Source organism: Triturus cristatus, chromosome 2_1, assembly GCF_964204655.1.
Source record: "Triturus cristatus chromosome 2_1, aTriCri1.1, whole genome shotgun sequence".
Lineage (NCBI taxonomy): Eukaryota > Metazoa > Chordata > Amphibia > Caudata > Salamandridae > Triturus > Triturus cristatus.
The window spans coordinates 762,561,612-762,705,790 of NC_140581.1; the positions used below are offsets into that span (position 1 = coordinate 762,561,612).

At 44.2% G+C, this 144,179-nt stretch overlaps 1 protein-coding gene across 1 annotated transcript; it reads left to right on the forward strand.

The window, feature by feature from the left end:
* The first annotated feature begins 21,265 nt into the window (after window positions 1-21,265).
* Window positions 21,266-117,689, forward strand: CTXN3 (cortexin 3). Its single transcript, XM_085632708.1, has 2 exons — window positions 21,266-21,926; window positions 116,144-117,689. The coding sequence occupies exon 2, from the start codon at window positions 116,240-116,242 to the stop codon at window positions 116,486-116,488; it is 249 nt and encodes an 82-aa protein (XP_085488834.1). The 5' UTR covers window positions 21,266-21,926; window positions 116,144-116,239; the 3' UTR covers window positions 116,489-117,689.
* Window positions 117,690-144,179: the final 26,490 nt, after the last annotated feature.

Below are 144,179 nucleotides of genomic sequence, written 5' to 3' on the forward strand. Positions count from 1 at the left end.
TACATTACAGCAAGGTGACGCTATTCCTGCCACAAAAACTGATGGTAACTGTACAGCTTTAAATGTGTAAAAACATCCAGTAGCACCGCTTCTGTTTCGTATTCCTTGTTTAAAGTCAGAATGGCAATAATATAAGGAATACCTGCTGTGGTAAGTCCTATCAGCACAGATCCACAGACAAAGGGTGGTACCATCCCAAAGTAAAGTGCCCAACAAAGTAATTTCGGGCATTCAGGAAGCTCAAACATCACTCAAGGTGATATCCTGGAATGTTGCAGCCCTAAAGAACAAATTGGACTCCACTGATTGGGGTATTTTATAGAACAATTTGATCTATGTCTCTTCCAGGAAACATGGTGCAGGGAGGAGGCACAGCGGCTGGGTTTTGTGGCTTTTTCAATAGCCGCCATCACTAGGGGGAGGGGTAGACCATCTGGTGGACTCACTATATGGGTGGCCACCCACTTGGGCAGCACGGCCAAAAGGGCTGAGCGGGCTTCAAAGGATATATTGTGTGTCCTACTTACTTTTACCCCTATGGTTGTTGTGGCGCTGGTTAATGTTTATTCTAAATCTAGACCTATAAGAATTGGCCATGAATCTCCGGTTGTTGAACAATTACCCACTTTTCTGTCCTCTGTTGCGGACAGTGTCTATCTGGTCATAGGAGGCGATTTTAATTGTCAATTTGAACCCCTAGATGCCAATAACAGTGACGCTGTTTGTGAAGAAGACAGGCTTTAGGCTATCCCCAAGATGAGCATAACCCTATTAAAACTTGGTCCCCGTTGGCCCTCCAGATTAACGCCCGTAATCTGAATCATTCAGTAAGGGCTTGTAAAGGGTGGGCAAAATCCAATATCCAGGGGATGCACACATTCAACCTGGTAGGGTTCTCCTCTCTAATCGACTAGATCCAGGTAGAGACCAGGCTTTGGAAATGGTTGTAAATTTTGCTGTTTTGCAGAGGCATGACAGTGACCATAATGCTCTTACCTTAGACATTGCTCTACCTGAAGTAGGTGCTGGGCCAATAGCAAGAGCACAGCTGGATGATAGGGCAATATTGACAACTGGCAGGCGAAGAATATGGTGGCTGGTAATGCAGCATCTCCTGATCTAAAAGCTGCTCTGTATAAGGCGATGGGTACCTCTTTATTGGATCTGAATAAGGCCATCACGGAGGGAGGCACAATTCGCTCACTCACAAGGGTGGCTGAGATACATACCGCACTCACTGAGAAATTAAAAGATCTATTTTAATCAGAAGTACAGATTAGACAGCAAAGAAGGTTTGCCCCTTCCTGGTTTCATCAGAGGTGTCGTGAAGCCAAATAATTGTACAAATACAATGGGGTGACCCTGTGTCCCTCAGAAACTGGGTATTTATCAGAGAAGCTATAGCGGTTTTGTTGGGTAAACAAATGATTTCTTCACAAAGACAAACACGTATATTTTCAAGGGTAGCATTCAACTTAGATACCGACCGAACACAAACCAAGAACAAAAAGTTATGAAAAAAATTCAATTCATAGAGTGACAGATTCACTTTTTCAGAAAAATGCAATCAGAATATTTATTTTAACTTATAAGGCTGTCAAGACAGATAGTGACATATAGTGCAGTTAGAGGCTGATTCCAAAAGACTCCGGTCAGGATTCAAATATACAACCATTTGCAGGACATTGTTGGTCCCTGAATTTCATCAGGCAACAACCAGCCTCGACCTGACCTGAAGAGGTCACCTTGAAGGAATTAACCCCTCAGTGTGGGCTGTCTACAACACCTTAGCCTTGAAGAAAACCCATCATAACATCAATGAATTAGGCTGTTGTCAGGGTCGAAACGTCGGCGTTACACATTGGCTCAGCTACAATAAGTCTCTTGGTTAAGAATAATGAGCAGGCTTGCCATATACCGGAGACATTGATTTATTTTGTTCCGACCGTTTCCTCATTTGTAAATCCAGTTTGATCACTTGTAAATATTTTACGCTTGCACCTGTATATATTGCGTTCACATCACCACAGTCACTGAGCACTCACTTCACTGCACTATATGTCACTATCTGTCTTGACAGCCTTATAAGTTAAAATAAATATTCTGATTGCATTATTCAGAAAAAAGTGAATCTGTCTGTTGGAAACAGCCCACTCCCACTCCGCAGGGTGGTGGTGGACTCCTCGAACACACTGTGGTAGCTTGGCTCGAGCGGTCAGGAAACAGGCGCAGTGCTAAGCATACAATATACCCATACAATAACCATGCGTGCATCCGTTCCAAAAACGACTCTACACCGTAAAAATTATGAAAATATTCTTTCTTTATCTTTTTCTCTTAGTTGCTGATTGGAAAAATAAATAAGTCAATCACAATATACAAATTTCAATTAGTGCAGGTCAAATAAATATTGGCTGTTTGATGAAATAAATAGGGGTGATCATAAATAACAGGGCATAAATACAAGTGCAATATATACAGACAATTAAATACTTTGAGGCAATAAATACTGTACCAATAAATATTGTACACCATCCAGTCCTGTGGACCTATAAATATAGTGCAGCAATAAATAGATAAAAATTCAATAAATACAGTATCCCCAATAAATAATTACAAGTATACAGCACCCCTCATATAATCAGATGACACTTCACTTCTTAAGGGCTGATTTGGCCCAGGCACAGCTTGTAGGGTTGTGGAAGGCTTGAGGGGGGGGCTACTCCCTGGCTGGGACAAGGCTGAGGCCTAAGCTGAGGTAGATCAAAGGGGGGAATACCAGTGCCCTGGCTTTCTCTCTCCACACAACCTCTCTAGGTTAGTCCCAGTTCACCCCTTGCACAGTCAGGTTGGTTTCAGCACCTCCCTAGCCCCTTAGAGCAGTCTCTCAGGTCTCCACAGGGCCTTAGGCGCCCTCTACTCCACTTACTGCCCTTTTTCTGATGTTCCGACGCCGCTGGAGTCGTGTCGACGCCGTGAGGCGGTTCCGGTTCGGTCTCGGCGGCCTCGGCACAATGTCAGTTCTTTGACGACGCCGGTAGGCGGTTCCGGTCCGATGTCGGTGGCCTCGGTTCGATCTCGACCTCCGATTCGACGGCGTCGGGCAGTCTCCTCACGATGTCGACTTCGGGCGGCTCCGGTCCGATGGCGCTCTCGGCTCCGATGACGTCAGCCGGCCTGGCCTCGATGTCGACTTCCGGCGACTCCGGGGTGCGATCCTCACCCCCGACCTCCGGTGCTCCTCCTCACAGGCTCCGGGCGACTCCGGAGTGCGATCCTCACTCCCGACCTCCGGTGCTCCTCTACCTCGGTCTCCGACGACTCCGGAGGGCGGACTTCACTCCTCCGATGACGCCGCTCGCTCGACCTCGGTTCACTTCCTCCTCGACCTCTGGTATTCCTCTCGACCCCCGTCGGCGCCCTCTCACGACCTCAGGCGGCTCCGGGTACGACGTCTGCTACTTCAGTCAGCGCCGCTTCTCCACCTCGGGCTCCAGGTCGTCAGGCTACTCGACGCCGGACTCCAGGGAAACCAGTTCTCAGGTCAGAATCTTGCTGTTTTCTTGGTTCTAAGGCCTGTTCCTGCTGTCCAGGTCCTTAGGATGGTTTTCTTCTGTCTTCTTCCCACACAGGGCTATAGGCTGGGATCCATCAGTAGGGACAAGTATCAAGGGTGGGTTTATGGACCCCACTCCAGGCACAAGTTTCCACCCCTGCTGCTTCACTCCTTCCTCCTTCACTGTTGTGCTCTTCTCTCTTCACCAGTCAGGTGCCAACTGCCAGCTCCAACTGCCAACTGCCTCTCTTATCCTCCCAACATTCTAAACCGCCTCCAACGGTCACAGGGTTCTGGAAGCTCCTGGAATGTTCTGGAAGGTGCTGGTAGGTTCCAGTGGATGCTGGTGATGTCACAGGTGGCCACCATTTTGTGCTTCAGGCCCTCAGGCAGAAGTTTTCAGGGGTAATTAAAATGGCTCCCTGAATCTGCATCAATATGAAAAATGAAAACAACTGAGGGAAAAAGGGCCAAGTCCTACACAACCCCCTTCCAGCCAAAAGCCAGGGTAGACCGATCAATGCCTTGATGGTCTTCCCTGCTTGGGGCGAGAAAAGGTGGACGCAGGCCCGCAACGGCAGGAGCACCCGCAAGTTCTCCTCCGCTCTGGAACCCAATGGTTCCCTAACAAACCTCCCTGGACCAACAAAACCACCCCACGGGGGCTCCCTAGCTAGTTGTGGCCAGGACCGGCCCCTGGGCCATCCAGATGTCTCTGGCCCGGGTGATCTCGCGGAGTGGGGGGCAGTAGCCCCAGGCCTGTAGTGCCCGTTGACCACTCCGGTCCTCCTCCTTGCAGTCCTAAACTGCCTCTGGTCCTTCTTCCTGGGGTTCACACCCTTAGGCTGACCAGCCTTCCGGGGCGAGGCTCTCCTCCCCCTAACTCTCCTTCTGGGGTTCCTCATCCTACCCTGCGAGGCACCCTCAGACCAACACTTCCTCCTCAGTCTAGGGCCTTGACCCCTCAACTGATCCTTCAACCTAGGGTCTAGACCCTTAGGCTGAGTCGGTGCCCGAGGCGAGACCTTCCTCCCTCTGCACCCCCTTCCAGATTTCAGCACCCTCCTACCGGGAAAAGTACCCCTGGAAGTCAATTTCGGGGGGACCCGGTTAACCGAGGCCCCACCCGCCAGGTCAGGCAACCCCTGAGCCTGGCATCCCAGCCCAGAACCTAAACCCTGAAACTGGGCCAACCCCAGAACCTCAGGCGCGCTAGTTACAGTCGCCCTGGGTCCTCCTGACACTAGGGGCTCCCCTGCACTGGAGGGCACATCGGGACAGCCTAGGCTCCCAACCTGGGGCTCCCTTGAGGAACTCTCCAGGCCCTGAGACTTCGGTTGGGGCACCTCGGGACACCTCCCCGTCTCACGCCTTCCTACAGATAGGTCGTGAGGCCCTACAACCCTCTCTCCCTGGGACCTAGCTGGGCTATCTGCCACTTCTCTCACCTCGCTGGGTTGGGAGATCCCTGCACTACCCCCTTCAGGTTCACACCCCAATGCCTCCTCAGACACCCTGGTGATGTCTTCCTGGGGTAAATAAACTTCTAGCTCCTGTGAAGCTTCTGGTATGCTGCCACCAGTGTCCTCGCTGGACACACTCATCTGGAGGGCACGCAGCTTCATCTCCTTCATCCAAAGCTCGTGCGCCATCCTTTTCTCCTCCATCTCTTTCTCCAGCCTTGCTAAGTCCCATGCGAGCTGTCTTTTCTCCCTCCGGTCTGTTAACTTCCTGACTTGGGCCACAGTGTACGTTTCTAGATTTTCTAGTACAAACTCCATCTTGCCCACTCAGGTTAGAGGACAGGTTTTGTGCAGTAACAATGTAGGGTGGTACTTTTAGTAATACCTCCTCCCACCACCAGAGTAAATTTGGAAAAAACAAAAACCCACAATTAGGAAGGCCGCTGTGAGAAAACTCCCGGTGTAGGCCTATGGACTACCCACAGTTATTGTTGAGTATATGTAGGCACAGCTCTATCCCACCACTGAACACCAATTTATGTTGGAAACAGCCCACTCCCACTCCGCAGGGTGGTGGTGGACTCCTCGAACACACTGTGGTAGCTTGGCTCGAGCGGTCAGGAAACAGGCGCAGTGCTAAGCATACAATATACCCATACAATAACCATGCGTGCATCCGTTCCAAAAACGACTCTACACCGTAAAAATTATGAAAATATTCTTTCTTTATCTTTTTCTCTTAGTTGCTGATTGGAAAAATAAATAAGTCAATCACAATATACAAATTTCAATTAGTGCAGGTCAAATAAATATTGGCTGTTTGATGAAATAAATAGGGGTGATCATAAATAACAGGGCATAAATACAAGTGCAATATATACAGACAATTAAATACTTTGAGGCAATAAATACTGTACCAATAAATATTGTACACCATCCAGTCCTGTGGACCTATAAATATAGTGCAGCAATAAATAGATAAAAATTCAATAAATACAGTATCCCCAATAAATAATTACAAGTATACAGCACCCCTCATATAATCAGATGACACTTCACTTCTTAAGGGCTGATTTGGCCCAGGCACAGCTTGTAGGGTTGTGGAAGGCTTGAGGGGGGGGCTACTCCCTGGCTGGGACAAGGCTGAGGCCTAAGCTGAGGTAGATCAAAGGGGGGAATACCAGTGCCCTGGCTTTCTCTCTCCACACAACCTCTCTAGGTTAGTCCCAGTTCACCCCTTGCACAGTCAGGTTGGTTTCAGCACCTCCCTAGCCCCTTAGAGCAGTCTCTCAGGTCTCCACAGGGCCTTAGGCGCCCTCTACTCCACTTACTGCCCTTTTTCTGATGTTCCGACGCCGCTGGAGTCGTGTCGACGCCGTGAGGCGGTTCCGGTTCGGTCTCGGCGGCCTCGGCACAATGTCAGTTCTTTGACGACGCCGGTAGGCGGTTCCGGTCCGATGTCGGTGGCCTCGGTTCGATCTCGACCTCCGATTCGACGGCGTCGGGCAGTCTCCTCACGATGTCGACTTCGGGCGGCTCCGGTCCGATGGCGCTCTCGGCTCCGATGACGTCAGCCGGCCTGGCCTCGATGTCGACTTCCGGCGACTCCGGGGTGCGATCCTCACCCCCGACCTCCGGTGCTCCTCCTCACAGGCTCCGGGCGACTCCGGAGTGCGATCCTCACTCCCGACCTCCGGTGCTCCTCTACCTCGGTCTCCGACGACTCCGGAGGGCGGACTTCACTCCTCCGATGACGCCGCTCGCTCGACCTCGGTTCACTTCCTCCTCGACCTCTGGTATTCCTCTCGACCCCCGTCGGCGCCCTCTCACGACCTCAGGCGGCTCCGGGTACGACGTCTGCTACTTCAGTCAGCGCCGCTTCTCCACCTCGGGCTCCAGGTCGTCAGGCTACTCGACGCCGGACTCCAGGGAAACCAGTTCTCAGGTCAGAATCTTGCTGTTTTCTTGGTTCTAAGGCCTGTTCCTGCTGTCCAGGTCCTTAGGATGGTTTTCTTCTGTCTTCTTCCCACACAGGGCTATAGGCTGGGATCCATCAGTAGGGACAAGTATCAAGGGTGGGTTTATGGACCCCACTCCAGGCACAAGTTTCCACCCCTGCTGCTTCACTCCTTCCTCCTTCACTGTTGTGCTCTTCTCTCTTCACCAGTCAGGTGCCAACTGCCAGCTCCAACTGCCAACTGCCTCTCTTATCCTCCCAACATTCTAAACCGCCTCCAACGGTCACAGGGTTCTGGAAGCTCCTGGAATGTTCTGGAAGGTGCTGGTAGGTTCCAGTGGATGCTGGTGATGTCACAGGTGGCCACCATTTTGTGCTTCAGGCCCTCAGGCAGAAGTTTTCAGGGGTAATTAAAATGGCTCCCTGAATCTGCATCAATATGAAAAATGAAAACAACTGAGGGAAAAAGGGCCAAGTCCTACACTGTCACTCTATGAATTGAATTTTTTTCATAACGTTTTGTTCTTGGTTTGTGTTCGGTCTAAATCTAAGTTGAATGGTACCCTTGAAAATATATGTTTTTGGATTCGTTTACCCAACAGAACCGCTGTAGCTTCTCTGTGAAGCCAAATTAGCCTTGCTTGAAGCTCTTAAACTCAAGGATAGGCTATCCAGCAAACTCAAGAAGACCATTTATAGAGATACCATCGCCTTAGCAAAACGATCTTGAGAGCAGGGAAAGTGGAACTCCCTTCGTGGGGCGTTGATGCCCAAAGACTTTAAAGCCTTTGGGAACATAGTAACAACTGGTTGTAAGGAGGGCAGAGCCGATTTTTAACCCGACATTGCGGCCGAAGAATGGAACGAGCACTACCAGGTCTTGTATGCCACACCAGAGGCAGATGACGAAATAAGGGGGCTTGATGCAGACATTTTAACTAGGTAACTGGACCCGTGCAAAGTCAAAGAGTGCCCAGTGATAACTTTGTCTGAAGTGCCTAGTGCCATTAACAAAATAGCTACGCACAAAGCTCCTAGGATGGACAAAATCCCCAAGGCCCTCTTTCTCTCAGAACTGACAATTTGGAGTCCATATATGTGGGCAATCTTTAATGCTGTATTGGAGGGAATGCCTATTCCCAATACATGGTCTGGAGCAGAAATTGTCCCAGTCCACAAGAAGGGTTCTCCTATGCTACCAGGCCACTATAAACACATTAGCCTAATTCATGTGATGCAGGAAGTTTTTGCCCAGGTACTATTGGCTAGTTGGATAGAGTATCAATACATTCTTAGCCCTTTCCAAGCAGGATTCACACATTACACTTCCACAATATATCACATTTTCAGGCTGCAACTCCTATATTGGAAAACCGTTATTCTGGAGAGCGGTAGCCTCTACCTAATATTTGTCGACCTCAAGACAGCATTCGATCTAGTACCCAGGGACAAGTTGTGGTCAGTATTAACCGATACTGGGGTCCCCCCATATCTTTGTCACATGATTAGGAGATTTCATGAAGGAAATTTTGCCCAGGTTAGATATGGGAAATATGGGGAGCTTACTGCACCATTTAATGTTAACAGAGGTGTCAGACAGGGATGCTTGCTGGCCCCTACTTTGCTTATACATCAATGGCCTGGTAGACCAATTGAATAGGGTAGAGTATATTGATGCCCCTAAGATTGCTACAAACAAAGTGCCGTCATTGATGTTTGCCGATGATACCCTTCTTCTTTCTAAATCTCCAATGGGTATTCAGAACATCCTCGACAGCTTTGACTCTTTCTGCAACACCAGAGGGCTAGTAATTAACATCACCAAGACCAAATAAATGGTCTTTAATCTGATACATCCTACCCGCCACAATCCCTGTCTGAATGGTATCCCCCTTAAGAGGCTATCTACTTTTGGATATCTAGAGCTTACTCTCAAAAGCATTGGTAAAACCAATCTTTGGAGCGACCCCGCTGTGCCCTGCCTAGCAGCATCTAGAAAGGAACTTGTCAAGTGGTACAAGGTGCACAAACTCGCTCTTCTCCAGGGAAGCACAACACTAGGCTCTTGGACAGTAACTTTTATTGGGGTACAAAATACCTATGGCCTATATAGGTAAAAGATATCCAGCCCACCTTAGCTAGGAAACTTTACATACAATTCAGACATGGGTCACTTCCTCTACGCCCATTCATTCAGCATTTATGCTTCTGAAGAATGACGTCCAACAATCCACTGTCTTTGCTGCTTCAAGATACCTGTTTACAAAGTGGTGTGCATGCATGTGATTCTTATGATTTTATTACCCATGTTCAAGTTTAATACTTTGTGTCTAGGTAACAGAGCAGGGCAGCTTGTTGGGTATGGCCAAGGTCTTTTGTTCTTTACAAATTCTTGGCAGGGAGGTGGAGACTGTTTGGGTCTCAATGATTCTATGTTTGTTCCTCTGTTGTTGCTTGCTATTGCAGTTTATGACATTTGCTGATAGTGGCTTACTATCTGCTTTTGCTTTGAAATATTTTAATCAAGAGGTATTTTTTCAAAGGAAATATGAATATTTTATATTTTTATACATTTATTCTGTACTTTTATGGCAACCTCCAAAATAAAGATAATTAAATGAAATGAATGATTTAAGGATGCTTATCTGAAATGAATTTGACAAGCTGCTGGGGATAAATTCACATCATGCAGCATGAACAGATCAAAAATAAACCCTTGATGGAATTTTATGTGCAAATGATTAAATTATTGTTGGTGGCACCTTCACTTACAAAATCAAATAGTAATAAAATATTTGCATGACATTTCACCCGTTGGCAAACACAAGGAGATGATGGACGGAGCGCTGAAACTTTTCAGACACTCACCCCCAGTCACAGATCTGGGTTGAATCCATCATCGTTCTTTTGCTCACTTCGCCACCCCAGTTCAGACACAGCTATATGCAAATCTGTCTTGACCCTGTGCCTCATGGGAACAGTCCAGCCCGAACTGCCAAGCCATGTCTTCCCTGGACTGGAAACAAGCATCCTGATACCCTTGGGGTATGGACGACCGTCTGATTTGTGGCAAAAGTGACAAATCCTCCTTTGCAGGATCTTCAAAAACTCTATAAACCACTGGAGGATCCTTCTACAAAGATAGGTCTCACCTGTGCATAATATGGCTGCTATCACTTTGTCAAAGGATTATGCTTCTGGGGACCGTCAGATGAAATATTTGTCACTTGTGCTATTTGTCAGATTTTCAGCTAGCACCTAAGTATAAATCAGATGCCTGTTTTTTAAGTAGTGGGAGGATTGGGTGTTATCAGGATCAAGCAACATGGCTGTGTTTCCAGACTCTGTCAAACATTCAAAGAAGATACAGGCATATGACGCAGTGTCAATCACCCTAACTGTAAGAATTTGGGTTACTGGTTGGGGGAGGGGGTGAAACCCTTCTCAAGCATAAGCCACAATTCTTCTCAGGGTAAAGTCACAAGCAAAACCATAATTACCTGTGCTAAACCCGCGGGTACCTTGGCACAGAGCAGTCAGACTTAACTAAGAGGCAATTTGTAAAGTATTTGTGCAACACCTCAAACAGTAACACAGTGAAAACATATGACATAAGAAACCAACAAAAGAGTTTAAAAAAATAGGGTCATTTTTAATTTTTTTTAAAAAACAAGACCAGAACTACAAAAATCCAATTAGTCAGATATTCAGTTATAAAAGTTTTAGTAAACAAAGCACCAAAAGGTGTAAAGACACCAAATGTGGACATCTGGGTGTGCCAGACCGGGTCAAAGTCACAATTTCAGGGCGACCATGATGAAGCACGGGCCGGCTACATGGACGCAGTTAGGCCTGTTGAATAAAAGACCTTAAATCCTGGATTGTCGAGCTTTGCGCGGATCAGCATAGAAGATGCGTCCCACAGCCGAAGCGATTTGTTGGTTCTGCGATGCCGCAAGGGACTGCTTCATAGTCGAGGATCCCGTTGATGGGGTTTGCAATGCGAAGTCTGGTATCTAGGATGATGCACGCTGCTGCGGGCGATGTGTCTGTTCCGAAGAGCGGTGAGGCTGCGATGCAGAGTCAGGCTTTGTTATCAAGGCTGCCGTCAATGAGCGATGAAAGGGCCTGTGCTAAGGATGCGTTGCGCAGTCAGGGTGATGCGGCAGTTCCGAAGGGCTGCAATGCAATGCAGGTCTTTTTGACAGGTCCAATTCAACAGCAGTGGTGATGCGTTGGTTCTGCATGGGTTTGCGCCGTACAGTAGAGGAGATGTGTCAGTTCTGTGAGATCCACATGTGCTGGTAAGCACCTTAAGCCCACTTCCAAAGGTACAAGACTGAGATGGCAGCACTTGTCAGGGTAGACTCACTGATGGCAGATTCCAGGTGTAGGTCCAAGGTTGTTGGAGTCCTGTTATGTCCCTGAGGCCTCAAATCAGGAGGCCATCCAACTACCCCATGGAATCACTATGGGTTCAAGAGATGCAGTTCCAGTCCTTCTCACCCAGACAGGAGGGCAGCAGGCAGCAGGTCATCACAGTACAGCCAATCAGTAGTCTATCAGAGTGCAGCCCAGCAGAGTGGCAGTCCTTCAGTAGCACAGCAGTCCTTATTCCTGGCACAGTATCCACAGGTCCAGAAGTGTACTGAAGTGTTGGTGTCTGAGGTCCAGTATTTATACCCAATTGTGTCTTTGAAGTGGGGAAGAAACTACTAGAGGTTTCCTTTGAAGTACCCAGGCATGCTGCCTTCCCTGTCCTGGCTTTAGACTAACAACAGAGGGTATGCAGCGCTTTGTGTGGAGGCAGGACACAGCCTATTCAGCTGTAAGTGGAACTGTGCCCAGACCCTCCCTCCCATCCTGCCAGTTGTGGCACATCCAGGCACACCTAAGTTCCCTATTGTGTGTGGCTGCCTAGGAGGGATACACAAAGCCCAACTGTCAGCTACACCCAGTCATGTGACCAGGGACAGGCTACAGGCACTAAATGGAAAAAGCAGCAAAATGCCAGCCTTCTAAAAGTGGCATTTTCAGGATTACAATCTAAAATACAACTTCAGCATGTTAGGATTTTAAATTGTAATTCCAGAGGCACCAAACTTGAACTGGTTATCTCTTTCCCTTGACAAATTACACTTATGAAATGTAATAAGGCAACTCCAATGTTATTCTATGTGAAAGACAGGCCTTGCAGCAGTGAAAAACAAATCTGAGAGTTTTTCACTACCAGGACATGTAAAACTTAAAAGTACATGTCCTACTTTTTAGGTTTCACCTGCACAGCGCTTAAGCTGCGCATCTGAAATCTCTTGTATTTAATATATCTTAAAAGGCGGCTCTTATCAGTTCCCGAGCCAGATTACTGTGTTCATTCACTTTTGTGTGGGACTTTTTTTTGTTAACTTCCCCTGGCTGCACGCATTTACAATAATTCTACTAAAGCTGTTCACACTGTTAAAGCCCCATTCACTGTCAAGATAAGATCTCTTCCCACGGAAAAGGCAGACAGCTTCTAACAGTAGGCTGGAATGCTTGATTTTTATTACTTAGTTGTGTAAAGCAGATGCTTTAGCCTTAGAACGTTTTGGGCATTTTCTATTCATGCCTCAATACCTTTCTTTGAACTTTGTAGGCATTATTGGATTGTTTTTGACAACTTAATCTATTTGGTCATTAGGATCAAATTCTAAATGTTGTTATAAAAATTGCACGTTAAAAATAAATTTTATATACAAAAGCTATGCTATATCAATCAATTCAATACTTTATTCGAATACAAGTTGTACTCATAAAAGTGCAATGCCAAACAGTTAAAATACATACAATAAAAATGTAAGATGTTAAAAACAGGTACATAAAAAGCATCCAATAATAATAGATTATTCTCCCCTGGGTAAAGCATATGTAACATAAATTCCCAACTATAAAACCAACCGGCAGGTCTATTAAGTGTTCATGGTGCAACGGGCTCTAACAGCTGTTTTTAAAACTAAAAAACAGCAGGGGAAAGGTATTTTGTCAAACCAAAAAGTTAAAGAACCTGTACCACGATGTAAAAACAAGGGTAACGCTTCCCCTACAAATGAAATGAATAAAATGTTAAGCCTGATTACAGATTTAACAAAGTATATCAAACAATCCATTGGCACTTTGGAAGTGAGACTGGACAAAATAGAATTAGCCTGGATAGAGTTATAGGGAATCTAAACATTATTTCTCAAAAGGAGGCGATGAGTGATCAGGAAACATGTAATAGCTTAGATAGTGCAGCTAAATCCCACAGACAGTATCCAAAGAATAGCCCTGTGAGAACTAACAGCCAGATAGAAGAGAGGGCTAGGAAAGATTTGGACCTGCTAATCCTATGGCAACTACGCTAAATTGCTCGTCAATTAAGAGGGTTGAGTCCAAAGAGATAGGGAAAGAAAGACCAGAAGTACGGCGGGGTGAACCGTCTGCACGAGATTTGCGTTTAAGAACAGGTTCTACCACCTCTAAATCACATGAATATCTACCTAAATTGCAGAATTTAAATTTACCTCCTGCAGCCACCCCTTATACAGTGGTTTTGGCCAGCGTTCCCCCACCCCCTGAAGGGGAAAATGAAACTTGGATTACCCTGAGGAATAAAGCTATTCATTTTTGGGGGAATAGAACAGGACTGACAATGGAAATGTTTAGAGCGTTTAAGATGGTCAGGCGTGTCCCATGGGTGGGTACAAGCAGGAAGGCCTTTTGAGGGGATTGTGTTGTCCTCTCCTTAGGTAGTCTAGTACTGGGACGTAAAATCTTGATCAGAACGGGAGACAAAAACATTACTGATACTGGTATAAAAGTTCTCCCTCTGGGCTATTTCTACCAGCCCAGCATTCCCAACTGGCAGAAAGATCAATATCCCCTAATACAGTCTACTGATCAAAGGATATTCAACTTAGAGGTGTCAAATAGATTTGGGCTCCTCCAATCTTTGGATGAGAACGATTGACTCCCTGCTATTTAAGACCAGTATACCCGCATAGTCAGTGATGTAAATCAAAGCCCCCCAAAATTCATTTTGATCGATCGTACTGGGGTACTAAATCAAGGCTTGAACGAGAACATGGTTAATAGGGATGATCTATCTGGGTTAATGTTCAGAGAAACAATGGAAGTAAATACGAAAAGTGATCCAAAGAGGGCTGAGAGTCCTGGGCATGCCTTGAACTGTCAGATAGTACCTATTCCTAATGTAACAGCCCCTAAGAATATTAGTGTGCTTTATTGGAATGTAGCTGGTCTTCGAACTAAAGTGAGCAATTCTGATTGGACTGATTTTATTCACAGATTTGACATCCTATGTTTACAGGAGACTTGGCTGCTGGATGAAGTTCACATAGATGGATATAAGACTTATCACACGCCAGCAACCCGGTCAGCTCATGGGAGACATAAAGGGGGGATCTGCGTTTATATCTCTAATCTGCTGGGGGTCCAAAAAATTGAAATGATAAAATCGGCGACATTTTATCAAATTGTTTCCATTTATCTGGAGTCAAATGTAGTAGTGCTAGTAGTAAATTTCTGCAATAATGCAGAAAAGGGACAATTGGGGGACATTCTAAAGTCACTTGGCGATGATTTGGGTAAAGTAGGGGTACCAAAAGGTATCGATATGATTACCATCTGGGGCGGTGATTTTAATGTTAGTATATGTCCACAAGCGGGGTGTGGCGTTTGTGGCTCGGAAACAGAAGAGGGTGAATATTTGACTCATTTTGTACACTCGGAAAGGGGGGAGAAGTTTAATGAAGTTATGTTCTCTCATGATTTGGGTTTTGCTAATATGTTGTGTACCCCAAGAGCGCACTTTGAGTATACATTCATAAGCAGAGGATTTCAATCTATACTAGATTTTATTATTGTTCCAAATCGTTATGCCACTTGGTTTGAAAACTTAAAAACACACTCAAACATCATGAGCGATCACTTGCCCCTAAGTATTAATATAGTCCTGCCAAATGTGGACGTCCACTCAATAAACAGTAGCCTGGGTATAATAAAAATCCTGGAGGAGTTGAATAAGCAAATTGCTTACAGGAAAGCACTTCTTATGATGATATTTTGAGCACATTTTCCCAAATCACACTAGTAACACAAAATGTGCTTAGAGTTAAAGAAAAGGGACCCCGCGACGTCAAAAACGGTTGGTTTGATTCAAACTGTACTAAAACATATACTTGTTTGAAAGACGCACTCCACAGGTCTGAGAGAGAGGAAGTTCGTGAATGTAGGAAGGCTTATAATTTGGCTAGAAATAAATCGCAAGAAAGCACTAAAAGATCAAGCATGGGCCGCCCTTTATGAGGCATCCCTGACTAAGGACTGTTTCTCATTCTGGCAGGCAGTAAATGCCCCGTTTTTTACAAATCAAAATGGTGCGACAATAGCGGTCGCAATAGATGAAAAAACAAGGATAGATTTTTTTTCTCAAACGTGTATAGTGATAAGGGGAATGTAGAAAAAACCACAGATTGCGTAAACGACCAACAGGGAGTCCCCGCTGGTTTTTCACCCACTGAGCTGCAAATAACACACAATGAAGTTGTAGGGGCTATTAATGCTAGTAAAGGTGGAAAGGCACCAGGACCCGACGGTTTGCCCATCGACCTATTTAAGTTAATTCCTTCATTATGGTTTCCTTTAATAACTCGGGTCTTAGAAGCCTGTTGTGCGAAGGGATTTCTTAAGTCCTGGTCAGAGTCGGTGATAATACCGATTTTTAAAAAAGGGGAATGGGAAAACCCGGCATGTTACCGCCCAATATCCCTGTTAGATTCCCTAGTGAAGGTGGTAGGAAGAGTTGTCCTTGACAGACTGCAAACCTGGGCAGAAGATAATAATATTTTAAGCGAGGTTCAATATGGTTTTAGATAGGGACTAGGGACAAATGAGCAGGTTTTAAATCTTAGTATTTGATTTGGAAAATATACTCAGGTTAAGGCAGGGTAGTTTTATGTGGCTTTTGCAGACCTTACGGCTGCATTTGATTGTATCATTCACAACAAATTGTGGAAAATTTTAATGGATCTAAAGATCGATCCGATATTGGTGCAGTTTGTAAGACAACTATATGCTGGGGCTACTGCTAAGGTGAGGTATGGATTAAAAGGGGAATGTACTTCACCGTTCCGTGTGGAGAGGGGTGTGAGACAAGGCTGTGTCCTGGCCCCGTTCCTCTTCACTCTATATACCAACGCATTAGAAGGGGAACTTGTGGAAAGGGCAAGAGATCCACCATAGATTTAAAAAAAGCCAATTGTCTCCCTCCTCTACGAGGACGACACAGAACTTATGGCCCGAACGCAGTTAGGTCTTCAGAAAGACCTCGCTTCATACACTAGCTTTATGGATAGCCGTGGTCTTAAACTTAATGTGAAAAAAACCTTTGTAATGTCATGTGGGAATGGGAGAAATAAATGCAGTAGTATGTTCCAAGGGGATAGCAGGGTAGACTCTACTAATATGTTCTCATATTTGGGCGTCCTGTTTGAGCACACCGGTTCATGGGGACTGGCAGTTAAGAGCAGGAATCTCCTTTTTATGAGGTCAATCGCGGCTGTGATTAACTTTGCAAAAAAATTGGGCAAAAGGCCCCCAGGGATTCTTCTTTAAATTTATCAGGCTTAGTGTATAATTATTGCAACGTTTGGGGCGGGAGTATGGGGTTTTTATGATGTATCTCCAATCCAACAATGGAAAATTCATTTTTAAGGTTCATTTTAGCAGTGCCTTCAAGTGCCTCAGTTTTTAATTGTCATTGCGAGTTGGGGATTTCTTATATTTCTGATATTATTAAAGTACAGCCATTATTACTGTGGCATCGAGTATGGACCTCCAGCAGTACAGGACTAAATAGAGAAATTATTAAGGACTCTATGAGTCTGGATCATGTAAACAAGATCGCCTGGCTAAACTATGGTAAAAAATTCTTGCCGAATCTTGACCGTTTAGAGTTTTATACTTCCCCAGAGAAAATGAGTTCTATCTCTAGGAAGGCATTCAAAATAATTTGTATGGCACATTTAGAGTCTCTTAGAGCTGCCCTGGAAATGAATAAACGTACTGTGGCCCAGCACCAATTGATGCTGGTAACCTATCAGATTCAACCATAGTTGGTATGGCGCAATGGGGGGGTACGATAGATATGTACTAACATGGTTTAGGTTTGGCAGCTTCCACCGTCTGGTTAGCTATCCAGTGCTAAATGATTGGTCTAGAGATCTTTGTCACTGCCCTTGTGACAGTATGTCACCACAATCAACAATTCATGTGACCTTATTTTGTAAATTTTATTCAAGAGAGAGAGCAAGATGGATTCTGCCATTGTTGAAGCAAGGGGGCTGAAGGCAATGTCGTCCGGCCTTTTTATATTTACAATTATTGGGAAATGCTTACTGTGTGGGTGTTATGACTGGTTTTTTGAAGAATATACTGTGATTAAGGAAAAGTATAATTGGTTAATATTTACTGTGAAAAAGTATATTAATACTGTATTACTTTCTGGCGAACTACTAGTTATTCAGTCAAAAGTAATTGATAGAAATTCACATGTATGGAATAGGTGTTATTTGATATAGTATAATGTATTTTGATTACTATCTGTATGAAATGTTTTAACTGTTACTTTTATGATTTTAAATGACTAAAATCGAATAAAGTTTATTCTGATCTGATCTGATCTGAATAAAGGCTACATTTTGGGTGTGACGCTGCAGAGAGGGCCAGGTCAAACACTAACCAAGAGAAATAGCACAAAGAGGCAACGCTTGTTGGAGGATCACACCCTTGTGCAGACTTTGACTTCAGCTTTAAAGATAAAGAGAGTCTGCTGAAGCATTGGATCCTTTTAAACAACACAATTCCCTAGGTAAGGATTTGATGACACAATTACATTTTACATTTGCAGTTGAAGCCAAATCATAACAACTTCGGCCCAGTATCCACTCTGCCTCTCCTAGGCAAGGTGGTTGAAAGTTGTGTAGCCTCCAAACTGTCATCCCACATCAAGCACAACAACCTCCTTGACTCCCTTCAGTTCGGATTCCGTCAAGGCCACAGCAGTGAGACTGCAATTCTGTAGATTGTGGACGAAGTCCTCCATATCCTTGACTCTGGTAACTTCTGTCTACTTGTTCTCCTCAACCTCTCTGCTTTGTTAGACACCCTGAAGCACTGAATGGGTATTGCTGGTGTTGTCCTTATGTGGTTCACCTCATACCTACCAAACTGCTCCCAAAATGTAAAAATTGGGAATGCAGTCTCTGATCGAGTCAGCCTTCTACAATGGGACCCCCAAGGTTCAATTCTTTCCCCAACACATTTCAATGCCGTCTCAGATCCAGTCAGCCTGCGACAAGGGGTCCCCCCAAATTTGAATCTTTCCCCAACAACTTTTCAATCTCTACCTTGAACCCCTCTGCACACTTCTCTTCTACCTATATGCCGATGACATCCAAATATACCAGGATATCTCACGCCTGGAAGACTTCACTCACCTATCCAACTCCCTGAATAGAATTCAAGCTTGGTTGGCAAACAACCAACGGCAAACTAAATCCAGCGAAAACAGAATTCTTTCTCATCTCTCCAAAGAAAGCCAACTCTTTGATCCAAGACTGGATGGATCTCTTCCTGGACATTAAAGGCCTCACCTCCATCCTTCAGAAAGCCAAATCCCATGGTTTTACCCTCAACAGATTTCTTAACCCCCAGAGCCATATCTCCTCCCTGGCTAAGAGTGCCCGGTTCCAGCTAAGGCTGCTTTGGGGAATCAGGAACCTCATCCACCACAATACCTTAAATCTGTGGTTCAGGCGCTTGTGCTCTCTAGGCTCGACTATGAAATTGCACTCCTTTCTGACATTCCCAAAGTCCACTTAGGTCGACTGAGAGCAGTCCTACATGTGGCACCCCACTTTGTGACAGTTCCTAAGACTCAAGAAATTCGATTTCATCTCTCCTATTCTATGCTCACTTCATTGACTTCCCATAGAGGTGAGAGCTCAATTTCAAACTGCCTGCACACTCATAAAGCTCTGCACTCCTCTGTACCCTGGTACGGCTCAGAGAAACTGAAAATCTCAGGTGCGGGCCGTGATTCAAAAAATGCTCAACTGCTCCTCCTCAAACCTCCCACCTTCAAGCATGAGCGATACATGAACCAATCATTCTCCAGAAGCATCACAACAATCTTGAACTCCCTCCTGTTCATCCTCCACCTGACTACATGTCATATCATCTTCAAAAAAGACTTCAAAGCTCTTCTCTTCGAATGACACCTGGCCTAAACGCTCCTTCCTTCTCACGCTCCCTTGTATTGCATACCGACCTCAACCTGCACGATCAGTTGATGTACCACCTGCTCATCATTGCTTTTTCCTGCTATAAATATGTGTGAAGTGCTCAGTGGAGGCCTACACAATGAAGAGGTGGTGGGGTGGGTGGAGGGGGTGGAGGGCAGCGCAGGAAGGGGAGCACGCAGGGGGGTCTATTAACATTTTTTTTAACGTACCTGGAGCTGCCGGCCGCCTCCCACGTTGCACCTCGGCCATCCTGGTCCCAGCAGGCACTTAAACAGCATTGGACTCCCTGTGCAATCCCTGCGCTGCTCTCATTCTGTGAAAGCAGCGCGGGGACTTGCCTGAGCGGGCTGAAAAGACGCTCCACCAGACCAGGGAGTCTGTGCTGTTTCTCCAGCCCCGCTGTTCAATACAGCGGGGCTGGAGAACCTAAGTGTGAATGTGTGTTTGGCCGGCCTGAGAAGGCTGGGGTAACACACATGAGCACTTAAAAGTGCAAATAGCACTCTTGAAGCTTCTCCAGCAGATACTACTTGGTCTGCCGGAATATCTGCTGGAGAAGCTTCAGGTGGTCCAAAATGCTCACTTTCTTTTGATATTGAACGCACATGCCCCCTCATCTGAGTGCTCATCACTGGCTTCCTATCAAGAGAAGAATGCTGTTTAAGGCTCTGGTGTTAGTTCATGGGGCTCAGTATCAGACCTGTGCAGTCTACCTCAGAACTAGGTTTGGTTTCCATGTTCCATCAAGAAACCCGAGGTCAGCAAATAAACTTTTAGCAGAGACGGCCAGAATTCGGCGTGCTAGAGCAAGAGGCAGGTCTCTCACCCATCTTGGACCAACAGCTTGGAACACGCTCCCTCTTGAGCTCCACGCGGTAAGCAGCGTGACAATGTTTAAAAAAAAGTCTGAAAATCAGACTTTTTGTCCAGGATTAAAACAACCGGATTTACTTTTACCTTTGACCTGTGCTTGGAGCCTGGACACTCCTTGGAGTAGCTGTGCGTGTTACATGTCGCTTCATCATCATCATCATCCTGCTGCTTGATTTAGGAGGTGATCAATGAAAAGTTCTTTCTTGGGCCACTGTACTTATGAATTTTCACGTCGAGCTTGTGGCGAAGGAAGTGGGTGCGGGCCGCCCTGGGTGTCATCACTGAAGGGGGTGAAGAAATGGCAAAAATATGTGTTTTAAACATATTTTTGCCATTTTATCAAGCCAGAGGTGACAAGACATTTTCCGCACCGGGTACCACCTGACCTTGCTACTCCACTGCTTTTCCTTAAGTTATTGAAGCAAAGGAGTGCCTGTCGCTTATGCATATTGGTACCCGCTGCTCTTCGAGGGAAATTGTAGATCAAAGTCTGTAGGGTTACGGGGTCGCGCGAATCGGAATGCTGCATTAGGAGCTTTGAATTTTCCACCTGTTATATCTGTGTGACAGCTGTCAGACTATTTTGAGTCTGATGTACAGAGCAGATGTATATAGTATTCGATTATGCATCAACTACAACTTATGAAGTTTCTCTTCTGAAAGATAAACAGTCTTGACCTCCTCACACATTCTCCTTGTCGGTGTTATTTTATGCAACTTTTCTATTTACTCCTTAGTTGTTACTCCGGAAGGGATTGTTTTTGCATCATCCTGATTCACTGCAACTCTCCAAGGCATTGTGCGAGTTAACACCGTGATGACTATACCTCCTTTGTTTTATTGCAAGACTAGAATACCGTCAGTAAAAGGGGGTTCGTCTGTAACAATAAAGTGACAATTATTGGTTTTTCGAGTCGACTTACCTCAACCTATTTGGTCGACTTGTTCATTAAACGCTTTCATAGCTTGAGCAGTGACGTGATTTTTCTTTCCTGCGTAATTAAGAACCAGCTATTTACGTGGAGTTTCCTGCAATCCAATTTTGATTGATTGACCCTTGGTTTTACACACCTGTTAGTCAAGAAAACACTCTGGGAGGTGGGTGGGTGTTCGTTGAACTGGAAAGTCGGCCGGTTTTCCTTCATCAGCGTCTCCCTCGGCTACCTTTCCACACTGCCCTCCAGAAGCTTTCCAATTAGTCAGGTTTGCCTGAAGGTCACAGAGAGTAATCAATGTGGAGGCTGCTTTGTAAAAGGTGCACTAATTGGCATCAAAGAGCAGATAACTGACAGCGCGCGCATTCAGGCGGAGGGAAACATCGCTCATCGCCCAGCTGTGATCGGATTCGCACGAGGCACAGAGTTGACGGCAACAGGTCCGACAGCCTTTGAATGGCAATGTCTCTGGGAAGATGATTCCAGGCTGGACTGCTAAGAATCTGCAGGCACCCGGGTTCGGAGCTCAGCAGAAGCCACCGAGGAGTGGCGGGGGCACAAGTTACCGCGCCATGGCTGCAACCTGCTGCTCCCGGGTCAACTCGGGTCCCCTGCCGCATGGAGCAAGCTGCCAACTTGCTTAAGCTGAAGGTCTGCGCCTCCAGAAGACGACACAGCTGCTGGCGTTGACGTTTGCGAATCTAATGTTTAGTCTTGATGAGAAGGAAGAACGAGAAATAACGATTATCTGGTAAATTTACGCCAGACCCACCAAGGCGCTTCTATGGACTAGTCAAGGTATAGTAGCCACGGGTTGAAACCCGAATGATGTGCCTTACTGTTTAACTTCTGGAAAGTTTTTAATGCGCTCGCTGAATGGTTTTTATATGTACCTGAAACAATAGTTGACTAGTAATATTAACTCTTAGAATTGTGGGCGTTCGTCGTGGTATGAAACTAGAAGGAGGCTTAACAAATATATAGACTAAGAAATGCAGTACATTTGTAGTTGTTTGAATAATTATTCTAAATGCGCAGCAAAATTGATGTTCAGAGCTGCTCCTAGCTCTGATTTTTAATGAGAGATTCTCCAGCCACAAAATATACCACTATCTGCTATTTTAATAAAGTTTGTCAACTCTACTGACTCTAAAGGCAGACTGCAGCAAACATTTAAAAATATGATTTTACTTACTATTTACGTGACATCTCACTAGCAGCCTCTAATCAGTGTCACAGCATGTACACTGCCCTTATAATTGTTTTTACCCTGCACTGGGTGTTATTAAACTCTTGCAGTGTCTACATTTGGCCCTAGTATCATTGGAACTGATTCACAAAGGTAAACTTGCACTTCTTTGTAAGTTTTCTTATGTTTTTGTTTTCACAAACTATGATCATAATTCAGAAAGTTTTTATTACTTTTTCCTATTCACCAAGTTATTTATGGGTAGTAACTTTACGACTGCTGAATCTCTGCACGTGTGGCAGAGGCTGCACACTTAACAAGCATTGGTAATGCATCGGATTCGCCTATGTGATGAATGAAGAGCTGTTTTCATCAATCATTGCTCGGAAATAGCTCCCTGACAGATAACACGGGAGTGGAAAGGATGTGGTGCAGCAGCCAGAGCTGCTGACTGGAGAGCAGGGGATCCCGGTTTGAATCTCGGCGCAGCGCAACATCCTGTGATTCTATACAAATTCGCTTAATTTCTCCTGATGATAAATTGTTATATAAATATGCGGCAATAGTAAAAGGCGAAACTTCATGAAAATATAGTTCCACTAAAGCAGATGTTAACAGTATTTCGGCAGCAGGAAACTGATAAGAGAAGCAGACGAGGAATGAGCATTGGTAAATGCAGGAAAATATGCTACAGCCAATAGAAATAAAGGAGAGTTAAGTGGCACGCATAGGAATCAATGAGAAATCAGGAAAGAGAGGAGGTGGACTGTTAAGTCCATTTTAAGTTTATATTAAAAACAATAGATTTCCCCCAGGCGAAATCTACAAAGATGGGACTGTCCTTTTTGGCTCTCAGGCTTTATACGAAGGTTATTTGGAAAACTGGTTGCACTCCCTGCCTAGGAACAAAGAAGTAAAATGCTTCAATTCAAGTTGACACCTCTTCTGTGTTTACAGTGTTTGAGGCAGAGAGCAGCACCAAAAATGTAAAGCTATTTTTCACTGAAGTTATGGCTAGCATTTCCATCTCACTTCCTGCAAGAAAAAACACATTGGACCGGATCGCAAAAGAATATTTGGTGGATGTTAATACAAGCAGGTTGTTGGCTGTGATATTGTGTACAAAGAAGGTTAGCACATGTTTAGGTGGATGGATTACAGTTGTGGTACACAATAGCAGAAAATAACATCAGGTTTCAGATGCATAGCACAACTGCAAAGCAATACACAACACAGACCAGCAAATAACAAAACGTAACAACAAATAGAACATTTACCAACAAATTAAAGCAGTCCAACAACAAACCCGAAACATTGTACCAAACCAACATACCATAAAATGGCAACACAATAAAATGACACCATAAAAGACAAGGCGGCAACACAATCGTAACACTACAGTACAGCACAATGCTCCAATAAAAACAACACAGCACAAAAATAAAGCACAACAATACCGTTATAGTGATGCATTGTTTTTGTGTTTTGTTTGTTTTATCTTGATCTGTTGTGTTTGTGCTATATTGTATTTTTGTGGTCTGTTATTGTTCTATTTTGTAGCTTCTTTGACAGACTGAAACAAACACTGCTGGTTTCAGCCGAAAGCATGTCCACCTGTTGTCCAGCATGAAACGAACAAGTATTCGTGCCAATGATGCTAAAATACCTTCCTCTGAATCGCTATATCTTTTACATGATACCATTCATCCAGAAACATCAGAGACCACGGCTCAAAAGTCACTTCCTACTCTTAATTTGTATGGCCTAGTCCTAATTATACAGTTCTGTGCCTACCTTTTTATAGATAATTACTATCTGGTGTGTTTGTCTCTCAGCACTTTCTGCTCATCATGCGTTGTCTTTTCCTAACCCTCGTCTCAGCAGAACCCACTTTTTCTAATTTCCCCTCTGGTTTTAGGAGTTCCAGTTCTATCTACCTATCTTTTCATCTGAGTAGCTCCTGCATACCCCTTTCGCTCCTCTGACCTCAGCAATTAAGCATTGCTTTCTCCCTCTGTCCTCTTCATCTCTGCAGTTTCTGGTCGTTTTGCTTTGCTCTTTTTTTCAGCAGCTCCCATTGTCTCAGTTTATCCTCACTCTTCTGAGCAGTTCCTGTTCTTTCTATTTCCCCTTTGCACTTTCTTCTCCAGTTCTTACTCTCCCTGCCCACAAGTCTCACTAGTTCCTCTTTTCCTTGTTTTTCTACCTCACTCATTTGTTATTCCTGCTCTCACCCACACCCCTCTCTGTTCTCAGCAGTTCTTGGTAGTGTTTAATTTGAGCTGGTGGTTGCCTGTGGAGTCCGTCGACACTCATTTGTGTGCAACGGCACTTATTTTTCTGCATCAGAGATTTACAGAAAGGAAAAGAGAAAAACAAACCAAATGGAAAGGCGGAGGAAGAGAATGAAGGAAAACTCCTCACAAAGGGAGAAAGTAGGAACCTGCAAGAAGATATACAGTGGCAGGGAGTGCCTGTCAGTGGATTAAAGAGGCACGCAGTGGAATAAAGACTACCCTGCCTTGGTATTCAGTGCACCACCATTTAATTGCATCAGCAGCAGACTTCTGAGCAGTGCTTTGGGAAGCCACACTCATTCTTTTACAAATTAAACACTGGCCTCTTGTTCTATTTGGGTATCACTGATGTTTTCAGCATTTCCTGCTCCACATTTTCATTCTCCTTCAGCCTTCTCAGACCCTGATTCCCTCTTCCACTTCATCCCAGCAGGTCCTTATTTCCCTGTTTTTTTTCTCTCCAACATGTCTTCCGACCAGTTTCTCCTTTCTGCTTTCCCTCTCTTACTCTCAGCAGCACCTGCTCCATGTTTTCATCCTCCTCCATGCTTCTGGCTTGCTTCCACTCTTGCTCCTTAGTCCTCCCTCTTAACAGTTTCTTCTTTGTTTATTCTTCTAACCACCTGTCTTTGCACAGTTCCCTTTATTTTCCTCCTCTGCCGTCAGATAGCAGACTCTTACCTATTTTGTTTCTTATGAACAGTCCTTGCTTCTCTTGATTCCCCCTCCTCTCTCTCTCTCTCTCTCTCTCTCTCTCTCTCTCTCTCTCTCTTCTCAGCAGCTCGTGCTCTTCCAGTTTTCCCCTTCTGCTCTTTCAGCAGTTCTTGCTCTCCTTGTTGCCATCTGCTCTCTGTCTCCTCGCAGCAGTCCCTGCTCTACATGTCCCATCTCTGTTCTATTCTCAGCAGTTTTTGCTCCCCACCCAGTTCTTGCTCCCCACCCATTCAACCTACATTAATGGACTCGCTCACCCATAGAATCCCCAACACGCTGATGGATCAAGTCAAAAGCACTTTCACTACTACAAAGACAGCTCTCACTACTACAAAGACAGCTCTATTGTGTTACCAATGCTTGTTTTCTTCTCTATTTTTGACGAGGCGCTTTATTATTCATTGCATTACAGCACTGTCCATTTAAAAAGTACTGTACGAATGACTGTAACATAGTAAGCTCATCGTTTTGTAAGTAAGTGAAAACAACGTTTTAGCTGTGAACGTGTCTCCAGCAGCGACTCATTAGAAATAAGAAAAACTAACAAACTCACAGATGGAAAGGAAAATAATCCTATTCAATGGGAGGAATGGTTAGGTAATAAACGAGGTAGTGCAACTTAAAATAGGGTATTTTTAGGAAAGTATATGTCCAGCAATACACCAGAAGCTCTTCTTGTGTATACCTTGCAACAGTTACAAACGCTTTGGTAGCGCATTACTTTAGGTACAAATGAATGTGACCTAGAAGACTTTTTTTTTTTTCTTCAAGTACAGAACTTCATGTAAACTACAGGCTCTTTCATTTTAAAACTTCATATTCGGAGGAATTATTTCATAGTTGGTCCCAAATTTTAGTGCAAAGACTTCTTGTTGATACAACTTTCAATGTATTTAAAGGCATATGCAGATCGCAATCATACTTTATCATTAAGGGTTAATGGTAATCTCCGGGTCTGGACCCGGAGATACAGCGCCCATTGGGATTACGAGTAACCTGGTAAACAGTTAAGTTTTGATGGTGTCCCATAAGGACACTGATGAAATCGTCAGGTTAAAATGAAGCAGAGAATATGGTCAAACTGGAAAATCGGCCATGGTAAATCTGACCCCCCCCCCCCCCCCGCCCCAGTTATTCTCCATTTCTTTTTTTTTTTTTAAGTTTAAAAGAAAGTTTATTGGATGTAAGTAAGATAAAACAGTAATACAATACAGTATATAGTAATAATAAAAATGGAAAATATGTTGCATACAATAAAGAAAGAAGAAATAGGAGGGAGAGAAGAAAGGGAGGGGGGGGAAGGGAAAGCAGAAAAATATATATATCCTATATTAATACAACTGAAAATATTATTCAAAAATATAACATGTATATCATATTTATCTCACTACTACAAACTTAATTATATATTGAGAATGAGAACAGAATATAATAATATTTAATTAACCTTAATTTAAGGAGGTTTGGAAACTTCTTCTATGGCTGGAATATGTGACGGTAATGATTGAGCAGACATATCTAGAAAATTGGTAACGGGTATCCATAATAAGTCATGTTTAATGGCCAGTGCAATCGGGTGAACATAAGCTCTATCTAATCTGTGGTTATAACAAACACCATACCACCAGGCCTGAAAAGAAACTTTTGAAGCATTTTTCCACGATTTAGTAATTTGCTGAAAAGCAACAGCTATAAGTAAGTCAATGATGAGGGTATTAAGGGAGGTGGAAGAGGACCACATTTCTGCAACACTACCTAGAAAAATATGAGAAAAGGGATATGTGTGTGAAATATTTAGTTAACTTGCTGCCAAACCCTAGTCCAAAATTGATGAATAACTGGACATGTAAATAACATATGTTTAAGATCTGCAACAGGGGCTGGACAGGACCAACTGGTAGAGGGAGTGAGAGGGTTAATCTGATGCAATTTGGCTGGAGTAATTAAAAGTCTATGATATATGAAAAATAGTGTTTGTGTAGTATTTGCTGCCCTAGAAGATTTCCTTAGTTTAGTCCAAATTTTATCCCATACTGAAGTGGAAAAGGAAGTGTTTAAATCAGATTCCCAACTAGATTCTACTGCAGATTTATCCCGAGTATGACCAATGTGTCTCAATTTATTGTAAATTTGAGGAGCTGAAGTGTTCAATTTTAAGAACGAAATTTGAACCGGAGAAGGATTGATCTGTGCGGAAGAAGTCATGAGTTTATCATAAGAACTTTGAGCAGCTAGGGTCAAAAATATATATTTAGAATGATAGGAAGAAGGAAGGGAATAACGCGTTTGCAATATAGAGAAGGGTATACAGGTATCACCTAGAAAAAGATGATGAGTCCATTTAAGACCAAGATTGAACCAGTCTTTCCAAAAAAGAGTCCGATTTTTAACGTTAATGTGATTGTTATACCAAATCAGAGATTGCAAGAAACGGTTTCGGTCATCTAAACCATCTAGCATAAGTGGATGAAGAATTTTACGAGTATGTTTAAGAATGGGAAGAGAACATTTTTGGGGGGTATTAGATATGGATAAAAATTCATCAAATGAGAGAGGATAAATAAAGTAAGATTCAATTTCTACCAACAAAGGTAAAGATAACAAATCAGTCGCATTCTGTGATAATAATGAAGAAGAATTCTTAAGAAAGAAGGAAGTATGGTATGATGCAAAATCGGGAAAGTTAACTCAACCTAAGTGTTAAGGTGTTTAAGTTTGGAAAAAGACATCCTAGATTTTTTGTTCTGCCACAGAAATTGCGATAAAATAGTATATATTTTTTTGTACCAGGATTTAGGAATGTTGACTGGAAGATTAGATAAGAAAAATAAAATTATAGGGACCAACATAATTTTTACAGAATCTAGTCTACCCCACCAAGATAAAAACAAGGGGTGCCATCGCGATGTGGAGTTGGTTAAAGTTGACTGGAGGTTCTTAAGATTGAGTGATACAGTATCTTTAATAGAAGGAGTGAACCACAGACCTAAGTATTTAATCTTAGTAGGGCTCCAGTGGAAAGAAGAAGATACAAAATCAGCATGGAAACAATCATTATTTAACGGAAGAATTTCACATGTGTCTACATTGAGTTTGTATCCTGAAACCGAAGAGAAAGTAGAGACTTCTGAAAGAAAAGCCGGCAAGGAGATCTGAGGATTAGATATAAATAAAAGAATGTCATCGGCATAAGCCGAGAGTTTTAGATGTTTATCACCATAAGGAAAACCAGTAATATTTTTGTTCATCCGGATTTTAGATAAGAAGGGTTCTAAAGTCAAAATAAATAAAAGGAAAGAAAGAGGACAACCTTGCCTGACACCTCTGAGAAGTGGGAAGGAAGAGGAAACTAGTCCATTAGCTAAAATAAATGATCTTGGAAAAGAGTAAAGCAGCGAAATATAGGAAAGAAATTTAGGGCCAAAACCAAACCAAGTAAGAGTCGAAAAGATAAACTGCCAATTAACCCTGTCAAAGGCTTTCTCAGCATCTAAAGCCACAGCTGCTAACGAAGATTTATGGGAATGAGACGTACTAAGTACATTGAAAAAGAGACGGGTGTTATCAGAGAGGTGGCGACCTTTAATGAAACCACATTGTTCTTTACCGATTAATTGTGGTAGAATATTATCCAGATGAAGCGCATGAATCTTCTCAAAGATTTTATAGTGCAAATTGATTAAAGAAATAGGTCTGTAATTTTTACATAGTGAATGATCTTTACCTTCTTTAGGAAGTAGACAAATCAAAGCCTCTTGAAATGAACCTTCAGACCTCCGGGAAGTTATAAAAAACAAGAATAATTTAAGTAATTTGGGAATAAGTAAATTGGAAAAGTGGGTATAAAATTCTATAGTAAAACCATCAGGTCCCGGAGCTTTCCCCTTTTTAAGTGACTGAATAGCTTTGAGAATGTCTTTAGTGTGTATATCAGACTCTAGAGAGGAGAAATCTACATCCAAAGAAGGAGGTGGAGGAATAGAAGCTAAATATTGATCATTGTCAGATAAGAGGGGTGGAGATTCAGGAGTGTATAGCGATTTATAAAAATTGGAGAATTCCAAAAGAATGTCTTCGTCTTTATGGAGCACGGTATTAGATGAAGATATGATAGATTCAATTTTAGTACGTTCCTTTTTGATTTTGAGATATTTAGCAAGAAGATTGCCAGATTTGTTTTGTGCACTATAGAATTTAGCGCTAGATTTAAGTAAATATAGATTTGCAGAATCAGTAGAAAGTTTATTAAAAGAAAGCTGGCGCTAATAAGTTCCTCTAAGGTAGACTGGCTTTTTGATAAGTAATAAAGGTGTTCCAGTTTTTTAATTTGTAAATTAAGTGCCTGAGATGAAAGAGAAGCTGCACGTCGCTTTTGGGCAACAAAGGATATGATAAAATCCCTAGAGGCAGTTTAAAGGAATCCCATACAAGTTGAGATAACTGAGGGGATTCATTTTCTTCGAAAAATAAGGAGGCAAAATCGAGAGAGGCTGGTGTGAATTTAAGGTCTAATAAAAGAGAATTATTAAATCTCCAGCGTCTAGTACCTTTAATGGGAGGAAGTAGATCTAAACTTAAGGAAACCGGGGCATGATCAGATATTAGAATAGATCCTATGTCTGAATGAGAAATGTGCTGAAGTAGAGCCCTGGAAATAAAGAGGTAATCTATTCGGGATTGTGAAGAATGAGCAGGTGAATAATAAGTATATTCTTGTAGTGTGGGATGACAGAGTCTCCAAGAGTCTACAAGAGCTCTTTGAGAAATAGTGGAGGTGAATTGAGAATGTATAAAAGAAGGGACAAATCTGGAGCTGGAGTTCCTGTCAATAAAGGGATCTACAATCATATTACAGTCCCCACCAAATATCAAATACTCATCAGTGCATTGCATTAAAAGGGAAAGAATTTGGGGCCAAAACAATTTATCCTGCGTAGTTGGAGCATAAACATTAAAAATAGTGAGGGGAATCTTGTTAATCAGTAAGGAAATCACAACCCATTTAATATCAGAATCATTATCCTGTCTTATGAGCTGGACATCTAAGCGTTTTTGACAGAGAATAGCAACGCCATTGCGTTTTCCTGAGCCCGGTGATGCGAAAACATGGCCTACCCAATTCCGTCGTAATTTAGTTATTTCAGTATCTGGTATATGAATTTCCTGTAGAAGAGCAATATCTCCCTTTAAATTTGCAATATGTGACCAAACTCGTTGACATTTGATAGGAGAACCCAAACCTTTAACATTCCAAGATATAATGTTTAAGGACATTTAAATCCTATATAAAATTAGTCAAAACAATTCGTGAAAGAGTTTGCCACGCATAAAGGCAAAAACAATGCGAAGAATGCAGCAAAATATGAAAAAAGATCATTAGTGTAAAGAGATGGCAGTGAGAAATACATAAGTTCATGAGATAGAAGAAAAAATGAGGATAAGAAAAGAGATGAGATAAATGAGGAGCATAAAAGAAAAGCTGAAAATAGAGATGAAACAGAGGAATGAGGAGAAAAAGAGGGAAAGAGTGAAGATAACAGGAAACAAAAAGACAAAACAAAATTAACACTTGGTAAAACAATACAATAATAGAAAGACATACCACAAAAGAACAAGAATGACGGGGTAGGTGTAGCCACATGGGGAGGGCCAAACACCAGGCGAGAGGTCGCAGGACGCGAAGCATACAGAGAACACCATCCAGGCGGAGTGAAGAACACTGAGAATAAGGGAGCACAGAAACCACAACCTGGTAAAAAGGGAAAAGTAAGATAATAATTAATGTGAAAAATTATAATAACACCAAAACTTACGAATATGACTGAGACAAAAGAAATTCACACTTGCGGACAAATACGTAACAAATATTAAACCATTGAGACAAGGATATTCATGACATATTATGGTTTAGAGATGTCCATAGAAACTCCTTTACAAGAGTCCAAAAATCGTTGAAGTACAGCAGGGTCTTCATAGTTGGTTGTTCTGTTGTTTTAAATCACGTTGAAAAGACAGGGGTGAAATAAGCCATAACGAGCGTTCAAGCTGCGAAGAGCTGGTCTCATATCTAAAAACTTCTTCCGACGGTCAGCAGTTATTTTGGCATAATCCTGAGCAAAAAAGAGATTGGAACCATTCCAAGAAATCTTTCCTCTCTGTTTGGCTGCCTGTAAGACTTTAAGTAGATCCGTATATTCTAGGAAATACAAAATTACTCCTCTGGGTTTCGTTGAGGAAGATGGAGAACGGGGGTTTTGGCCCAAACGGTGTGCACGTTGGATATTTAATGGTGGAGATTCTGGAAGACCAAAGAGAGTTGGAAGAAAGGACTGAAAATAGGATATTGCGTTAGAACCTTCAAGTCCTTCAGCCAGACCATAAATGCGTAAATTATTACGCCTATTGCGATTTTCTAAATGTTCAACTTGTTGTTTAAGATGTTCAACTTCTTTATGAATAAGAGGAACTTGCACAGCGAACTCTTGAACAGAATCCACTCGTTTCTCCAGAACATCAACTCGTTGCTCAGTGTGAGACCAGTTATCCTCCAAGCTCTGCAAACGAGTGTTGGTTTCTTCCATATAAGGTTTGAGGGCGCGGATCTCCTCAAGAAGAAGTTCCTACGAAAGAGGCGAAGAGGGGTTAGTAGGAGAAGGAGGGTTCGTTTTTCCTTGTTTTCTAGGCGTGAAGGGAGCTGAAGATGGTATTTTGGACCCCTGTTTGGAGCCTAGTCGAGTCGTAGAAGGAGAGGAACCCTTTATAGCCTTAGAGTCACTGGGGGTATCGTCTGCATTCTCTTGTAGAATGTTAAAAGGATTGAAGTCCTCTAAAGATGCACCACTGGACTGCGGAGTTTATTTACGATTAGTCCGAGATGTTGCCATGGTCTTAAACAGAAAGAAGGTAATTTTCAGCAAATTCTGGAGAGTAAAATATAGCTGTATGAAGCTACCAAATGCAGGACAATACACAATGCCACTATATGAGAGGAAACGCTGGTGACGGTTCAAAAAATTCTGACCCAGAGATTGTCACCCAAAGTGAGCTGGCAGCGATATGGAGCAAAAGAGTAACATCCCTGCCTTGTCAGACTGGTTTTATGACAAACAAATCAGGGTCCAAGCATAGAAATAGCAAGCCAAGGAACATAAATTGCATCCGATAAGGTAGCACAATTGTGGTGTTCAAATATGAAGAACCAAGCGAAAAACAATAAAGGAGCTCAAAGGAAGCATAGTAAAATTCTGTTTAGGCAGTCATTTAATGAGGTAGAATGGCAGGAAATGCGAGGCGCGCCTTAAAAGTAAAAACAAAATGGCGGCTGCGAGAGCATTGCAGCCGTTATGAAGCGAAAAAACATCCTGAAGCTCACCATACGCCGGTAACTGTAGCGCGTTTCATGGAGCAACACTTCCGACGATAGCAGAAGCGGTTTCTACGCTCCGAAAGTGAGCGGAGACAGCCTGGAGAGGTTCTGTCATCTCACGCCACCTTCGGAAACGGCGGTCATCTCCGAAGGCGCCTAAGCCATGCCCCCCTCGTTATTCTCCATTTCTAAGCGGACTCAGAGGGTCAAATTTATAGTGGTCAATGAGTTACTGTATCGACCAGTAAAGGTGACTCCTGGGCTTAGAATTACCAGCCCAATTACTGGAGACCTTGGAATAAGGGTCATAGAGTTGACAGCACATAAGGTGGACTATTGCACCTCTTTCTCAATTCTTTACAAATTCCCTATGCAATTCAGAACCCACTGTGGAATGTTTGTTGCCAAGTTTAAGATAATTTAAAGGAGTTGAAAATCTATTTTTTGAGAGTTCTTGGGGAAACCTTCAAGCATAAACTATAAAAGAGGAAAGGGCTCTAACACCATCCAAATATCAACCGTCTTGAAATGATAACCAACAAAATGTTCTAAGTGTAAATATATGGTAGAAGTGATAACCAAGACACAGGCAATGCAGAACGCCCTTTCTGTTGGTTGAAACGAACCGTTCCAAGTGGATGCCCCTGGGAGTAGCTTTGCAGTTTATGGTAGAAGCACTATAGATGAAAAGAATGTGTGTAGAGGGTATGTGTGTAGAGGGTAAAGGTGGAGGTTAAAAACTAAGTTTAAAAAAAAAAAAAAAAAAAAAATTAAGCATGACAATCACACACTTATGTCTACAATTCCTGAATTGTACCTATTTTGTAAATTCACAAAATCCTTCTCCAAGAGCATAGGCGTCAACGAAAGTCAGACTTCACATGAACGCCCCACTCCAGACTGGTGGATGTTTTGAGCTACAGTGAAGGTGAAACCTGTAGCATATTTAGCCGAAGGCAATATTGCCGGCACTGTATGGCGCCATAATTTGGGGGCGTCTTAATTGCTGTGACAGAATCACATCTGGCAGCTGCCCACCTGGCTGTTGTCTGTCTTTTGGCAGAAATTGATTTGAGTCTGCCTGTGCTCTGGAAAGTGGGTGTCTTAGGATTGATTGGTAAAGGGAACCTTTTAGTGGGTCCAGAGGCAAGGTGTGCAGTTTGCATGTGGTCCTGGTTAAGGGTGGCATTGATGCTAGCACTCATTTTTGACGCAACCACCTGGTGACCCCCACATAGTGACACTGTATCACATACATCTGAGACCCGATTCACAGGAGCCTGAGTAGACCGAACTCCGCCCCATACTATGAGACAGTGCCACTACTGAGGCATCGCGCGCCCAATGGGTTCTGCCACCTGTCATTTGCCGCCACTGCCCCAACCCAAATCTTCCTAATTCTATACGGCGGCAGGCAGCCAGCTGGTAAATTTTCCTGGTGTCTGTAGTGGAAAGTGTATTGATAGTCGAGATAAAGCTAAGCGTATGCTGTGGATGATGCATGTTATATTTAAGAGGATTACCAGTCCAGTGAGTTGTGAAATAAGACTGACAGGCAACCGGTGAGATACAATGATGAACAAGCAGATAAGATGGCCTAGCCTGCCTCCCGACATTTGTTGTGACTGATGAGTCATTTGTTGAAATCGAAGAAAGGCCAATTCAGGCTTGTATGCTTCTGAAAATGATTAACTGAGTACCATTAAATCGGGTAATAGCAGAATCTGTTATTAGCAGTATTTTTTTACTTGTTTAGTGCATAGGTATTCCATCACTGGGACATCAAATACATTCACACAATGCACCTCAATTCTGACTTGCACTGACCACTGTTGTATCACTTCACAGGCATCCAGAGAGCACAAGCAGTCTAACTATCATGGGTTGCATCGTGTACTGGTATTGAAGTCCAGAAACAACGAATCACCTCTTTATCTTATATATTTCTTTTTTTCTGATCTTATATAGCACGGATATGGCCAGGAGGCATCAGAGCACTTTACAACGGTGCAACTTCAAACAATTGCAGCAGGAGTGCAGCAGAGATACAAGCTAGGAAGAATTAGAGCAGATAGTCGAGTGCAAGCGAGAGAGAAGTTGTACACAAGTGCAGTTCCCTCAACAATCAACGCAGAAGCACTTTCAAGATACCACAGAGGAAAAATTAAAAGCAGACATTGAAGCGTGAGTTGAAGAAAAAAGGATAGAACCCAAGTGTCTTTGAAAGCTCTTTTTGAAGGCTACATGGCATGTGGTCATACGGCGTGTCGGAGGGAGGGAATTCCAATTTCTTTTGGCGCTTCCTGAGAGCAACTGGTTTAATAATCCCTCTTGTTTCAAGGTGTGAGGGGGCTCCAGGAGAAGAGATTGAGCAGTTCTTGAACCCCGTTTTGCACCCGAAAAATTTCATTTTTTTCGTGCGGTTCCTGGATGAAGAGGAGTGCAGTGCCTTGAGTGTGGTGCAGGCAATTTTAAGTTGGGCTGTAGCCTCTATGGGCTACCATTGGAGGGAAAGCAGGAAAGCAGTGATGTTCAAATGTCTTGTGACTGTTACAAAGTTTATGAATAGGTGTGGCTTACTATTGCACTGCTCCTGGCTTACTCATGAATTTCTGAACTAAGCCAGGAGTATTTCGGTTTTACCCCTGGGATTCAGGAGTACCAAAAGAGTAAATAACAGCTCAATGGTTGTAAATGGAGCCCTTTCAGTTTAATTATAGTAATACTTGTCATAAATTGTCTCAAAGACATTTGTTTTCTAAGTGTTGTGCACAAAAGTATATTTCCTCTATGTTCTAGAAGTGCTCCTATAAACCATCTGTCCTAAAGAGGCACATACGGTCTGCAGCCTTGATTTATTTTATTAATTTATATTTTTTAAATTCGGTTTAACAGCACTACCTAACTGTGATAAATTCGCAGCCTCCAGGTCGCCAGCTGTCATCACTGAAACACGCAAGGACATGGTCTAGATTCTTTAACATGCCAATTTGAAGGGTATTTGAGAGTATGAACAGAGCGGAAAAAAAGCATGAAGAGGGGTAGTGCGATAAGGACTATACATTGCGTTATAAAAGGAATAAATGTCTCAATATAAAAACATGTCCAGGGGAAATTACTTGTAGAGATTGTGTCAATATGGAGGTCTAGTCCCTCATGTGGACCACCGAGTGGCCTTCCATGAATACAATTCTTTCTTTCCGTAGGTGCATAATCTGTCAGCTACAACATTGTCCTTTTTATAGCACAACTGTGTTACTGCCTACCTGACTCTCATAGGCTTAGTGAAGATGGGCAAGGACTCTGGCCTGCTCGTTTGCACCAACTTTGCACCTCACACTTCCCTCCCTTCACTGCAATGCATCCTGTCACACACGCATTTGTCCTTTTCTTGATTCCCTCCCGCTTTGCGTAAAATAGGGCCCTTTCTACATCCATACTGATGAGGCCGGATTCTTGCCTACCTGGTTATCTCCAAGAATCCTCACCGGTCGCCAGGATCTTTTTATTTGCCAGATAGCGTGGAGGGGATGAACACAATTATCAAAATATATCTGCCAAAATTAGACTTCATTTGGAAAGGACCACTGACTCCGAATCTAAAATTTGTAAGATTTTATTACAACCAAAAACAACTGAACATACAAATACCTCAAAACCAGGTGCAAAAGGTAAATGGGCACTAATACAAAAGCTAGCCTACGTAAGATTCTCATCCGACTCAAAACGAAAAGAATTACAGATTCCAAAATCATCAAAAAGGCGATTGTAAGGCCAATGTCTAAATTGGGAATCATTAGTCAAAAGAGAAACGTTAGTCTGCCCCTACTCTATCTCTAAGGTTACATCCCTACATAACATTCCCATCCCAGGCAATAGAATCAAGGAAAAAGGTGTCAGAAGTAAAGACTCCTTTAAGAAGTACCTTCACTTAGACAGAGCTCGTTCTAAGATGCTCCTTCTAGCTTCCCATCTAAACCTCATCTGCTCCACCCACGGGGCACTGTCCCTAATACAAAACCCCAAACTCATCGAACACGCCCTTCGGCACACCTCCTCAGCCAGGTCTTCCCTCAGTAGTTTTCCACAAAGTTGGCTTGCCTCCAACGACGGTTGGCTTGACCTTGGGTCCAAGGCACCTTGCGCAGCAAATGTATCGGTCTCACATTCCAATGCACTCCCCTGTTGGCTTCCCACAGCATCTTAACTCCTAAAACAAAGATCTATTCTCCCTAACGAGCTACATGTCCTTGCACCTGCAACAGAAACATGGGAACGAGAAAAGCCAGTTCACATCTTTAAGATTTTACATTTCCCTGCAACCCAAAGCCTTTACCAAGGGAATCATTTTCGGCCTACAACATTAGCTAACATAAGGAATGAACATGCCTTCTCTTTAGCATATAGGTGATCAGGCCTTTACACATTAAACACTATTAAACCCCACTCTAAGCATTGGTTCACTATTTTCATATATATGAATAAGCGACCTACACGTAAACCTTAACATGGCACACGTTTAGCCTAATACATTGCATTGTAAGAAAACTAATGATTATTCGTTTTGTTGAATACATTCACAATAGCTTGCAACGTTGATCCTCACAAAAGCATTATTACATTTCTAATCACCTCTAAGTTAAACGATTACATCAATACATTTCTATGACACTTCTAAACATACATTGATTAATATGAGGGTGCTGACTAACGGTGAATATGATGCACCCCTACAAATTTCAGAATCTTGCGACGCTCTATCAGTTCCCCACTTTAATGACAAATGTCATCACACCATCACAACCTCATTCCCTTGGAGAAAGAACCGACCTAAACAGTGCTTGTTGCCATTCTATTTTGTCGGAACCTCTCCATTCTCTTAAGATTCTGGTATTGACTGTCCTGCATTCTAGCCATTCGCCTCTCACTCGATCTAAGAGCTCTCTCAACCTTGTTTCCTCTGTACCACTTACAGGCTCTAATGAGACCCCATAAGCAGATCACACAAACCACAACAATAATAAGAGGCTTCAATACGAATCCAAGGAAACCCTTTCCCAAGTTCGCAAACTAACTTCCCACACGACTGAATCATTTACCAATCTTCTCCCACACACCCTCTTCAGTCAAATCCGCAATCTCTTGGTGAATTGTGGTAATGTTGTCAATATATTTCTCCAAATCCTTGCTGTTATCTGGAATGTACGTACAACATTCTTGAACTTTCAACAATTTACAGACTCCACCCTCTTTTGCCAGTAACACGTCTAAAGCAAGACAATTTTGCAAAACCATAGTTCTTATCGACAACATCTCTCCATCTACCAACAACAAAGACCTCGCTGTATTCATTGACAACTCATCAACCACAGTCGCCAACTTTCTTATCTTCACATCATTCAAAACCACACCCAAACTTAGTATCATTGCTCCAAAGATATCACCAATCACTGCTCCTGCACTTGCAGCTCTCCGCACTTTAGAGTGATGTCCAGTCTCCAAAAGATTTAAATCTTCTGTATGATAAATCTTCGGAAAAATAATAGCCAAATAACATGTACCATACCAATTCGCAGGCAACCTCACATAGGCATTCCTTCCACACACAAAATACACAGTTGGAATTGTTGCAGGGATTCTGCTTATGCACAGAACTATGCGCAGGAAACCAGGACCTCAGAGAATTGTGGTGTACCAGAAACTCCCCTCAGAACCAAGAACCCCATATCCAACTAGCTTAGTGTCCCATTCGTTAGCCTAGATCTAGCTAGGCGGTCCCAATGTATAGACAACCCAGAACATGCGACTTAGATATTTCTCAGGAGTGGTGGGAATCCGAAATACCTGTTTGTACTTATTTAGCAGTCCACAACAGAATAATACAGACACGGTAAAGTTTAAAGAGTTTATTTTATAAACCTCGTGTCCTAAGATGCAGTACTTTGGCTAACACTAGCAGACAAATGGTTAAGATCAGAACCATCAGCATTGTTACAATACCATACACAATGAAAGGAGCAATCATAATAATAATGACAGTGGTAAACAGCCACACTCCTTTCTCTAGTAACTAATAGGTTTATTATACTAATAAGAGGTCTCTTAGGCTAACAGGGGGAACCCCATACCGTATAGATCAGCTTAGTAGAATCACATCACAGGATCAGCTAGGCACTCTCATGCATCAGCTCTTCTGTTCGAATGAATCTAAAACATTCTCTCCTGCAATATTAAAAGCACTTGTCCTTCAGATATTGGCAGCTGCATGTATGATATGTCTAAAAAGTGGTACGATCAATCTGAACACAACACTCTGCACCGTCTAGTGTCCTAGACTTGTTCTTTACATGATGTACAGACGAAGGTCGCAGCACAGTGTTAAGAATGTTAAACAACAAACTGTTATCCTGTAAGGCAAAGTCGAGTAAGCATTTATAAAATGAATAACATATAACAACAGTGTCGCGTGCAAAGCAGCAGAAACGGCAAGCTGGCTTTCTAACAGTTGGCTCGGTTATGCTAACTTAGTGTTGTAAATAGGGAGTGGCTAACCCACACTACACCCCCCTTTGATCGGACTACTAACCACTAGGGGCGCACTTAGCAAGAACGCAGAGTTCAAGTGATATAGAACAGAACCAAGGGCATGAACTATAAGTCCATATAAGGTAAGTGTAAAGTTCGAGAGAAAACAGAAGAAGAAAAAAATCGTGTAAAAAATAAAAACAATGTCCTAGAGAAAAAACCATTAAAAGAATTTTGATAAAAAAATTGACATCTATGGATGCATCCTGTCTTGACTATGTGAAACAGTCAATCCATCAAGGTATATGCACCGTACGTTGCAACAGCTTCCAAGAGGAAATCATTGGAGCGTTCCGCAAAAGTATATGCCATCCAATTTAGCAAGGGAAAGGAACACACGTGTTCTTCAATTATCGGAGCATCCAGCACCATAACAGGACAACTGTCATCATCCTCGATAACTTCGTTCAAGGAATTCAATAGCGGCCTCTCCGATATCCCAGTTACCAAGGACTCCTTGTGTAGCACCCAAAGCCATAAACCCAATTCCAGAACAAGCAAACTCATGATCCAGTAATGGACACATTAGTTCATCAAAATCTGGGTCAGGTGACACCAAGTTTGACAGACACAAGTCCAGAGCCCATTGGAAGGGACAATCTAGGCAATGAAAGACAGGCTGCACACAGGTAAAATAAGGAAACTGGAATGACAATCCATACTTGACGCTTAAGGTCGCCAGAGGTAAAGTGCCATAGTAATCAAGCATCCGGCTACGAAGATGGAGCAGGCGGAGCATTCTGTCTTGTAACCCCAGGCATGCAGCCATAACGAAACGCGCAGATCAACACGAGGATCCCGGCCCCAAGAGCGAGGAGCAAGGGAAGCCCTCCGAAGACACTTGAAAAAATAGAATGTAAAAACGCGGGGATCACACCAAAAATAGTTTGGAAAGATGTCACGAGGCCTGAGCCGACAATTTTAAAAAAATGAACAAGGCCAATCGTAGACGAAGCATTAAAGATAGTCTGTATCAACGTTCCAAAATGTAGGGGGAGGTCAGTATTTAAAAGAGCTTGTACTTCAGTGCGTGTGTTTGCTATGTGAAGAAGAAATGTTTCACAGGACGAAGTTAAAGAAGCTTCTTTCTGAGACAAAAGAGCTCTTATTCTACTCATCCTGTTGAACTCTGCGTTCAAGGTTGAAATCGCCGGCCAGATGGATATATCGAGCCTGCCGTGCGGGGGTGGGAAAAGGATGTTATTTACAGCAAACCACCCTTTGTGAAACGGTGATTATGTAAGGAATACCCACTAGCATCCCACAGCAAGCTTCATTATTTAAAAGCAAATAACTACCGTTGGCAAGCAGCTTAAATGAAGACGTTATAACTGGCATTGGAATACCTTTTAGGACACAAGCTAAATTAGGAGCGTGTATATTGCAAGCGCCATGTAATTGTATATGTCTACAAACCACAGAATGATCAGGAGCGGAAGTGCACTCTTCACCTTTTAAGTAAACTTCCTTGCCATCCCTCTCGCATCTATATGTGAAAGGAAGTGACCAAACTTCGTGCAGGAAGGCATTACCAAGCTGTTCATATCTGCCTATGGCATAATGCCTCATGCACGAACTGAACTTAAACCGAGAAAAAGGCAACGTGATCAATCCGTGTACAAGCCACACAGCCGAATTCAACTCAGCAATAGAAAAAGGTAAAGGTTCTAGTTTTTCAATGTGCAGTAATGCGTAAGTTGCGTCTTTCATGGACATGAACTGCTGTTTATCGTTCAAATTAAAAGGAAGGAATAACGAAGTCGTATTCATGTAATCCCAAGGGACTTTCCCTGCTTTTAACGTTTGCAAGGTCCATGCAAACTGCATAATTGAACGCAACTGATTTTGACCATGATATAACACAGACATATCATCTTGCACAATGTCTACGACAGATGAAACAATATTATCTAATGTATAAATTCTAGAAGACAAGGTGTTAATACTATTATCTATAACAGCCAATACTTTCTCCATATTGGCCTGGTCAATAGCACGTAGCCTAGAAGCAGCTTCAATTTGCGATAACTTCCAAACTTCATTGTAAATAGCATAAACCCATCTCTTGGACCTGCCAGTCGCAGGACCCTTAATAAAATCATTTAAATCTATTTTGTCATTTAACCGTGATAAATGAAGCTTAACTGAAGCTAATGTGGAATGTTGCAACCATGACTGGCATAACTTACCTACAGAGTAGGTAGTTACCGTGTGTGACGATGGAAAACGAGGGTCTACTCTAAGTTGTGTATACCCTGGTGTCAAATCCAGAAACCGACGTTGACAGGAATCTGAACCCGTCTGCCATACCAACCATCCTTCGGGATCTATTGCTGAAATATTGAAGGTGGTGTTGGAGACGAGGGACTGCAACATAGTAAGGGACAGATCTGTGTGATTCGCCCAATTAGGATAAGCACCCAGATCCGGGATTGTGGGGGAATTCAATTTTTTAAACATAGCCAATCCAAAACAGGTGGTCTGAAAAATAGTTGAATTTAAAAATAACATATGATTTGGGATAAGACAGGCACGATGCAAAGCTTCTGTTCCTTGTACCTGCCACGGTCTAGTTCCCCAAACCGATTTAAGATCGACAGTAGCTTTCCAGAGGTCATAACCTCCAATAGCCAATTCATCCATAAAGGATTTGGAATATAATAATTTGGTGTGTGTCAGTCTAACCTTAGAAGCTGGTTCTACCGCCACCTTAAAATAAAAAGAGGCAGGGTGAGTCACACTAAAATCCGAAAAGTATGTGAATTTTTGCACTAAAGTGGCAGAACTGCCAGGCATAGGGACAGGACAATGTTCCCACTGAGTGAAATTAACAAAAATTCCGAAAGGTATTTGCCCTGTGTAGGAAATGTGTGCCATAATGTTGATAGCAAAATTGTTCATCATAATTTGCATTATTTAAATACAAATCTTCAGCATCAAATTCAGCATAATATTTCAAATCAGAAAACAGTGCTTCTATCGCGTGCACATCCCAATCATCCGATCGGATGTTCTGTTTAACTACATCACCCATAGAAACACGAAAAACAGTTGGTACATTAATCACTTCGGTGGGACCATGAATTTGAAAGTTCACAGCATCCCAAGCAATTCCATCACGTACAGGCCAGGCGGTGATGTTCACAAAAGTCTGGTCCCTTTTCATGATGTGTGATGAGGAATGGGGGGCTAAAGTTCCATCAATTAAGCGAATTGTAGATCGTTCATTCAGGTAGTGTCCATTGATCAATTTAAAAAACACTACCACAAAGCCAATGGTCATGAACAAAAAAATACTTATTAGCACCAACCAGATGTAAGTCCAAGGTGCAACCAAAAAATGTCTCTTGAACCAGGCAAAAAATTTAGAAATTATGGAAGGGGCAGTGGAAGTCAATGATTCAGTTTCAAAGGAAGAATGTGACTGGGCAATTGTTGTTGAATGTAATAGAGGCAAAGGTACTTCTGTTGGATAAGCATACTCAGGATCATCCGGTAAACCACCAGCATTAGATGGCATAGAAGGACCAGTAACTGCAAGCATCTCAATGGAAACTTCAGGCAAGATGTTAGAGGGTGGCACCACAACAGAGTTTCTCAGCATTGAAGGGCAAGAAACAGAAGGTGTCATACTATGGAGAATCGGCCACCCGCTGTAGCTTGACATTGTCAATCGAGATGTACCTGTTATCCTTGCGACCAGGAAGTGGAGGTAAAACAACTGTACGCGTACCCAGGACTCCAAGCACCGGGACCGGTGCACGATAAGAGGGGCCGAACTCCTTCTTGTTCTCCACCTTCTCACGGACCAGGTCACCAACTCGAGGTAGCCAGCCGACTACCGGAATCTGGAGCGCAGCTTCGGATGTAGAGGGTACGTGTCCTTTCGCTAGAGTGTCTCTGGTTCCTTGTAGATTCCACAATACAGCACAGTGGTCATCTAGGTCAAAAGGGGCGGCTGCTGCCGCCATGTCTAGACCATCAAGGTCCGGGACAAACATTCTCACTCCAAAGAGCATCATGTACGGGGTCCTCCCACCCAGAGACCTTCTAGGGAGATTATTAAGTGCACGTTGTACGTCATACAAGTGGGAGAGCCAGTTCCGGCCTGTACCTAATACCCTCGCTGTCAAAGATTGCTTTAGGTCACGGTTCATCCGCTCCACAACACTATTGCCCTCAGGCCCGTATGGAGACGAAAATTTGACTTGGACCCCCAGTTCTCTCATGGCCTCCTTGTATGCCCTTGAGGCGAACGCAGGACCCTGATCAGAATGAAGGGTACCACATGCAAAACTCCCTATAAAGACACGCAAATCCTTGATGACAGTTCTGGCATCAGCACTCCTTTGTGGCCATACCCACAGGAAGCGTGTGCACAAATCAACTGCAACCAAGATATATTTGTACGCAGTATCAGAGGTAATAGGACCGCAGTGATCTAAATAAACGCACGCAAGTGGTTGATTAGATATATGCAACTGTGTTTGTGGTGGACGCGCTACAGAAGAAGGTTTAATCTGTTGGCAATTGTCACAATTAAGAACGTATGCCCGCGCTTGTTTGTACAAACCGTACCACCAGTAACGTTGTTGCAAAAGAGATATAGTTGCCGACACTCCGGCATGCGCAGACACAACACCCTCGTGGGCAGCTGATATCAAAGATGGTCTGCAGTCCGCGTTGGGAATCAATCTGTCACCAACGTCGTTAATCCTCACTAACGGGACATTATCAGGACTTAAGCGATAATGGTAGCGAGAAGGGAAACCCTTCGGAAAGTTTTTCCCGGTCTCGGAAGCAGTAATAGCCGCTAAGATGTCATCATTGTAGGAAGGTGGATATCTGACTATGGTTACCCCCAACTTTTTGCCTAGTGTCTAGCTGGTTTTTCGACTTAGTTGGCCTGAGATCCTGCCATTCAGGGTCTCAGGCTGTCTGCTCTCTCTTTAAAATGGACTCCATGTACCCTAGGTACATAACCAATTGGTAAGGATCACCTTATTGGACCCTGTACAGTGTACCCTAGGTACCCAGGGCATAGGTGTACCCTAGGCCTCCCAGGGGCTGCAGCATGTATTATGCCACCCCTGGTCTGGCCTTCCAATCAGACACAACTGGCTGAACACTCAGCTGGGGCAAGGTCGTGTAATCACCCCTTGCTTAGGTGTAGTATTCCTATACCTACCTTATATATAGACACATGTGTACCTATCAGCCACTCCTATGGCAGGCTTTAACAATCCTGGAGGCAGAGTGCTTGGTAACATGTGAGATGGTGCTCTAGCATGAGCTGAGCCTGTCTGCAGCTTTCGGAACCATGTCCTTATAGCTGTTCTATGATATAGCCTACCATATACTCTTAAAGTGCCTTATAATCTTAAACGGTTATGGTAACTATGGTTTGGCTTTATCAAAACATGTCGTGTAAGGTGTCTAACACTTTGGAATAATACCCCCATACCATTTCTGGTGATGAGGATATTATTCCCCCCTTCTAGAGGGAGAGACATGTTAAAATCCTACTTTGCTGTTTAACTCTAACCAAAGCCTCAGCATCACAAAATGGATGCTGCTGCCACAGACACAAGTCTGACCTCCTGCTGCTGGGAGTGATCCCGGCAAGGGAGGCTTGGACAATAGGTTTCCTGCTTGGGGAGGTGCTAGCACCTCCCCAGACAGACTTTAGTGTATTGGGGCAGGGAGGGCTGAAAGGAATGAGACATGCCTGGGGCACACAAGGTGTCCCATGCATAGTCCAGTTCAAACCGGTGCTGGGGCACTCCAGCCCCAGTCCTGGCGCGAAACTGGACAAAGGGAAGGGGGTGTAACCACCCCCCTCCCAGGTCCCACCCATAAGGCGTGACCTAGCAGGTATCCCAGCCCCCCAGATTAGTATAAGAGTGGGAGTTGGGCCTCAAGACTTTAGATTATCCTGAACCTGCAACTTGAACAGAAACTCTGGACCTTCGACATTCGACGAAAGAAGAAGACTGAAGAATCTCCCTTGTGGCCAAGGAGTGGCTACCCTGTGCAAACAGGCACCATCAAGAGACTACCCTTTGCTTTGCTCCAGTTCTACGAGGGACCGACTGCAGAGCCCGACCAGAGCCTTGACTTCCAGACTTCTCCGACCCTGATCCACATCCACAGCCGTGCTGAGATCCGTGGAGGCGACGAGAGACGTGGGACCGGCTACCTGGGAAAAGTGGCTAGTATCTTCAAGCGCAGCTTCTGAGGCACCCTCGAAGTTGTGCACCGGGGATTGAGAAGCCCCAACCCCAAGCACCATCTGCACCGAAGATCAGCCCCCCACACTCGACGAGTCCTGCGTGGGGCCCTTCTGCATTTTCCTGCTTGCCGCGTCTGTCCGGTTGCTTGCCCGCTGGCTAGTGGCCTTTGAGACGATGCACCCTGAAATCTTCAGCGCTGGTTTGGCTCCTCCAGACTGGCTCCCGCTTCTCTGCAAAGAAGAAGCACCCCAGACCTTCCTGGTCTGCACCGGAAGCAAGTCCTCCGTTCTTCGTGGGTTCCGCTTGCCAAGGCTTGGTGAGTCCTAGTCCAACTTCGACGCCGCTGACAGCAAGAGCCTTCGTGGGACAGCTCGCCTCCTGGTCCTGGTCATCCTCGACGTTCCCTGGTCCTCGTGGCTGCAGCGACAAGCTTCACCTTCACCTGCAATCTTCACGACATCGCCTGGTTCCTTCCTGGTTCCACGTGGTCACTGGCTAGTGACCTTGACTCTGTCCCCTCTGCTTGCAGGTATCCTTTCTTCCTGATCCCAGCCTTGGGATCCACCGGACACTCTTCACTGACTGCCTGTCAGCATCTTTCTTCAGGCATCCATAGGAGTCGACGACGAAACCCGACGCAACTTCACACCTATGCACCCGCAGCCTGTGGGCTAGGTAACTTGGGTACTCCGGTGCTCATCAGGGTAGTGACTATCCTAGTGTCTAGTTTTCCAGTCTCGACTTCCTAGCTACTCCGGAAGTGTCCTAAATCTATCTAATTCAAAACTGTACTATTTCTATCGATTATACGCATTACGCGTGAGCGTTTCCACTCTGCACCTGAATCCCGTGGGCCTCCCACTTCCTAACCTTTGGTAGTATAGTGTAGCCCCAGCGATTCCCTAGGCCTATCCTATTTCCGTGACAGTGGTCCTTATACCACTTACTTAGTATATGGTTTGCGTGGCCCCTAGGGCCTAACTGTACTTACCTGTGTGACTTAATGTATGCATAAATAAGACTGTGTTGTACTTACCTCTAATCTCATAAAGAGTGCTGAGGGTTTGTCTAGAATAAATACACTTTATTTTATATATATATCTGTTGTGGTGTCCTTTCATTTGGTATTCAAGGGATTATATATGGTATCACAGCTGGCTTCACATGCCATTCAGAGTTTAGCCTAAGACTGCTCTTGTCCATGCTACCACTAGGATAGCTGGTCTATAAGGTTGACTTTACAACCAATCACCATAAGGGTATTTGGACTGATATAAGGTGTACACTAGAACTAGTGACATCATACATCAGGCCAACTTCTCACAATCATCGATCTTACTTTTTGATCTTGTAACTGCTGCTACTAGATATGTCGCCACTGCTGTTTTTGCTGCCTCGTCAGCCAGACTGTTACCGACAGCATGGACGCCAACTCGTTGGTGACCAAGAGTGTGGCAGCAGTTCTTTAAGTGCCGCCACTCTAACCCAAAGCGTTTTATGCTTTATTGTGCTACCTTTGGAATCATGAAAATCATTCTGAATCCAAAAATGTAGATTGTCATTGTAAGATTGAACACAATAGAACGAGTCACACACCACGAGAGTGGGGACTCGAAGGTCAGCAAACTCCAGTGCAAGCACTAGAGCACGAACTTCAGCCAACTGCGCGGTACAATCACCCAATGTCTGTGTATGCACAGCTTCAGATTGGAACTCTCCATTCACGAAAGTACCCACAACAATTGCGCAGGCAGCTGAATAGGCGTGCTTCGATCCAGTAGCGGGTTGCGCAGACCCATCAGTGTAAATGACACAACGGTACTCCTCAAGTGGGCGCAATGTCGAAGGAGTCGGATGAACGAATTCATAATCCAAGAACTCCTGAGACTGCAACGCCGCGTCAAAGATAAATGTGACGTCTTGCGAAGCTAAGGAAGTTGCCCATTGTATCCACCTTGGATGCAAAGCCTTAGAATTTGGTACACTAGCTTTTGTGACTGCCTCGAGGGCAGGGTACGGTGTTACCACCAGCATGTGTTTTCCTTGTGATAGCGCTCGTTCTTTCAGGATCGCCATCTGAACTGCTGTCAGTACTTTTTCGACAGCGGAAAAGCGCAGCTCAGCTGAAGTGTACAGATGAGATTTGTAAGCAATGGGAACGGTGTCGCCCTCATTGAACGTTAAGTACGTGAAACCCACTATGCCTGGTACAATTCTAATGACCAGGTTAGTGTGGTTATCACGAGTTTGTAAGTATTTTGAAGCAAGAAGATCAGACTGCAAAGTTTGAAATGCAGCTGTATGCTCTGGCAGCCAGCATGATTTGGTAAAAGTAGGTTGTACCAAGGCATAAAGTGTCTTGATACGCTGGGCATAATCAGGAATGTAGGTACGACCGAAATTCAGAAAACCCAGCAATGATTGTAATTTTTTCAGCGTTGTAGGAGTACAAAGGCGTGCGCACTTCTCAAGGAAGTGCGGAGCCAAGCCGCGACCCTCACTGTTGAGTTCGTACCCCAAGAACAACACTGTGAGCTCGGCAATGTGGCACTTCGCAAAATTTAATTTGTATCCGAAGTCTGCAAACATAGTAATTATGTTATCCACGCGAGCAAGGTGTGGAAGCAACTCGTCGTCTGTTAGATAGATGTCATCAACATACGAGTATGCATCCGGGTCCATATACTCTAGGAGTGAGACCACTCGAGCAGCAAAGACCCCAGGGCTGTTCTTATAGCCCATAGGAAGCCTTTTAAACTTTCTTTGTTTACCGCCTGAGGTAAAAGCCATCCACTCACTACTCTGAGGGGACAGGTTATGGCTGTAAAAGCCATTGGAAATGTCAAGTGTGGTTTTAAACCATTTTCTCACAACACTATCGACGAGAGCCGACCCGTGAGTATTCTGTACCGCGCACGTCCGGCAGTGAGAGTTTAAGTGCCGGTAATCCAAAACTAGGCGGTATGACCCGTCAGGCTTCGTCACAGTGAATAAAGGGTTATTCATAGGTGACAAACAAGTTTCAATTACTCCCTGATATTCCAATTGCTCAAGGATAGCCGCGACGTGAGATCTAGCCTCGCGACACATGGGATATTGGGGTTGAGGCTGGGGATCGGACCGCAACGGAATCGTTTGGTCGGGAGAAATTTTATCCCAGCCCACTTGATTGCGATACAACGCAGGCGCTTGCACCTGCGCCCGCTCCCCGGCCAACCTGTTAGAATGTTCCATAGGCACTATGTGCCCAAAAGCGGGGAGGATCACCACCTCCCCTCTAGGAGCATCTAAAATGAAAGCCGGAGGCCAATCCTCCTCCGCTAACAGAATGTCATAAGTGGAGGACAAATTATCCCCAAAAACTACTCTAATTCTACGATGTATGTCACCCTCTATTTTAAGGATTATGTCAAACATCCGTTCAGGGGGGGCTACGCGAGTATCAGCAGTTTCAACACTCACATATGTATCAGTTGCTGTCACCTCCAGATACGGACGCAGTGCTTGCCGCACTACTGTAACTTCCGCCGCGCTGTCTAACACCGTTAGAGCCCATGTCCGGTTCTGAAGCAGTGTCCGTACCATCTGAGGCATATCTCGCTGTTAGAGCAGCAACTTTCTTTTTCTGAAACGGAGGTCTTTGACGCGCAGCGTCGTCCTGCTTGCCTTTTACGTCAATCTGGCGGGGTTGCTCACGACCTTGGGCACCCCTTCCTCCTCCACGGTCTCCGCCACCGGATTGTGAAGCCGATGTTTCCTGTGAAGAACGAGGAGAGCGTTCAGAAACCTGAAATCTATCAGGTGACTTAATATTAGAACGATCGCGCAAATCATATTTACGTTCAGTTGACGACTGAACTGGCGAAGCAGAACGCGACCTACGCTTCTGTTGCTGTTTTCCCTGTTTTTTGGTTCGCCAACTTTCCTTCGGAAACTTGGGCTTCTCGTCTTTTGTAGACGAACTCACCTTAGTCTGCTGTACTACATCAGGAATCTTTACGGTGGGTTTCACGCCTAGGGCTCTACGTCCCACCATCCTGTAGGCTTTTGCAATAATTTTTGCAAATTCCCTGGGCCTGTTGGCAGGATCCACAAGTTCCAGCATATTCCCTACTTGGAACTGCATGGCATCTCATTTAAGGTTCCCCATCATCATGGAACTAACCACATCGAAGCTGTCGACAAGCCTCATTCCCAATTCAATGGCCGCCTCTGCACCATGATTTTCCTGAACTTTCTTGATGACAGAGGGTAGTACAGGCCCCAATTGTTACAATCGACAATATCAGGTAGTAGATCTTTCGGCAATGTAATGGTGAGTATCCTGTGTTTATCCACAGGAGAAGTGTTTGGAAACACGGCTTCCAGTTGATCAAACTTTTCAGCAAGCCAGTAAGGAAATTCATCCTTACTTTGGGGGCGCTTGCCTACAACCGCATTAACCATCACAGGACTAATGATCACGGCTCGGTGTTCATTCGTGTGACCCGCAACCGCAGGTGCCCCCACCTGCACGTTGCGAGACACGTACTGCACTAAAGCCCTATGGACCGTAATCAGGGCAGTGTGTAGTACCCGTAAGTCTGCCACCCCAACCGTCAAGTAGTTGGGATGGGGTGTAAAACCGGCAAGCACCGGCCAATCACCCCCTGCAATGGACAAAGGGCCCAGTCTTGGCGGTGCCACCGTATGGGGAAGGGCGTCATTAAACTAAATGGTATGCTGCCAGGCAGAAATAGGTATTTCTAGTGTCCTATACGGAGCATAAGCTGCAGATACTTGTGTGGCAGTGTAGGTGTGGAACGTATCATCGTCCGCATTCACCTCTGGAAAAGTCACCCAAGAGTAGAACAACTCATAAGGGTGCGCTGCGTCAGCAGCAACCACAAAGACCACAGCCTGCCCGTCATCAGGCACTCCATACGTCCTCAAATGCTGACGTAGAGGAACCCGACTATGCGCGGCTATATCGACCGCCATTAGGACACACTAAAGAATAACGGCAAGTTCTACAGTAGCACTTGGGTTCAGTAAAAACTAATCTTTTTAATTATCAAGCTTGAACGAACCTTTAGTCGAAACCTAGGTAGATTAAGCCGTCACTCTCGTTATCCGGAAACCAGAGTGAGGGCGTTGTGGACTAATAAAAGCACTAATAAGGCGTATCAGAACATAACCACGTTGGGCGCCATGTTGCAGGGATTCTGCTTATGCACAGAACTATGCGCAGGAAACCAGGACCTCAGAGAATTGTGGTGTACCAGAAACTCCCCTCAGAACCAAGAACCCCATATCCGACTAGCTTAGTGTCCCATTCGTTAACCTAGATCTAGGTAGGCGGTCCCAATGTATAGACAACCGAGAACATGCGACTTAGATATTTCTCAGGAGTGGTGGGAATCCGAAATACCTGTTTGTACTTATTTAGCAGTCCACAACAGAATAATACAGACACGGTAAAGTTTAAAGAGTTTATTTTATAAACCTCGTGTCCTAAGATGCAGTACTTTGGCTAACACTAGCAGACAAATGGTTAAGATCAGAACCATCAGCATTGTTACAATACCATACACAATGAAAGGAGCAATCATAATAATAATGACAGTGGTAAACAGCCACACTCCTTTCTCTAGTAACTAATAGGTTTATTATACTAATTAGAGGTCTCTTAGGCTAACAGGGGGAACCCCATACCGTATAGATCAGCTTAGTAGAATCACATCACAGGATCAGCTAGGCACTCTCATGCATCAGCTCTTCTGTTCGAATGAATCTAAAACATTCTGTCCTGCCATATTAAAAGCACTTGTCCTTCAGATATTGGCAGCTGCATGTATGATATGTCTAAAAAGTGGTACGATGAATCTGAACACAACACTCTGCACCGTCTAGTGTCCTAGACTTGTTCTTTACATGATGTACAGACGAAGGTCGCAGCACAGTGTTAAGAATGTTAAACAACAAACTGTTATCCTGTAAGGCAAAGTCGAGTAAGCATTTATAAAATGAATAACATATAACAACAGTGTCGCGTGCAAAGCAGCAGAAACGGCAAGCTGGCTTTCTAACAGTTGGCTCGGTTATGCTAACTTAGTGTTGTAAATAGGGAGTGGCTAACCCAAACTACAGAATCACTTGCACCGGACCTTGCAAAAAGTTCTTAGCAGAGTCCTCCATGGTAAAGGTATGATCGCACGTACTCTGTCCTACCGAGACTTTTTCATAAGAAGGCTGAGGATGTCTCACACACAACTTCCCCGTCTGATCTAGCGCTATGGGTCCATAACTTCCCTTAGATCTGTGTAACTTCTCCTCATCAGTCCAATCTACTGGACTCTCTCCTGTATTCGGTGTCTGAGTCAGTTTTCTATATCTATCCTCTATCTGGCCAATAAACTTATTTTCTGTTTCCGACAATAAACACGTTAGGTTATGTCGGTGGGCATAAACTGTATTCAAACTCAAAGTCGGTATGAAATACTTCCGAAGTCTGTCCTCTGACTTATAATAGTCGTACTTATTAAAATGCTTATATGCCGGTACTTCAGGAAGTATTGCATCATAATTTGAAAAGAAATACTCAAATTGTCTTCTCTCATAAAAGATGCTAAGCAATAGGCTGCAAGAAATCCCATAAGTTAGTGGAAGATGATGGTATCTAATACCCTCATCCACGGAAGAAGGTAGCTGCATGCACACATAGCAATCTTTCGCATCCATCGCATCAACATACTCATACAACAGCTTCGCATAAGCATTAAGCTTAAAGTTACTTCTGGACAGATCCATATGAAACCTATGACTCTCTTCAAGTCTTTGAGCTCCTAAAGTAACCTCTGTCTAGCTAGAGGTTACCACCATGAAGATGTCCCCTGTACCTCCCCCTCCTGCTCATGGGAAACGATATATGAGGCTACCACTATCACAACTATAGCAGCTATCACTACCCCTAAAAGTGTACCGATCACTAATTTAGCTCTACGGTGGGTTTTTCCAGCATCCGCCATCTCTGCAACGTTCTCAGGATTTCAGTTAACAGCAACAAGGAAAAGTCTCTTATCTCATCAGAGTATTTCCTGTCAAACCAGTTCACACATCGCTTTGAAGCTGTAAGTCCCCTAGCAATTCTCAGTTCCTTATTTACACAGTCCACAAAAAGACTTCCTTAGCCCTCTTTCAGTGTTCTGACGGAAAGTTCCTAACTTTATTCTTCTTCAACTCGGGCCTAGGTTATCTTCTTCTTTTGGACCTTTATGCACAACAAAAGTTTTACTTTTAATCCAGAATGATATTCGCTCCCAACAGCTCTAAAACTCCTTGCAAAATCTCAAGATGAAGCATCACCAACTCCTGATGTGGTGGTACAATAGCAAAAGTCAGAAAAACCAGCGTCTCTAGAATCAACTCACGAACTTTACTCAGAAGCGGTGGATTCGGAATATTGAGGGTCAATATTCCTTCGATTTCCAATCCTGGAACTCTCAGTAGCACTTCTATCTTCAAGTTCGGAGAATTGCTGATCAGTGTCAAGGATCTCAGCCTCCCCGTGCTCGGTATGCCTGGCATCAGTCACAGCGTATGTCCACTCCGGCGAGGCGTACCTTTGACACGGCACTCTTGCTCTCCTTGACCTTCTCAGATTGACTCGACCTCGCTCTTCGTCACTCTGCTCAGATTCAGACGTTTCAGAAACTGGGGCAAGATCTCTTCCAGGTACCAATCGCAAGTTTATCCGTCCCTGGTTCACGGGCCAAACTCTATCTGCTTCAGTGGCACTGCTGCGCTCCCTTCGAGTACCCTGTGCACTACTTCCTTCTTCAGCAGAATTTGACTCTACTTCACCCACAACAACACTTTCTCCGTCTGAGTCAAATTCAGGGCTTCGATTTGCACATCCCCTTTCAGCTCGGTCTAGTGCACAACCAACTGCATTAGCAACCCTCACAGCTTGGCTTGCCCTCTCAGATGGCTCTGCCACCTCAGCTGGATTTTCATTCACGAGAGGGACTGTATCTTCCAAGGGTGCTGGAACTCTGCGGGTATGGGAGGCATGCACCCAGTTCGGCAGTCCCCCACACTTCACTGCCCTGTTCGTAACCAGTATTACCTGGTACGGACCACGCCAACGAGCATCCAGGCAACTCTTCCTCACGTGTTTACGCACAAGCACCCAATCCCCTGTGCATAGGTCGTGGCACAGGTCACTTGCGGCTGGAACAACTGCTGCTTGCACCTGCTGAGACACAGAACGGACTATGTCATCCAGGCCCTTACAGTAGTCGAGAATCAAGTCATCAGTGATGTTAATTAAAGCAGTAGCAGGTATTGCTGGTACTCGCATTGATGTCCCCATGAGTATCTCATGAGGTGACAACCCAGTCCTCCTATCGGGAACACTACGGAGGCTCATGAGAACTAAGGGAAGTGCGTCGGGCCATTTCAGTGATGTTGAAGAACACACTTTTGCCATTCGTGCTTTCAAAGTCCGATTAACTTGTTCCACAATCCCAGAAGCCTCTGGTCGATAACTGCAATGCAATCTCTGATCCACACTTAAGGCAGCACAAAGCAATTTCATGATCTCACTATGGAAATGTGTCCCTCTGTCTGACTCGAAACAGGTCAGGAAACCGAACATCAGGATAAGTTCTCTCAGCAACAGTTTAGCTACGGTGAGTGTGTCACATCTACGTGTTGGGTAAGCCTCCACCCATCTTGAAAAGAGACATACTACAACTAAGATGTACCTCAACCCATTGCATTTGGGCATCTCAATGAAATCCAACTGCATCCTATTGAAAGGCCCTCCTGACCTCCCAATGTGGCCCAAAGTCACAGCAGTTCTCTTTTCGGCATTCATCTGCTGACATGTAGCGCACCTCTGACACACAGCTTCAGCTACTGCACGAAACTTCGGATTGTACCAGGTCTGTTGAAACACTCGCCTCATCACGTCTCTACCAAGATGTACAGCACCATGTATCAGTCGTGCCATTGGATTCAACAAACATTGTGGCAACACAGCTCGTCCATCATTTGAAATCCATACATCCACATCTCCTTTTTCACATCCAGCTCGTATCCAACTGTCTCGCTCCTGGTCAGTAACTTCCTCCTGCACCCGTTTTAGTTCCTCCCATGTATCAGCCATGGTCAACATCATGCTGAGGTCGGTTCTCTCTTGGCTCTTTTCTACATGGCCTTCAGTAAATATGCATTCATATTCTGCGCAAAACCGGGCAACTTCATCCGCGTAGCTATTACCACGTGACACAAAATCGTTCCCCTTGCTGTGCGCAGAACATTTGACAACTGCGATTTCCTCGGGACATTGCAATGCTTCTAACAACTGTCTCACATATTCCCCATTTCTGATGGGCGAACCAGAAGATGTCATGAACCCCCTCTGTGACCATAACTGCCAGAAATCATGAACAACACCAAACCCGTACTGACTATCGGTGTAGATCGTTACCCGAATCTGGTCAGCAGCCAAACAGGCACGGGTCAAAGCAATAAGTTCAGCCACCTGCGCGGAGTATACTCCTGCTAAACAAGCGGCTTCAACCACTCCTGTGATGGTACATACAGCAAACGCTGCTCTCAGTCGACCAGCACTGTCTTTTAAACATGAACCGTCCACGAAGAAAATTTCATCGGGGTCGGTGAGCGGCTCATCAACAATGTCTGGTCTCGGTTTGGTGCACAATTCAGTCACATCGAGGCAATCATGGTCCTCACAATCTTCATCATCTACGGTTGGAATAGGCAATAACGTAGCAGGATTTAAAACAGAACACCTCATCAAAGTCACATTCTCTGCAGCAAGTATAACTTGCTCATAGCGAGTCAATCGATTATTCGTGAGGTGCTGTGTTTTAGTCCTTGTCATCAACAGTTCAACAGAATGTGGTACATAGACTGTAAGCGGATGACCCATTACAATATTCTTGCATCTTTCAATACTGACACCTGTTGCAGCAACGGATTTGAGACATCCGGGCAATGCAGAAGCTACTGGATCTAAAGTAGCTGAGAAGTAGGCAACTGGTCTACAGACCCCTCCATGACTCTGAGTCAAGACTGCTAATGCACAACCTTCCCTTTCACAGCAGAATAAGGCAAATGCCTTATTGTAATCAGGCATTCCCAAAGCTGGGGCACAGCACAAAGCTTCCCTCAGCCTCAAGAATGATCTCAAACAGTCTTCGTCCCATGGTACCGGATCACTCACATCCTTGCGTGTCAGCCGTTGTAAAGGCTTCGCTTCAAAGGAGAAATTGGTAATCATTGGCGACAGTAGCCGACCATCTCCAAGAACATTCTGACTTCTCTCTGAGTGGTAGGCACAGGCATATTCATGATAGCCTCAATACGGTCCGGTGACACCTTTCTCCTGCCTTTCTCAATTCTGTGGCACAAGTACTGCACTTCACTCAGGCAGTACTGCAGCTTGTTAGGAGACACCTTGTGTCCATTCTCTGCCAAATAATTCAGTAGGGCAATTGTATCAATCCTGCAAGCGTCTTCGGTCTCCGACACAACAAGCAGATCGTCAATGTATTGCACCAGAACAGAGTTCTGCGGCAACACAAGACCTTCAAGATTCTTCTTCAAGATCTGATTGAAGATAGACGGGCTCTCCGTATACCCCTGTGGGATACGACACCACGTTAACACACGATTCTCCAGCCGAAAAGCAAAAAAGAAATTGGCTTTCCTCATGTAGAGGAATCGAGAAGAAAGCTTGACACAAGTCGATCACTGTGAACCATTCAACTTCACATGGGATCTGAAACAGGATCACGGACAGATTCGGTACCACTGGACAACATGGAACGGCTATCTTGTTAACCTTTCGCAGGTCTTATACGATCCTAAACTTCCTACTTGGTTTCTGTAGTCCAATGATAGGTGAATTGCATGGGCTACCCATGATCTCCTTTAGAATTCCCTGCTTAATCATCGACTCAATTACAGGTTTGATCCCTGCAATAGTTTCAGGTGACAAATTATATTGGGGCGTCCTAGGGAACTCTACATTTGGCTTAACCTGAATTTTCACTGGGTCTACACCCTTGACCAATCCGATCTCTTCTTCACTGAGGTCCCAAACATCAATTGACACAGAATCCCTCAGATCTAATGGGAGTTCTTCCACTGTCAATGCCGGATACATTTCCACGCACACACGCTGATTCGCAACCTTGAAGGTCGCATCATCATCCCTCGTCTGTACCTCTACTCCCCTTTGGGGTACAATAAATGGTGCAATTCAGCTTGCACAGCAGGTCTCTACCTAACAGGCAAACTGGACTGGAATCACACACCACAAACTGGTGGCGATCTCTGATATTTCCTATCTTCACTGGAATTGGCTCGGTCAATGGGCTAGTCATTTTCTTATTTGCTACACCAACGACTTGGATTGACTGTCCCGAAAGGGGTAGGTCAGGGACTACTGCAGACCGTACAGTAGACAGAGTAGCACCGGTGTCAACCAAAAAGGTTGTAGGGTGACCATCAATGTCTGCTTCCACAAATGGTCCCCTCTGATCTACCTCCAAGACTGCTCCAAGCACGCATTCCTCTTCCCCTCTCAAGCACGGTCGTGCCAACGGATCTGGGCTATATGCCTCACCCCCTTCAAACATGGGCATCTGTAGGTAAGTTCGGACTCCCTGTTGCGTATTCGGTATCCTAGGTGGTTGAGGAACCTGCATCTGCGGAACACCAGACCCCCCTTTGACCATCTTTGGTCGAGTCACTGTAGGGACCATGTCCGCCACAGGAACCTGAACTACCTCTACTTCTTGCTGTATCTGATTTAACGGGTTCAAAGGACACTCGCGCTTCCAGTGTCCGATCTGGTGACAAAGATGACACGCAGTGGTCTTTTTCAATGTCGCCACATCCATTCCTGTCTTAGGATCAATTGACTTTGGTCTTCCCTGACCCTGGGCATTCTGGTTTCCTCCTTGATTATTTCCCTGTTTTCTTCCTAGGGTCCCTCCATTCGGCTGTCCCTGAGCTGTTTGCATCTGAACAAGCATCAATTTGTCTTTCAACTTCCTGTGCTTTGATTCTATCTCATCACTACAGTACCTAGCATACCGTAAAATCTCATCCACTGGCTTATTCTGCCAACAAATCGAATGCTGCTGTATCATGAGACTAACTTCTGGCCTCAATCCCAACACAAATTTCGAAACAAACTGTCCCATGTCCTTCGTGTCTAACACATCTAATCCACTGTACTGTTTAAACGCCTGCAAAAGTCTCTCATAAAACTCATGCACCGTCTCTTTTGGCTCTTGCACTGTCCGATCTATCTTCACCCAATCAATGTCCTGAGGTGAGATTTTTGACTTCAACCATGTGATCACCTGCTCAAACTTTTTCATTACAATGGGCGACGGACCATTCGAGATTGGGTCCCTGTCAGGCTCTGCGGTTGGCCACTCGACAGCAATTTTACATGCTGACCATAAATCACTCGGAAACACGATCTCAAATAATGTGTTCAAATCAACCCACAACACCTTCGAAATTTTGACAAACCGATCAACTTGCTTGTACCACTCCACGGGCTTTTCCCTCAACTGGGGAAAATCATTTGTAAATGCAGCCAAATCACCCCTACTCCACGGTACATGCACATATCCTACATTCTGTACCTCCCGTAATGGGAAATTCCCTACCTCCGTCATCCCTCCACCTGGGGGTGGCGTCTCTCCTACCGTTCTTCTCGAACTTTTCTTCTTGGACCATCTTTCTTCCCACTTATCAAGCGTGATCCATGCACGCATTGCTATGATCAAATCCTTGATATGGGTTCTCAAACCCATGATTCTCTTTTCTTCCAATTCCTGATCACTATACTGCAATCTATGACTTCCTTGCAATGATTTCGTTTTGGACAAGTCCACATCATACTTTTTGGCCAATTCTGACAACTTCTCATGTGCAGTTCGTGCCCTGCGAGTCACATCCTTCGCTACAAAGAGTAACTTGTCTTGTTCGTACATGCATGTTCTCTCAAGAGGCAAGTTCCCACTTATGATCTCGTCTACCTCTGCCTTTAGCCTCCCAACATCTACCATTTTCCCCTTCAGGGCTCCCTTCAGTACTTCCCTACAAGGTGCACCATCCCTTTCATCATAATCACCTTCCCGTTCCTGAGATCTACTCTCTTCTGACATACTCATAGGAACTGAACGATTCACTATTGTGCCTCGTTCACTTTCTGCTGTTCTCACATTCTGATTCCTCACTGGTGGTGCCCACATCAGCAAATCTGATCTTGACTCGGCCAAAGACCTCGGCCTCACTGGTCTCACATCTGTCTGTCCCCTCGAGGAGTCTGCTGTAGCTGGCAATGGCGTACTCCATTCTATAGGCTTTGGAGTTTGCTCCATCCCGCTCACTGATCCATTCCCTTCAATCACGCTCCTCGTTCCTACAACTGACTGCGCTGAGCTTCCAACTTTCTCTTGTCTGGGTCGTAAACAGAAACAATGGGTCCAATGGTGACCGGTACCTTTAGAGCATCCGGTAACCGCGCACCTCTCCCAACCTCTGTGCTTGCTACAGGCTGGTTTCTAGTACTCTCAGCTCCTGTCGAGATCTTCCCTTCTATTCTCACTTTCGACTGAGTCGGTACTCCACTATTCTCTTCTGACTGAGCCGATTTTCCCTCACAAGAATCGGGATTGTATGGAGGTGGTCTCTCGGACAACAACCTCTCTAGCAGGCTATCGTCTGTATCACTGTCATCATCCTCCTCTACTCTCTTTATCCTTGAGCCGTCAGTTTTTACCTGTAGGGGATACAACCTGTCTCCTTCTATCGTTTGCACTCTCCACCTTTTCTCTTCTGCATCCCATCTTGCATTCTGGAATGCCTTAATTGACTTTTTCATCCTTTCCTGACTTCGATCCCTCTTCCTATCATGCGCTGCTCTAATCCACGCATGCAACGCTTCAAACTGAGTTGGTCTCGGCAAGGGTCGTAATGCCGCCATCACAGATTTCAACTGGTACAACACTTCCAATCTAAACGAGCCATATCGCGGGAAAGCTAGCTCTCCTTCATTCTGGGTCATTTTATGCCAATTTTCAAGCCAAATTATAGTATGCAACCCTACATTTCTTGCCATATAATGCGCTGGAGTATCTTCGGGAGGGGCCTCTTCTCCCCCACGAGTAACCACATGTTTGTCACCTCTACACAATTCTCGGAAAACTTTACAACATTTCATGATGAACAAATTTCAATCACACACAATGTTTTCGTTTACTTCCTGATGTCAAACCCCACCAATAACAGCGCGACTCACACCAACCGACCTATCCCAGCGCGGCACATTCTGACGTCATCCGTCCTCCGCTTGCACCAATTCCCCTCCTTCACAGCACACGTCTCACCCTTGCATTCGTCCCATTCATACGCTGAAATAACCGTTTGTCCCAAACAAGTTACTTCTCTGACTGTCCGTCCACAGTCTCTCGAAGTTTTCGACCTCGGTTGGCAACTGTCTGTCCACGTCCGGCCAGAAAATCACCTCTGATAGGTTACAAATACTCAAATTCCATATGCAACAACCCACGACCAGCGTCGGTTTCTCACGCACTCACACATTCGCTCCCCCTATCTCGGTCCAGGTGATTGATGACGTCTCACGGTCCCCTTTCGGTGGTCAACAAAATCTACCTCGGGTGTCTTCTACACCACAGTCGCTTAAGCTACTCGTCGAGCCCAAGACTTTCCCGGGCTGGGCGCGCTCTCAGCCTGATCTCACAATCACTCAACATTCACTCCAACTCCGCAAGACATCACACATCAAAACAACACCGCAATCTACAAATCTCACCCTATTCATACTCACTCCTCCACGAACTGCTGCTTTCCGCCGCACTGCTACTCTCTGTCAATCTCCATCAACCGCCGTCGTCCGCTGCTCGCCATCTGATGAGTCACCATCACTTGACTTCTATGGGCCTCAAGGATCTCTTATCCTAATCTAGATCTCCCCTCACTATCGGAAATAACCATCCTACTCTGCTACCAACTGATGAGGCCGGATTCTTGCCTACCTGGTTATCTCCAAGAATCCTCACCGGTCGCCAGGATCTTTTTATTTGCCAGATAGCGTGGAGGGGATGAACACAATTATCAAAATATATCTGCCAAAATTAGACTTCATTTGGAAAGGACCACTGACTCCGAATCTAAAATTTGTAAGATTTTATTACAACCAAAAATAACTGAACATACAAACGCCTCAAAACCAGGTGCAAAAGGTAAATGGGCACTAATGCAAAAGCTAGCCTACGTAAGATTCTCATCGTACTCAAAACAAAAAGAATTACAGATTCCAAAATCATCAAAAAGGCGATTGTAACGCCAATGTCTAAATCGGGAATCATTAGTCAAAAGAGAAACGTTAGTCTGCCCCTACTCTATCTCTAAGGTGACATCCCTACTTAACATTCCCATCCCAGGCAAGAGAATCAAGGAAAGAGGTGTCAGAAGTGAAGACTCCATTAAGAAGTACCTTCACTTAGTCAGAGCTCGTTCTAAGATGCTCCTTCTAGCTTCCCATCTACACCTCATCTGCTCCACCCACGGGGCACTGTACCTAATAAAAAAAAACAAAATCATTGAACACGCCCTTCGGCACACCTCCTCAGCCAGGTCTTCTCTCAGTAGTTTTCCACAAAGTTGGCTTGCCTCCAACGACGGTTGGCTTGACCTTGGGTCCAAGGCACCTTGCGCAGCAAATGTATCAGTCTCACATTCCAATGCACTCCCCTGTTGGCTTCCCACAGCATCCTAACTCCTAAAACAAAGATCTAGTCTCCCTAATGAGCTACATGTCCTTACACCTGCAACAGAAACATGGGAACGAGAAAAGCCAGTTCACATCTTTAAGATTTTACATTTCCCTGCAACCCAAAGCCTTTACCAAGGGAATCATTTTCGGCCTACAACATTAGCTAACATAAGGAATGAACATGCCTTCTCTTTAGCATATAGGTGATCAGGCCTTTACACATTAAACACTATTAAACCACACTCTAAGCATTGGTTCACTATTTTCATATATATGAATAAGCGACCTACACGTAAACCTTAACATGGCACCTCTAAGTTAAACGATTACATCAATACATTTCTATGACACTTCTAAACATACATTGATTAATATGAGGGTGCTAACTAACGGTGAATATGATGCACCCCTACAAATTTCAGAATCTTGCGACGCTCTATCAACACAATGACCACCTTGGTACCCCGTTCTCTGTCTTTGAGGAAAACAAAAGGAGGCACGCCTCTCACCATGTTCGGAAGGGTGCAGTATTCCCAGAACATATTCTCAAGAGTTTCTTTTCCACGCACTCCATTCACACAGCTCATCTGTAAACATTCTGTTTTTTACACCATCCACATGCCTTGGTGGAATAAAGTTTGGTGTGTAGTATTTGATACATATTTCAGAAATCTGTTAATTGTATTCCATTATGAGTGTCTCCAGCATAACGTCCCCCTTTAAAGTGTCCCTCAAAACATGTATCAATATTTTAGTTGTGGTCTCATTGACTCTACTTGCCACGAGACTCCTGGTATGGTAATCAACCAGCAAAGACAAAGTTCCTTTGACACCAAAGTCACTGATGGGCCCAATTACATGAAAGGCTAGATTACTGCATTGATTTTTTGATACTTCCAATGACGACAGTGGTGGTTTACACAGAACTTAGATTGTGTCATTAGCTGCACAAATGAAACCGCCTCTCACCTTGTGCTCCATCATTGAGTCTAAGCCGGGCCACCAGTAATGAGTTCCTAACTTTTTTTTGTTAAGCTTTTTCATGTGTGCTCTTTGTGGGACAGTCTCCCAATTTTTTCTCCAGGGAGAGTTGATGGTATAATCTTTTCACTGCCAGTGAGTTTACAATTTGATAAACTCCACTTATTCCTCCCTCCCCAATAGGTGATTATATGTAAAATGCTATTCTGGCTACTTGGTCATCTTTTTTCATTTATTCAAAATCCTCTTGTCTACTTCCCTCCAATATTACAGTTAGGAACACTTTCTCAGTATTATCATCCTTCTATTTAATTACGAAATTAAACTCTTGAGAAGCAAATAACCAGATAGAAATTCTGCTTGCGGTGAATGCATGGACTAGTAGTCGGTGATCAGTACACACTATAAAAGGTGCATGTCATAGTTAAAATCTTAAGTATTTTAATGTCCAGTTTCAGGCCAAAGCTTCACTTTTGAGAAACTCCCTTTACGGACCTAGAATTGAAACTAACAACTCACTCCTTGCTTTTCACAACTTGGGTCAACATGGCATCTAAAAATCTTCTGACTTCATCGTTTGTAAGACTGGGTTACCTTCCTAAGTGAAAATAGGTATAATATGGTTATGGAAAGATCTCCCTAAATGCGCTTTGACACTCATCAGAGGAAGCTTGTTCATTTTTTAATGTCATCCTCAGTGAGTTTTAGGGGGTCTTCCTCGGCTGCTAAGGCGTGCCTCGCCTCATCTCAAAGATGGACCCATCAAGTGAGCAAAGTTAGCAAGAGCATAAAAACATGGCAGCTATGGGCTACTATAGAAGCATTAGAGTATTACATTTTACAATATCTTGACTAACAGCATGCTAGTGTTCAGCATTACACTTCTGGGTGATGGGTGGCTACTGATGGGATAAGACAGACGGACACAGTGTAAGTAGCAGTTAGCACAGAAGATCAGGACCCGGTGAGGTTTTGAGGTTGTTGTGGCTTGTCCACACTTTGCTCTAGTTTGCACCTGGCTTCCATTTCTCACACCTTACTTTGTTTCTCATTGCAGTCCCTCTCGTGGGTTACTTTGCTCTAGAGTAGGGCGTTTACATTTTTTTGCTACAGCTCCTGCTCTCCCAGTCTTTGCAGATGTTGGTTTGAATTCTCGGTCTTCTCAAACATTCGTTACCGCACTCATAACTGGGAAGGCTGGAAAAGAGACTAAACCTGTGCTTAAATGTTTGATGTCATTTATCTAGGCATACTAAGTTACACTGTTTGGCATTAGTAGTATCACAAAAAACCCAGGGTGCTGACAATTGAAACCAGGAGCACCGAGTGAAGTGCAGTGTTTTGTTTTCTGGCATCCTGTCCCCATTTTCACCGCCTCCTTCACCCAGATTCATTGTGTCAGTGACCTCCGGCAGGGATTCAGGGAAAGTCTGTGGTTCCTCAGGAGTCTTGGACTTATCCTGATTTTGTGTGGGGGTCTGGCAGGTGTCGGGTAGCGATGACTAAGCTACAACGCGTGGAGACGGAGGGTGGATTAGCGGCCCCAGATTTTGAGTCCTCTTCTGTGGCAGCGCAAATGCAGTGGGTTATCCAGTGGGTATGCTGTTGATGGACTAAGGGGAGTGTAGTGGGCCCGTTTGTCCCCACGTCCAAGAGTTATTTCTAATGCTTTTGACTTGCTGGCAGCTTGCCTGGGAGATCCCTTGGGAGCTAATGATTATGCAACATTGTTGGCTGCGGTGCTTGCAAATAACACATACTTGCTCTCTGTACACTCCTAACTTACCTTTTACAATGGCTGGGGTTGGTGCTGGATGGTGGCATATGGTGGGGAGCTTTTTGAGTGGGCAGCTGCTGGTATTACTTGGGTGGGTGACTATCTATCGTACAGGTGGAACATGTCCTGTCCTTGCTAGGTTCAAGTTAAATAACTTTTATTTCCTCCTATAAGGCTTATCTCTCTCCCGGCAGGATTATTAGACATTACTGGGCTACAGGTGCAAATGCCGTTGATGTGGCATGTTGGGGACGGAGACGTTTCATATGGTCTGTGCCTATCGTACCCTTTTCAGATTCTGGGACACATGACTGAGTGTGTCAATGACGTTATCCATTGTAATGCACCCTGCTCCCCTGATAAATATCTACTGTGGTGGTTCCCCCACCCGGCCAAATGTGAGCCTAAAAATATGTTCATTGATTTGGCTATGGTGCTCGATAAATGGGAAATTACGATGCATTGGAAAGTCAGTTGGGGTCCCAGTGTGGAGAAGTGACGTGCTAAGCTTCAGTGGGCCAGTTTTGCAAACTGGTTTGGTGCTCAGGCGTAAAGGGGGAGCAGCTCTATTGATATAGCATGTGCATAGGAGAGTTTTGAGGACTGCATGACGGAGCCGAACCCAGTCACCCCGGGGAGCTCCCCGAGAAGTGTGGCCATTCAAGAGGAGGGGGAGCTCAAAGGGGCACTAGCGGAGTAGCTAGCCTTGAGTTGGGCCGGCCCGGGCATTGGAAGGGATGTTTGAATACTGGACTTCCTTCATGTCTGGACTTCATGGCAAAAGTACAAGGTTAGAGGTATACGGCATGGCTTTGTTTTAAAGAGTTGTAGGGTATATGGGAGGGGGGATTGTTTGCTTGTTGGGGAAGACCCATTGAATCGGGTTCATGTAGTTACACATGTATTGATTAGGGCGTACATTGTCTGAATAACTTCTTGGGTACAACCAGAGAAGGGATCTTCTAAGATATGCTGTACTTGCTCTTCCTCTCTCTGAGTGAAACTAATAAAAATGTAGAAAAAAAAACTTGGGATATACTTTCACGATAATATTCACAGAATTTGCATTTACTGTTCCTGCGTGTTCATTTCTATGCCTGTATATTTTCAGTCAGGTGTAAAAGACTAAAGCTTAAATGCATGAACTCCGTGTTTGACCATTCAGAACTGACTTATGCCAGTTATAGCTTTACTCCCTATAGTCCAGGTGTGCATTATTAAGCTGCAATGCCTCTTCCTCTAGGAGAGTCCGGTCTGCCGCCAAAGCAAAACATTGTATTTGCACAACAAGTGTTGACTTAAATCTTTCCGCTGGATTTCTCGCTTGCCATGTTCAGTTACTCTGTCAATTCCTTAAGCATAAGAGACCTACACCACCTCGTGTCCTTTGCATCCCGCCCGCCACTGTTTAAATCTTTTTTTCCTCACCACCCACCCATTCATTCATTTCTCAGTCCAACAGCTGACATCTTCTCATCCTATGCATAGGTGCTGGAAGAAGGAGTGCTGCAGCACCCCTATAGTAGTCATACTGGAGGTCAGAAGGTGAATGAGAAATAAAGATGTCTTTAAATTTTGTTTTTATCTTGTCACATTTGTTGTGCGTATAAAGACTAACCTCAAATGGCAGGCTATGTCGTCTGAGAAATTGTTACATATTCTTTTAACATAGAGATTGCTTATTTTTTATCTATGTATATTTTCTAATAACCGATTTCCACACATTATTGTTTGTGTGCTGTGAGAAATTGAGAAGTTGGCTGAGTGGAGTGAAACACTACTCAAGCAAAAGCCACAATCTTTGTTGTAGTGTACCACAAAAAGTCACTAAAGTAACTTCTGCTTATCCATATGGTAGCTTGGAGCAAAAGCAATCAAGCTTGTTTTAGAGGCAATGTGTAAAGTATTTATGCAGCACATAAGCAGCAATAAAGTGAACAAAGAACATAAGAAAATTCCCACAACAATGTAGAATAAAAGAGTAAAATGTAGTAATTTATTTGATACCAAAACAACAAAAAAACAATCAGTAGAACCGGAGACGAGCAACTTTGAAGACTGCAGGTAAGTAAAGCGCCTAAAACACAAAGCTCCATTCGCGGTTATCTGGTTGTGCGAGACCAAGTGAAGTTTACAAATTCAAGCCGACCATGATGGAGCATGGGTTGGAAACAGGGATCAGGTTAGTCCTGCTTTAAAATTTACCTTCTAAAGTCTAACATGAAGAGTCCAGTTCTTGGTGGAGGAGACCGCGAGCAGCAGGGAGAGCGTCATGGAGGGTCTTCTCTGTTGCGAGAAGAGCAGGCTGTGCATCACTCCAGTGGGAAGATCCTGTTGGGCGTCCCAGACGATTGTTGCTGGCAATTATCATTGGGCTTTTATAACACAACCAATCCTCGAGTCTATGATAATGATGTGTGAACCTTACAACGGTATGTGTTCTGACAGAAGTTCTCCCAAAGGGAGAGATCCCTTTAAGGACGAATACCCTCACTCACCATAGGTGACATGCTTCATCATATGGGTTTCTCCTCCCAGTGGAAAGCCTAGTTCCACTGAGGGCTACAACTCCCTCAATGTGAGGAAGGAGCTCAGGGATGTTTTTATGTAGAAGATGCTACACTCACGGGGATCCTAAAATCCCGTGATGGATCAGGTTAAATGAAAAAACGCAGCGCAAGAAACAGGAAAAAGTGAATTAAAACTACCTAGTGGAAGCAAAACATTCAATCTGTATTCACTTGCTCGCACTGGTAGGATTAAAAAGCAGTGCAAACAGCAGTATGGAATTAAACTGATGGATTTTGACACAAGGTCGACATGTTTCAGCCCCAGTGATCTAATAAAGTATCTGGGCTTTCATCAGGACCAAAAGAAAACTCCAAAGTAGCTGCTCAAGGTGAGAGATACTAGACCAATAATCCAGTGTATTCTTCGGTATTACTGGAAATACCTACAGGGATATAAGCAGACACGGGCATATACCAAGTCAGAAAAACGCTACGTCAAAAGCAACACACATCATAATTTCAGTAAAGTACAGATTGAAAACATATCCTGTAGACAACTGTTTATGATAGAAAAGCTCACCCAAATTTTTGGATATACACCCTCACCTCTACCTGGCGACAGCTCAGGGAAGGGGGCCCGCTCTAAAAAACAAAATAATATGAAGGTCATGTGTCAAGCATTAGTGTGGTCATGCTGACACTGAACCTATACATAAAAACATAGGTAGATGTCCACAACTTCAGTAATGAAACAGAAGAGCTCCAGTATTAGAGAATGCTCCAGTTTGAAGAAAACGAGAGACCGTAAGTCTAGGTGACTTGGTCCACTAAGCAATGGTGAGCTCATGTTATAGTTGGAAAATCACATCTATAGTTGTGCTAGTAGCAGAACAGGAGCTATAAATCAAGTACTGCAAATGGGTACGGGTCTAGGGAAAGACTACCTTTAGCGGTCCCGTTATGCATAATGTGTCCCCCACTCAGTAAATGGTTAATAGAATCTAGCGAGTGGGAAAGAAGTTTACAAACCGTATCCATTAGGTGGAGTATAGTTCACGATGAAAAGCAGTCATCGTATGTGAACCAATAGTAAGCCCATTAAGCGTGAGGGGTTCTGTCAGGAAACAAAATAGGCATCCCTTTCAAAAAAGTAAGTAAGCATAAACAGTGATTAGATACCCTCACAAAGCTTAGCTAAGCACTGTTAACTCACCTATCCGTCGGTACCCCGTCGCTGTACAGGAGCTGCGACCGGAGGTACCGAACGGACCGCGCAGCCAGCTTTTATGTGATAAACAGAATTCATAGGCGGCTATCAGTAGTGCCTGAGGAATGCAGATCCATGCACTCCAGCGCGCATGTCTACTATTGTTACACTGTGCTTATTGCGCATGCGCAGATCTAAACCCGGAGCAAGTACACATATGAAGGACCCCGATTATCACATCTCATCGGTAATATCCGAAATGTGTACGAGGACCACTAACACGTTGTCACAAGTGAGGCCAAAAAATAAAGAAAGTCAAAGAATACAAAATGCCTCTGCGGCGCCATCACGCGTGCACAAAAAGCCTCACACCAATCTGATTTAATACACAGCATATGTCAAATATCAGATTGTGTTATATTAAGAAGAATATTTAGCAGTCTGATGTATACTGCTTTAGAGGGTATGCCACAGTGCCAATTCATCGTTGATAGATACGGGGTAAGGCGTTAGTCTCATAAGGCTAATAATAGAATAATGGGAACAAAATCTATTATGTGCCCACTACGGTATAAGTGATTGAAACCCAGCAGTATGTTAGTGGTTTGAGAAAACATAAACATAGTACTTGTATACTGTCCCCTGGACGATATATATTACAGCAAAAGCCAGGGAATGTCATCATTTAGCCCAGTCGTGTCACTGTGAGGCCTATGTACCCATTGTTGTTCTTGATTTAACAGAAATTTTGAGAGATCTGTGATATGCGTAGGAATCCATGGTTGTTCAAGGACTGTCCATTGTATGTCGTTCTCAGAATGATTCAGAGGCAGGAAATGATTAGTCATTTTAGTGGATCTTTTTTTACAACGGATTGTACTTTTATACTCCAGTATTCTGGTTTTCACCTTCCTCATGGTCATGCCTACGTATCTCAAGCTACACAGGCATGTGATCAAATATATCAGTTTGTCGCTATTGCAGTTGGCATGCTTAGACAAAGCCCATGGCCTATTGGTACCAATATCAATTTCAGTAGTATGTTTTGTTTGTGGACATACAGCACATGAACCACACAGAAAGTGCCCTTTAATGGGTGGTAAGCCCCACAGGGATACTTGATGGTCTGTCCTCTTTTGGGTGGGTCGTGTATGTACAATCAGATCTTTAATATTCCTCATATTTAATCATGGACATACAGTTCCACCTAACACACAGAAATTGACCAAAGGGCAAGTTCTCACAGAGGGCTTTAGGATGAAAGCTCTCTGTGAGAACTTGCCCTTTGGGCAATTTCTGCGTGATAGGCGGAACTGTACGTCCATGATTAAATATGAGGAACATGCCAAATAATTGGCCTCACAACTCAAAGAGAGGAATTATCCACCGAGCACAATTCGCAGATCCAAAAAGAGGGCAGCTAATAACAACAGAGAGTTTTTGATTGAAGTCACAACCCCTAAGGAAGAACATAATAGACTCACATGTGTCAATACCTACTGCGGGTATTCAAACCAAATAACAAAAGAGTATTCTCAAACACTGGAGAATCCTCAATATTGGAGATGTACCACTGCCACCTCCTTTATTTGCATTAAAAAAAAAAAAGATCCACCAAAATGACTAATCATTTCCTGGATCTGAATCATTCTGAGAACGACATACAATGAACTGTCCTTGAACAACCATGGATTCCTACGCATATCACAGATCTCTCAAAATTTCTGTTAACTAGAGAAGAACGATGGATACATAGGCTTCACAGTGACACGACCGGGCTAAATGATGACATTCCCTGGCTTTTGCTGTAATATATATCGTCGGGGGACAATATACAAGTACTATGTTTATGTTTTCTCACACCACTAACATACTGCTGGGTTTCAATCACTTATACCTTAGTGGGCACATAATAGTTTTCGCTCCCATTATTCTATTATTAGCCTTATGAGACTAATGACTTACCCCGTATTTATCAACAAATGAATTGGCACTGTGGCATACCCTCTAAAGCAGTATACATCACACTGCTAAATATTTTTCTTAATATAACACAATCTGATATTTGACATATGCTGTGTATTAAATCAGATTGGTGTGAGGTTTTTTGTGCGCGCATGATGGTGCCGCAAAGGCATTTTGTATTCTTTGACTTCCTTTATTTTTTGGCCTCACTTGTGACAACATATGTTAGTGGTCCTCGTACACATTTCCAATATTACCGATGAGATGTGATAATCGGGGTCCTTCATATGTTTACTTGCTCCGGGTTTAGATCTGCGTATGCGTGATAGGCGCAGTGTAACAATAGTAGACATGCGCGCTGGAGTGCATGAATCTGCATTTCTCAGGCACTACTGATAGCCGCCTATGGGTCCTCGCACAGGTGCATCGCGTTAGCATAGAACTCTGTTTATCACATAAAAGCTGGCTGCGCGGTCCGTTCGGTACCTCCGGTCGCAGCTCCTGTACCGCGACGGGGTACCGACGGATAGGTGAGTTAACAGCGCTTAGCTAAGCTTTGTGAGAGTATCTAATCACTGTTTTTGCTTACTTACTTTTTTGAAAGGGATGCCTATTTTGTTTCCTGACATAACCCCTCACACTTAGTGGGCTTACTATTGGTTCACATACGATGACTGCTTTTCATCGTGAACTATACTCCACCTAATGGATACTGTTTGTAAACTTCTTTTCCGCTCGCTAGATTCTATTAACCATTTACTGAACGGGGGACACATTAATCATAACGGGACCGCTAAAGGTATTCTTTCCCTAGACCCGTACCCATTTGCAGCTCTTGATTTATAGCTCCTGTTCTGCTACTAGCACAACTATAGATGTGATTTTCCAACTATAACATGAGCTCACCACAGCTTAGTGGACCAAGTCACCTAGACTCACTGCCTCTCGTTTTCTTCAAACTGGAGCTTTCTCTAATACTGGAGCTCTACTGTTTCATTACTGAAGTTGTGGACATCTACCTATGTTTTTATGTATAGTTCAGTGTCAGCATGACTACACCAATGCATGACACATGACCTTATTATTATTATTTTTTTTTTTTAGAGTGGGGACCCCTTCCTTGAGCTGTCGCCAGGTAGAGGTGAGGGTTTATGTCCAAAAATGTGGGTGAGTTTTTCTGCCCTATCATAAACAGTTGTTTACAGGATATGTTTTCAATCTGTACTTTACTGAAATTATGATGTGTGTTGCTTTTGACTTAGCGTTTTTCTGACTTGGTATATGCCTGTGTCTGCTTATACTCCTGTAGGTACTTCCAGTAATACCGAAGAATATGTTGCGGGAATTCTGCTCATGCACAGAACTATGCGCAGGAAACCAGGAGCTCAGTGAATTGTGGTGTACCAAAAAACTCACCTTAGTACCCAGAACCCCTATCCGACTAGAATCAGTGTCTCATTCGTTCTCCGTACTACAGCGAAGCTACCAATGATTAGACGACCCAGAACAAGCGACTTAGGTTACTCTCAGAAATGGTGGTAATCAAGAACACCTTTTCGTCGTTATTCTCATATCAGTCCACAACGTGAGTAATCAGAGACACGGAAAAGTTTTAAAATGTTTATTTTTAACTACGTGCTCTAAGATGCGGTATTTTGGCTAACCTAAGCAAACAAATGATTAGACATAAAACCATCAGCATTGTTACAATTCCATAAAACACAAAGGGAGAAATCATATTATAATGATAGTGGAAACAGGTCCTATAATACCTTGTGTACCACCCTCCCCTGGCTATAAGCTAGTTTTATAATAATAATAGAAGGTCTCTAGGTTTGAATGGGGAACCCCAAACCTCCAAGATCAGCTTAGGTGAATCACATCACAGGATCAGCACTGCTCTCTGTGTCTGGAAACGTTTTCTCCAAGAGTGCCAGCATCATGCATGCAATGCAATATTAAAGGCACCCGAGTTTCAGATATTTGCAGCTGTGTGCTTGTTGTGTCTAGAGCGTGGGCCGATCAACCTGAATTCAACAGGATACATTGTTATTTGACCTTGACTGTTTCTGCACACAGTGTTCAGACTAAGGTCATGGTGTAAGTCTAGGGATGTGAAAAACAGACCGTTCTCATGTGAAGAAAAAGCAAGCAAGCAGTTTTACTTATAATAACAGCTACCTGTAGTGTTGTGTGCAAAAGCAGCAAAGTGGCAAGATGGCGTTAGCATGCTAACATAGCAATGTGTGCGGGCAAAACCCTGTCTTCACTGGACCCTCCCTTGATCTGACCACGAACAAAATAGGGAAGCAATGTAGGAACGCAGAATTCAAGATCGAGTGAGACAGAACCAAGTTCATATCTTGCCAATCTGGATAATTGGTAGTGAAAAGTTCGAAATTGTGTGTTGGGAAAACGTTAAAAAATAAAAAGATCACTCTGGAGCAAAAAAAATAAAAAGTAGAGAAATTTAAGTTTGTACGTGCGGAAGATGGACGACCGCCAATTCAATCCATCAACGTATAGGCACAGTATGTCGCAATAGCCTCCAAGAGGAAGTCATTGTAATCTTCAGTAAATGATTCAGCCATCCAATCTAATAAAGTAAATGAACATACATGTTCTTCAGTAACTGGAGCCTCTAGCACCATCAGAGGACAACTTGCGTGTTCTTCGAGATAACTTTGCGCCAGAAAGTCATGGGCTGTTGCATATATATATCCCAATTTCCTAGGATTCCGTGAGTAGCTGCACAGGCCATAATCCCGATACCAGAACAGTCCAACTCATGAGCCACTAAGGGACACATCAGTCGATCATAATCCGGGGCAGGAGACGCCGTATTTGAGAGGCACAAATCCAGAGCCCATTCAAAGGAACAATCTAGGCAATGGAAAACAGATTGCACGCAAGTAAAGATCGAGAACCGGAAGGACAATCCATAGGCTACACTCAAAGTGGCCCGAGGTAGTGGTCCATAATATTCAAGCATCCGGTTGTAAAGTTGGAGCAGCCAGGGCAGGCTGTCGTGTGACACAGATCGTGCAACCATTGCGGAGCAAACAAATCAACAGCAGCACACCAGCAGTCAAGGTGAGGATTAACGGAAGCCCACCCGAAGGCGCTGGAAAAAATAAAATGAAAAAATGGCGGTATCACACCACATATTGTTTGGAACGAAGTCAAAAGGCCAGAGCCCACATCTTTGAAAAAATGCGCCAAGCCAGTTGTTGACGAGGCATTGAATATAGTGTGAATCAGAGCTCCGAAATGAAGTGGGAGATCAGTATTTAAAAGTGCATGCACCTCGGTGCGGGTGTTAGCTACGTGAAGGACAAATGTTTCACGAGAGGAAGTTAGGGTAACTTCTTTTTGAGACAATAGAGCCCTTATTCTGCTCATCTTGTTGAACTCTGCTTTCAAGGTTGGTATGGAAGGCCTGATGGATGCATCGAGTCTCCCATGCGGGGGTGGGAAAAGCACATTCTTACAACAGACTAGTCGTTGGGAGACAGTTAAAATGTATAGAATCCCTGCTAGCATCCCGCAACAAGCCTCATTATTTAAAAGCAAATAGCTACCGTTGGCTAATAACGTGAAAGTCGGTGTAATTGCTGGCACAGGATTTCCCTTCAAAATGCAAGCTAAATTCAGTGCGTGAACGTTGCAAGCGCCATGCAATTGGATGTTCCTACAAACTGAGTGATCCGGTGTGGAAGTGCACTCCTCTCCTTTTAAATACACCTCTTTGCCCTCTCTCAGGCATCTGTATGTGAAGGGGAGTGACCAAACTTCATGTAGGAAAGCAGTACCTAGTGGTTCATATCTGTCTAGGGCATAGTGTTTCATACATGAACTTAACTTAAACAATGGAAACGGTAGTGTGAGTAACCCATGGATAAGCCACACAGCTGAGTTCGATTCGGCCACAGAGAATGGTAAAGGTTCCAACTTTTCAATATGCAATAGTGAATATGTCGCATCCTTCATGGACATGAACTGTTGTTTATCTGTCAGATCAAACGGCAAGAATAAAGATTATATATTCATGTAGTCCCAGGGAACTTTCCCAGCCTTCAATGTTTGTAAAGTCCATGCAAACTGCATTATAGAACGCAATTGATTTTGACCATGGTATAAGACAGACATGTCATCCTGTACAATATCCACAACAGATGAAACAATATTATCTAATGTATAAATTCTGGAAGAAAGAGTGTTATTGCTATTATTAATGACAGCAAGCACTTTTTCTAAATTTGCTTGATCAATAGCGCTCAATCTAGAAGCAGCTTCAATTTGAGATAATTTCCAAACTTCGTTGTAAATAGCATATACCCATCTTTTGGACCTGCCATCCACAGGGCCCTCAACAAAATCATTCAAATCTACATCGTCAGTTAATTTGGACAAATGAAGTTTAACTGACGCCAAGGAGGAATGTTTAAGCCAGCTGTGCCATAAATTTCCTACTGAATAGTTAGTTAGTAACATAATGGGAGGTTTCAAACCGGGGGTCAACCCTAACCTGTGTGTAGCCTGATCTCGGTCCCAGAAAACGATGTTCACATGAGTCTTAAGTTTTTTGCCATAATAACCATCCGTGGGGATCTAAGTTGGAAACATTGAAGGAAGTATTAGTAATTAGTGACTGCAATTCACCAAGGGACAGATCTGTGTGATTGTACCAGGAAGGATAAGCAACCAGGTTAGGAATAGTAGGGGCATTCATCTTTTTATAATTAGCCAATCCAAAGCAGGTGGTTTGAAAAATAGTAGAATTCAAAAATAACATATGGTTCGGGATAAGGCATGCACGATGCAAAGCTTCTGTGCCTTGGACTTGCCAGGCTTTAGAACCCCAAACACTTTTTAAGATCAATGGTATCTTTCCACAGCTCATAGCCCCTAAAGCTAATTCATCCATAAAGGACTTCGAATACAGTCATTTAGTGTGTGTAAGTCTAACTTTGGAAGCCGACTTAGAAGATATTTTAAAATAAAAGGCATCAGGTTTAGATACACTGAAATCGGTAAAATATGTACATTTTTTCACTAGAGTTTTGGAACTGCCTTCAATGGGAGCTGGACAATGTTCCCATTGTGTATAATTAACAACATTTCTAAATGCATTTGCTTTATGCAGGAAATGATTGCCATAGTGATGGTAGCAAAATAACTCTCCATAATTCGCTGAGTCTAAATACAAATCTTCAGCATCAAAAGCAGCATAATATTTCAAATCAGAAAAAAGAGCCTCAACGGCTTGGACATCCCAATCATCAGAGCGTATGTTTTGTTTCACAACATCCCCCATAGAAACACGAAGTACATTGGGGACATTAATCACCTCTGTAGGGCCATGAATTTAAAATTTTACAGCATCCCATACAATCCCATCTAACACAGGCCAGGCAGTAATGTTAACAAAAGTCTGGTCCCTCTTCGTAATCTGTGATGAGAAGTGGGATGCCAAAGTTCCATCAATTAATCTAATTGCAGTTCTTTCGGTAAGATAATGTCCATTCACTAGACGAAAAAATAGAACCACAAAGCCAATCGACATAAACAAAAAAATATATATGAGCACCAGCCAAATGTAAGTCCAGGGGGGGATTAAAAAATGTCTTTTAAACCAAACGGCAAAAATATAAATTTTCGATGGAGCATTCAACGTCGCAGAGTCAGTGTCAAAAGAATAACGTGACTGGTCAACTGCACTTGTTTGCACACCAGGCAACGACACATCTGTGGGATAAGTATACTCAGTTTCTTCATGGGTACCACCAGCTGGTGGAGTCAACAAAGGATTAGTAACTGTATGCATCTCGATGTCAATGTCAGGCCTGTTCGTATTTGGCCGAACCAAAAGAGAATTTCTCAGCATTGCTGGACAAGAGACCGCTGGAGACATACTAATAAGAATCGGCTACTCATTGTAGTTTGACATTGTCAATGGAGATGTACCTGTTCTCCTTGCAACCAGGAAGTGGAGGTAAAATGACTGTTCTTGTACCCTGCACGCCAAGCACTGGAACAGGTGCACGAAAAGAGGGGCCGAACTCCTTCTTGTTCTCCACCTTCTCACGGACCAGGTCACCAACTCGAGGTAGCCAGACAACTACCTGAATCTGAAGTGCAGCATCAGTCGTGGAGGGCAAGTGTTCCTTTGCAAGACTGTCTCGAGTCTCTTGTAGATTCTGTAATACAGCAGAATGATCATCTACGTCAAAGGGTGCGGCCGACGCCGCCATGTCTAGACCATCAAGGACCGGGACAAGCATTTTTATACCAAAGAGCATTTCGTATGGGGTCCGCCCACCCAGAGACCTAGGGAGATTATTAAGTGTACGTTGAACGCTATACAAATGGGCCAACCAGTTCCTGCCAGTACCTAAAACCCTAGCTGTCAAGGATTGCTTTAAGTCACGGTTCATTCGCTCCACAACAGAATTGCTCTCAGGCCGGTATGGAGATGAAAATTTTACTTGGACCCCCAAAGACCTCATAGCATCCTTGTCTGCCTTAGAGGCGAACGCCGGACCTTGGTCCAAATGGAGGGTACCGCATGCAAAAATTCCCACAAAGACAAATCCCTGATGACAGTTCGAGCATCAGCACTCCTTTGTGGCCAGACCCATAGAAAACGTGTGCACGAATCCACTGCAACTAAAATGTACTTCTACGCAGTATCAGAGGAGAAAGGACCGCAGTGATCTAAATAAACACACCCAAGTGGTTTATTAGATATGTACAATTGTGTTTGAGGGGGACGCGCAGCAGTCAAAGGTTTAATCTGCTGGCAAATGTCACAAGTAAGGACGTAATCACGAGTCAGTTTATACAATCCGCGCCACCAGTAACGTTGCTGGAAGATAGTAACAGTCGCTGAGATGCCTGCATGGGCTGAGGCCATACCTTCGTGAGCGGCTGTTATCAAGGAAAGTCTGTGGTCCGCGTTGGGAATCAACCTGTCACCAACGTCGTTAATTCTCACATAGGGAACTTTATCAGGACTTAAATGATAAGAGTATTTAGAAGGGAAACCTCAAGGGTAATTATCACCCTTCTCTGTTGCAGCAATAGCTGCCAAGATATCCTCGTCAATATTACTTTTGGATCTTGTAACTGCTGCTACTAGATATGTTGCCACTGCTGGTTTCGCTGCTTCATCAGCTAAACTGTTGCCTACAGCGTGTACCCCTACGAGCTGGTGACCAAGAGTATGAATTACACTCACGAGCAGCAGAGGTTGTTTAAGATCTGCGACTCAAACCCAAAGCATTTTATGTTTGATTGTGCTACCTTTGGAATCACGATATTCATTTTGAGACCAAAAGAATAAATTGTCATTGAAGGACTGAAAACAGTAGTATGAGTCACTTACAATAAGAGTAGTCACTCGAGGATCAGCAAACTCTGGTGCAAGCACCAGAGCACGTAGTTCTGCCTATTGGGCTGTACAATCACCTAATGTCTGTGTATGCACGACATCAGACTTTAATTCTCCAAGGTACCAGCCACTATTGCGCAGGCCGCTGAATAAGCATGCTTAGAATCCGTCGCCGTTTGCGCCGAACTGTCAGTGTAAATGATACAATGGTAATCCTCAAGCGGGCGCAAGGACAGAGGAGCTGGATGAACAAATTCATACTGTAAATACTCCTGAGTCTGCAATGAGGCATCAAAGATGAATGTGACATCCGGAGACGTCAAAGAAGTGGCCCATTGTATCCAGTGCGGATGCAAAGCTTTAGAATTCGGTACACTGGCCTTTGTCACTGCCTCAAGGGCAGGATACGGTGTGACAACCAACATGATTTTCTCTTGCGATAGCGCTCTCTCTTTCAGAATCGCCATCTGTACTGCAGGTAATACTTTCTCAACGGTGGAAAAGCGCATTTCAGCTGGAGTGTACAAGTGTGACTTGTAAGCAATAAGGACCGTGTCCCCTCATTAAATGTCAAGTACGTGAAACCCACTGCGCCAGGCACAATTCTGATTACGAGGTTTGTGTGGTTATCACGTGTCAATAAGTATTTAGAAGCAAAAAGATCAGCCTGCAAAGATTGCAAAATGGCTGAATGTTCTGGTAGCCAGCAAGATTTGGTAAAAGTAGGTTGAACCAAGGCATATAGCGGCTTGATACGCTGGGCATAATCGGGAATGTAAGTACGCCCGAAATTTAAAAACCCAGCAACAATTGTAGTTTTTTCAGAGTTGTCGGAGCGCGCAAACATGTGCATTTCTCCAGGAAGTGAGGGGCTAAACCTCGACCTTCGTTGTTGAGTTCATAGCCCAGAAACAACACTGTATACTCTGTGATTTTGCAAAGTTACATTTGTAACCGAATACGCAAACATGACGATGCGGTCAACACGACACAGATGCGGCCATAATTCGTCGTCTGTGTGGCTGCCAAAATGAAAGCTGGGGGCCAGTCCACCTCTGCTAACAAAATGTCATACGTAGAGGTCAGATTTTCCCCTAAAATCCCTTTTATTGTACGTTGTATGTCACCTTCAATTAAAAGGACGATGTCATATAGTCTGTCAGGGGGAGCCACTCTAGTGTCATCAGTTTCTACAGTAATAAATGTGTCAGTTGCTGTCGCCTTCAGATATGGACGCAGTGCTTGCCGCACTATTGTAACCTCCGCTGTCTAGCAGCGTTAGTGCCCAGGTCAGGTTCCGAAGCTGTGTTCTCACTATCTGTGGCATACCTCGCTGTTAGTGCAGCAACTTTCTTTTTCTGAAACTGAGGTCGTTGACGTTGAAAGTCGTCCTGCTTGCCTTTACCATCAGCCGGACGGAGCTCCTCGCGTCCTTGAGGGGCACCCCGACCTCTGCTGCGTTTACCTCCACCAGCTTGTGAGACCGATGTTTCCTGTGAAGAACGAGGAGAACGTTGATCAGGAACCTGAAATCTATCAGGAGACCTAATTCTTGTGCGATTGCGCAATTCATATGTGCGTTCAGTAGTCACTGGTATTGGTGATGCGGGATGTGACCCCTGTTTCTGTTGTTGCTTCCCCTGTTTTTTACCTTTCCAATTTTGTTTAGGAAAAACAGGACGGTCGTCTTTTGTAGACTTAGCCGTCTGAGTTTGCGGTTGCGCTGTTGTTTTAGCAAAAGGCTTAACACCCACACTATTGCGGCCAATGGTCTTATATGCCTCTGCAATAATCCTTGGTAACTGCCGGGGTTTATCGATGTCGAAGAGGCGCAGCGCATTCGACACCTGAAAGTTAACAGCATCTCCCTTAACGTTAGCAAGGATGAGATCAGCAACTACATCGAACACTACATCGTACATTCCCAACTCGACCGCCGCCTCCGGACCGTGCTCATCCTGAACACGCTTAATCATGGAGGGCAACACAGTCATAGACGGTGTGTCGAAGCACTTTGCGTAGATCGCTGCAAATACTTTACCCCAGTTCTCACAATCTGTTACCTCTGGGACTAAGTCTTTCTGCAAACTAATTGTAAGAATCATGTGTTTCTCCACAGGAGTTGAATTAGGGATACTGCTTCCAGCTGGTCAAATTTCTCAGCAAGCCAATAGGGCATATCGTCCTTATTCTTGGGGTGCTAGCCCATTACCGAATTAACCATGACGGGACTAATAGTAATCCCGGCCGGTCCAACTGGTTGCGGCGCAACCCCAGGTGCCCCCACCTGGAGATTGCACGAGACGTATTGCACCAAAGCCCTATGCACCGCAATCAAGGCGGTATGTAGATGACGTAAGTCATCCACCGGGGTTTGCAAATATCGTGGATAAGGTATGAACCCGGCCAAGACTGGCCAAGTGACCCCAGGAATGGACAAGGGATCTAACCGAACCGGAGTTACGGTGTGGGGGAGGGCACAATTGAACCAAACACGATGCTGCCAAGCGGAAATTGGAATTTCCTGCGTCCTATACAGCGTGTAATTTTCTGGAACTGCCGTAGAAGTGTTTGAGTGGAACGTCTTATCATCCGCGTTCACCTCTGGAAAAGTAACCGAGAGTAAAAAAGCTCATAGGGGAACAATGCATCGGCACTCACTACAAAGATAATTGACATTCCATCGTCTGGCACCCCGAACTGCGTCAAATGACGCCGGAGAGGTGCGCGACTATGCGCTGCAATAGCAACTTCAGCCATAAGGACGCAGACAAGAAAAACAATCTATATTAAACCGTAGCACAAAAAAGGGGCAGTAATTCAAAATGAAACCTTTTTAATTGTCAAGCTTGAACAAACCTATAAGTCAACTATATAGGTAGGTTTAAACCGTCACTCCCGCCAACCGGAAACAAGAGTGAGGGTGTTGTGGACAAATATAAGCACTACTAAGGCATCTCAATCATAAGACCAAAACAATAGGTGCGCCATGTTGCGGGGATTCTGCTCATGCACAGAACTATGCGCAGGAAACCAGGACCTCAGTTAATTGTGGTGTACCAAAAAAAAACCTTAGTACCCAGAACCCCTAACCAACTGGCATCAGTGTCTCATTCGTTCTCCATACTACAGCGAAGCTATCAATGATTAGACAACCCAGAACAAGCGACTTGGGTTACTCTCCGGAATGTGGTAATTAAGAACACCTTTTCGTTGTTATTCTCAAATCAGTCCACAACGTGAGTAATCGGAGACACGGAAACGTTTAAAATGTTTATTTTTAACTACGTGCTCTAAGATGCAGTATTTTGGCTAACATAAGCAAACAATTGATTAGAAATAAAACCATCAGCATTGTTACAATTTCATAAAACACAAAGGGAGAAATCATATTATAATGATAGTGGAAACAGGTCCTATAATACCTTGTGTACCACCCTCCCCTGGCTATAAGCTAGTTTTATAATAATAATAGAAGGTCGCTAGGTTTGGATGGGGAACCCCATACCTCCAAGACCAGCTTAGGTGAATCACATCACAGGATCAGCACTGCTCTATGTGTCTGGAAACATTTTCTCCAAGTGTGCCAGCATCATGCATGCAATGCAATATTAAAGGCACCCAAGTTTCAGATATTTGCAGCTGTGTGCTTGTTGTGTCTAGAGCGTGGGCCGACTAAGGTCGCGGTGTAAGTCTAGGGATGTGAAAAATAGACCGTTCTCATGTGAAGAAAGAGCAAGAAAGTAGTTTTACTTATACTAACAACTACCTGTAGTGTTGTGTGCAAAAGCGGCAAGATGGCATTAGCATCTAAAAAGCTTATGCTAACATAGCAATGTGTGCGGGCAAAACCCTGTCTTCACTGCAAATACACTGGATTATTGGTTTAGTATCTCTCAAATTCACTTTTTTGTTTATCACCTTGAGCAGCAGCTTTGTAGTTTTCTTTTGGTCCTGATGAAAGGCCAGATACTTTATTAGATCACTGGGGCTGAAACATGTCGACCTTGTGTCAAAATCCAGCAGTTTAATTCCAAACTGCTGTTTGCACTGCTTTTTAATCCTACCAGTGCGAGCAAGTGAATAAAGATTGAATGTTTTGCTTCCACTAGGTAGTTTTAATTCACTTTTTCCTGTTTCTTGCGCTGCATTTTTTCATTTAACCTGATCCACCATGGGATTTTAGGATCCCAGTGAGTGTAGCATTTTCTACATAAAAACTTCCCTGAGCTCCTTCCTCACATTCAGGGAGTTGTAGCCCTCAGTGAAACTAGGCTTTCCACTGGGAGGAGAAACCCATATGATGAAACATGTCACCTATGGTGAGTGAGGGTATTTGTCCTTAAAGGGATCTCTCCCTGGGGAGAACTTCTGTCAGAACACATACCGTTGTAAGGTTCACACATGATTATCATAGACCCGAGCATTGGTTGTGTTATAATTGTATACAATTAGGGGATATGTTCCTCGCAGGTCTTTAAACTTTTTCCCTGGGACCCTCCTTTCCCTCTCTGTTACTGATTATCATAGGGCTGTCAATGCTGTAGCGCGAAGTGCAGATCTCTCGTTGCCAGTCGTCCCTGGTTGTTGCTGTAGCATGATGAGTCAGGTTGACTGGAGCTTCGCGTTGACTGTCAGCGCAAGCGGCAAGAATTTTGGTGAGAATGGGCTCGTTCACAATTCCGAAGGGCCCACAACTTCAGGATTTCTAATTTTCTTTAAGTAGGAACTCAACTGATGCCACACCAAGGATCCAGGACTTTGGAGCACCTATTGGGGTGAGGAACCCACTCCAGCAGAGGTCTGTATGGCTCAGGGAGGTCCATTTGCAGGTCCAGGTGCAGATCCAGGCAGCAGGTCAGCTGGGCAGATGCACAGAGGTCTCTACAGCTTTTTCTGTTCCTGTAGCTCAGAACCCGGGGTCCGTTGTCTGACCCTTGGAGTCACTTCAGCCTAGGATGAAGGGTGAAGGTCCAGCCTTCCTACTCAGCAAGCAGGAAATGCCTCATGCAGCAGCACAGCAGGGAGTTCTTCTTTTGTAGTATCTAGAGATTCAGGAGTGTACTGATGGTCCCCTTTTTATACCCAGTTCCCACTTTGAAGTGAGAGAATCTTCAAGAGTTTCCACCTAGAGAGGTGTCTGGAATTTCCTGCCTCCCTACCCTGGTCGCAGTATGTCTAGGGTCACATTAGGCTAGTGTAAAGTCCTTTGTATGTGTGCGGAGGCAGCCCCTTTCAGCTGCAAGTGTGGCAGGTGACAGCTCCACCCCCTCATCTTGCCAGAGATAGCCCTTCCTGCCTACATTACTTCCAAAATAAGGAGTGTTAGACCTGGCATCTTTTGGCATGCTTCTCCTGTCTTTTTGCTATCTGGCCTCCTGTTTTTATGGTACGTTGGACTTCGTTTTGCTCGTTTAGTGCCTCTGCGCACTTTTTCACTGCTGTTCAGTGTTAAAGTGCAAGTGCTTCTACTATAAATTGTGTTTATAGATTGATGTTTCCATGTTTGGCTTATTTGATTTACTACAAAGTCCTCAGTACAGTGCACTGTGTGTGCCCAGGGCCTGTACATCAAATGCTGCTAGTCGGCCTGCAGCACTGATTGTGCCACCCAAACAAGTAGCCTTTCAAGGGTGTCCCAGACCTACCACTGCAGTGTCTGCACGCAGTTTTTACTGCCATGCCGACCTGCCAAGTACACCCGCTTGCCAGGCCCTAACCTTCCCTTTTCTTACATGTAAGGCACCCCTCAGGTAGGCCGAAGGTACCCCCATGGGCAGGGTGCAGTGTATGTGAAAGGTAGGCCATATTCTGGTGTGTGTGACATGTCCTTGTGGTGAAATGCTGCCAACTTCGTTTTTCACTATGGAAAGGCTATCTGTCCCTTAAGCTAACATAGGAGTTGCTTTGTAACCTCTTCCAAGTATAACTTTTCACTGGGACAAGATAGAGAAATGGGGTTTAGGCTCTCTGAACTCAGAATTTAATAAAACATATTTTTAGGGATCTTGGGCCACATGTATCAAAAAAGAGTTTTGCGATTTTTAGCGAATCGCAATTAGAGAATCGCAAAATGCAATGTATGTAGGATTTGCTAAAAATTTTGCAAATCCTACATATTCCTTATTTGCAAATCGCAAATTGAGATTCGCAAATAAGGAGTACCTTCCCATTCATTCCTATGCGCTAGGAGGCCCACAGGAATGAATGGAAAGTCATTCTCAATTTGCGGTTACCAATTAGAGAATCGCAAATTGAGAATGCAATTTCAAGGTTGAAGGGTGCCAAAAGGACACCCTGTTGCACCCCTGAAATATGCATGTGTGCACATTTTGCACACATATATGCCCTAAGGGCATGTATGTGCGACATATGGCACTTTTACAAAATCAAAAAAGTGCTTTTTTAAACGAAAATTGCAAATTACCACCAACTTGAAGTTGGTGGTAATTTGCAATTCCTTAAGGCCAAATAGCACATTTCTGGTGCTTACAGAACTGCATTTAAGGAATCACAAATTACAATTCCTTAATTGCAATCGCAAAATAAAGAATCGCAAATTTTGCAATTCTCTATTTTGCGATATCCTTTTGAGATGATACATCCCAAAAGGCTTTTTCCAATTCGCAAATGGGCCGATTCTGAGAATCTGCCCGTTTGCAAACAGGAAAACGGCTTGATACATATGGCCCGTGGTTTTTAAATTGTGTGTTTGAAATTGCCACTTTTAGAAAGTAGGTATTTTCTTGTTTAACCTTTGTCTGCCTCTGCTGTTTTGTGTATTGACTGTCTGGCTTTATAGTGACAGGGGCTGTTGATGTGCATTTACTGTGGACCGCCACAAAGGGGGGGTTGAGGTGTGTTCTGCCTTTTCTGGGTGACTCATAGATGGGCTGAATAGGCCTGATCTGCATTTAGAGTTGTGGGAAGAGTTTTCACTAGCGACTGAATAGGCAGTGTTTCCTCTGCACAATGGTGTCTCCACCTCCTGTAGTGAAGCTGGGCCAGAGAGGGGAGAACTGGTTTGGACTGGGCTCAGAGACTCCATGCCAAAAAGAGAGAGAACACAGAGAAAAGTTGGTATAAATATTGGGGCCCTGAATCCAGGACTTTAGAACTCTTTTGGATCAAGGAACCGGCCAAGAAGAAGAGCTGGAGAATCTGTGAGTAGGAACTACCACTTTGCTGTGTGCTTTGCTGTGTTGGCCTGCTGTGGCTGCTTCTGTCCTGGGCAGAGAAAGGACTGGACTGAACTTTCTGCAACTTCTTTGTTTGAGTTTCTCCAAGGGCCTGAGGTAGATCTTGTCTCCTGTTCAAGAAGTCTCAGGAACAGCAAAGACTTCAAGTTCATATGCTACCAGAACTAGGAACTGTGTGTTTTGGGCTGCAACAGAAGAAAAAGCAACCAAACGCCGTCAATGACGCTGCTAACGGCTTCGTGCCCTGAAGGCACCGCAGAGGGCACTTCCGCACTTCACACTGCAACCTGATCTCACCGCCGCTGCCACAGCGCCACTGCTTGTACCGTGACCTGTGGGCACCGCACTCCGCACCGCCTGGCTTCACACCGCTGCCCTGGTATCCTAGACGACGCCTCTCCACGCCGACATTGATGCCACTGCTTGCACCGTGGTTTGAGGGCACTACTCGTAAATTACACAATGCACCGCCATGTCCCTCAGGAACGATGATGATGCTGCTGGCACCGTGACCTGCTAGCACCGCAATGAGCATCGCCCCACTCCTCACCAAAGCCCTGGTCTCACCGATGCCGCTGGACACCATCACCGATGCCGCTGCCTACACCATGACAAGGGGGCACTGCTGCACTTCGCACTGCAGCCCCGACGCCTGCCGGCACTTTCACTTCTGACTTCATCTGCACGAAGTTCGATCTGCAACACGTGTGACTTCAAGGGCCAGAAGACTCCTGCACCAACCACCGGAACCGCTGCCGGCTCTTCGAGCCTCATCGCGAGGTCACCGATGCCCAGCAGTTTTAAAGGTACTTTTTTGCAGGTCTTTCCGACATTGTAGCTGGCCCGCGATGCCGCAGTCAGCCAGACCTGTTTTGGATTTGTTGTTCACGGCGCCGTGATAGCAGCGGACGAAGCTCTTGACTTCAAGGAACTGTATTTTAATATTTTTGATTATTGATATCTCTAAGAACTGCATGGTGGATTTTTTTAAATCGTTTTTGGTCTTGTTATGCACTGGTGTGGTGTCCTTTTGTAGTGTTTTCACTGTATTACCGTTGGTCATGTGTAAATGCTTTACACACTTGCCTCTGTGATAAGACTGACTGCTCGTGACTAACTACCAAGGGGGTGAGCAGAGATTATTTTAGAAGTGTATCCCCCTTACCCTGACTAGGGAGAAGGGTCCATACTTGGACAGGGTAACAACTTGCTAACTAGAGACCCCCATTTCTAACCAGGGGAGAAAAGAGGGAGTAGAATCAGATAAGCATGTACTCTTACTGATATGTATCAAAACCAGAAAGAGCTCATCTCCTTTATATGGACTAAACCGCCACAAGATAAAGAGGAGGAATCCTCTTATAAAACGTTTATATAAGAAAACATAGCGTTTTCTTTATCTCAAGACTCTTCTTTTCAACTCCCCACAATAATTCTGGTAACTATCCCCGCCTCTGCCTATACATCTGTCGGTCCCTCAGCGCTTGGACGCCCCCGGGCATCAATCGCGCTTAATAAATCCACATGCAATACAATACTACAATACAATCTTGTGGAGGGCTAGACCATCCTCCTAACACCCAGGCTCTCTATTGTATGGCTGTTTAGGAAGAATACTTAAAGGCCACCTGCCAACTACACCTAGTCATGTGACAGGAACAGGCTGCAGGCACACCACACCATGCTTTAGTAGTACATTTGCCACAGTGAGCTCCAAAATAACCTCAACTACATACCACCTCATTTACGACACTTGTTTTTGAAACTTGGAATTTTTATAGTCCCAAGGACTTAAGTAATGTAACATTGATGGCAGCTCCCCCACTATAAAAATTGTTCCAGCACTACTGTTCCTAGTGCCTTATAGAGGATGTATCCTCATCAACCAAGTAACCTTTCATCTCCAAGAATATTTATTGTCTAAAAAGGTGAACATATAATAAAGGGGGTGTCTTGTGCAGAAAAAGAAACTGTTCTGTTTCTTAAATCCTGTCTCTCTTGCAATCGTCAACAATAGGCATTCAAAAATGGTTTGATGATGTCACATGGGGTTTTGAGATCCATTGTGACATTATTCATCGGATAGCCCGTTTAAGTGAAGTATTCTTTTCTTCCTCTGATCCTAAAGAGAAGTTTACTTGCCTTGTCCAAAGTGACGGCTAAGTTCTCCGATTCTATCAACCCATTTCTCCCTGAGTTCTAGTTGTGTATGACCAAATCGTGCTTGTGCGATCCCCCTCACTTTAAGCTGACCACATGTTTTGTGTAAGTATCTACCACTTCCATTGTGCAATTACAATTTGTGTTTTTGTCAAAGGCATGCATGCATGCATGCATGTATGTAATACTATTCTACACCTGAGGTCCAATGATAGGACTGTCTTTAGTGCCACCATTCAGGAAAACTTGGTTTGTCACGAGAGTTCTTCAGGTGCTTACACTGTCCAACCTAAGGCTAGTAAATTACTGATGGGGCTGAGCTATGTGATTTGACTGGGACAATCCTTTGGCAGAGGCAGTACATTCCTAAACATAATCAGTTGTGCAGTGAACGTCCACCATTGAAGTCCAGGGTGGCCTAGGAAACTCTGTAGAATATGGGTGTACTTCCACAGAGCTGAAGGCCTCATATCACGGCAGAGAGTTCAAAGTTCAGTCTGATGCTTGATATCATGGGATGGGAACTGGCAGGGCCTAGAATATTTATTCCCAGGGAAAAGGGTGAGCCATGGCATACCCTTGTGAGGCCTTGATTCCTCCTCTATCAGGTTGTATATGAAGCTCTGTCATAGCCCGTATCAGTTCTAAGGCTACCCACTTAATTTAGTCTGTCAGGTACACTTCATGTATTGATTGGTGCCCAGCGCTAGGTCGATCAAGCTCCAACCAGGGACATAACTCGGGTCACCTGCAGCACTTGTGGCGAAGATCCATCCCCACCCCCCCCCCCCCCCCCTTCACAAAGACCCAGTCCTTCGAGGGCGGGGGGGGGTCCCCATTCAGCCCAAGTTCAATGAATGTCTAAGATGGGAGAGTCAGTGGCCCACATCACATTTTGAGTATGCTGGGGGCCGATATACTTAAACGCAATTATTGCATGAATGAATCCAATAGTATGGAATGTAACTGCGTGTTTATATCTCATGAAACTTTATCAAGGGGGAAAACGGACTCCTTTCTTTCGGGCGGATCTGCGCTCTCACAGGTGGCCTAGAACCAACACGTCTTTCTTCGGTTTTTGTTCTCTTGATATGTTTGTTTCAGAAAGCTTCGGGGTCCTGATTGTGGGTGCTATTGCTATACCGAGGGAAAGACGTACACGAAACACTGAAATGCAGACCGTTTTGGACAGTGTTCTTATTCAAACACTCCAGTTTATGATGTGTGAGCGAGCATGAGGCATTCGCCGAGAGCAGAGGTATTCCAGACACGATTCTTATTACATTAGCTTGACAGGAAGATGTAATTTAATATACCTAAAGTAAAGGCACTGCCATTATTTTTGTTTTTAAAAGATATTTTAGGCTCTTTAGTATTTTGAAAAGCAATTGAAAGCAAATGTCATCAGTCTGATAGGAGGCGTTGGCTAAGGCCGTCCGACTTCGTTATTCATTTTTGGTGAGGACAATCTTATAGAGTAGATAGATGGCAGAAAAACACAATTTTAACCAGAAAATGTCTTTATTACAACACCAATGTATGCTTGCATGAAAACAAAGAATAGAACACAATCCGCGGAGCTCTCCGGTGGAGAAACATTCTGACCCTCTGCATCAGACAGAGAATTACTTAATGGACGAACAAACGGATCTATGAATGAATGAAGAGACATCTAGAGCACATTGCAGGGTGAGTGATCTCTGGGCAGTACACCGCTGAAGCGGAGAAGGCACAACTGTTGGGAAAGGTGAGTGTTTTTTTTAGTGTGGCTAGACATAACAGACCTTATGTGATCACCAGAATAGCGGTTTTAAGAAGTAGCGCGGTGAAAGGGAGGTGGACTGTCCGCATTCTGACTGGACAGAAGGGATGCGCTTCCACTGAAAAGAGTGCTTGTTTTGCCTTTGGGGAACGTTTATGCTCAAACAGTAGAACATTTCCCTGTTAGGCCCTTTTTCACTGTACAGTGTATTTTTTTTTTTTTTACAAATGTAATTTTGCACATGCTTGTAACTTTATGACTACATGCCTGCAGGCTACCTTGTGGAAAAGTTTTTTATCAACAAAATAAGTTAGAATTGCCTTTGGTGACACACCAATGATAAACAATATATAGACCCAATTGATTCACTGGAAAAAGTTATGGAAGTTGCCATATGTCTTCTCTGTTTATAATGAAGTTACAACAAAAGCAGTAGGTTTGACTTTTTTTAATTCTGAAAAGCAAACTTTAAGTGCAATAGGGCTTAATGATGGACTAGTATTACACTGTTGGAAAGTCTGCAGACAAGGCTTTTTTTTTTTTTAGTAGAAAATCTTTATTTCGGTTATGAAACCATAAAAGACAGCATTTCATGTCAACGATTAAAAAAGATTTTGGCAGGAATATTTAAAAGAGTAAAATACATTGATAAAAGAAAAAGATCTTTCATAATTTGTCAATGACCACAGATAAAAAAATAAATTTCATTAAGGTATTAAAAATTGCAGACGAGCCCACCACATTGCAGCAAGAAATCGTGAGGTAGCAAATACTATATGCATGCTGGTGTCATGTTTTAAAAGCCTAAACACATCTATGCAATGGATAGCACCAAGATTCTTACATAATTGCTGTAATTCTCTTCTTCTGATGTTAGAGTAGCCTTGGCAAACAAAAAAAACATGCAGTTCTGTTTCCTCAGCTAGACCACAGGCAGGGCAGGCCATGGGAACATCCTTAGACCATTTATTAACAAATGAATGCAGGGGGAGACAACCATGACGAAACTGCAAATAGAGTTTCTTGGCAATGGTTGGACGTATAAAGTCCAAGCACGGCTCTAGTTGGTAAATGGCTTTTATATCCAGGAACTGACGAGTTACAGAGCCAATCTTGGGGACCTCTGAGATCTTATCAATTTTCGCCTTCCAGTACATGGTGGATAAATATGTTCGCGTCACCCTGGTGGTGGCACTTAGAGGACTTGCCCATAGCTCTGGACAGCCTATCTCATTTAAGCTTTTCTTGATATGCATACGCCAAGGAAGCTTCCCTGTCCCCGATAGGCTGAGTACCGCTTGTAATTCTGCTCTGTACTCCGCCAGCTCGTTTGTTGCCCACAGACGTCGCCAATACAGTAGCGAGTGCCTTGCAATTTCTTGTGCGATAGGTCTCACCCCCAGATCCATATACAAGGGCAACAGTGGGGAGGTCTGCGGAAGCCCTGTCAAGTGCCTCAGAAAATTATTTTCGGTATGTGTAATTGGCCTAAGGTTGGAGTGCCCCCATAGTTCAGCCCCGTAAAGAGCTGAGCTTCTGGCCTGCGTCTTATAAATCTCTATAGCCGGGGTCAGGGGTTTGTGGAAGGACTTTCTATAATGTTTAGCCAAACCCCCAGCTGTCTGTATTAATTTTAGATTAGATCTGGCCACTTGGGGTTTCCATGTCATATTTTCATTTATGGTAAGACCCATGTAATCAAATTCTGATACCCTTTTCTAACGGTACACCATTCATGCTGAGATTAGAGCGGACATTCTTACTGGGGTTAAAAACCATAAATTTTGATTTTAGTATATTGATTTCTAAACCCCTACCCCTACAAAATTCGCAGAAGGCATCCAGGATGTTTTGCAGGCCCATGGGGGATTTTGAGAGGAGCAAGGTGTCGTCTGCAAACATCATTCATTGCTGGTATACTCTTGTTTGCTAGCTTAGGGGCATCAATGTTATGGCATTTATTTATAACATCCACTAAGCCATTAATGAAGATGCAAAACAGTGTTGGGGCTAACACGCATCCTTGCCTCACTCCCCTATTAACCGGAATGCGATTAGTGTGTTCCCCGTTCTTACCAAATCTAATTTGGGCGAAGGTGCCAGTGTGTAATTTCCTAAGTAGGAGTAAGAGATAGGACGACAAGATAAGATAAGACAAGGCTTTTGCTATATGGAATCTCACAGATTACAGTGCTAGGCAAGGACTTTGATGCTGGCTACCCCCTCTAACAAACCCCTGGATGTAGATGATTTGTAATGTGACGTTCATTATTATGCCCTCACAAGAGGTATTGTAAATTGTATTGTGTTTTCCCAACTGTGGTTGTGTGCATGTTTGTAATTTCATGGCTGTATGCCTGGTGGTTTCCGTGTGCGAATGCTTTTGCTCAATACATTGGGCTTGAGTTCCTTATGATGACAAGCTAATGATAAAGGTTACAGGCCTCATCTCATCTGAAAGGTTTTGTCAGATGTCCCAGAACTCATCTGTTTATAATTAACCACTACGACAAGTGAAGTAGGCTTCACCTATTTAATATTTAAAGCATATATCAAAACCATTAGTTTTTAAGGATGGATTGTTATTGCACTGTGGTAAAGCTTGTAGGCAGGTGTTTTGACAATTGGAATCTCAGAGGTTACCACAGAAGAAAAGGAGGATGTAATTGTTTACTCCCTTGGACAAACCCTGTGGGTAGAAGATCTGTACTGTGGGAATCCAAACACTGGGAGTAGACGTTTTGCCTTCTGATAAACCTTTTTAGGCCATCTTATGTGGGATTCTATACTGTTTTTGTTAATTGTAAATTTGTGCCTCTTTGTAGTTGAATGACTATATGCCTGGATACTCAATACAGTGGGCTTGAGTTGGTTTTAGTGACAAGCCACTGATACAGGCTTTAAGGCATATTGGTTGACTGGAAAATCTTATGTCAGTTACCATAGCTCTGATCTGTTTAGTAAACGTTACAACAGAGGCAGTAGGCCTGACTTATGTGAAACGCATACGTTGAAACCAAAATTCCTACAAGGGTGGATAGTTAATACACCTTTTTAAAGACTACAGACAAGTAGTTTTCTACATCGGAGCGCATAGATTACCATTACAGACCAGGGTTTTGGTGTTGACACCCTTTCTGACAACTGCTGATTGTAGGAGATCGTGCATCAGACAGTGAGTAAGCTCACTTCTGCCATTGGCTCTGTTGCCATCTGAACAGTGGAATGTTGCCTGATCATGTGCGCATCTGCCTGAAAAGAGTGTTTCAGTACCAGGGCTGCTGGGCCAGTCTTTCAGTTTAAAGCACTTGGCGGCTCCTCAGACAGTGCTACTGGGCTGCTTGCTATTTGCTCATTTCATCTGCAGTGCACTGCAGCCCCCATGGCCACTGCTTCTAAACTACACAACCATCTTAAAATGGACTTATCCAAAGTGTACTGTTTGATGTTTTAACATGGCAGCTACATTTAGAAGCAACTCATTGGCTATCTAAGATCGGTGCAACTACTAGAGGCCCTCAGGGGTAGCACTTGCAACATGTTTTTTATCTGTTGTAGCAAGATGCATCACAGAGGTGTTGCAAGAGCCTTACATAAAACTCTCCTTCAATTTGACCCCTGCAGAGGGGCGGCAGGACTTACTGTTTGTTTTCTCGTGTTTCTTCAGAACAGTTTATCTGCTGCTACGCGTGTAGGCTCTCATTGATCTGGTCAATAATAAGGTCTTTATAGCATAGCTTTTTGGTTTCAGGGAAATATAAATGTTAAACCGTTCGTAGTGGGATGCTCACATCATCACATGAAAGAATGTCCCTCTCCTCCGTGGACTGAAAGATTAACCATGTCCCCCACTGGACTGCTTAATACTTGATTGCCTCTAAGAAAAAACAAGCATTTGTAATGCAAATAGGTCTCACATTTGTGAGTTAGAGCTATTGACATTGTAAATGGCAATGTTTTTTACCTACACGTTTTATTTTTGGAGTGAATGTATGTAGTGTGCAAAATCCCTTGGAAAGGTCCTGCACTTCGTAATAAATATATTGAAAAAGACGCAAAGTGTGGATTGTGTCAACAATTGCTTGGCACGTGCCTCATGGGTGAAGTGTTGCCACATATGCACACCATGGTGCTTTACTAATGCGAAACTTATTAATAAAAGTAGTGCTTACAGACTAACCAACGCAATCTGGATCGGAGCATGTGAATCCGAATCCTGGCTTCTCTTTCATTTTCTAGACTATTTGACTAACTCTCCTGCGACTTGGTTATCCCCCAAACACTGGGAGGCAATGAAGTTTGCCAAGGGGGCGGGGGGGCAGGGAGGCTTCGAGGGACATGAAATGTATTCATTGCCTAGTTGTCAAAGGTCGCCCGGTGGTATTAGTTAAAAGTGTGCATATTTCATTAAGATATTAAGAGTACTTTACTCGCATCTATGATAAAATTGACTTTAACTAAACAAAATGTCAGAATGTCAGTTTTCAGTGTTTTAGACAGTACTGGTTGCTTAGTTTCATTGCATTCATTTTTGTATTGACTCTTTTACACAGCATCCAAAGTAGGTTACCTAACCCCAAAGTCCTGAGTTGTTAAAGGACCGATAGAAGGGAGTGTGTTACAGTTGAGCAAATGTGTCCAAATGTAATTTTGGTAGTGCCATGGAATGATCAGCCAATTGGGTACTCGATGAGCAGGTATTTAACTACACGTTCAAAACGTACGGTATTGTGGCTGTTGCTTGTTTGTACACAACCACATCTCTGAATGTGTATTGAAAGTGATGATTCTGACTTAAGGCAATGGAGACTGACTTTGTCTGTTTGTCTGCACCAGTCTATTTCTCTACCATCTACCGGGATCACTGTCATGTATCCATTCATCTCACTTTGTTAGAGGTGCGCGAGCCAATATATTAATTAACAGGTAGAGCCAGCCGGAGACGAGCCAAGCGTATACGAGCCAGTGGGCGAGCCGTAAAAATGATCGGCATGTTAATCATACAGTAAACATGATGTAAATGTGTGATAATGTGTCTTTAGAATTCAAAAAAGTGCATTTCTTTAGCGCGTCACCTCAGTACACAAGATTATAGCACTGAATTGAGAGGAAGTTATTAAAAGTGCTCGTTTTAAGCATGAGTTAAAACACTGCCGCTCCTCCCGCCCGACAACAATGCCCTTTGTGAACTAAGAGGCGTCAGTTGCCATGCATACCCCGAATGTTGCCTAGAGTCTTATTATATATTCAGAATAACATTAAAATCTTGTTCATTAAACACAAGAAGTTTTTGTACAGCGCGCATCTTGAACTCGCATATTTCAAGTTGGCAATAATAAAGATGAAAACGGAAGTGCCAGCAGGCAAGTAAACACGAACGAGAGTGGGGGGGATGGGCGGGGGAGGGTGAGAAGTCACAGACTGAGGGAGGGGGTGGTGGGGTGGGGAGACAGGGAAGAAAATAGTGTTAGGAGTAAACGTGTCCAATAGCCGTGGAAGGATACAAATGATGAATGAGGAGGGACTAACAAGCCTCAAACCAATCGGAAAGCAGCATTTAAGGCAAAAGCCAATGGGCAGAGAGTGGGCGGAATTTCCACGAAGCTTCCACACTACAGTATATACTGCATGCCTTGCAACGCTAGGCGAGACCTAAAAAAAAAACCTAAAAATGTGACTTTTATTTTGCTTTTCACAAGGCCTCCGGGTGCCTGGGTGAGATGTAATGCCATCAGTCAGTTTTGCTCTCAAGCCAAAAGCATATTGCATCCAGCGCTTGGGATTTTACTATTAGCCCTTTCAATATTGGCTCAAAATTTTCAACATGCAAAGTGATGTTTGCTAAAAAGTCAGAATTGTCTGAAGGTGTCACATAAGACATCAAACCACCTGGCAGCTATGCTTTAACATTTTGCAAATTGGCCAAGACCATTTAAAAAACCTGTGCTTGTTACACACACAAAGCCAAAAGTAATTATTTTATGATCGTTCAATGGTTGATGTATCATATCATGTAAATCTTTATTCGCTTGTGGATACAATCATAAAAGAGATACAATCATAAAAGAGCATAAGCCAACAAAATCACATATTTGTTCCGACAATAAAAACAATCAAACATACGTTCATGTACCAGCTTAAAAGTTAAAAAAGAATACGTTGATGTCAACAGTACATTGCATTAGATGATCTCGTATATCACATCACTGTTTATCAGGCCTAGATCGTCTTGATCTCAAAGTAGCATGTATATAACATAAAAGCAAAAAGAACATGCTCGTTCGGCAGGAGTTTAAGATACATTAGCGCCGGACGAGCTTGAGCAAAGTTGAAAGCTTTCAGTAGTGGGAGGAGCAACCGCTTCTTAGGCACACTAAAATATTTACACAACACAAAATGTAGGGTATCCTGTGGACGCCTGTCACAACCACAGAGCCCTAATCTGTCGGGGCGAGACCAACCACTCCGGCTGGCTAAAAGATGATGTAACAAGTTAAACGTAAATTGTACCACCACAGATCTGTCCCTTTCATTGGATAGGAGGGAGAGGTCTGGCTCCACACCCTGAACAGTTTTTAATAACCGATTACCCCGTATCGTAGGTTTCGCAAACTCTTGAGTGTTCACGTTGTAATAAGGCATGTTCAAAGAACAAGTCCCTCATCCTTTTATGCTCCAAGGAGCACAGGGAATGATAATGGTAAAATATGTCTGCCTGCCCCAACCTGATAAAAGCAGCCTTCACATAGTACATATGATTGAGGGATCAACAATCCGACAAAATCAATCTGTTTAGCTGGGAGCCCTCCTCGGTCCATATCTTGATCCAGCACAAAAAGGTCCTGAGAGTAGGAAGGTCGCTAAGGTATCGAACACCAAGCACCTCATGAACAGAGAAAGCCGTGGTACTTTGTGGGACCTGCAGAATACGTCTTAATGTATTTTCTATGAGTTGAATCTTATCGGCCGTTTTCTAACTCCAAACGTCACTGCCGTATAACACCTTAGAAATGCACTTGGACTGGAAAAGCTTGACTAGGGTGTCTGGTGACCACAAGCCCAGCCTCTGCCCAAAGCTAGCTAACGCCCCAGAGGTCTTGACTAAGTCATAAATCTTGTCCTTAACCAGGGAATTCCAGCTCATATTAGCATCAAAAAGCACCCTGAAGTACAAGAAATCCTTAACCAGGGTATGACTCCCTACCTTGAAGGTTTTGGAAGTTGTGGACCGAGGGCCAACTACATAAAAACGCATGATTTTGAGACGCTGACCGTCCGGTCCAAGCTGTCCATAAAGGTGACAAACTTGTACAACAAGGACTGCAGTCTCTCAACTGTGCGGGCCATAAGCACCGCATTGTCGGCATACAGCAAAACTAGCAGTGATCTTGTTCCCACCCTAGGGCAGTCTGCCTGCACTGAAAGGAGAGCTTGTTCCAATCCATTAATGTAGAGGGTAAATAAAAATGGCATAAGTATGCAACCCTGGCTCACTCCGCTGGTGTTGCCAAAGTGCTCAGTGAGGGCCGCCCCCTGTGTATACCTCACCCCGGCAAACGTGCCAGCATGTAGGTTTGATAGGAGTGATACAATCTCTGGGTCCGCACCCATCAAGCAGGTCCCATAGCTTCTTACAGTTTACATTGTCAAATGCGGAGGTGAGTTCCATGAATGCTAAATAAAGCGATTCAGCCTGGGCAACAGTATGCCCAAAGGGACAACCTGTCTAGGAGTATCCTCCCAAGAACTGTCACTACTGCAGCACTGTGGGTTGTCCTTGTCCCCCTTCTTGAAGATTGGGACAATAATAGCAGAGGACCATGAAATCGGGGCCCCTCCCCTCACCGCGGCATTTAAATCCAAAATCAAAACTGATTCCCAGACCTCCATGTTATCCCAAAATAGGTCAGGAGGTATGCCATTTGGGCCTGGATCCTTGTTACACCATAGAGCCCAAAAGCGCTGGGAAACTTACTCAAGGGTAAAATCATTAGCTCTCCGCACGACAATCCGGCCTGGCCCATCTCATCACCAGAGAGCCCAAAATTGTATATGTCCATAAAATGATCCACCCACTGCTGCCCAGAAATATGGTGGCATAAGGCGGGTCCCTAGGGCTCAGCAAAACAGGGCTTGTTTATCACCCGCCAAAAGAGGGTGCTATCGCTTAATTTTTGGGAATTGGGCTAGATCCATGGGGACTTGCGTAAGACATGCTTACAGCTCTTAAGGGCCATCTTATATACTTTCTGGCATCGGGCAACATGCTCCCCGTCTCTGGTAGACTGTTTATGAGCGGCTTTAAGGAGACTAAGACTCTTGGTCAAATCATCTGGGATCATCACATCTGGATTTTGTCACTGGAACCAAAAGCAGTGCCGACAACCTTTGGCGATGCATGCAAATGCACTCAGGATTGCCTCACCGGAGGTACTCATAGCCTAACAAGTAGATATCTCCTACCGACGCTTGGTAAAGAGTGACCGGTTAAATTCTTTTGGATCTACCTCTGCCACTGCCAGTGGTCTAATCATACATTAAAACTGGTATTAACAATCTCAATCGTTTTGGCTTTTTTAAAAAAATTTTTTTTTTATTTTACAGTGTAATGGTTTATACCAAATTCCTCTATCATGGAGGTGAGGCATCTCATGGTTACCAACAGCAGTGCAACCTTTCCTAATACAAAGAATAGGTAACAGACCGGTGGCAGCAGCAGCATGAGGAGGGGCATAAGATTTTGTCTCACGCATGCAAGATTGAATGCCTGGGAACATTGAGTCTCTTTTCAAAGGATCTTTTGGCAATGGTGTACATTTGGAGCACCTTGGCGGGCGTTCTTCTTTGAATTGCAGAATGTATCCTTTCCTTATGATCTACAGCGCCCAACCATCCTGAATCACCTCTGACCAGTGAGAACGTTTTTTTTAATCAATCTTCCTCCCATCTTCATATACTCACTTTTGCTTTGGTTCTTGGATTTGAGAAGATTGCATCCAGGATTTGTTTGTAAACACAGCCCCCGGCCTCTGGCCCGACCATGAAAGGGATGTTGGGTCTCTATTTGGCTCTGCATTATCCTCCTCATTGCATCAAAAACTGAAAATGAGAGACAGTCATAAAATAACGGACTTCTTTCTCAAAAACATTTGAATGATGGCACTTCAAACCATTATTTCAGATGCTGACACATTGTATCTAAAAAATGCTTATTTATATATTCCAGTCAACCTAGACAGTCAACGATAACTGGGATTTACAATCCAGGAAAATCCCTACCAATTTCAAGCACTCCCGTTTGTTCTTTGTATTTCATCAACTTTGTTCACAAAGGTATTGGCACCAGTGAGTGGTTGCAGCATTGCAATTTAAAGGGATTTCCATATTTCGTTATCATGATGATTTGGCTTTCTGTGCTTCCTTCTTTTCTAAGGCACAGCAGAGCACAGATACAGTCTGAAACTTCCTCTGCATGTGGGCCTGATCTTCAACCAGAAGTCTCATTTGGTGCCAGCTCAACAAGTGAAATTTATAAGAGTATTCTTAGACACAGGAGAGGGGAAAGCCTTTCTCCCACAGAAGAGTACTTTCTCTCCAGTCAAATCTGCTTCTCCTGTTGGGGCAGTAGCTGGCTGCAGGTTGGACTTGGTTAAATTGTTACCTTATCACCTCCAACATAACTTCTTGGTTTGCACTGAGGATATGGTCTGTGGCCTTCTCCAGGAACCCGTCAAGTGATTTCTCAATGCAGATCAGAGTTTCCGTGCAGGTGTCATGCCATCTGCAGGATTCTTCTATCATATTGTCTAGAATTGTCTCTCATTTTCAGTTGTTATGTTTTGCTTAGCCATTCAACATCTCTTCAAGGTATTTATGATGTTGTAGTACATAAAATTGAATTTATTAGTGTAACTTGCTTTCCTATGCAGCTCACAGGCACATGATTTCTTTGGTTATGACAGTTTCCACTGAAATGGTACAGCTGAGCTAGCATTTGCAGTGTGAATTCATTTGCCCATAGTGATCTGCAAAAAGGTGATGGGTGGAATGCTTTAATGATCACTCTCAGCCAAAGGAAATTACTCGGCCATCCATCCCAGTCCATCATTATTTTGCACACCATGCCACCTCAGTGTGGACCCAGCCATATGCAAATCAGTCTTGACCCTGTTCCAATAGGAACAGTCCACCCCGAACCGCCGGGCCAGGTCCTTCCTGAACTGGAACACAAGCAACCCAGGACCGGTGTCCGCCTAAGTAGGGCTCATCAGCCGGTATAGCTTGTCTCCGTTGAGACAGTGGGCATGGGACTCATGTCTGAGCATAACAGCACCAATTAGGGCGACACACTAAAGTATCCAAAAATCTATAGATGGAATGCTTGAGTTAATCTCCGCCACTGGCATTTATCGGGCCACATCACAGTCCTTCATTATTTTGCACACCATGCCACCTCAGATTGGCCCCAGCCATATACAAATCAGAATTGACCTTGCTCCAATTGAACATTCCTGCCAAACTGCCAGGTCAGGTCAGGATCAGACGCCCATTGTTTCCCTTCATCCTGCAGATGATGCTTGAGGTCTCTTTTCACCTCCCTCCCAAACCTCTTTCACTTCCCAAGCTTCTATTGCAGGTTTTCAGCTTGCTAAACCTGACCTCTTGGACATTGAAAAGGAGGGAGGAGAATAGTTGGGTTGTTCAAAGCAGATATCAATAGACATCCAGGAATCTGGAAAACTGCATATTGCTTTCACATAAGATACATTGGAGTTCTTTCCAGTCATGGTGTAGTGAGAAAGCAGGAGCCACTGACTCTACAGATCGTTTTCAACTTATTGAATTTTGAGTGATTAGTTTCCTCCATGGTTTGGCTCCAGCCACGGTGGCTGCTTAAGGGGCAGCAATCAGGGCAGTAAGAGGTCATTGAGAGGCTATGTTGAAGAATTTGCCCTTGGTTTGCCATTTTCTTTATAGTTCTAGACTAATTATAGCTCTTCACAATCTGGTGCCAATCTGGGATTTGTCAGTAGTTCGGAAGGGTTTCCAGAAACCTCCATTTGAGCTTTTAGAGATGGCAAACTTTCAGTGTTTGTCATCAGAAGGGGCTTTTCTTTCGGCAATTATTTCCACTAGACGATTGGGCAAGTTATCTGCTTTGGTGATCTTTTACCCTCAACCAAGATTTTTTCCCGACATGGTGGTTCTGAAACTGGACCCTAAAATTGTTCCGAAGGATAATTGCAGTATCATTGTTCTCACGCGATAGTCCTTCCAGTTTTAAAGGTGACTTCAGGCTTGGGCATTCCTTCATCTCTGGATGTGAGAAGGTGTTTGTTAACATATTCGGAAAGAACAAAACCTTTTGAAGTTTCCAATTCTTTGTTTATTTTATTTGGAGCAGCCAACAAATGGAAAAAAGTCTCAAGTCCTACCTTGAGTAATGGGTAAAATATGCTATAACACTGGCTTACAGGTCAATATTGGCTGAGCCCCGATAGTATGTGCAGGTTTGATTGACAAGATCGTGGGCAGAGGATGGGGGCGCATCCTTGGTGGAGATCTGTGGGGAGCCACCTGGTCCACACCACAAACCTTTGTTAATCAATATCAACTAGACTTAGCCCAGTCTTTTGAAAATAATTTTAGTTCAGTTAACATTGATACAGCAATGAAGTAATTGTTGTATATGAGAATAAGCTTTGCTTCATGTTAGCATTGGTATATCTTCGACTATTTTAGGACTGAAAGTTGAAATATATTTGCATAAGTTAATTAAAACCATTGCATTACAATAAAATAACAATTAAAAATGAACCATTGTTTGTGAAAGTTAAAAGTTCTGATGAAGTGCAATAGTTTGGAGCCGTCATACGTCTCGCCGCAGTTGTCTCTCTTATTTCACTGCAACTGGTCCCATGAGGCAGTGTCACCCATCTGGCTCTTCGATTTTCCAGATCTTGTTTCCTTGCAGTTCTCCTCGTGGGTGCTAGTTCTCTTGTAAGGTGCTTGTGCTTTGCAGCTTTATGGGGGATTATAACAGATTTTTGTAGGTTATGGTGCAAATTTTATGTGCTGTCATCTTTTCAAATGAACTTTTAACAGCTGCTCTGCTTTCGGCCCGGTGGAAGATTACACCCATCTAGCTCGTCGATTGTCCAAATCTTTCTTTATTTCTGTTCTCCTCAAACACCACGTTTACTGTTGTTGGTCCTCGTTCGTTTGTAAAGTGCTTGTGCGTGTGCAATGCGATTTTATGCCAATTTAGTACAGACTTCTTTTTGAGTTAAATGGTTTGAGGTCTCTGGTCTCAAATGCTGCATCCATGGCTGGGTCTGAACTTTTTTTTTTTTTTAAAGTAATCCGGGATCAGCTTTTGGACTTTGCAAGGGCGAGGTCTAGAACACATGCAGGGCTGGAGAGCGTTCGTGATGGATTGTACAAATCTACCACAACGAGCCAGAATGTGGGGTTCCTTTTGTGTGAAACATATTTCCAAGGCCTCAAGGCAAGTGCTTGCTTTTTCACTCCGGTATAGTTCCCTAAGTAGGATTCTCCTTTTGTTTACTAAAGCCGGGCAACAGCACAGAAGGTGTAGCCATGATTCTCATTTGAAGTCACACAGTAACTTTTACTTATGTAAATGTTAATTAGGATTTCAACTGGGACATGATACAGAGACAGTCAGTTTTTGCTTGAACCTGTCCGTGTCCTGTAATACAATAGATCACTCTATTCTTCTGGAAAGGGAGAACTTTTCCCTATGGATTTGAGGTACAAAGTTTGGCTGTAATCAGCTTTAGACTGGGTTTAGTGATTAAGATAATTATTCCATGGTGAGGGAGCTATGTTTTTGCGCTGCCACAAGATTCTGCAGTTTATCCATTGCTTTTTAAAGGGTATATGGCTGATTTTCAGCTGGACTGGACTTTCAGCACTAAATAAATGACACCCAAATAAGGGCTCATCTGGAGGAAAGTAGTTTCCAGTTCTGTTCCCACATTCTTACGGGCTCACAGAGATTGTGGCCTCTCGGTGGCAACATTTAATCATGGAATCATTGCCTTCATCCAAGAGCCTTCATTAGCAACCACACCAAGCACAGAAAAAGCTGTTATCTTGCACATGCCTTCTTGTCAGTAAACGGAATACAGCAAATGCCTTTAAGAAAACTCTGATCACTTGAGCATGCTTGAGTATCAGTACACTTTAAAAGGAGTTTAGCTCCAGCTGTTAGTGTTGCGCAGCATTTCGTTGCAGTACAGAACCTCTCCAGCTCATCTAAGCATCCTCCTCAATTGTCCTTCTGCTCACCACTGCTCCACATTTTTCTCATTTCCTACCCCTTAGCTTATGCTCTTCCACTCTTCTAGATTTCCTAGTCTAGTTCCAAATGGTCCTCTTTGCCTTTTCAGTGCCATAATGCTACTTTTCTACTCGCCTACTAGATTTAGCCCGCGTCAGACAGATACCTTTATTACAAGGCATTTTTTTTTTTTAAACATATTTTATTTCGTCAATTTGACTATCACAACGCAGGGCTCTGTACTCCAGAGACATCTGCCACATCAAACATACATGTACATGAAAGCAAACAACATTTGTATATGGAAAATCAAGATATAGAACAAAGGCATGCTAGATAGCAACTAGTTTCCCCACCCTTAACTTCCCCCCCCCCACCCAACTCCCCTGTGATCGCACTACATCCGCTTAATCTTGTTCTCACTCTAACACAAACAAAATGTCCCACCCTCGTAGCTCGCACCCCCACGCCCCCCCCCTGCAACTGAACCCTGCTAGCAACTACCCCAATTAATGGGTCTCCGCCTCCACCGGCGGCTCTAACCATATTCTCTGATAGTCCGCCCACCGTTTCCAAATCTTATAGTGTTTGCGTGGGCACCCCCTGGCCACAAAGATGGGTTGCTCCAGCCCCATACAAAAATACAATCCATTCTTCCATACAGTCATTGAAGGGGCCCATGTCGCCTTCCACTCCCTGGCACTATCCCGTTTTGCCAGCGTAAACACCAACAGCATAAGATGTCGTTTGTAGATATTGCCCCTATTCCTTCCATGACATGGAGTATAGCCAGCCGTGGTGTTTGAGGGAGCTCCCACCCCAGTACCTCTGAGGGGCATGCAAATACTCCCCTCCAAAAATGATCGAAGGACATACACTGCCATACAGTATGTAGGAACATGCCTTCCTCCCTACCACATCGAAGACACTCCGGGGAAGCAACCAATCCCGCCCGCCACAGTCGTGTTCTTGTAAAGTAGACCCTGTGAAGGTATTTTAACTGAACCAGACTAAGCCGCATCGCTATTGCCGCGCCCCACGGAGTTGCCAGTGCCTCCGTAAAGTCCTCCTCCTCTAGGGCGCCCACGTCAGCCTCCCAGTCCCCCCGAAGTTTGCACAGTGTGGAGGAACAGTGTGTGACCAGGGATTGGTATATCCAAGAGATCTTTTTGTCTTTCAGGTCCCCCATAAAGACTTTCGCCTCCAGTGGGCTAAATTCAGGGAGTGACTCCAAACCCTCCAGTCTAGGAGACAGGGCGTGATGAAGTAGGAGGTATCGAAAAAATTGCGACCGTGGCATATGGAACTCCCTGTGTAGATCCTGAAAGGGCTTGAGTGTCCTACCCCTCATCACATCTCCTAGTGTTGAAATGCCAATGTCGTCCCATCCCTTGAAGCCCTGTAGAGCCGCCAGTTTGGGCAGGCGCCCATTGTTCCACAGAGGGGTCTCCCGAGTCAAGGTGTTCCACCATCCCATGCGGCGCAGAGCCTGCCTCCAAATCTGAAACACTATCCGTGTGACACATGGGGCAGCGCACCTCTCAACGGTGCCGAGTAAAGGAGTGTGTGTAATGAGTGACTCCCCATAAGCTGCCGTTCCAGCGCATATGCCGGGTCTCCCCTATCCCCATACCACTATTCATTAAGAACCAGCAGGTGCAATGCCTGGTAGTACGATAAAATATCCGCGGTCGCAAGCCCTCCACAATAGGTGGACAGAAAGCACGTACGTATTGCCACGCACACCCTACCCCCCTCCCACAAAAATTGCCCGAGCACAGAATTCACCAGCCGGAACCAGCTAGGCGGGATCAGGTACGGGTGATTCTGTAGCTGGTAGAGGCGCCGAGGGAGTGCCACCATCTTGAAGACTGCCGATCTGCCAAACAGGGTCAGAGGCATACAGGACCAAGATTTAATGTCTGAGCGAACTCGCTCCCATACCGGAGCCGCGTTCAGTTCCCAGGAGATTGCCGGTATCTCCGACAGCAACACCCCCAAGTATTTCAGGCCTCCCCCTGCCAACTAGACCGAGGACACCCATGCACCTACTCCTGTTCGATCTCCCAGGGCCCACGAGGTGGATTTGTGAGGGTTCCTGTACAAACCCGACGTTTCCCCAAAAATCTGCATGATGCGCAGAAGCCGCGGCCCTGTCCTGTCCACTTCTGTAAGTAAAAATAAAATATCATCTGCGTATAGCGCGATCCGGTCGGACAGACCCGGGGCCCATTTGAATCCCCAGACCTGTGCATCAATGCGTACCCACGCCGCCAGCGGCTCCATGGCTAAGGCGAAGAGGTACGGAGACAGTGGCCACCCCTGCCTTGTGCCCCGTCCTATGGAAAAGGTGGGGGGAGGACGCGCCAGCCACCCGAACTGACGCTGTTAGCTCCGTGTAGAGGAGCGTTATGTAGGAGAGGAAGCGGGGGCCAAGATTGAGCCTCCGTAGCAATGCAAAAAGGTAGACAAAGCTGAGGGACTCGAATGCCCTGTCCATATCCGCCAGGAGTAGCGCCGCCGGCTCTCCTGTCTGCCGTATGGGCGCCACTGCAACGTGCACCCTCCTTATGTTGTGTCTGGTCGCCCTCTAGGGCATAAACCCTGCCTGGTCCAGGTGCACCAGGGCAGAAATGTGGGGCAGAAGGCGATTTGCCCCACAGGCGATTTGCCAACGCCTTCGCCAGTATTTTGGCCTCCACGTTTAACAGGGAAATGGGGCGATACGAGGCATCTGGGGGTCGACCGCGCTTATGGAACACCACCACTTCCGCGTGTATCCAATCCGGAGGGAGCACGCCCCCCTTCCCGGGCCTCTTCCACTACCGCTCGGTAATACGGGACTAATTGCATATTGTAACAACGGAAGAATACGCTAGGAAACCCGTTGGGTCCTGGTGCCTTGCCAGAATTGAGCTCCCCAAATGCCACACCCAACTCCTCATCTGTCAAGGGGGCCTCCAACTGGTCCCGCACCGCATCTGGCACCATTTTGGGGAGTAAGTCCGCGAGGAACTTATCGATGGTGGATCCTGATAAACATTCCCGCGGGGCGTACAATTCTGCAAAGTAAGCCGCGAAGCTCTCCGCTATATCTGGGGGGTCCGTAATCGGCATCCCTGCCGAATCCAGAATACCCGGTAGGGCCTGGGCATGGAAGGCACCCTGACAGAGATGGTGCAGCATTTTACTAGACTTGTCCCCCCCATTGGTATACCCTGCTGCGCGTCGCCAGCCAGACCTGTCGTGCCTCATCCAGCAGCAGGGTGGCACATGCCTGTTGTGCATAGAGCAATTGCCCCACGTTCTGTCCCTCCCTGCCCCCTGACACCGACGCTCAAGTGCCTCCACATCCGCTTCTGCACGAATCAGTTCCTCACTACGCTTCCTACGGGCCGCCGCGCACCAGGATATATCAACCCCACGCAAGGTGGACTTCATCGCTTCCCACAAAGTCGCAGCACCAGAGACAGACCCCTCATTATCCGTCAGGTACTGGGCAATTGCTTCACTCATATGGGACCCATACTCTACATTTTGCAAACACCAAACTGATAATCTCCATCGAAACGGTTGTTTACCCCTTCCTATATATATATATCTCAAGGGACACCGGAGAGTGATCCGAGAGGCCGCGAGGCAAAATTTCCACCGACGCCACCCTACCCACTGCCGCCTGAGGGACAAAGAAGTAGTCAATCCTGGATTGTGAGTGATGAACCGCTGAGCGAGAGATATGTGAACCCTTGCTGATCGCCATGCATTCGTCGCCATACGTCTATCCAGTCCAAACCCTTAACTAGCGAGTGCAGCTTTGTGTGAAGACCACCCCCTTGGCTACCCCCAACTCTGGTCCTATCTTTGGTCAGGTCCATAACATCGTTCCAATCCCCACCCACCACGGATAACCCATCCGGCATGTCAGCCCACAAGGAGTGAAGTTTCTCAACCAGATTCCATTGTGGGGGAGGGGGAGCATAGGCACTGCCCAAGGTCAGGAAATCCTCCCCAATTCTGCCCCTGATAAATAGATAACGCCCCTGCGTGTCGGTCCACTGTTGTACGTGTACATATGAAACCCTAAGATGTACCAGGATCGCCACTCCCCGCGAACCCCTTTTAAAGTCAGAGTGAAATACCTGCTGAAAACCATAACATTGCAAGCAAAGGGCCTTTGTGCCCAACAAATGCGTTTCCTGTAACATTAGAACATCTGCCCTAGCCCTCTTTGCCTGATGGAGTATCGCCCCACGTTTGATTTTGTCCAGAACCCCACGCACATTCCAACTGATAATACGGAGACTACCTGGGGTTAACCGGCTATCATTTGGCACTCCTGTCATGAGGTGGCATATGTTCCAGCCCAGCAGGCAGTGAACCCTGACAGCGTAGGTGCAGAGAACAGCGAGTGTCCAGCGGAAGTGCAATCTGAAAACTGAAACAGCCCCCCCCACAAACCCCCCCCACCCATACCTCAAAACCACTGAAGTATCTGTCGCGGTGGAGCCGGGCCCCAATACCCAACAGGGGGATGAAGCCCACCCCAACCAATGGATCCCCAACTCACAGCCCATGGCCTCTGAGCATGTCTCCAACCAAAACGGTCCTGGCGGAGAGACCAACCCATATCATAACTCCCCCTAATAAAACAGCTACCACTGCTCCACAAAGCCCCATTAACGTCTTATATTAGGATTCAAGAGTTTGTCGCCCTGAAGTAGAGCCCCCCCGAGAGGAGACACTGCAGGACCGGGAGCGCCGCCGGGATCTAGGTCTTCTGCTGCTTTTCTGATGCGGGCCCCGAGGGCCCTTCTGAGCCGCCTCGCCCAACGACGAGTCAGACTCCCTTCCTGGCGCGGTATGCGGCCTCACCCGCACCGTCTCGTCTGTCCATTTGAACACTTCCTCCGGGGTGTCGAAGAAATGAGTGCGGGAGTGAAATACCACCCGAAGGCGCGCCGGATATAGCAGGGTGTATGGGAGCTTAAGGTCTTGCAAGCGGGCCTTTGCCGCCGTGAATGATTGGTGCTGCTGCTGAACTAGTCTCATGTAGTCGTGGAAATATAAGAATGCGGGCATTATTATAATGCAGGGATTCCTTTGCCCTAGCTTGCTTCAGGATAGCGTCCCGGTCGAGGTAATTTAACAATTTGGCGATAATTGGCCGCGGGCGAGCCCCCACTCGGGGTTTCTGCACCAATGCTCTGTGAGCCCACTCCACAACAAAACACCGGGACATGGCCTCAGGGGGAAGCCAGCTCTCCAGCCAGTGCGTCAGGAGTCATTCCATGTTGCCCTCTTCGCAGCCCTCCGGGAAACTGACAAACCGAAGGTTGTTGCGTCGAGCCCTCCCTTCCGCATCTTCCTCTCGAAGTGCAAGGCCCTTCTGGACAGTCTCCATCTTAGCAACCTTCTGCTTTAATATGGTAACCTCGTCTTCCACCCCTGAAATCCGGGACTCAGCCTCTGTGATACGGGTCAGCGCTGTGCGCAGATCTTGCCACAACAACATGATGTCCGCACCAACTGCCCCAATTTTTGCGTCCGACATGTCCCTGGACTGGGTGAGAGCAGCCAAGAGGGCTGCATTGTCTGGTATAGCTCCCGGTGGGTCCCCGGAGGCCCCAGCCACCGTCCCCAGACCTGTGAACTTGTTGATGGGACTCTGCTTGTTCGATCCGCCACCCCCCTTGTCCCTTGTCATATCTGCCCCTGATGCCCCCGCACAATCCCAGTAAGAGCCAGGCAGGGGGCAGGCGCGAATACTGCTAGCTCCCACGGTCCAACCAGGCCGCCGAATGGGAACCGGCCAGCAGATGCTGCAAATCCACTCCACCTATAAGACCTTTGCGGGACCCCACCTCTCCAGGGACTCCCGGGCCCGTAAATACGTTCAAATCAACTGCTAAGACAAGGTCTCTATAGTTTGAGCAATGAGGCTCGCAGGCACACCCGCCATGCAGTCCCACCCGGAGTAGGACTAACTACCAGTCCCTGAGGCCCAATGCGAGCCCATGTGCCGATGTGGGCACCCCCTCGATCCGGACACAACTCAAGGGGGGAGGGGAGACGTAGGTGCAGAAAGCCGGTCTGCCAATTCTGCAGCCCCCCCTCGCAGCTCGACTTCACCGCCGGTCCCCCACCACTAGCACACACACTCAGGAGGAAGATACTCCTGGGGACGCAGGTCTGCCGTTCACAGCCCAGGCCGGCCCCTCGAACGGCCCAGCACAGGGCGGGGACGAGCAGAAGCCGAACTCAAACCGTTGGAGCTCTGCCCCCGCAGCCCGACTCAGCAGACCAACCCCACGTGGCCCGCCCGACCGCCGATGTGGGAGTCTCACTGGCCCCTGCCGAGCACAGCTGAGGAGGGAGGAAAAGAACGTGTGGCAACCGCCAGCACCTCCCCCGCGAGCCGGCTGCACCGCCGATCCCCCACAAAAGATCAATAGTACCTATAGGAGGGGGCCAACACCACAGAGCACAAGCCTGCAATCCGTATCGGCGATCTTCAGTGCCGCCGGCCACCCTCACCGCCTCAGGGGCCTGAACGCGGCTCACAGCCCTCGCCTCCCCTGCACTGTCTGCCCTACCGCCGATGTGGGAGTCGCACTGGCCCCCGCCGAGCCCAAGTGGGGAGGGAGAAAAAGAATATGCGAGGCAAACCCCCAATCGCCTCCCCCGTGGGCCGGCTACACCGCCGATCCCCCGCACAATATGAACAGTACCAGTAGTAGGAGGGGGGCCCACACCACACCACAGATCACGAGCCGGCAATCCGGTTCGGCGATCGTTGGTGCCGCCGGCCGCCTTCACCACCGTAGGGCCCGATCTCAGCCCCCAGCCCTCGCCTCACCTGCGCGGCACAATCCAGCAGCCGAGTTACCGCCTCGAACTGTGTCCTGGACCAGGCAGCAGAACCACGTAGCAGCGCCCAACACCCACGCCGGCCATTTAGGTCCTCCGCCACCAGTAAGGCGCGCCAACTTGGTTGTATGTCCGTGGGCAGTCCCAGTATGCCGCGCGTCCCCCAACCGTCTCCGGTGACCCCAATTGTGATCCAGGATCTCTGTGGGCTCACAAATATCTCTCGGGGGGGATTGTAGAGTCAGTGCAGCGCCGATGGGTAGTCACTATGACCTCTCAAAACGCAAAGGAGTTAGGATAAATGTCGGATGTTCGGTGGGCTGGACGGAGCTCACTCAGCACACGTCCGCCATGTTAGGCTAGCCCATTACCAGGCATTTTCAGATCAGAATTTCAACTAGCAGTGCGTCACTCCAGGCTTCTGGTTTCTTTGTTATCACTGCCTAGTCTACAGCTGGTCAACTCTACTGCTGATTACCATTTCACTCCAGAACCATTTGTAGAGGCAAGTTTGAAGACGCAATCTTGAAAGGCAGAAATTAGACTGCCCTCACCCTGAGGCTTGGTTGTGCATCTTGTAAATCAGGAGGCATGCACCATTTTAGAGTGAGGGTTGTTGTATTCCATCCCCTCATGTCTGACAATAGAGAGAGAGCAAATAACAGCTTATTGTGGGAATGAAAGTAAGTCCCTTATGGCAGCATCATGAACCATCTCTACCGTTAAGATCCTAAAAGTCTATACTGACCATTAACTCTCTTTCGTTCCCAAAATTAGAACAGAATTAAAAGGTTTTGTCCAGACTGGCCAGAAATCTTGTTCCATTCTTGGGCTCAACGAAAAGGGCTGCATTTATGAGGGTTAACATTTTATTTTGCATGGCCTATGATAATGTCCTTCATGTCAAGATAACTGCTGGACAGATTTAACATGTTGCAGATGGCTCAAGACCAAGCTATGTGATCGAGTGAAGAAACCACATTATGTTGTGCTCCATTGAATTAAAGGTGCTATGTCTGGCCCAAGAGCTACTTATTACAAAGGCAATTTTTGCCTTAAAAAGTCATTAGAAGATGCTGCCCCAGAAGACATTTGCGATATTCAGCTCCAAAGAGACCTATCTCGCTGAGATACTGTAAAAAAGTCATTCCAGAGTAGCCTTATTTGCCATCTTTGTGGTTTCCCTATGTTACATGTTGCATTCGGAAAACTAGGCAACTGAGAAACTGTTTAAAACCAGCCATTTCTAGAAAATGTATAGCTAAGGATGAGTTACTGCTCTACCTGGTAATGCTGTTCTTTGCACAGTGGCCTACACTCTACATCCATGCACATTCTCCATAATAGAACACCAGAATGTTAATCTATATTTGTAATAGGACATGCTTACTTTTCTCCTTTATGTTGTACTCCTCTGCAAGTTCCCCTTCCCGTAGCTATTCTACCCATCTGTATCTTCTCCTACTAATATTCTACCTCATGTGGCCTTCTCTTTTGACTCTCTCCTTCACATCTTCCCTGTCCTATGGCTTTCCACTCCCTTTCTCTGTCTTTTATCTCACCCCTCTCCTCTACCAACATTGTTTCTATTTTGCACGTTTGTTATGTGTTTCACTGTACTGGGATATCCCATCCCGAACAGAAGGCTTCAGCAGGCAGCAGCTCCCGTGTTTTTTTCCTGAAGCCTTTGCGAGAAGTCTTCGGAAGTGGATGGGGGCCCCCTCCAGAGTAAAGGTAACTGCCCCCCCCCCCCCACACACACTGTGTGTGTTACGCCCCTGGCCCAGCGCTGCGTTGGCCTTCTTCGATTGTATTAGTTTTGCTATTTCCGTAGGTGCAATCAGTGCTTGTGGATCTTCTGCTTTCGGAGTGGCAGGGGCCGTAATAACTATAGGATTGTGTGCAAGGAACTGGTTCCTCAGGTAGTTCTCCCACACTGATGCTGGGACTGAGTTTGCCCTTGGAGGTCCAAAGGATTTCAGAGTGTTCACATACTGCCAGAATCGGGCTAGTGAGCCTTCTTTGAGCATCCTAAATATTTTTTTCCATTCTTCCTTCCTGTTGTGCTTGTTTCAAGGCCCAGAATTTTTTTGTGTGGGCTTTCCGTGCTTCCTTTACAGCCAACAGATTCCCTGATGTTGGATTAATTTTGAGCAGGCGGGTTTTCTTCCTCAAGTTCTTCTGTGGGTTGATACTCCGTTGCGAGAGAGGTTTTTTAGGTGACTACGTAACTGCTGATTTCACATTGGGTGACCCCCGTAATCCTGGAGTGATGCTGCCCGATTTCTGGTCATAAGGTCCCAGTTAGTTTAAAGAACATCCCCCGGTTGGTCCTGTAACTGAATTCTCTCTTTATCGAGCCATTTGGCTACCTTGAGTGAGTGATAAGGCTGCTACTTGATTCGCCTTACCAGGGTCTTTAATTCATCTCCTGTAGAGTAGCCTAGCTCCTGGCCAGTGTCAGCTATCTGATGGTGTAAGTTCAGGATTATGATCAGTGGATTATGGTCGCTTTCTGGGCGGGTTACTGTATCAAAACTCTGGAGAAAATTTGCTAAACTGCTTGATATAAAGATGTAATCAATGATGTAAATGTTCTTGAACGTGGGGAGGGCTGCCCTCTCCGCCTCCATAGGAAACTGATCTGCTGATTTTAGGCCATTATGTAGTGAGAAGGTTGTTGAATTGGTCTTGTGCGCGAATCATTTTTGCGGTGTTGGCATAGTGACCCACGTATTTGATGGGAAATTAAATAATTACTTAACTGTAATTTTCATTACCCTGTATCATAGTCTTCCTTGTTCCAGTCCACCCCCCTTATTTGCACCTCCTGGCAACTATGTATTTTAGGTCGGTGGGGAAGAGGGAGGTATATTACTGATTTTCTAGATAGTAGTAGAAAGAGGACTAACAGACTTTTTCTTTATTTTTTGCTCGTATAAAGACCTATGTGGGAGGCAGAGGAGGACAATGATTCAGGGCAATAACGATTACCGGTGAGCCAACCACCAGACTCCTTAATCCATCTAAATTCCCTGCACTAGGTGAGGGAGAAAGCCCTAAGCTACTATCCTGAGGGTACTGCGGGGAGTGCAGAGTACCTGTATTTGCCACTTGAGGCTACTTGCCCAGCCCGTGTAACAAAACAGCAGCCAGAAAGACCCGAGGTTGGAAGGTGCGGCCTACAAGCCTCCGCTTGATCCGGTGGGAGAACTGCAAAGAATCCAGCAGACAATTCTGCAACTGCAAGACACCCTCATCTCCTCACTGTGGGGCAGGCCCCGCCCCGAGCAGAGGGGTGGGGGCCATGGTTTCTTGCAGCCATGCGTCCTAATCTGCAGGACGGCTCCCGCCATCCACAATGACTATCTCAGGCAGGGGAGGAGCAGGTGACCTAGAGCCACCCACCTACTGATGACTTCTCCTGATTTCCACCCCGAGGTCTCAGGACTGGGGGGAGACTCAGGACTCAGAAGGGGAGCAGTTAAGAGGACCGAGAACCCGCAAACCTCCCACCCGGCCTGGCCCCCTCTGCACATCCAACATCTGATGCCGCTTGGGAAGACACTCTCCTTGTTCCAGTGTAGAATCCATGCAGCAGAGACTGAGTACAGGATATGATGCTGGCCCATCGGGTCCTTTGTCAAATTTCTGGGTGAGACACTGCACCAGAGAGGCATCTGCTGGCCCTCGATAGGAGCCCCTCTTGGCACCAGGGACCTGCCAGCTGTAGACCACTATGGCAGAGATGGTCATTGATATTTTGGAGAAAACTACCCTGGGGATCAGCTCCCACTGTGACATCACACTTTGGGATTGTCACGGGGGAACACAGAGGGCAAAACGCAGCAAATGAAGAACCAAAGGACCTGAAAACCTCCCCATCTGCACACTACTCTCATACTAGGGAGCTGATCTGCATCTCTAGACCTGGAGTGCTGTCCCTATTGCTCACCAGACTGGTGGTGGTTGAAGTCCCAACGCTACACACAGGGGGCTGTGGACCTGGGTGACTAGGGTGGGCTGCTGGGCCAGGCTGTTTGCCAGGAGGGGAGGAAAGGGCGCCGAGGACCCTGTTGGTATTGACGCTCTGGCAGGGGCCGGTAGGCTGTTCATGCTGCTCACTCACACACCTTGCCAGGTGTTGGTGGCTGCAAGTGGGCCCGCGCCATTCACCCACCGACTCATCACGCCCCGACCTCTATGGACAGCTACATGATGGGATGCACTTTACTACCCAAACCTGACTGCCCGTTTCTTTCTCCATAGATCCAGCACGCTGAACAGCGGAACCCACTAAGCCAGATGCCATTCTCCAGGCAAATGAAACTTCTTGACTCTCCCTCGAATCCAAAAGTGATTCAGTGGCAGTGGATTTGACCTTCCTGAGCAATGATTATCATAAATTGTCAGATCGCATCACACAATCAAAGAAGACCCTGGCAAATTTGACGCCCCAGGCTGCTGACCTCCCCACCGAGGTGCCGGACCTAAGCGAATGAGTTCAACTCCTGGAGATCCAAGCTGAGGATGCAGAAAATTAATCTAGCCGAAGCAATATTAGAGCGGTTGGTCTGGTGGAGGGCACTGGGGGGTCGACGAATGGAGGACTTCCTAGAGACCTGGATTTTGGAGCTGGCCCCGAATGACGAACAGACCCCATGTTTTGGTAGAAGGGTTCCACAGGGTGCCATCGCGCTGCCCCTCCGGAGGCGGCGCCCTGACCTATAGTCTCCAAGATCCTATATTATATGGAATGAAACACTATACTGCGATGGGCTAGGCAGCCAGATCCCATTCTCGGAGACCACTACTGAATCCTTCTCTTCCCAGACTACACTCTGGTGGTCCAGAGGAAGAGGGTATACTTTATTGGGGTGAAACAACAACTTTGAGAGCTAGGCTTGACATGTGTTTTGCTTTTCCCAACCAAACTCAGTCATAGCAGACCAAAAGTCCCATTTGTTTCATAGACATTGGTAGAGACTTGGGACTCTCCCTGACGACTGGTACATCTCTCAACCCGCCACTTCCACAGTAGCTTCAGAGGCGCTGCTGCTGATCCAGGTGGGGCCTTTCACAGACACCGCAGCTGTCAACAGTGCCATCGCCGGCCCAAGTCCTGAATAGCCAGCGCTCGGCCTTAGACACTGCGGCCTCAGGCCCCTCTGTAGAAGATTCTGGGGGTGGCATCTCTCTCTAACTGACCCTCCCTGGCTTGAGTTCCCTGCCGCAAGTGATGACACAGACTGCTGATGACATTAGCTGACCTTCCAGATGCAATTTTCTCAGTACACCCCCCGCCATTTTTGGGAGGGGACATCTAATCCCAGGCGTTGGATGCCCCTGCTATCTGCTACACCTGCTTCTTCCCCTCCCCCCCCCCCCACACCCCATGCTATGCTCCGTGAGGGGTATTCCCCTATGGGTTTCCTCCTTCCTCCTCCGACCCTATTCCAGGTGAGCCAGTGCCCACAGTACCCTTAATTATGAGTCTGATCATCCTCTTGACCTATGCTGCCACCCAGCACACTCTGCCCTCATGAAGGGGTAGTTACAGTGAGATTTGGACGAGCGTCATAAGGCCGGTCGCCTGTTGTATTCTTTTTCACTGATACCCTGTTGGTATCTAGTTAGCAGACTGAACACGTTTTTATGATGATCAGTAACCAAAGTTGCTGTGCTACGTTGCATGCAAAGGAGAGCACACAACAGCACCATGTCTACAAAGATATGGTGTGGTTGCTCTCTACTCTAGTGCTGGTATACCACAGGCTGTCTTGCACCAATGCAAACATCCTTGCACCATAGTGCAATGGTATTTGCGTGATGTCAAGCTAAGGTTTATACTGGAAGGATACTCTTCCAGCACAAAATTCTATGCTTTGGCAAGGTTTAACACTTAATTTCTCCTACTTTACACCTTTACACCTAATCAACCTTCGCATCAAATCCATGGGTGAGTGCTTGGGAATGTCCATACACCCCATAGTGTGCCTCCTTGATGTAAAGTAGTGCATAATGCTACTGTTCAGCTCAATTCAGGACATATGCAGGAAAGTAAGCCCCAAAAAACACACTTTGAGCCAGTGCAAAGTGTAAGTAAATCCACTCTGAAAAGGTAACATAGTGACTGGGGTGTCATATTAATAAACCTGTATTGCTACCCAAGGCAACCCTTTTTAGCAACCTTAGAATAATAAGATTGAGGGGACAAGCAAAAGATTCGACACCTAAGCCTTTCAATCTGCATGCAGCACTTTGATGCCAGTTAATAGCTCCATGTGTTATATGAGAAGGATTGTTATGAACTCCAAGTAACAAAAGGATCTCTGTGACAAAAGCAATAACACACTGAGCTATCTACATTAAATTACTAATCTGTGATCTGCATGGAACATTAACCCACAATGTTACAATATCAGGAGTCAAAACTGTGACGAGACATTACACAGATCTCTCTCGCGTGCTTTGATCACCAGAGTTGCCATGTCCTTGTAATTATCCCCTGAAAAAATCCCCCTCACACAAAGATCTCTGCAGGATGCTCGTATCTTACTCAGTTCAACCTGTCATGCAGAGGGCGCTCACTTGAATTGGCGCCCAGTGAGACTCCACTGGTCACAGTGCCATAAAGATGGCACTGTATATGAGTGACAGCATGAGCATTTTGCAACTGATGGGATCTGTAAATCTGATGCTTTCAGGCATCATAGGCGCACACTCTGATGACCACTGAAAGTTTAACGAGGAAGAGCTGATTTACAATTGTACATTAGGAAACATGTCCGATTAGAAACTGGCAGTGATGGGCACTGATGAACCAAACAACCAGAGCTGACACTAATAGCAATTCTTATCCAGACAATTATTAAATAAACCACTCTGGAAATAGTAGTGCAAGCTCTGATTGTAAATGAGCATTTCAGCACTGATAGTTACAGAGTAATGGTGTTAATCGACATGTATGATAAAGTGTTTTTTATTTGGGCATTTAAGGCCTCATATTCTAAGGTACCTATCACTTTGTCGGACATTATTTCCCCAAAATGCTTTTCACCTGCATTGTAGAAGTCGCGAGAGGGGAAAAAAAGATCATGGAAGCTGGTTGCATACGTGATAATTGTAGACAGACCCCCAAAGTGAGGGTCCATTTCCAGGAAACATGAAATTTATGTCCTGGGTACCCTGGGAGTTATCTCCGTATGTGTTAAGGGCAGCATTTAAAAAAAAAAAAAAAAAAAAAAAAAGAAGAAGGGGACATCATTGTTTCAATGGTCGTGCTTGACGGACCCTACACTGGCTGAAATGGGCCCGATCAGCTACTCAAAGTTGGGTCCCCTGTCTGACACCATTTATGTTGGCATCTGTTATATCAGATTGTTATTGCCAACAGATGAGCTCTCTGCTGTTCCACCATCTGGTGCACTGCCTACCCAACCGACAGACAGTTTGGGCAAAAGAGGCATGGAAATGTTTCGGTCGATGTCTTGTCACTACCATCCTCTAAAAAAGACCATTCTTTTTACTTGCTAAATTGATGTTCTGTGCCATTGTGAGATGCAGAAGTTCTGGTATTTACAAAAGTTGCAAATTGCAAAGAACAACCATCTTCAGAAATGTTACTGACAGACGGAATGGGCTGATAATTTTGTGTTTCTTCTTGCAGGAATAGTGTTTCGGGCAAATGATGGCTGCTTCTGGTTCAACTAGCTGGTGATGAGAAAAGGCAAATTTTCAGGTGTCCTTCTTTCTTTTGTGGAAGATGGCCACAGAAACTTTCACATCAACCTTATTGCCCCCAGGGGACACTGCATTTGACTACAGCTACAGTATGAGCCTGGAACAGAAGACAACCTTTATCTTTGTGACAATCCTGTTCATTATTCTAGCCATTCTCATTGTCAGGTGCTTCAGAATTCTTTTGGATCCTTATAAAAGTATGCCAACGTCCACTTGGGCAGATGGAATTGATGGCTTGGAGAAGGGCCAATTTGATTATGCTTTGGCTTAGAAAATCTTACACTCAAGAAGACAAATGTAAAGCTTAATAAAGCCATAAAATTGATGCATTTCCTATATGTGGGGCTACAAGGACCGTGAAGTGTATACACAAGCGTACCCATGTATGCACATTAAATGGGGCCAATGAGACATCTGTCAATTTGTTGCAGATGTTCTGCATCTGCTAAACTCTAAATGCCCCCCAGGAGCTGCTTGTGTGCCGCTGCTACATAGTGGAGACCTTCCTGATATTTTCTGTCACTTTGAGGAGTTTCTTCAATGGCTTTAACCAAGTCTGGTTTTAGTTTACTCTATTGTAAAGTAAATTAAGACTTTTTAGATAGCCAACAGTGGTTGCCAAACATATACACTTGTCACACGTGAAACTCATTCCTCTTGTTTTGTGCATTTTCAGTACTCAGAAATGATATAATTACTTTTCCACAGTTTCCTCTTGAACTTCTCTGGCCCTTCGGAATATAGAAATGCATTGGGTTCCGAGAAACTGAGTCCAATGGAGGTCATCCAAAAGATAGTTAGAAGTATCTACTTGCACCATAAGGAGTAATATTTCTTTTTTAGATTTGTATTAATTGTTCTCTTAACAAGTGGCACGACTGACCTGATCAATCTGTCTAAGTAAATTTTTTTTAAAAAGACACACAGTTGATGGATGGAATGTAGAACAAATCAAAACATAAGTGAGAAATAAAGCATGCATTATTGTAAACATAACATTTGTTTGGAAATAAATTGGCACATTTCTCAAGTCAAGCGTGTTTACTTTGATGGTAGGTGGCCCAAAAGTCAGTGGTAGAAAGAAACGTGGTTTGTCTCATTAAGCAATCCTTTTGAGTTGCTTAAGACACGAGGCCCACAAAGCAGGATCTTCGGGTTTGATAACCCAGTCCTTGCGCATTTGTTCTTGGAAAGTTGAAAGCTCATCCCTAATACCCAATGGTACATTATGGGTGTATGTCCAATATGACTAGCACAATCCTTCAAAACTATTTTTGTTCATATACCTTCTTAAAGTTTCATTTCTTTGCCTGGATATAAATGACAAGACCGCTTAAATAACTATCTGAAAATATGTTTTAGTGTTTTAATCTTTTTCAGTGCATAGCGGCATCAAAATTCATAAAACAATTTCTATGTGACACCCGTCAAAATGCCTGCATGCATATTTTATAGACAAATATGTAAGAGAAATGTTCTGTAAGAATAATAAAATGATTCTGTGAACTATTGTAACGCTTGTAAATGTTCTATTACTAGCTGCACCTATTGGTGTTCTCTTAGAGGAAGTAGCTTGTTGATGCTGTTTGATATAGTAAAATCGTTCCCATAGATTTATTTTTATATACACATTTTGGAATCTTGAGACTTGCAAAACAGCAGTGTTGTACTATATACGTACAGGACTTCAACTAAATGTATCATTTATTAAAAGGGCAAAATGGATCACATTACAACTATTTCCGATGCTTTTACACATTAGGAGATATATTGCGGATGCAAGACAATTCTACAAAAGGTTCTGGACGTCGCAATGTTTTGTGCTTCCAAGGTGATGCTGAACAGTGACTATAAAACAGTTTCTGCCTAGACATTTTCAAAACCTATTGGCTACCTACTAGACGCAAAGTCACGTTCACTATATTTCCTGTGGAGCCACCCCACTTCAAAAGACAGACACTGATTGAATCATCCCCTACCAATAACACACGTTGGTGTCGTACACATACAATTTGATACAAGAAGCACCCATGATGAAGCAACCTGCCAGAGATAAATGTGCTTTAGATTTAAAATGCTCAGTCATGGACAATGATTAGGCTCAGTGCTGTAAGAAGATGGGAGCTCTTTCCACTAACTACAGATTCACTTAAAGTTCGTACATCAGATATATCACACACTGATAAGCCTAAAGAAATCATCTTGCATAACCATACATGTGGAAGATACCATGCCCCAGTGCAGGGCTCCTCCATCTCACTTGATCATGCCCTTCAATCTGGCAATACGGTCATGGCGTGTTTGGTACCTTGTCACCACGATTGACCAACCTCTTACCCTAGTCTCTCTAGACCAAGATGGCCCTCTTGGATTGTGTTAGCAGCATACCAACAAGATCTAAGAAGTGCAAAGAGCTTGCACTGCTCATTGCAAAAAATAGGTCTCTTGTCGCTTGGGAACAAGTGCAGGCAAGACCCATGACTGGTTTAAAGAGCTCGATTACTGCAACGAGCAACTGGAAAAATATGAAACCACACTCTCTCACTCCTCAAGACTTAAAGACATCTGGGATCTGCTGCGCTCGTTCCTGCCGCTCTCAGACGCTTCCCTTCAGTTCCACTGCACAATGGCCTAATACACATGTACTTGACAATTTTAACAATATTTACAAATGGTAGTGGTGGTATCATTGGTAGCACATCACTCTCCGTGAGCATTATGTATTGACATCATAGTATTGGTGCCCCTCAAGGTTAAAAAACATACACCCCACTATCTAAGGTGTTCGTCCACTGAGGCCCAAAGGACCCAGTAATAGTATCAAAATAATTGGATGAACCTCGGCACTCAAATCAATTCAATATTGTTTGATAACTTTTTTCCCCCCCTATGCATGTAACTTGGAACATAGCGGCAAACAAAGGAAACATTTTTTTTTAACTTGCTGTACAGTTTAATACACATATGGAATATACAACTTAGTCCATATATTTAGAAGTAATGGCACTATATTCCAAAATTGTGAAACTTGACAGAATAATCTTCCTATCAGACGTCAAACCAGCAGCCGACACGTGTTTCGTTATAAATAACTTTTTCAAGGCTGCAAATGATTTTAAGAAAAACAATATTTACAACAAAAAAAAGGAAAAAAGAGAGATATAAAGACGGAAACAGGAATAAGCTATTTCTATGACAGTATCACAACAAGATCATTTAAAAGACTAGTGAGATAATAGACCCGAAAGTAACCAAGTGAAAAATCCTTATTCATGCAGTGCAAATACACCAAAATGTGTATAGTTGGTGCACCCCTAGTTTATAGGTGTAATTAGAGATAAAGAAAACCAGTAATTACGATTTCATATGTTATACCTTCAATATATAGTAGATAAATCCCAAAGAGTAATCCATGAAAATTCTGATCTTCTTAAGGCAACAATAAGACCCTACCAAAATATTGAAAAATGGGACACAGAAAAAATATATAAAAACAATCCAAATCCAAGAAAAGACATATTATATCTAAACCTCCTAGTTTATACTATATAGGAGGTGCGATAAAGTGATCTATATACCTATTTGAACTTGTATTCTGGTCCGGAACAAAATTATGCTCCAACGTTTTCAAATTAATCCAAAATTGGTCATCTATGTAGAGAAACATAAAATCTAATCGACTCCCTCATAACTTGCAATATAAAATTCCTTTCTTGTTTCAAAAAATATAAAAACTCATATTCGCTATATAGCAATACAAATAGTAGCTGTCACTTTCTTCAGATCTACATCAAAAAAGCCAATCTGGGCTGGAAGGTGGGAGTTCAATGTCATGTGATGAACATATCACCAATACTCCACCTTCACTAGGTCATTCCGATAATTGGGATCGATAAAGATACCATTAAAGAAAGTTGGGGATCGCGCAACTAAAGCACTGTTCTACGTCAGGCCAAGACTTGTATAACAATTACAAATGTGCCATGATCTTTGTAGTAAAGTTAAAAGAAAAAAAAGGGGATTGTCATATCTTTTATACCTTATGAGCCCAATAGAAAAGCATTATTAATGTAACATATATAGCATTGGACGTACACGTAGGAAGTCCAATCGTTATTAGTAAAATCAACTATTTAAAAAATAGAGGACTTACATTTTGGTAGGCAAAAGGCGTAGGGCTATGATATGCCCCTGAAAAGAGAAGAGAAATAAACATTGGTATATAGTAAACCAATAGTTTAATATTTATTTTTCACGTTCAATAACCACCCTAAATAATCTACCTGGATGTTATCATTGCGCATATAGCTCACTATATATAACGAGCAGCCAAAGCATTATTTATGCCGCTAACTCTCTCCATTCTTGTAACAATATTTAAAGTTCGATCACACCCGTACTGATTCTTGGTTTGATACTGCAAGAACAAGGTCGTGGTGTATAACGTATTATTAAAACGAATCATCATATTTAAAGATGACTGATCTGACGGTATTGGCATTTCACAATCATTTCATACGTTTGGTAAAATGGTGTCCTTCAAACTTAATCACGAAAACGGCAATACTCCACAATTAGGAGTGTCTAGGCTCCAAAGGTAAAAATTAATTCACATACTCACCTAACAGTGCGCAATCCGCCGCGTACCTTGACAGTTCCGATTTGGTCAGCAAACGTCGCTTATGTAAGACGTATTTTCAAACTGCTCGTGTTCCGCGTCCATTCCTTAAAGCCAAAGGAAGGACTAATATGGACCGAATAATTGTATTCCGTTTGTTTAGCCGCAACCATTTCTAAATGGTATTCGTTTTTATGTTGCAAATTGTGTTGGTTATCCATAGTTAAAGATTATCCTAATGTTAGTCGAAGTGTTTTAAGATGCCTCGAACGTTTCAATGTGATCATTAATAATAAGATGAAAAGATGTATACCAATCACCATAATGTAAAGATATTAGTTGTAGTGATTCACATACACATTGTTAAGTTAGATGTAACCATTAGATCAATATTCAAAGCAATTAGTACGTGGTAAAGCAGTACGAAAAAGAAAAGATACATTTTTCATCCTTGATGTGGTATTAGTGATTGAAAAATTATTTTTGTACATGTCGTAAGTCAATCACAAATTTTCTTTATCTGTACATGAGTAATACAATAGTGCACATCAGCAGAATTATATATGCAGTAACACTAAGCTCCAAATCATATGATAAAATTAGCATTGTTCTGATTGATAGTAACAGAATCTAATATGCACAAATAAAGACAGCTCTACTAATTCACTGTGTGATACATAATACACACAAAACACGAGAAAGACAAAGATATTGAAATATAGTCTATAATGTCAAATCATTCAAGCATATATATACTATACATTTTCCTTAAATCCTCTGCTTTTGGAAAAGATTTTTAGTTCTTATGTCGTCTATATATACACTAGAATAGTGGCAGATGTCATTGCTAATGTCTAATCCTTGAGAAAGATATGTAGTTCTTTGTCAATATTAACACCTCTCTCTACCGCACAAAGGCGGATGATCCATTGTGCTTTGGCCTTTCTTAACATTAGAGTCCTGTCTCCCCCTCTAGCATCAGTTGGAATTTCGGTAATGCCATGAAAACATAGTCCTATTAGGGTTCTATCTGGATGGTTGGTATTGAAGTGTACAGCTAGAGGGTAGCTACAGTCATTGTTTCGAATGGCTCTTATATGTTCCTGGATTCTCTCCTTCAATGGTCATATTGTGCTGCCTATATATATTAGGCCACAGATACAACGTATGCAATAGATAACATATCTAGTATTGCAGTTGATAAATCGGCGAATAGCCTACTAAGGGTCTGAGCTTTTGTCCGACAGCTCAGCCTGACTTTGTAAAATTACATATTGATTATTTATTAATTTGTACGTCAAATGAAATTAAAAAAGTTCTTGGAGGAGAATCCTTTGCCTGTGATTGCCTGTTCCACCTCCACATTACCATGCCACGGGACAATAAGAGATGTTCATGACATTCATGTATTGTTATCACTAGATGACTCTTCTCATACCTTTTTGGATACTCTTGCAGAATTTGACATTCCTATAAATACAGATACAGACAGTGGATTAAAACCTAAATCTAGATTCATACCAACCTTTCCCGCTGATAATTTGATTGATTCTTTTTATAAAGCAGTTAGTTACGACTTGCATCACTTAGAAGACAAACTGACCAGCACACCACGGAGGCAGTCATACAATCTGACCAAAACAGAATTTCAAGCCCTAAAAGGTCTGCCAAGAATCAAGAAATTGTCATTAAAGAAGTGGATAAAGGGGGGAACATAGTCATTATGCAAAATGATGATTATGTACAGGAAATTAACAGACAACTGAGAGAGGACATGGCATATACCAGACTTACAAAAAATCCTCTAACAGACATCACCAAACATATTGAATCTAGACTAATACATTGGAAACAACAAGGCATGATCTCTGATACAGAATATAAATATCTTTGTATCTACACCTCGAGCACCTTGCATCTATGTACTCCCTAAAATTCATCAGCCGGGGCTTTTCCCCCTGGGGAGACCAATTGTCTCCAGTATTGGGTCTCCTACAGAACGACTGTCTGAATATATTGATATTTATCTACAACCGCTGGTTCACAATTTGCCATCATACTTTTGGGATACGGGTGACTTACTCAATAAATTGGAGGACATGGAGTGGACGGAAGAATTATCTCTTGCCACTTTGGATGTCTGTGCCCTATATACTAGTATTCCCCAAGATCTAGTTTGACAGACATTGAAGGACCCATTATATCAAAGAGATGCGACTATGTTTGAACACACTGAGATGTTACTTGATTTCACAAAGATAGTCCTAGAGAACAATGTGTTCTTACACCAAGGCATGTGGTTCAAACAGTCTATGGGTGTAGCCATGGGATCAAAATTCTCCACATCGTACGCCAATTTGTACATGGGTAGATTTGAGAAAAAACATCTATGGCTATTGGGACCTCCAGAACTTACAGGACTTATAGTCTATTGGAGACGCTATATAGATGACATTTTTATCATTTGGGCAGGTAGCGTGAAACAATTTAAGGCCTTGACGGATTACTTGAATGATAATACCTATAATCTGAAATTTACCTCTAAGCATGATAAATCTGAAATAGAATTTCTGGATGTTAAAATTTACATTAAGGACAATAAAATCATGTCCCGTTTATATAGGAAACCAACGGCATGCAATGCCTTATTGCATGCCTCCAGTGCTCATCCCAAGGCACAGATTAACTCAATTCCTTTTGGTGAAATGACCAGAATCAGAAGGAATTGTAGTGAAGAGGACATATTTAATCAGGAATTGATGAATCTCGAAACACGGTTTCAGAGTAGAGGATACTCCTCATATGTACTAAAAGAATCTAGAAGGAATATTTCTCAGAAGACTAGACATTCCATATTGAAAAAGTCAAATGACACACAAAAGAAAAAAGATGGAGATAAGATCAGTCTAGTCACTAATTACAACACACATAGCCATCAGATCTATAGAATTATGAGAAAGCAGTGGCATCTTTTAAATTTGGACAGTACAATGAAGAGATTGGTTCCTTCTAATCCTAGTATTCTATACAGAAGGGGAAGAACACTGAGGGACTTTTTGTGTACAAGCTATCTACCCCCCAAACGTACTGGCAACACCTGGTTATCTAACAAACCCAATAGTTTCTACAAGTGTGCACACTGCAACGTATGCCAATTTGCTTGTAACAAATTGAAAGAATTCAGATATAATACCAATGTTACATATCAGATTCGCCAATTTATCAACTGCAATACTAGATCTGTTATCTATTGCATACGTTTTATCTGTGGCCTAATATATATATAGGCAGCACAATATGACCATTGAAGGAGAGAATCCAGGAACATTTAAGAGCCATTCGAAACAATGACTGTAGCTACCCTCTAGCTGTACACTTCAATACCGACCATCCAGATAGAACCCTAATAGGACTATGTTTTCATGGCATTGCTGAAATTCCAACTGATGCTAGAGGGGGAGACAGGACTCTAATGTTAAGAAAGGCCGAAGCACAATGGATCATCCGCCTTTGTGCGGTAGAGAGAGGTGTTAATATTGACAAAGAACTACATATCTTTATCAAGGATAAGACATTAGCAATGACATCTGCCACTATTCTAGTGTATATATACAAGACATAAGAACTAAAAATCTTTTCCAAAAGCAGAGGATTTAAGGAAAAAGTATAGTATATATATGCTTGAATGATTTGACATTATAGACTATATTTCAATATCTTTGTCTTTCTCGTGTTTTGTGTGTATTATGTATCACACAGTGAATTAGTAGAGCTGTCTTTATTTGTTCATATTAGATTCTGTTACTATCAATCAGAACAATGCTAATTTTATCATATGATTTGGAGCTTAGTGTTACTGCATATATAATTCTGCTGATGTGCACTATTGTATTACTCATGTACAGATAAAGAAAATTTGTGATTGAATTACGACATGTACAAAAATAATTTTTCAATCACTAATACCACATCAAGGATGAAAAATGTATCTTTTCTTTTTCGTACTGCTTTACCACGTACTAATTGCTTTGAACATTGATCTAATGGTTACATCTAACTTAACAAAAGTGTATGTGAATCACTACAACTAATATCTTTACATTATGGTGATTGGTATACATCTTTTCGTCTTATTATTAATGATCACATTGAAACTTTCGAGGCATCTTCAAAGACTTCGACTGACATTAGGATAATCTTTAACTATGGATAACCAACACAATTTGCAACATAAAAACGAATACCATTTAGAAATGGCCGCCGCTAAACAAACGGAATACAATTATTCGGTCCATATTAGTCCTTCCTTTGCTTTAAGGAATGGACGCGGGACACGTGCTGTTCGAAAATACGTCTTACGTAAGCAACGCTAGGATGTCTCAACAAAAAGGGCAGTAAGGGTTTGATAGCCGTTTGCTGACCAAATCGGAACTGTAACGGTATGCGGCGGATAGCCCACTGTTAGGTGAGTGTGTGAATTAATTTATACCTTTGGAGCCTAGACACTCCTAATTGTGGAGTATTGCAGTTTTCGTGATTAAGTTTGAAGGACACCATTTTACCAAACGTATGAAATGATTATGAAATGCCAATACCGTCAGATCAGTCATCTTTGAATATGATGATTCGATTTAATAATACGTTGTACACCACGACCTTGTTCTTGCAGTATCAAACCAAGAATTAGGACGGGTGTGATCGAACTTTAAATATCGTTACAAGAATGGAGAGAGTTAGCGGCATAAATAAATCTTTGGCTGCGCGTTATATATAGTGAGCTATATGCGCAATGATAACATCCAGGTAGATTATTTAGGGTGGTTATTGAACGTGAAAAATAAATATTAAACTATTGGTTTACTATATACCAATGTTTATTTCTCTTCTCTTTTCAGGGGCATATCATAGCCCTACGCCTTTTGCCTACCAAAATGTAAGTCCTCTAATTTTTAAATAGTTGATTTTACTAATAACGATTGGACGTCCAATGCTATATATGTTACATTAATAATGCTTTTTTATTGGGCTCATTAGGTTTAAAAGATATGACAACCCCCTTTTTTTCATTTAACTTTACTACAAAGATCATGGCACATTTGTAATTGTTATACACGTCTTGGCCTGACGTAGAACAGTGCTTTAGTTGCGCGATCCCCAGCTTTCTTTAATGGTATCTTTATCGATCCCAATTATTGGAATGACCTAGTGAAGGTAGAGTATGTGTGATGTGTTCATCACATGACATTGAACTCCCACCTTCCAGCCCAGATTGGCTTTTTTGATGTAGATCCGAAGAAAGTGACAGCTACTATTTGTATTGCTATATAGCGAATATGAGTTTTTATATTTTTTTAAACTAGAATGGAATTTTATATTGCAAGTTATGAGGGAGTTGATTAGATTTTATTTTTCTCTCCATAGATGACCAATTTTGGATTAATTTGAAAATGTTGGGGCATAATTTTGTACTGGACCAGAGTACAAGTCCAAATAGGTATATAGATCACTTTATTGCACCTCCTATATAGTATAAACTAGGATGTTTAGATATAATATGTCTTTTCTTGGATTTGGATTGTTTTTATATATTTTTTCTGTGTCCCATTTTTCAATATTTTGATAGGGTCTTATTGTTGCCTTAAGAAGATCAGAATTTTCATGGATTACTCTTTGGGATTTATCTACTATATATTGAAGGTATAATATATGAAATCGTAATTACTGGTTTTCTTTATCTCTAATTACACATACAAACTATTGGGTGCACCAAATGTTCACATTTTGGTGTATTTGCACTGCATGAATAAGGAATTTTCACTTGGTTACTTTCGGGTCTATTATCTCACTAGTCTTTTAAATTATCTTGTTGTGATACTGTCATAGAAATATCTTATTCCTGTTTCCGTCTTTGTATCTCTCTTTTTTCCTTTTTTTGGTTGTAAATATTGTTTTTCTTAAAATCATTTGCAGCCTTGAAAAAGTTATTTATAACGAAACACGTGTCGGCTGCTGGTTTGACGTCTGATGGGAAGATTATTTTGTCAAGTCTCACAATCTTGGAATATGGTGCCATGACTTCTATATATATGGTTTTAAATTGTATATTCCATATGTGTATTAAACTGTACAGCAAGTTAAAAAAAAAATTCCTTTGTTTGCTGCTATGTTCCAAGTTACATTCATAGGGGGGAAAAAAAGTTATCAAACAATATTGAATTGATTTGAGTGCCGAGGTTTATCCAATTATTATGTACTTGACAATGTTGATAACAATTTAAGAGACTGAAGAAACTGCACGGACCATACCTCTTCTGTGGTACTGGATTGATATGTGATGTTTGGGGCATGGTAATGCTACCATGTATGAATTTATTTTGTAATGTCCAATTAGCCTCCCTGGTATTCCACGGACGATGATCTGTTCATCGTGCCAATATACCAACTGATGGTTGCAACAGTGTTATCAAGCGTGTTACAACTTGTTGGAAAATTCAATAAATTAATATTTATATAAAAAAGAATACTGCCAACACAGATGATGAATAAACCACAAGTTGGCTGTATTAAATTGTATATTTCCAACAAAATTAACCCCTAAAGGAGCATAAATAGACAATCTAAAGATTTAAGTTTTTTTTTTTAATACATTTTTATTGGCATTTATAAACATTACACACATAGGCGCGGTTGGTAATGCAGTTGTTATATAGGCGTACAAAGCAGGACCGCCCATTCGCGTCCCATGCGGACTCTCAGTCTCGTGGGCCTGCGGACTGCGTGTCTCTACTCTGTGTTTGGCTGCAGGCAGGTGTACGGGGCCTGCGTCTGGGTATGCCCTGCTGGTGCGCACGGTGGTCGCCGCGCCGTATGGGGACCGTGCAGTGTGATTAATACCCTGTGAGGTGTATCATAGAGGCTATAGGGTTGCAGCCATAAACTAGCCGTCAACTAACTAGGGATAGATAACCTGGGGGAGGGGGTGCACTATGTCGTGGATAATGAACAATAGTAGCTTTGCGCCTGAGAGCTGGACCATCGTATGGGACAATGTCGGGGTGTTCGCAAATGCGGGGGGGGAGGAAGGGGAGTCGGGGGGGGCGGGAGCGCTGATCACTGCCCATATGGGGGTATGGTGGTGGAACTTGTGTTGTCTACCTCTGCGACCCGCCGGGCGCTTGGGCTGCTCGTGCAACTCCCGGGGTGGGCTCCTGACTCTCGGAGGTCCCCGGGGGATCGATCATTCGTGGGCCCGCCACTGCTGTTGTTTCCTGCGCGAAAGAGTGCATTAACATGGCCCATGACAGGGAGATCGGGTGTTTGCGCATCCCTTGGGCCTCCTCCGTTCTGAGTAGTGTTTCCTCTGCCTTGCCCCACTTCTTGACTGCGCCCACTGACTGCGCCCACCCATGCCGCTAGAGGGGGCCCCTCCGGTGTCTTCCAATGCATGGTGATGCATCGTTTGGCTAGGAGCAGCACCAGGAAGGCATACCGCCTTTCTACCTTCATTTGTTTATGTCGCCCATGTATACCCAGTGCACATGCCTCCCATGTGTACAGGTCCTGTAACCCCGTAACCGTTCTAAGGGCAGTATGGATCGTGTGCCAGTAACTATGAAGTGTCGGACAGTCCCAAAACATGTGTTTAAACGAGGCGGCAGGTTCCAGGCATCTGGAGCAAGCAAACAAACCGTCGGGGAAGTATTTCTGTAGTTTTTCGGGAGTGAGGTACGCCCTGTGCAGGATATGCAGCTGTATGTTCTTAAAACGGTAATTGCGGGACACTTTTTTAGTGTACTCAAGGGCCCTGGTCCATTCTCTATCGTGTAGAGGCCTGTGGAAGTCAGTTTCCCAGTGTTCTCTGAGGGGTGCCAGTGTGGGATGCCGCAAGGTCTGTATAGCTTTATAGATCCAAGTGACTAGATGGCGTCCTGGCCCCATCTGTAGGATCGCATGGATGACCGGGTGCGTGGGGGGTTCCGTGTCGATCACACGCCACTGCCTGCGGCAGTCTGTGAGAAGTTGCTTATGCCTTAGGAACTGTCCCCTAGGAAGTTTGAAGTCCCCGACCAACGCATCGAAGGTCTGCAGGCTTCCCTCAGAAAACAGCATACCCACCTCCGTCACAGCATGATCCGTCCACACTTGCAGTAATTGCTCCGTGTAATGCGCCCGACCCCTGGAGAACCCCACCAACGGCAGCAGCGGAGAGTAGAGGGGAGCATCCCGACTAAGACGATGGACACGCGCCAGACAGGCGCACGCTGTCATTACCTGGAGGGGCCGAAATGGCAGTGGTGTTGCACCTGGCAACAACATGCGATGGACAGTGGGGGTTTGAATCCGCCCTGTCTCAGTGATCAACTCCCCTTGTGCCCGGCCCACCGTCCAGCGTGACACCCACTGTAACTGGGCGGCAAGAAAATACGCTTCGAATGAGGGGGCCGCTAACCCACTTTGGTCAAGGGGTAATTGCAATTTTGCCAGGGCGATACGCCAGCGGCCATTGCCCCATATGAGGGTCCCAAGCAGGGTATCCTACTCACGGAACAGGGATCGCGGGGGAACCACCGGAAGATTGGAGAAGAGATACAGCAGGCGTGGGACTAGCATCATTTTTGTGATGGCTATCTTCCCCGTGACAGCCAGGTGGAGACCCTTCCAGAAGTGGATCAAGGATCGGATGCTACCCATCAATGTGCGGTAATTCCCCTCATAGATATCTTGCGGCGCATAATATAGTTTAACGCCTAGGTTTTTAAAGATTTAAGTTGTAGTTTCGACTTCTAATCAAAACATGAGGTCCTCTCCAGGTCATGAACACTAGGCAGGTGGCCCTTACCAACATCTCATTTAACTCAAAATGTACTTGGTAGTACCTGTGCATATAGGTCTGTCACTCATGCTCCGCGGGAGGGACATATAAGGGCAAACAAAGGGCTCCGACCACTATGAGGCAATAGCCTTAAGGATTAGGATACTTATTACCTCTCACGGCTCCCTAGGAGGAAAAAACCAGGGCAGACCAAGAGCCAATCACCTCTAAGAGGAAACATCCTTAAGGGTTAGGACACTGAGTAGATCTAGTAAGAGAAATCTTTCTTCATTACTCCTCAGTAATAACTATAGAAGTGATGACACATCTAGCTCAAAGGTAGACTCAATGCATTGTAGGTGGCAGTACTTGGCACTGGCATTAATCGTCAACACTGGCACTTATGACAGTTTATATAATTGAGAGATGAGCAAAACAATAGTTGTTTATTAATTTAATATGCATTAAAAACGACTAATAGCTGCTGACCAAGCCATTGTTATAGCTATGGGGGTCTGAATTGCAATACTTGTAGGAATGAGTAGGTCAGTAGTTGTGTAGGTACTGTTGACCACGTTGGCAGGGGCAATTGGTGATGCAGGCTGCAGCTAAAGTGGGGGTTTTCACTAGGCCCCATGGCCTGATATAACGTCCCTCCAAAAAGTTCATTTTCTTCGTTTTTGGATTCTGCAGATGAAAGCTGCTATTAACACATTAATAACAGGTCAGGACTGAGACGAGAGGCTGAAGGGCTGCTAAGAGAGTCCAGTTCATTTAAGGAAACTGAGAAAACATTATGGCAAATGGAGACAGCAGCAAATAGTGAGATAGGACAGAAAGATCAGAGAGAAAAAGGAATATGATTAAAGAAAGGAAGATTGGAAGTCAAAAACTAGAAAGGATACAGCGAAAAAGGAAGAGTGAAATGGTGTAAATAAGAAAATGTAAAAGGAAGGATTGCGACATGGAAAGAAGGAATCGTGAAAGGATAGGTGGCAGGAAAGGTAAAAAGAACAATTACAAGAAGGAGATAAGGAGGGATGAATGCATGTACGGAAGAATGGCTGGAAGGAACAATGAAACAATATATGAAACAATGGCTGGATGGATGGATGGATGGATTGATTTATGGATGGATGAAAATAGTGACAATTGGTTGGATGGAATGGGGAAAGCATGGATGAATGGTTATAAGGATGGATGGAATGGTGAAAGGATGCATGCCAAAGATCGAAAGATGAAAAAGCATGCAAGACTAGAGTGTGGGTGATAAGATAAGAGGATGAATGTATAGAAGGGTGAAGTAAGGGTGAATGTTCTGACTTACTTGCTTCGCTCTCTCTGTGTTGTCAGAGGTCTAATAAGTAGGGGGCATTTTAATTTTCTGGCTACTCCCTTGCTGTCAAAAGCACCAGTTGGGGCTGCCAGTAGCCACAGGTTGAGCCCAGAGGGAAAGAAACTGGTATGTGGGACCCTGCCATGGGCCTAATTGCAGATGTTGCAGCCTAGTGATTGAAATGCCTATTGAGATACTGAGACATTGAACATTACAGAGGGTACCATGGAGGTAGGCTGAGAGGTCTGGTGGTGTAGACAATGTAGAAAGACTGTTGGAATTTTGCCCCAAAAATGATCGGGTCATAGGAGGAACTCTTTCCCCACCATTGTGATGTTCACAGACTAAAGTGGTGATCATACAAACGCAGAGACAGAAACCATATTGACTACCTGATGATAGGAGGCATCTGGAGATGCTCCTTGCCAGATGTAGTGAGGAGGGTTGCAGATGTCAGAAGCAATCGCTTTCCAGTAACTACTCAAAACATGAGGGCAACCACACTTTGATGAGGTAATATTACAAGATCCCAAGACTGCGAAGGCATTCATCTTACAAATCAAAAGCAGGTTCCAACTTCTGGCAGATATGGAAAGATCAGTATGAGTCAGCTGCAGACTCAATCAACAAGAAATGGGAACAGGTTTCTTCAGTATATTAGAAGAGCAATGAAAAATGCCTGGTTACCAAGATAGGGAAGAGGAAAGAATGTATAAGACCTGAAAAATGGCAAGCTATTGAAGACAGGAGGACAGAAAAAAAAGAAACTCATGGAGGCCAAATCTGAGAGGCTGCAGGAAACGTACAAGCAACAGTACATAGAAGCAAACCGGGCAGTCAAAAGAATGACAAGTGGGCATATAGGGATAACCTTGCCAGCCAAGCAGAGAAGGAAGCCAGTAGAGAAGAAAGGGGAAAGGTCTTCAAGATCTTGAAAATAGTCAGTAATAAATCTCGTGAGATATACAACACTCCTATCATGGACAAGCAAGACAGACTACTCACAACAGAGAAGGAGCAAAAAGCACACTAGGCTGAGCACTTCAAAGAATAGACCAGTAACAACATGCGAAGCAGACCGCCAAGTAGTAGTCATACCTGGATGTGAACACCATACCACCACAGAAGGAATGAGCCATCTCTGCCATCTAATCTCTCAAGAATGGAAAATCTCCTGGCCAAAACAACCTGAATGCAGAAATGCTCAAGGTAGACCCTGAAACATCAGCCAAGATATTCCAACCACACTTTACACTGGTTTGGGAGGGAAAGAAAGGTACCAGATGACTGTAACTAAGGCATCATCATTCAGATTCCAAATAAGGGAGCATTAACCAACTGTAACAACTGGAGTGGAATCGCCCCTAAAGTAAAATCATGTTGAAAATCATTATACATCACATTTCTGATGCATGGACAAGCAGGTCTTGGTTCTGCCAGGGAAGGCGGTGTGTTGCTCAGATCCTTAGTCTACACAGCATCATAGATCAGTGCACAGAGTGGCAGAGACAACTATACATCAACTTCATTGATTTTGAGAAAGCCATTAACAGTATACTGAGAGTCTTTTGCCTACCAAAGCAGATAGTTCTACTCACAAGAGCTTTTTGATAATGTTACCTGCAAGTAGGGAAATACTGAGTATAGCTTCGAAGTCAAGAATGGTGTGAGACAGATGTCTATGATGTTAAGGTTGCTCTTCCAACTAATCATCAACTCAGTGATGCAACGCACAACTGAAGACCAAGAAGATGAATGAGGCATCATATGGACCTTTTTCTCTACACTGGTGGACCATGATTATACGAATGACCTAGTCTCTCTCTCTCTCTCTCTCTCTCCCTCTCTCCCTCTCTCCCTCTCTCCCTCTCTCCCTCTCTCCCTCTCTCCCTCTCTCCCTCTCTCCCTCTCTCTCTCCCTCTCCCTCTCCCCACATATCACCTCAATATTTATGCACAGCAAGTTGGCCTGGACATCAATACAAAGATATCAAAAGTTATACCACTCAGCATCTGCAACTCTTCACAAGTCTAGGTGGATGTAGAGGACCTAGCCATGACCGAAGAGCTCACCTATCTACACAGTGCTATCAGACATAATGGAGGGTCTGGCAGTGACAACAAGAACACTGAACAAGGCCAAGAATGCCTTCAGGATGCCGAACAATTGGTGGAGTTCATCTCAGTACAGAACCAACACCAAGCTGAGGCTTTACCAGAGCCGTGTTCTGTCCACACTCTTGTATGGATCAGAATACTGGGGGGTGACGAAAAGTGACATCAGCAAACTATTAGCCTTCCACATCAGTAACCTTAGAAGAATCTTGCATATTTTCTGGCTGTGAAATATCTCCAACCAATAACTGCTAACCAGATGCAAGCTAGAGACCATTGACACCATCTTTATGAGAAAAAGATGGAGATGGATAGGATATATCCTCAGAAGAAAACCAGACTCCATCAGAAGAACAGCTCTCAACTGGATCCGAGAAGGCAAATTAAAGAGTGGTAGGCCGACGAACACCTGGAAGCAAATTGTGGAAACAGAAATGAAGACACTGAACCACAGCAGGGGCACTGTACAGAAACGTTCCCAAGACAGACAAAGAAGTGAAGGTGCTTTTTGATGCCCTACATACCAGTCGGCATAATGGGCATTAAGTAAGGTAACAGTGCAGTCATGTGTATTGGGAGTTCCTTCCAGGTTTTGCTAAAAATTATGATGCCATGTAAGTACGCAGATGCATACTTTTGTTGACGTTCTAGTATTCGGTTCATAAAGCATTGAAACGTGGCTGGTACTACATGTAACCCGATGAGTAGTACTGTGCATTAAAAACAAGCCACGAGGTGTAGAATAAGTTGTCTTTTATTTATCCTCCTCTCTTAGTGGGATTTGCCAGTATCCCTTAGTAAGGTCACAAGTGTTGAAATATCTTGATTTGCTGAATTGGTCTACTAATTTATCAACTGTTGGTAGGGAATAACTATTGAATTTTGAGATTTTAGGTACCGCTTGAAAGTTTATGCAGAATCTTATCCACCTGTTAGGTTTGGGTACTAATACATTCGGGGAACACTAGTTGCTAGATGAGGGTCCTAATACCAGTAACCTTAACATTTGTTCTACTTCTTCCTTAACCGCTTATATGCTGAGGCTTTTCCACCCTAGTGCTGAGCCCTTTTTTGGCTAATTGGGGTACTTCTCCCTTACACCCCCATAGCTTTTTCCCATGAAAGGTATCCACAACAAATTAAAAAGCCTTTTTTCCCAACTTCATGAATATTCTAATGGTACCCAGGGTTAGTGGATTCCTCTTGAGGGATCTGAGAAAGTAGCCAAAATTTGAGATTGTTAGGAAAAAGTGCTTCACAAAAAAGTGTCTGTTGTTTCCTAAAAACGGCATCAACAAAATGTTTGCTTTGCTAAAATCACCATCTTCCCTGATTTCAGGAACATGGAGAGCTGTATCAAAAAACATTTTTGTACCGCACTTTTGGCATTTTTCTTGGAGGTAGCCTATTTTTCCTAGTTTTTGTGTTTTCAACCTACGTTCATCTTTTTGTTGAAACCCTTGGGTGATGCTAGAAAGCTATACATTTCTCAGAAGATCAAATTCTGAGTTCCCCAAGGAGTCATTTGTGTATATCGCTCCAAGCTTTCCCATAGAAACAAACTGCTGAAATAGAAAATTATGAATTATTAGTAGAAAAAAACAGCCATTTGTGACATTTTCAATGACCACTTCTTGTCACAATGGCTGATTTATAAACGCGATACTGGTATGTCCCTTCTGGTTGGTGGTGATATGTAGATTTTCCAAAAACCTGAAGTACAAAGACCCCACAACTGAGTTGCACCTTACAATGGTTTTTCATTGTGTACTGAGTATAGAGTAATTCATATGATAAAATATCAAGAGTAAAAAATTAGTATTGGTGGACCGGGCCCTTTCTGCAGGGTCACCCCAGATGTTTTGCTTTCCTCTGCTGAACCCTGGTTATTGTCTTTTAAGATTCTTTTCACTTTACCCCTGCTGAGCAGTGGTAAAGTGCTTGTGCTCTCCCTTGAAAACAAGGTAAAATTGGTATACACCTGACTGGTCCATTTAATTTACTTATAAGTCCCTGGTATATGGTACTACCTGCACCCACTGCAAGCAAATTAAATGCTACTAGAGTGCAGCAGCACTTATTGTGCCACCCACTAAAGTAGTACTGTAAAATGTGTCTCAAGCCTGCCACTGCAACCTGTAGGGCACTTTTCAACTACCATTTAGACCTAGTAAAATGAACCTTTTGCCATCCCTAAACCTTCCTTTTTACTACGTATACGTCACCTCTAAAGTAGGCCCTAAAGGCTCATAGGGGAGGGTGCATGGTATTTAAAAAGTAGGATATGTGTACTTATGTTTTACATGTCTTGACAGTGGAAAAACTCCTAAAGTTGTTTTTAACTTTGAAAAGACTATCTCTCCCACAGACTAACACTGAGTTATGTTAATACACTTAATACATGATAACTTTAGTTTTGGAACAGATAAAGAAATGCTTCTACCACAAATTTGGATTGTTATTTAAAACCCTCTTTAATGTTAAAGTAAGATTTTAAGCTACTAGTCTGAAAATATATTTTTTAGAAAGTTGGCCTATATCTGGCTATACTAATGTAACTTTCTGCCAGTGTGCAGGCTCCTATAACTGTGAATGGCTCTCCTGTGGTGTGCTGTATATTCCTTCCAGATATGGGGATAAAAGCTTCCTGGCTGTAGAGGGAGTGGGACTTCAAGGCAGGATGGCCAAGGAGGATTTGTACCCTACCCTGATTACCCTTCAGCACACACAAAGGACCCTGACACCAGGCCTGTCTTTGTCTTTGTCACCCTAGAGAGTTTGGATCCACACCCAGGGGAAGAACTGACCAGAACTAGTTTGGGAGTAGGCCAGAGATTGCCTCTGACACAGAACCTCTCATCAGAACACCCTTGGACCTGTGGAAGATTCAGAAGAAGGACTGCGCTGCTGTCTTGGGAAGTAACCTGCTTGCCTTGAAAAGAGGATCCCCAGAAGTCACTCCAAGGGTCAGTTGGCTGACCCTTGTGTTTGAATAAGAGGTACAACAAAATTCTAGTGGCCTTCCATGCAACTGCCCAGTTCATCAGCACCAGCTGGATGAGACCTACTGCTCGCCGCTGCTGGAGTGAGTCCTGATCCCCAAGAGGTGCCTCAGCTCCAGGCCCTTTAGCTGGCATAAGAGTGTACTCCTACTGCCTCAAAACAAAATTCCATGTGAAAATTCAGAAGGTTTGGGCCCCCCACGACCACAAGTGGACTCTTCATGCCAAAAAATGACTGTTCATGACACCTGCCAATAGGAAGCTCCAACAATGTACTGCTCTTCGCTTAAACTACGAACATCCGCGCCAGCAATGACCGACACGTCTCCCGTCAACACAAAGCTCCAGTGTCAACCCTCTCTTTGTGCCAAATTAATCTCATCAACCTCTACGCACAGCTTCAGCAGCGATCTGCTCCTTGCACTAACAACAGACTCCTTGTAGCCCATATGAATGCAAAGCTCTGGCTGAGCCTCCCGTGTGGGCTTGGATTGTGAGAAGGTAAACTCTTCATCCGACCTGTACTCCACTGCAGTTGGTCTGAGCTTGTGACTAAACCGGTCCAGCATGACCAGATTCCCGCCAGGCGTGCTTTGTGATTTATTTCTTTTTTGCACTATTTTCATCTAGAGCTTTAACATTTAGTAACGTCCGTGCTACTGATTGGACTTTTGTTGTTTTGGTGTCAATTTATTTTAAAAAATCACTCATTTATTTTTATTGATTTGGGATTTTTCTTGTATTGTGTTTTACTGTTTGAGTGCTACATAAATACTTTACACACTGACTCTAAGTTAAGTCTGGCGGTTTTTGTGCCCATCTACCAAAGAATTGAGCGCAGGTTTTTTAGTGACTTCTGTGGTTCACCCTGACAAGGATTGTGTTATTATTTGAGAGGGGCTTTCACCCCGCTCAAATAATAACCAATTTTCTCACAGGTATGAAGGAAACCTATGTATTTATGAAATGTACACCAGATGCTGAGTTTATGAGCAGTGGTAATTTGTACATCTCAGAATTTGTGGGTACACATTCTAGCATGTGAAAGGGCATTTTGCAAAGGTCTTCTTTCTTACACATTGGCTTGCATTTGAAATGCACAAATGCAAAGAAATCCAGTTGGTCATATCAAATGTTCTACTATTCTGTGATCCCACGCATCTCCCAAAAGAAAATGGTACCCCACTTGTGTGGCTGGGCCTAGCACCTTCAACACCATACACCCCAAAACACAAGCTGGGAGCATCATATTTTAGCCAGCAGAATCCATGTTTTTTTTGTGTTTTTTCTTTACAATGTGGGAGATTTTGTATTTTGACCCTATCTCAGCTGCCACCCAGGAAAACCTACCATTTTGCTTAATCTGTTTATTGCCATTTTCCAGAAATACATATTACAATACAAATATATAATATTAACAGTAGGATCAGTTGGAAACAGATCACAGATTATACATTGTGCTATGACAGTAGATATGCAAACATTGTTTATGCCAATCATATAGCAGATGGGTATATAATTAATACCTTCATTATACATCCGTATTCAGAACCGTTCACTGAATCTTCATATACGCAAAGTATGGCTGCGTGTTACATGTCAGCAGATGATCCTCCCAAGCATTGTTCTATGGCCTCTTTCCGACATTGTCGTGAGGCATTTTCTACTCAGTAAATGTATAATATTATAACCACAGATTATGTATCTTCTAAATTAACTGGAGGAAATAATAAAAAAAGGGGGGTAAGAAGGAAGGCTAGGAGGGAATGGAAAAGAGCTGCATTCACCCCTCTATCTTCTCTGTATCGTTTCATCTGCATCATTCACAATCATAGATTATGGTGCACCAATCCATCATATACAAATGGTACTTATCTTATTGTACATAAAAGTAATAAGTAATTCCTCAGTCATTGTAAATCCAAGTCAAACTGTGTCAGAGACATCCGAAGGGTCATCTGAGGCCGATGCCACTTTAATGCCGTCAAGATCGTAACCCAGGCTTCTGAAATGGAATATTTCTGCAACCCTAGCATGTCCTCTCTTAGCAATGAGACTGCCTCAACCTTGGCCCAGTTTAATATAGAGTTAATACATGCTATAAGTAGAGGGGGATCCACCGCCTTCCAGCGGCGTGTAATAAGCCTCTTAGCCACCACCAGGCCCAGGTCTAAAAATCTAGTGGTCGCCCTCTGTTCCTTCTCCCTGGGAAATATACCTGTTATGGAGGCCTCCCATGTGTTCGGCAGTGATCTGTCCGTACTGATGGTCCATAAATCAATCACACCATGCCAATAGCCCAACAACCTGGGGCACGACCACAACATATGTAGTAGATCAGCATCTACCAATCCACAGCGTGGACAGCATGCAACTGTTCTTTTAAAATATCTGTTGATCTTATCTGGAGTCAGGTAAGCTCTATGAATTATATAGAATTGAGTAAGTCTAAACTTAACATTTCTAGGCATCTGCCGAGGACTATCCAACAAAATTCCCCATTCTTAAAGCGTGTAGGGTCTATTCAGGTCTACCTCCTATTTGTTACGTAGGGGTGTTAAGTCAATACCAGTATACGATCGAACGGATTCAGTGAACCATTTTATTAAATGACGTCCCGTGCCCAAAACATGAATATATTGTAATAAAAGATGTGTTGGGGGCTCCTGTATGATAGCTCCCCATTGATGTGTGGTAAATAATTTAATTACCGGGACTTAATTTGATACAGAAACATAATAAAAATAGCTCAATAAATAAGAGGCAGAATCCGTGGTATTAGAGGTTCGGAATGGGCTTTATTCCAATGGACGATTCGAATCGGTTGCTCCAAGTTCCATCACCACGAAGGTTCAGGAAGTGAAGTACATACATTATTGATAATTAATCACTTTTATACAATAGGCATTACAGTGAGGCAAATGCAAGAGGCGTAACAATTGATAGCAAAGATAACATTTGACATGCGTAGCTGAAGGAGGCGTAATTGGGAGTAACAAGGAAACGTCATTGGTTGTGATGTCACATATGGGTGGACCTATGAAATAATTTCGCAATGTCAGCAGAAATACTTGGCAGAAATGCGCGCACAGCAGCATGACGTGTGATTGACGTGCAACTAGGGGGTGAAGGGGACTTGACATTTAGCTCTACATGTGGCGACAGAAGTCTGGAGGGTCAAGTCAACCTAATCCCAAATCATATCTAACATCCTATGTTTAAAGAACTATGTTATCCAAAAAGAGAGGTCTCTTAGAGTAGAATCTTATTCTATACTGACTATACTGACTGTTAGTGCGTGTACAAGCGTCTAAGTGTCTACACTAGATGCGAGGGCAGGAGTCTTCCATGGTAACGGGGCTATGAATTACTTGCATAAAGACAGAGAAGCCGGGCCTTTGCTCGGTAGCTGGAAGAATGTTTACTTAAACTACTAGACAGGAATGCATTGGGCAGGGAGCGGAGCAGATAATTTCGAAGGTGAAATACAGTTTTTGGCAGGCAACAGGCTGATGTCAGGCTTCGTGAGCCGCGCAGGGAATGAGACAAAGTTCATGGTCACAGATGCAGGCTCAGACTGGAGCTTCAGAGGCAGAAAGCGAGAAAAGCTTGATGACAGAATCAGGGCCTACTTGCCTGGACTGAAAAATGGCATAAGTGAACCATATAAAGCCGGTGGCCTTTCGTACTTAGGAATGGAATATCCGGCCCATTCATGGCTGATCTGAAAGAGGACATGTTGACGGTGGACGCACATGTGTTTGCGTCTTCATAACTGGAACTGGAGGGAACATACATGTACTTGTGATTCATACATGAAACCGTTGGGGTCCAAGATAGGGGACATAACTGATCAGAAAAATCCATATTTCCACATTCCCTCCTTGTCCCCTACTTGCCCGTCAAGAGATATCAATCTTCATCAATCCATTGATCTGTTCATATAGCATCATTTGTTCTTCTTTTTTCTTCTGGGACGAATGAAATCTTGGTGATGAAATACACGATGTGGCACACAGACCACAAATCGCTGGTCCACATTGTAGGCATAGGCAGCAACTGAATAATATGAGAAAGCCAATACCTAGGAAGGATAGGACCTTCCATCCAAAGGTAGATAATACACTCCAAAACCAACCGGACCAAGTCCAGGTGCCTGGATTCTGGTGTATCTGGCTTACAATCTTATGAAGGCGGGTTATGGCTTTATATACAGACGGCGAATTTTCTGGTATGAAAATGCAACAACTTGATCCGATGACCCTACAAGCTCCGCCCCTATCGGCCAGGATGACGTCAAGGACAAGACGATTTTGAAGCACAACAATCCGCATAGCAGACTGCTCTTCTGTTAAATTGCCTAAGGCGGAAATAGTTTCGTTCACTACTGCTTCAAGGGTTCTAGTTAATCTACGTATCAACTTACTATTAGTAACGGTACCTATATAGGGAAAGAGACCTTTATTGAAATCTGTGTATTTTTCCCATGCTGTTTCAGTGTAATCGACTATTGGGAGATCTCTCCTTTCTCTATTGTGTACTAAATGAGTATTTCTGTGATAATCAGGAGGAGCTAGGAAAACAGGTGGCAAAAGGAATCCAATGTAGCAGGTACCATCCCAATCTAGAGGCAAACGTACATATGCCGTCTGACCACATATGAAATAGGAATGGCGGGAAGCTCTAAATGTAGACTTGCCCTGATCACTAAATTCTATTACAGTGGTGCATCTACTATGGCCCATATGTATGGAGCCATTCTTTCTTACACATAATTCACCTTTTACTGGAAATACTGACATGGCGGATAAAATTGGAGTAGCTTCGGATTCGACATTTAGGATCATAAGATTAAGCGTAAAATTACCTAATCCATATACTTCATTTTCTAGATCAGTTCCTGTTCTCTTGGGAAGTCCCTCCTTGTTAGGGTAGCAGACTTTAAGTAAAACTAAGTTCAAATTTCCCCATACCCAGTTGTCTTGATAAACTGCAGAATTTGAATCTAGGGAATTAATTAAACTAAACCATGCTCCACAGGAGCCGTTGTGTGTGAATGGGTATGGAAAAAGAGGTAGAATTCCTTTATAATTCTGATAGGGAGGGAGTCGGCCACATATCCAACAATTTGTAGCATTGCTAACCTGATGGGAATGATGTAACATACTAATAAACGTATTATTGCGCAACGCAAATCTATAAGACAACTCATGCGGAGGTAATTCACTAAAAGAATGTTCAGCAGTAACATTATAAACATGTCTAGAAATAGGATAATATATGTGCAACAATATACTTGCAGTAATTATTAAAAGACTTAAGAAAAACAAAATTAATAACGTCACTGTGCAATGACTACGCAGTGATTTACAGTATGCATGTCGTTTCAACATTTTTCGGGTGTTTTCTCTATTTAGATCTAAGGGATACATGTCAGAGACAAATTCAACCGCTTCACCTTGGAGAGGACTTAAACAATCAAATTTCCCGACTGGTTAGATCTGAGTTTTAGTTTATATTGTTCGTGACTACTTGATTCAACAAAAGGAAGTTTCGAGTCAATGGGTGAAGACACACGAGGTGTGGTGTTTACATCCGATGGTAGTCCATGAAATTTCTTGATATGACTTGAATGTACCCAGCCTTTTCTGCCTTCGATCTTCACGGCTGTCCTTGTGGTGAGCAAGACCAGTTGCGGTGACTTCCACCTAGGATCCAGCTGAGTCTTTCGATCAAAGTTCCTCACGAGGACCAGGTCTCCCGGAATTATATCATGGGGTTTCACCTCAGTGTTGTCGGGAAAGGCTGCAGCTACCTGTGAACGACAAGATTGTAGTGCAGACATCAAGGAAGCCAAATAATCTGTCAGCATATTACAGTCAATATCAGTTATTTTACGAGGTATAGGCGTCCCCCACATATTTGGTGGTCTGCCAAAGATCACCTCATACGGGGATAGCCCTGTTCGAGAGTGTGCTACCATTCTCATGTAAAAGAGTGCAACTGGTAATGCTACTACCCAGTCGACACCTTTCTCTCTGCATATTTTGGACAATCTAATTTTCAGGATCTGATTATGTCTTTCTACGAGACCTGCTGCCTCGGGGTGTCGGACACAGTGGAATTTCCACTGATAGCCTAACAAAAGTGAAACGTGTTTCATTAGTTCGGATGAGAACGGCTGGCCGTTATCTGAGTAGACAACACGTGGTAAACCGTATCGTGGGAAGAATTCTCGAACTAACTGTTTGGCAGTAGTCGGGGCAGTGTAATCTGAAACCGGGTATGCCTCTGTCCAACGGGAAAGAGCACAGACAACTACGAGAACATATTTGAATCCTCGACATCGTTCCATCTGGATATAATCCATCTGGAGCACTTCAAAAGGGTGATCAGGAGGCTGAAATCCACCCTGTTCTACGGGAACGCTTTTTCCTGGGTTGAACTGACAACAGATCATACAGGTACGAACTTTTTGCTTGGCTGCTGCTCGTAAATGTTTATTGAACCAAATGTGTTGGATGCTGTCTAGCATAGCTTTTTCTCCTAGATGCGCTGGACTATGTATAGTGTTAATAATAACTTGGACCATCCCGAGGGGACTGAGGCGGACTCGGGTGGAAGGTACTGTCTGGTCTGGGGGACACTGCACTCACACACGATACTCTTCGCCTGCTACTATGGCCCCAACACAGACGACCCGGCCCCGTTTCTCACACTGTGGGGAAAGATTCAAACACTGGGAGTGGCACATGTCGTAATGGGAGGCGATTTCAACACTGCGATTCGGCCCACAGCGGACAGATCACACCCTCAAACGTCGCACTACACGCAGACCCAACGCACATTATCAAACATTGTTGACGAACACCACTTGATAGACGCGTGGCGGTACTCACACCCCTCGCTCGGGCAGGGTACACATTACTCGGCAGTGCACTCCACGTGGGCACGCATAGATTATATCTTTCTCACGGCGGGTCTCTCGTCATGGATCGGCCGTACACAGCATCTCGCCCGTACGCTTTCTGATCACTCCCCGGTCCTCCTTTCGCTGCGCGTTCCTGTGGCAGTTTCCCCCTTTCTTAGTTGGCGCCTCAACCCGGCTCATCTCCTGGACTCGGTCTTTAGAGCGGAACTGGAGCAAGACATACCGGAGTTTTTTGACCGCAATGTGGACTCCGTGTCCAGTATTGCCACAGTTTGGGAAGCCTTCAAGGTTACTGTGAGAGGCTGGTGCATAGCCAAGGGAGGTGGGGTCCTCAGGTCCTTGCGAGGGGATCTGCGCAGACTCGAACTCGAGATACGTCGCTTAGAGGGCGAGCTGACGCGGCTCCCGCGGGGGACTGCGGTGGCCGCACAGCTCCGAGAAACGATGAATGAATACACGGAAGCGGCGGATAGGGAGAGTAGGTTTTTGGGGAAACCATTTGTGGCGAGGATATATGGAGAGGGAGACAGACCGGGTAGGGCGTTGGCCTCGGCTGTCCGCCCCCCTAGATACCGCAATTTCGTGGCCTCCCTGCTCGACGAGCGGGAGATCCCGCAGCGCAACCTCCCGGATCAGCTTCGGGTCCTCACTGACCATTATACTAGACTCTACACCACGCATAGGTCTTCGCCGATTAACCTACATGATTATCTTGACGACACGGCCATAGCCTGGCTGGGACCTACACAGCAGGATTTTCTCCACCACGAAATCGAATTAGATGAAATAAAAGACGCCATAATGTCCATGTCATCGGGCAAGGCGCCGGGCTCGGACGGCATACCGATCGAGTTCTACAAAACTTTCATTCACGCACTGGCCCCGGTGCTGAAACAGGTATACTATACTGCGCTGGAGGAGGGCTCTCTACCGTCTACAATGCGTGAAGCCCTTATCACGTCCTTGTTGAAGCCCGGGAAGCCGCCGGACCAATGTGATTCGTACAGACCTCTATCGCTACTGAACGTGGACAGTAAAATATTGGCGAAGGTACTGGCTACACGCCTTAATCTACTGATGGAGCGCCTGGTCCTTCCGGATCAGGCCGGATTTGTCCCTAACCGAGCGACTGCCCATAATCTGCGCACG

Coding starts and splice junctions, on each gene's coding strand:
- CTXN3 (XM_085632708.1), top strand. CDS start 116,240: ATGGCCACAGAAACTTTCACATCAACCTTATTGCCCCCAGGGGACACT.